This window comes from Zymoseptoria tritici, chromosome 15 (genome assembly GCF_000219625.1).
Source record: "Zymoseptoria tritici IPO323 chromosome 15, whole genome shotgun sequence".
In the NCBI taxonomy this organism is placed as follows: Eukaryota; Fungi; Ascomycota; class Dothideomycetes; order Mycosphaerellales; family Mycosphaerellaceae; genus Zymoseptoria; species Zymoseptoria tritici.
The window spans coordinates 458532-598633 of NC_018204.1; the positions used below are offsets into that span (position 1 = coordinate 458532).

The 140102-nt window shown below is 51.5% G+C and overlaps 22 protein-coding genes across 22 annotated transcripts; 14 read left to right on the top strand and 8 right to left on the bottom strand.

Moving 5' to 3' along the window:
• Positions 1–2393: 2393 nt before the first annotated feature.
• Positions 2394–3879, bottom strand: MYCGRDRAFT_111750 (uncharacterized protein; the record flags this gene model as incomplete). The annotated part of the gene is made up of 4 exons (XM_003847312.1): positions 2394–2426; positions 2559–3101; positions 3160–3276; positions 3336–3879. 4 exons carry the CDS (start codon positions 3816–3818, stop codon positions 2394–2396), a joined length of 1176 nt encoding a protein of 391 aa, XP_003847360.1.
• A 478-nt stretch (positions 3880–4357) lies between these two features.
• On the bottom strand, positions 4358–5299 carry MYCGRDRAFT_97678 (uncharacterized protein; the record flags this gene model as incomplete). The annotated part of the gene is made up of 1 exon (XM_003847311.1): positions 4358–5299. One exon carries the CDS (start codon positions 5297–5299, stop codon positions 4358–4360), a length of 942 nt encoding a protein of 313 aa, XP_003847359.1.
• Positions 5300–8821: 3522 nt separating this feature from the next.
• Positions 8822–9982, top strand: MYCGRDRAFT_97679 (uncharacterized protein; the record flags this gene model as incomplete). Its single annotated transcript, XM_003847290.1, has 3 exons — positions 8822–9137; positions 9297–9322; positions 9782–9982. 3 exons carry the CDS (start codon positions 8822–8824, stop codon positions 9980–9982), a joined length of 543 nt encoding a protein of 180 aa, XP_003847338.1.
• Positions 9983–11862: 1880 nt separating this feature from the next.
• On the top strand, positions 11863–12092 carry MYCGRDRAFT_19542 (uncharacterized protein; the record flags this gene model as incomplete). Its single annotated transcript, XM_003847291.1, has 2 exons — positions 11863–11917; positions 11974–12092. Coding segments are annotated over 2 exons (174 nt in total), but the record flags the coding sequence as incomplete, so codon positions are not given.
• A 527-nt stretch (positions 12093–12619) lies between these two features.
• Positions 12620–16948, bottom strand: MYCGRDRAFT_97681 (uncharacterized protein; the record flags this gene model as incomplete). Its single annotated transcript, XM_003847310.1, has 11 exons — positions 12620–12945; positions 13417–13506; positions 13879–13971; positions 14030–14097; positions 14179–14359; positions 14434–14488; positions 14912–15727; positions 15785–15959; positions 16014–16159; positions 16222–16375; positions 16914–16948. 11 exons carry the CDS (start codon positions 16946–16948, stop codon positions 12620–12622), a joined length of 2139 nt encoding a protein of 712 aa, XP_003847358.1.
• Positions 16949–17343: 395 nt separating this feature from the next.
• MYCGRDRAFT_111751 (uncharacterized protein) lies at positions 17344–18324 on the bottom strand (the record flags this gene model as incomplete). The annotated part of the gene is made up of 2 exons (XM_003847309.1): positions 17344–18001; positions 18110–18324. The coding sequence occupies 2 exons, from the start codon at positions 18322–18324 to the stop codon at positions 17617–17619; spliced, it is 600 nt and encodes a 199-aa protein (XP_003847357.1).
• Positions 18325–18891: 567 nt separating this feature from the next.
• Positions 18892–19920, top strand: MYCGRDRAFT_97683 (uncharacterized protein; the record flags this gene model as incomplete). Its single annotated transcript, XM_003847292.1, has 1 exon — positions 18892–19920. The coding sequence occupies one exon, from the start codon at positions 18892–18894 to the stop codon at positions 19918–19920; it is 1029 nt and encodes a 342-aa protein (XP_003847340.1).
• Positions 19921–20579: 659 nt separating this feature from the next.
• On the bottom strand, positions 20580–21960 carry MYCGRDRAFT_97684 (uncharacterized protein; the record flags this gene model as incomplete). Its single annotated transcript, XM_003847308.1, has 3 exons — positions 20580–21260; positions 21327–21410; positions 21499–21960. 3 exons carry the CDS (start codon positions 21958–21960, stop codon positions 20580–20582), a joined length of 1227 nt encoding a protein of 408 aa, XP_003847356.1.
• Positions 21961–22799: 839 nt separating this feature from the next.
• Positions 22800–23756, top strand: MYCGRDRAFT_97685 (uncharacterized protein; the record flags this gene model as incomplete). The annotated part of the gene is made up of 1 exon (XM_003847293.1): positions 22800–23756. One exon carries the CDS (start codon positions 22800–22802, stop codon positions 23754–23756), a length of 957 nt encoding a protein of 318 aa, XP_003847341.1.
• Positions 23757–29355: 5599 nt separating this feature from the next.
• On the top strand, positions 29356–32340 carry MYCGRDRAFT_111752 (uncharacterized protein; the record flags this gene model as incomplete). The annotated part of the gene is made up of 2 exons (XM_003847294.1): positions 29356–31849; positions 32037–32340. 2 exons carry the CDS (start codon positions 29466–29468, stop codon positions 32338–32340), a joined length of 2688 nt encoding a protein of 895 aa, XP_003847342.1.
• A 771-nt stretch (positions 32341–33111) lies between these two features.
• On the bottom strand, positions 33112–33892 carry MYCGRDRAFT_97687 (uncharacterized protein; the record flags this gene model as incomplete). The annotated part of the gene is made up of 2 exons (XM_003847307.1): positions 33112–33317; positions 33430–33892. The coding sequence occupies 2 exons, from the start codon at positions 33890–33892 to the stop codon at positions 33112–33114; spliced, it is 669 nt and encodes a 222-aa protein (XP_003847355.1).
• Positions 33893–37353: 3461 nt separating this feature from the next.
• Positions 37354–37671, top strand: MYCGRDRAFT_97688 (uncharacterized protein; the record flags this gene model as incomplete). Its single annotated transcript, XM_003847295.1, has 1 exon — positions 37354–37671. One exon carries the CDS (start codon positions 37354–37356, stop codon positions 37669–37671), a length of 318 nt encoding a protein of 105 aa, XP_003847343.1.
• Positions 37672–39761: 2090 nt separating this feature from the next.
• MYCGRDRAFT_97689 (uncharacterized protein) lies at positions 39762–41801 on the top strand (the record flags this gene model as incomplete). The annotated part of the gene is made up of 4 exons (XM_003847296.1): positions 39762–39925; positions 40178–40405; positions 41133–41269; positions 41440–41801. The coding sequence occupies 4 exons, from the start codon at positions 39762–39764 to the stop codon at positions 41799–41801; spliced, it is 891 nt and encodes a 296-aa protein (XP_003847344.1).
• A 364-nt stretch (positions 41802–42165) lies between these two features.
• Positions 42166–43689, top strand: MYCGRDRAFT_97690 (uncharacterized protein; the record flags this gene model as incomplete). The annotated part of the gene is made up of 3 exons (XM_003847297.1): positions 42166–42264; positions 42329–43495; positions 43651–43689. The coding sequence occupies 3 exons, from the start codon at positions 42166–42168 to the stop codon at positions 43687–43689; spliced, it is 1305 nt and encodes a 434-aa protein (XP_003847345.1).
• Positions 43690–55288: 11599 nt separating this feature from the next.
• MYCGRDRAFT_106622 (uncharacterized protein) lies at positions 55289–55892 on the top strand (the record flags this gene model as incomplete). The annotated part of the gene is made up of 1 exon (XM_003847298.1): positions 55289–55892. One exon carries the CDS (start codon positions 55514–55516, stop codon positions 55847–55849), a length of 336 nt encoding a protein of 111 aa, XP_003847346.1.
• Positions 55893–58445: 2553 nt separating this feature from the next.
• Positions 58446–59298, bottom strand: MYCGRDRAFT_97693 (uncharacterized protein; the record flags this gene model as incomplete). Its single annotated transcript, XM_003847306.1, has 2 exons — positions 58446–58643; positions 58816–59298. The coding sequence occupies 2 exons, from the start codon at positions 59296–59298 to the stop codon at positions 58446–58448; spliced, it is 681 nt and encodes a 226-aa protein (XP_003847354.1).
• A 625-nt stretch (positions 59299–59923) lies between these two features.
• On the bottom strand, positions 59924–60911 carry MYCGRDRAFT_97694 (uncharacterized protein; the record flags this gene model as incomplete). Its single annotated transcript, XM_003847305.1, has 2 exons — positions 59924–60042; positions 60728–60911. 2 exons carry the CDS (start codon positions 60909–60911, stop codon positions 59924–59926), a joined length of 303 nt encoding a protein of 100 aa, XP_003847353.1.
• Positions 60912–73156: 12245 nt separating this feature from the next.
• MYCGRDRAFT_97695 (uncharacterized protein) lies at positions 73157–76069 on the top strand (the record flags this gene model as incomplete). Its single annotated transcript, XM_003847299.1, has 5 exons — positions 73157–73697; positions 73797–73932; positions 74108–74150; positions 74561–75171; positions 75763–76069. The coding sequence occupies 5 exons, from the start codon at positions 73157–73159 to the stop codon at positions 76067–76069; spliced, it is 1638 nt and encodes a 545-aa protein (XP_003847347.1).
• A 6454-nt stretch (positions 76070–82523) lies between these two features.
• On the top strand, positions 82524–83597 carry MYCGRDRAFT_97696 (uncharacterized protein; the record flags this gene model as incomplete). Its single annotated transcript, XM_003847300.1, has 2 exons — positions 82524–83062; positions 83273–83597. The coding sequence occupies 2 exons, from the start codon at positions 82524–82526 to the stop codon at positions 83595–83597; spliced, it is 864 nt and encodes a 287-aa protein (XP_003847348.1).
• A 10996-nt stretch (positions 83598–94593) lies between these two features.
• MYCGRDRAFT_97697 (uncharacterized protein) lies at positions 94594–95232 on the top strand (the record flags this gene model as incomplete). The annotated part of the gene is made up of 3 exons (XM_003847301.1): positions 94594–94641; positions 94785–94799; positions 94882–95232. The coding sequence occupies 3 exons, from the start codon at positions 94594–94596 to the stop codon at positions 95230–95232; spliced, it is 414 nt and encodes a 137-aa protein (XP_003847349.1).
• A 1448-nt stretch (positions 95233–96680) lies between these two features.
• On the top strand, positions 96681–100091 carry MYCGRDRAFT_111755 (uncharacterized protein; the record flags this gene model as incomplete). Its single annotated transcript, XM_003847302.1, has 3 exons — positions 96681–96847; positions 97622–97712; positions 98124–100091. The coding sequence occupies 3 exons, from the start codon at positions 96681–96683 to the stop codon at positions 100089–100091; spliced, it is 2226 nt and encodes a 741-aa protein (XP_003847350.1).
• A 4639-nt stretch (positions 100092–104730) lies between these two features.
• On the top strand, positions 104731–105438 carry MYCGRDRAFT_97699 (uncharacterized protein; the record flags this gene model as incomplete). The annotated part of the gene is made up of 1 exon (XM_003847303.1): positions 104731–105438. The coding sequence occupies one exon, from the start codon at positions 104731–104733 to the stop codon at positions 105436–105438; it is 708 nt and encodes a 235-aa protein (XP_003847351.1).
• Between the last annotated feature and the right edge of the window lie 34664 nt (positions 105439–140102).

Below are 140102 nucleotides of genomic sequence, written 5' to 3' on the forward strand. Positions count from 1 at the left end.
CGTCAGCGCAGCAAGATCGTGCAACTACGACTTGACCTCAGTGTCGATGTTCGGCACCCGGTAACGTTGCACACCAATTTTGATGCGACGCCGAATTATAACCACTAGCAGATATGACTCGATCGAGCATTAGATGCAGAGTGAAGAAAAAACAAGCCGGAACTCGGTCACGGAGAAGTCGACAAGCATCGGAAGTAAGAGGATTCGTGCAGCGGACGGATACTACGCCGTTCACGACTGATGTCGCGTCTCGAAATGCAGATGTGCCGCTATAATATGGTCCAGCCCTGTGACTACGATGCTCATCAGCATGAGCGCACACTTTCTCCCAAGGAAGCATTCGGAAGCATCGATATCTCTGCACCGCAGACCGACGCCGTCCGTTCTGGACATTCCTTAGTCCGCTCGCGCCACGAGGAGAACCGAGACTCAAAACCCTCTGGAGCATAGGACTGTTCGAATCATTCCGTTCGCTGAAGACCTACTGGCAATGCTGCAAGCCCGCTCGCATTGAAATCTCCTGAGCACTACGGTCCGCCAATATCACTCTAGAAAGCCACCGGCGTGGCCATGAACAAGCGCCAGCCCTGCCATGCGCTACGAGAGTGAAAGGCCGATCACGGTATCTTTCTAATATCGTCCCCCTCGACCTTGGCCGCTGTCCAGTTCCGGGCCCAAATATTGAGACTTTCAGGAGCCCTCGAGTTGGGTTGGGACATTGCTGCCCGGTCACTTGATGACGGCAAGAGCGAAATTGAACAAGACCGGCATGAAGGCAAACCTCGCCTGAGGCGGTCAGCACGGAGATGAAAGGCTCAGTTACCAACATGGACGATCTTGACCAGTAGGACAAGGGAAAGTCGAAGCGCATGCATCGTTTCAACACATGCATCGTTTCAACATTCTCTACTTGGAACACATCGAACACATCGAGGGCAGTCTCAGGATGTACGTCAATCCGCTGAAGAAGCCGAGGAAGGAGACTAAAGCGGGTGCGCCGAAGGAGCTGGGCCAGGAGATCTGACGCTGCGGAGACTGACTACCAGGCTTGGAGGATGCTAGTCAAGCTGAAGAACTTAGCAAAGGCGGATCGTGGTAGTTTCGAGCCTGTGGCGGAGCATCTGAGAAGGCTGTCGAATTCAACTCCAAGGCTTGAATGATAGTACGAAGGGGAAAATCGAACGCCAATCCTTGTCGTTGAGTCTGAGATACGCGGATGCAATTCCGCTTATACTCCCTTCCCCAGAGAGTGAATCGCTTACAATACCAGGCCTTTCACCCCAGGATGTGATCACTCATTCTTTCCTCATCCCTGGATCCAAGCACGATCGCAGTAATGTTCGCCGAGCATTTATTTCGAACGGTCGGCAGCGGGAGTGACGGTACCGTCGGCGTGTTTGGACGGGTCTACGAAGCCAACAGTAGCGTACACATGTCGGTCTGCTGCGAGTTTGGACATACTTGCAATGCATTGATATGCTTCCTGGTCGATTTTCCGCGACTTCTCGGACTCCAACGTCTTCGGCTCGAGAGCGCCGCAGGTCTTACTGCGCCTACGCTATCGAGAACACTGGTGGTCGTCAAGGAGATGTTGTTGATGCGCATGGACGCAGGAAACAGGACTGTAGCCTGGGACGATATGCCCGTGCGCTGTGAGGCTAATCTCCTCGGCATGATTGTTTGACAGGCCATCGCCAACCGCAAAGTGGTATAGAAGCACTTGCCACACTGCTAACGTGCTTGGCGATCATTATAACAGTCATCGACGGTGTTGTCCGGTCGGAGCTTCAAGGACATCGGGGTACGTATGACAGATTAATCGGCTATAGGTGGGTGGGTGGATAGGATGAACGAGAATCGTGGTCAAGACCTCCGGGGAAGAATAGTGAAATGCTGCGTTCCACGAATGCCTGCAGGTACTCGATAGACCCTGGGTGTATAACTATGACAAGAAATTGCTGAACCCACAAACGCAACGTAACCGTCAATCAAGCACCAGCCATACATACTCGCTTCCATCACTTGTATGATAAACCATGAGGAAGCAACCGCGGAAGCAGCTTCTCAGCCAGCATCACACACTTCCAGCGGAACAAACCCTCCCTCACGTTAAGACTTGGCTCCGCGATGAATACGAGGGTGAAGATGGCTATTTGAAGGAAGAGTAAAGCCTCGGTTGCGCCATTTCTCACATGTTCCTACCACATACCACCACTGGTGCATCCTCGCACGTACCAAATTCGCTAGCGGAAGTGGACACGGCGTTTCCTGCAGTGCAACCACCAACATGGGAGAACGTCCGACAATTGTAAGGGGGTCAAGTCTCAAAGACAAAGAGCGGTGTAATCAAACCCGCACACGTTGCTTCTTAGACCCAGGAGGGGCACATCCAATCAATCTTTTCGAGTATCAGCTCGGAGAGTACACTGTGTCAAGCGAGGTATCATGTTCAACGTCGTCAACTTGATAGACCTCTCCTTACCACGCTCAATATCCGTGGATCAATCCATTCCCGCGCCTTTGCAATCTTTGCGCTACATCACCTCCCATCTACTCACGCTCCTCAAATACTCCTCCACCACAAGGTTCACTGCCTCTACCACACCTCTCTCAAGCCCGTTCCCATGCAATTCAGCGTCATGATCCTGAGCAGTAATGGTGCGAAGACTCAACGTCCCTGTCACTCTCAACAACCGCGCCCTCACCCGCTCGATCTCAATCTCACGTAACCCTTGATCCAGCAGCTCCACGATGATCTTCTCCATTTCGACGAGTTCATCGTTTTGCTGGCGATGTACATCTTGGGCAAGTTCCCGCATATTCTCGAACAATATCGCCTGGTGAATCGTCACCGCTGTCTTGAGATACAGTCCGAACTCCGCAGTGTCCATTGCCGAGTCCTTATTATGGACCGACATCAGGCCCAACAGTGTCGTGGGAGGGGGAATCGTCCACTCCGTTCCAGGAGTCGAGGAATTGGAGACGGACATGTCGAGGGCAGTTTGCGGTAGGAAGTGCTTGGCAGCTATGCCGAAGACAAGTGTGACGATGATCTTGACCCAAATTTGCCATCCGGACGAGTTGTGGACGGACTCTTTGAACTTGGAAATCCATGGGGTTAGCAAAGAAAATCAATGGCTGTTCTTTGGGGAAACATACTTTGGGTTCGTTGACAGCTTCGGTTTGACGTAAGTCGTGATGGGCGGTTTCGTGGTGTTCAGTATCAGCTGACTGATTCGTTTCATTTGGCTGGCTCGTGATGGATTCGTCCTGTCCCTGTTTGGGTGACATGGTCAGCCATGAGTCGATCGCTCGCTTCTCACAGAGTAACTCACACCACGCAATGTCAAGGACGGGGAGGTTCCATCTGACTCTGTGCTACTGTGAGCTGAGACTGACGAACATGGTTGGTCGGATAGCCCTTGAGTTTGCGCTTGGATTTGCTCGGTCGGTAGCTGGTTGGTTGCCGAAGATGGTGAGTGAGGTGCGGGCGGAACGTCGAGTGTACTGTCTCGAGGCGGCATTCTCATCACGCTCTTCCCCTTTTTTCTTCTCAGGGTTCTTGGTCCTGGCTTGGTCTCGTGCCTGGACAGATGCTCGGCGGTGGCTGTTACCGAGGATGTTGGACTCAGTTCAGACTTTCGTACATTTGAATCTGGAGCTGGCGAGAAATCAAGGGCATCGTCCTCTGGCGTTGATATGTTCGACGTAGGAACTATCTCTTGTGCTTGAGGGGCTCTGGTCATTGGTTGGCGAGTGCCCGGCGGTGTCGATGCGTGACCATTTCTCCTCCACCGTAATGCTTCTTCAGACTCCATTTCCCTCGCTCGTTGTAACGGCACGAAATTCTTGAAAGTCGTTCTATCCCTCTGGCTTCTGGCTATTTCTCGTGCAAGCTCGTCTGGAAGGTATCCACCATAAGGAATGTCAATGTTCTCTTCCTGGTTGATCGTCCCGTATATATCGAGTTGAGAAGAGTTATTGCTGCGTTGTGGCACCCGTCTAGACATCAATCTGTGTAGCCCAATACTGTGGTGTAGACAATGATGTGCTGTCAATGGACAGGCGCTTCTAGCTCTGCTGCGTGTGCTGATGATGGGAGTACTGTTGTACGATCATGGGGCGCAGTCGTGAATGAGGTCGCTTGTTGGTGGGAGCTCGGGTGCAGCTGGGTAAATCTAGCTGTACTCTTGCTAAGCACCAGCATTGCTGCTGATGAAGAAGATTGCTGCCTCGCATGTAGTTACTTGGATAGGAAGGAGGAGATTCAGCACGTGGACGGCACGCCGCCAGAACTACCCGCAACCCGCATAAGACATTCCCGACCTTCCCGCAGTGAGACCGATGCTCTCATTGGCTAGACCTCTCCAATGACCTCAGCAACCTGGCCCGGGTTTCCTGCCGCGTCAGATCCTCCGCAAGCCTTCTTTTCTTCAACTTCATCCGGTCCCTCATTCTCCTTGTTGTTTTCCATCTCATGTCCAGCTTTTCCGTACCCTGACGGACCCGAGGCGGCGGCGTCGTTGTCCTTGCTGAGCGATGACGAGTCCATAGCGATGTATAGCATATCAGCTTCCTTGTCGACCTGCTTGGAGGGCATTGCTCCGCCGGAACTGGTTATTTGGCCGTTCAGCCGGACCACACGTCGGAGCTGGATGACTCGTGCGGTTCCGATCGGTTCGGATGTATCCGCACGATGGAAGTGTTCTGCGCGGGGAGACAGTCCTCTCGGGACACAGATGATCTCATCTTCCGGGTTGTCTTCAGGCACGAATGTAATGCCGTGAGTTACTCTCTGGGGTTCGATCTGAGCAGCGTTTTGTTGATGATCGTGAGCGTGAACTGTATCTGCAGCAGTGCTGGTTGCTGAGCGGAGCGGAGCGAAATCTATGGATTCGACTTCAGGTGAGGGGCGGCTCCGAGCAGGCGCATCTTGTTCTTGCTCCATATCACTTGCATCGACCGTGTTGTAGCGCTGATTGTAGCGTTCGGTACGTCTCTTCTTGGCGGCAGGGCGAGGGCTCTCGATGATTGCGGGTGATGCGTGAGGGTGGTATGCGGTGCCGGATGGGTCAGCGCTCTCGACGATTGCGGGTGATGCGTGAGGGTGGTATGCGGTGCCGGATGGGCCAGCGCTCTCGACGATTGCGGGTGATGCGTGAGGGTGGTATGCGGTGCCGAATGGGTCAGCGCTCTCGACGATTGCGGGTGATGCGTGAGGGTGGTATGCGGTGCCGGATGGGCCAGCGGTAGGATATGAAGGCCGAGCGACTGGACCACGACCTGTTGGTGACGGCATCGAGGTGAAGGCAGCGGAGGGTGGAGCGGGAAGCAGCGTCAGTTGCGCAGTGGATGCCGTCTTGTCGTAGATAGTGCAAGCTTTTCAGGTATTTGTCTTCAGGAGTTGACTTTGAGCGAGAAGATTTGAAAGGAAAGTGGTGTGGTCGTGGTGGTGAGACGGCGAATTTCGAGACCGAAGACAATGAAAAGTCCCAGAAACAACTTCCTCACCCGAAGAGAGATGACTTCTTGTCGCGCTCACAATTTCCTCGGATGGATAGATCTACCTTACCGTCATTCGAGTCGTTGTCGCGTTTTGACTCTGACGGCCTAGGCTGCATTACCTTAGACCTGCGCCCGGCCAGCCCTTCACTTCACATACGGGACGACTTCATGCGAGGAAGGTGGTGTTTCTTGTCGCAGAATTGAGTGCAGCAGTGTAGAGCTGAGGCTCTGCCGTCGACGGCTTGGTGAAGATGTAATATCGTCAAGGCCAGTGATTTCAGCCGTGGGTTCCGAACAGTTGCCACTACACGCCATCTGTTCAAATGCTGCGCCTACCAGGTTCTCACATCTGCCTAGCATATGCAGGACGTTGTTCGCAAGTGACGCTCACGACTGACCAGCCGCGGTGAACTTCCCGTCTCGTCTCACTTCCGGCAACCTCATGTTCGTGCCTCAGGCTCTTAAGGCATCACACGTCATCAGACCACTCAACAGTAGTACAACTACTTCGATGTCTTTCACGATGAGGTCCGCCTCCATCAACTTCTCATGACCTGGAGCGACAGATCCCGGCATAATTGTAACCGCTGCTGATGCGGCCTCCTAACAGAGCTTCGAGATGCCGCCTGCGCACTCACCTTCATCACCTACGCTGCTTTGGACCCGTTAGCTCAACTGCTACTTCCGCTCCGCCAACTACGTGACATTCGCCGTCGTCGACAAACAAGAGCATCCACAGCACCTCCCCACGAAAAACGATATCGCACACTGCAGTAAAGGCGTGCGCAAGACTTTCAAGACATTCAAGACATTCAAGGCTGCGAAATCCAGCACGCCAAGACGAGAGTCTACGCAGAAAGTGCGACAGCGACCATCACGGGGATTGGGAGCAACAGCAAGGAGCTAGCAATGAGGTCTAGGACTACAACGAGGGTGAAGCAATAGTAAGGAGGCAAGAAAGAGGATGATGGTGTCGCCGGACTCGAAGAGTAGACCGCCGATGTCGATGCGGAAGGCAACAAGGAGAACTATAGGTCAAGGATGTCTGACCCAGCGCATCGCAGCTTGAACCCTCCCAAGACACAAGACAAAAGACGCCCGACCGAACACATTCCTCGGCCAACAACATGCCATTGCTCGCAATCAATGAGTCAGTAGCTGCGGCCACGGTCTGAGCACGCCTCAACCACCGTCCACCACCCGCGCCAAGATCAAGATCAAGAGCAATGAACAATGACACCTCCGGACCCTCACACCTGCGCTGACCTCCATAATCCTCAGCAGCCTCACCAGCTCTGCGCCATGAACACGACTTCCGCGCGCCCTACCAGCAACTTCATCAACATCCGAGCCATCTTCCACCGAGCCATCTTCCACCGAGCCATCTTCCACCGAGCCATCTTCCACGGAGCAACCTTCCACCGAGCCATCTTCCACCGAGCCACCTTCCACCGAGCCATCTTCCACCGAGCCAACCCTCACCGGCGCCCTCGAGCAAAAGAGATGGACCGAACGCTGCATACTCAAACGCCCTCAAAAGCTACACCGAGCAACAACTTCCTTGAACGAACGACCGACTCGCATGCCGCACATGCTTGAAAGTACCACTCAGCACACGCTGACCGACTCATCACGCTACCGACCGCCCTTAAGAACGTCCTTAACCGCCTTCACCAGCGCCATCGCACATCGAACGTGCTTGAAAGAGATGGACTGAACGCTGGATACACACGTCTCACCAGGCTCGAAACCTTCTCAACGCACGACACGCTGACCGACTCCAACCGCCGCAACAACCACGCCTTGCTCTCACCAACTATGACTTCACAGCCATGGCTGACCGACTCACACCGCCGCAACGACCACGAAGGCTCTTACCAGCGCAAACGCACCGAACAACGCATGCCGCACATGCTCGAGACGACCACTCAGCAGCACACGCTGACCGACTTCCACGCCCTCATCAGCACTATCAAGCAAGAGATAGACTGAACGCTGGATACACACCACCGTCGCCCACACCACCACCACCGCCCTCACCAGCCATGCTGAGTCACGAAAACTTCATGGTATTCTCTGGCCTCTTATTGGCCATCCGTTTGAGACCGGATTCAGCGTTTCCGCGATCCGTACGAGTCGTTTCCGCAAGTCTCAGAAACAACAATGGACGCCCGTCCGACCACGTTCCACAGTACCACGCACGGTGCTAAGCAGACCGACCAGTCTACACAGTGTAACATCTCGTTCGCCGCCCCAAAACGTCCAGTGTATAACGGAGACACCACATTTGCGTTTCAATGGGCGCTTATCAGCACTATCGATGCGGCTCACGAGTTCGAGTCCTCCGCCGACACTCCCTGGACAAGACAATAAAGATCGCATGACTGGGCGAGATGCCCTTGGCGAGGCCATCGCGGCACTTTCTTCCTCATACCGTCGGACGAGATGGAGCTCAGGGTAAGGTGCCGAAGATGAGGCAGGAGGCAACTTTGGTTGCGGCGCTGTAACAGAGCCGCAAAGGTCTCATCTCACATCATATTCCGATCATGCGATGGACTGGACTGGAGACACTCGTGGCCGGTTCGCCGCGAAGGGCAAAGGCAATGGCATTTTGCGAAAGCAGAAAGCTCATTTTGCCAAAGTCCGCGCCGGAGAACACCCTACCTGGACGGGCGGCCTGCGCGAGGGCTCTGCATCAAGAGAATCTCGGCCTGCGCAAGGGCTCTGCATCAAGACAATCTCGGCCACCGATGCTCGCAAGGTTCGAGCGTGGCTCGTTCAAAGGTGGGACATGGACAAGCGGCGACTTCGCGTCGATTCCCTACACCTGCGCCGCGTCCACGCGGCCGTATCCCTGGCATCATGGAGCATCGGCGAGCGGGAACCGCACTTAACGGACGACACATCGCGGCTGACGACTGGACCAAGATGAATCTTAGGTAGCTAGAAAGATGCTGCTCGCTCAAAGGTATAAGGAGCAAAACACGGTGGAGACGAAGTGCCAATTTTGCGGTTTTCAAGGCGCCAGCCTCACGGATGAGCCCGTCTGATCGCATGCCTCAAGCTATGGGCATGAGGTGCATGACACGGTTTCTATTGTATCTCCATTTTACTCAGCAGGAAGTACGAATACATTTATGCTTCGACCTTCCACGAATGTGCCCGGTCGTGTTGAAGTTCTTCACGTTATATTTGGCAAGCGCTGCCTGCTTCCCGACAAGCCAGCGCGCCGCTTCCCTCCCGTCTCTGCCTTCCCCCATCCTTCGTTTACATCTCCATTCACTCTCACATCATCAATCCCGAACACGCTCCATGCATGTTCGCCAATCCCCTCGACTCGACGACCATCACCGCTGGCACCACTACCATACGACATCGCTTCGAACGAAAAGCCCGCGCTTCCGACTATGCTGCATGTACCAATACACCTCCTCGCCAAATCTGGCTCATGGGCACTTGTCTTGGGAGGTTGGCGTTTGGCGAAGTCAGGCCGTATCCTATCAGACAGTTCTCCAAACTTGAAGACGTCCTTCGTGTGAGCTTGACGAGGTGGACTGAAGAAGACGCTCTGAAGATGGTCGCAATGACAAACTTTCTGGGCATCCACTATGCCACTCGATACCCGAGGAGCGGTAAGACGCTAGCCGTCGTCTGGTGATGCTTGCACCGTCGCACAGCTGCTTGCCCTCCATGGGCGCGTAGCAGACACTGAACTCTCCAGAGACGCAGTTATTGTCTGGTGAAATCCCGGCAGTAACAGGACGACCCGGGAGACAGCACTAACCTGACAGGATTCGATGGAGAGGCGGATAAGAAAGTAAGTGTCCTGCCCGCCAACTGTTCTGAGCAAACTTGACTTCGTTCACCATTCTCGATTTCATCCATTATTCATCGACTACATCCGGCGAGTTCCTCCTTCGACAGCCCTCCTGCGACAACCTACATCTTCCCAGCAGACTTCCTCGACCCGTTCAACATTATCAGCCGACCTTTGTTTTTGTTCAAGACCCACAGCGTTAGCCATGCCAAGTGCCGACTTTTCCACTGGTGCGTTGGGTCCGATTTCAACAACTTCAGATCGTCAATTCCGTCTTGAAACCAGTGCCCGAATCGGTGGTCCTGCAGATCAGCAGACGGCTTGCTATTACTGCAGCTCATGCTGAGCCAGGGAAACCTCTTGATGTCCTCAGGCCTCTCATCGGGCCAATCGCTTGAATCCGGAATCACCATCCGGGTCCTTTGCCGCATTTCAAACACCTGCACCAGCTACTCCTAGGCCGGCCATGTTTCTGACGGCCTCCACACCGGTCGCCAAGAGAGCCAGAGACCATTGGAGGAAAGCGGCGGCACTAGTTTCAACGAGGATGAGGCAGAAGACGAGGCCGCCGATGTCTCTTACAATATGGCCAACACCGGGTGGAAACCAGCCAGCGCTATCGACCAGGTTGACGTATTGCGGCCGGTGCTCAGGAGGTAGAAGCCGGTGGGATGAAATATGAGGTAGTAGAAGAAGACACGACAACACACGAACGAAAGGCAGTGTGCAGAAGAGAGACTTGAGTGGAAGATAGCTGGGCAAGAGTCTTCTTTGCAGCAGCGAAGATCACTAGTATCTCTACGTCCGCAGTCATGCGCCATCGACACTTCACTTGTCACATCTTTTCTTCCTGACTAGTCCTTGCTAATACCGCCCACGCTGCTTCTACCCTATCGCACCTCAGCACAGTCTCGCGACCGGTAGGTACTTTGCTACTGTTACCGCCATCCTTCACCGATGCTGAGAAGGTTTCAAGTAGGGAGGGCTCGCGCGGTGTGGGTGGGCCAAGGCACTGTCACGCAATTCGAAGACGCGGCAACGTTATGATAGGTGTGAAGGACGGTCATGGTGCTGATGAAGGCGTCGCCGGCGACGGAAATCCCGTCAAGATGATTGACCAACCAAGATCCATCTTCCGACCTTCCACGCCCTTCGAGCACATCCGATGCAGTTTGCACTACAGGCATGAGAACGGCGCCGCATCGCGAGCTGTCAGCTGTATCGCCCGCACTGTAGAACCTCAATGCTGTCCAGAGTCGCTGAACTTAGTACGCGCCGCAATGACCATTGTCAAAAGTCTCGACCTCCGACTCCTTCGACCTGGACCTCGATCTATCCATTGCCGCAACACACATTCCCTCTGACGGGAAAAATTGTCCCGACAGCGCACCGATGATAATTCGAACGTGATGGAGCGCGACATCAACGAGTGAGGTTGTGGGAGACGGGACGAGTCGAGGCACAATGGGAATAGTAAGGTAGTGGAGCAAATGGTAGCTGTTACTGAGCTCCACGCAGAACGGACAGCCGAACAAGAAGCAGGATAGACGGGCCTCAAGCTGTAAGTATGCGGCTGTATGCCGCGGAGAATGCGACTGGAGCTTTTGAGACTGCCATATCGCAAGACCGCTGGGACTGCGTCAATAACTGCAGGTGTATTGCTCTGCGAAACATGAGCTCGTGGGAGAACCTCGACCGTAATCCAACATCGTTTTCCGAGCAACCATTGATAGCAGGGACACGAAAGGAGCCAATGTGTCGCAGGGTATCTCCCGTCGAGTCCGAGAAATGCTGTCCAATCGGCTTGGTCATCATCTTGCCGCAGCCGTCTGAGTCTATGCGATCGCAATAAATCGGGGCGTGTATACTGCTGTGCGAGGCAGATATGGCGTGGGTCTGCTTGATTGACGACTCCGGTGCAGGAAGGTGGGGTGCCGTTGCGAGCAGCATTGCTGCAGCGGTTGCCGCGGCTGACGATTGAGGAATGTGACAGATCAAATTTCTGGATGCATATGGCACAGTTACACATCGAAAACGCAACATGTGGACCGATGCCAGACATGCTTTGTGCAGTTTGTTGCGGTTGCCGCGGTTGATGATTGAGGAATGTGACAGATCGAATTTCTGGATGCATATGGCACATGGAAAACGTGATATGCGCACCAATGCCAGACACTCTTTGTGCAGTTTGTTTGACCACTACCTAATCGATGGCTTCCCAATCCTGTGGTGCAACTCCATCCATCTCTGAGAGAGGAGTCTGAAGTAATGCCATATACATATCATATTCCCTCTCAGCGTCCCTCGCCGCAACCAGCTTCGGCTTCACGTTCAGCTCCATCCATCTCTCTTTCATTGCATCCAACTGGGATCAAAGCTTCCTTCGCATCGATCGGGTCTTCCCAATATGCCTCAAGAGGGCGCACCCCGAGCGGACGAGCCATCACCACACCAAGTCAGACTAAGGGGTACGTTCAAATGTCGGCGACCGCACATATACGAAGGAACTCACCGCTGACTCGTGCCGCACGATAGGTTTCTGCAACCGTCAAGGCACACCACCACCCCGATACCAACTCATGTCCGATCGCAGAGGTGAGATGAGTTCAACAGATAGGACGAACGTGCGCTGACGTTGCGATGAATCACAGGTGGACGTACGGCGTGGAGCTGTGTCGTCACGGTGCACGGCGTCGAGGTTCCTGCGCGCTTTTGGTACGATGGACCATGGATCAACAATGCCTGTGAAGATGCCGCCGAGCGGGCCCTGCACGTGGTCTCGCGCCGAGCACAACTTGATCAGGAACTGCAACAGGAGAGCAGTCGAGGCGTGGTCGATATGCTTCAGGCGGGTTGGTGATTTCCTGGTCTTTTTCTTCCGCGGTTGGGCGTCAGGGGTCAGCGGAAGACGCTAATGACGAAAGTGGGAGGAACAGACAGGCTGGGATAGATATACCAGGCTCATACGGGTTCGGCGATGTGGTGATTTTCTGTGGTGGAAGGAGGATTTGGCGAGTGACGGTCGGGGCGTGAGCCTTGAATTTGTTGACATGCGGCGGGAGTTGTCCACGAATGCTTCACGAGACCCAGACAGCGGATTGGTCGAATAAATGTAGGAGAGATCCTGTCAAAGCGGCGCAGATTGGCCCGCATATACCTGGCAAAGGACCGTTGTCAAAGTAGCCGATTCAGGTTTCATTCCCCTTCGTCACTTGGCCTTACGCTGACTTCCAGATCTTTCGTCTCCTGCTACTGCGCCTTCGATCCTGGAGGTGACACGACTATCGCGGCAAATTCTTATGCTTTGGGCGGATCGAACTGCGTCGACTGGGTATGGCAGTCTTGCCTGCATTCCTCGATATCGCGACATCCGACACGCACGCATATCCTAGCTTTCTCCCAGTAGTTGTCTTCGTGACCGGCGTATCCTCCACGACTCCACGGTCTATTTGAAGGCCTCGACTTGGAGAGGTTGGTTGCAGTCGTCCAAATCCACCGTAGCAGCATCTGGCACCTCGTTGCTCGTGGCCCGAGTCTCAATGGCACTGCTCCTTGCTCCATCCTGAATGCAGGCGCGCTGTATATTCTGGTTGGATTCAAGAAATTCAGCTGATCGTCGTTTTCTTGATAGCTCTGTAGCAACGCCGTTCATGCCAGGAGTGCTTGAACTGCCAATCGTGCCAGCCACGAGTTTGATGAAGGGTGCACTTCAAGGACTTCTATACGGCTGAGTGTGTTACGCCACCGCAGCCCCTCCCCGACCTCGCTGCCCCAGCCTGGGATCTGACCGGCGGCTGGAAGCTTCCTCCATCATAAAAAGTGTAAGACGATTGTCGGAAATGGGGAGGCATACTTCAGCGAAGCGACGTGCATCGATGAAGCAACGGGACCGGTAAGAGTCTGTCTGCCGACATGAAGGTCGCGACTCTTCGAGCGACATCCTTGCCAGCGGTACCAGCGAAATCATCAACGGAGGCATGCGCAGGAAGAGACCTGCCTAGCTGCCATCCACAGGCTCGATCGCAGCCTCGGATCTGGCGATGAATACGGGAAGGCGCCGGTCCAAGTGGGTACAGCGCACCACCTCTTCGTACCCAGCCGTCGTGCCGTGACCACCTCATCTCCCTCCTTCGGACAGTCGCCGAAAACCACGCCTGATCTGCGCCACAAGGCTCCCTCCCGTACTGCGCTTTCCGGTAGTAAGAGGCGACGACACAATCAAGGACCGTTGTTTCAGAGGACGCCCAGAAAGAGAACCAAGGGAGTTACGAGAGATGAGAAGTGAAAAAGGCGATGCAGTGTGATGAGGTAGAAAACGGGAAAATGGGAGGGAGAAGGAAGGAGAGGGTGCTTTACAGGAAGCCTTGACGGGCTTGATCACGGGAAAGTCTCTGCCTCCAGCAGCGCCGACGGAGAGATCTCGCTGTCAGTCTTAAGTTGGATGCAGGAGTCTATTATTCTGTCAGCGCATCTGCGACAGCAGTTTTTGTACATTCCAGCGTCGTCCTCCCACCGCGCTGACGATGTGCGACAGGTGTGGGGGGACTCGGGCCTACCAGAAGGTTCGAAGATATGGCAGGAGGATCTCCGATCTCGGTTGACAAAGGATCTCGACCCGAGCCAAGCGTGGAAGACGTAGAGGTCGGTGCCTTGGAACTTCATCAGGTTTGGTATCGTGGAGAGGGTAGAAGTAGGGCACGATCTCACCGCTCGTGTCTCCGCGCATGAACGTCGTCAGTGAAGCATGAATGCAACCTTCACCGTGGTGTGGTCGACTGGGTCGAGATTCACGTAGTCCTGGCAGGGCCCATCTGCCCTGGGTCTGGCGGAGGTCTCGTAGTCATTGCCCAGCATACTCCAGATCGTCCCAGAACGGGTAGAAGTCATAGTCGTAGGACACGTAGTCGATTTCCGCGATGTTGTCCGCGTACCCCTGTTTCGGAACCCAGGAAGTGAAGGCGACGGCAGTTGTTTTTCCGACGTGCGATTGGCGATGACATGCCTCCATCGGCGCATGCTGGACTTTACGAGGAGGACCTGACAACAGTTGGTCGCTCGCTGTGTCATTTCTGCGTGCTTCCGATCGCCGGTCTAGCCGGTGTTAGAAGTACCTTCGAATGGTCGCTTTGGTGTCGTTGTCCGCGGCGGCGGTGACGGGGCGAGTGGCTGTAACAAGACATTGCTCGTGCTCGACAGCAGCGCGGAAACAATGAGGAAATTAACAAAGTACGCATATGAGTTAAAGATGTCCAAGTTGGCATATAATATTCGCGCCCAAGTACAAAAGAAAAATTCCGTCCAAAAAGTACAAAGGAGATTTTTTCCGCAAATACAAAAGGGAGAGCAGATATCGCAACGTACGTTCTTTCACCCAGCGATCCCAGCGCCAGTCGTCGTCACATCACCACCGAGTTGCTCATGAGTGCCCGTCCTGCAGGCAACCCAACCGTCAGTCTGACCGCCACAAGCACTTCCTTTTTCCGTCCAGGCACAGCATCTTTCCGGACTTGCGAGGCCTCAACGCCTAAATACGACGGTCCTGGTTTTCTTGGCCTGCTTCGGCATCATTCCGGAAGATGGAGGGCACACCTCAAAGGCACCCTCCAGCTCAGCGGCCTTCTTCTCCGCTTTCAACTTCAAGATGGCGTTGTAGACAAGCAGGTTCTGCGCCTGCTTCTGCGCGTCGGCCTGCTCCTTCGCCGCGTTCGCCTGGTCCTCGCTGTCGGCCTGCTTCTTCTCCGACAGATGCTCCTGCCACCAGCGCTTGAAGTGCTCGAGTCGCTTAGCCGATTCGAATATGGCCTCGTCGTAGCTGGTGATTTCGACCTGTTCTCCGTAGTGCCAGTCTTCGAAGAGTGGGTGGGACACGGCTGCGTCGAAGATCGTCCGGGATACATGGGCCTCCAGCGCCTTGGCTTTGGCGACCTTGGCTTCGGCAGCCTTCTTTGCCTGGACTTCAGCGGTCTTCTTGGCCTGGGCCACAGCGGCCTTCTGTGCCTCGGCTTCGGCGGCCTTCTTTGCCAGGGCTTCGGCGGCCTTCTGTGCCAGGGCTTCAGCGTTCTTCTTGGCCTGGGCCACGGCGGCCTTCTGTGCCTGGGCTTCAGCGGCCTTCTCCGCAACTGTCTCCATCTCCTCCATCTCCATCTCCTCCTCCATCTCTGGGTTCACCTCGGCATCCGACTCGTACTCGAAGTACTCAGCCTCAGATTCAGCCTTAGGTTCGTGTTCAGGGCCGACGCATTCAAGATACTCGGTCGCGCCCTCGACCAGGGCATCGATAGCTTTGTACGAGCGCGGATGCGGCTTTCTCGAGGGCAAGCTCGGAGTACCCTTGGGGCGCTCCACAGAAGTTTGGCCGAGGACAAAGTCGAAGGCGGGATCGATCCAGGCGAGGGTATAATCGGCCTAGAAGGTAGGAACAAGTCAGCTCGAGTTAACGGAGTGTATGATATGAATACTAACCCAGGTAGCATCCCAGTCTGCCAGGCACCTCTGCGTGGGGTTGCGTTTGGTCTCGACCATGGCAGGCGAGAGCTTCTCGTTGGTAATCCAGCGCTGCGTCCAGGCAAGGAGCTTCTTAGCGAGGATCTCGAACAGCTCCGAATCGGAGACGGTCCAGCCGACGGCATCCATGTAGCTGCGAGGAATGTTAGCCAACATGTTAGCAAGAGTGTGAAAGAGGGAGACGTACGCGATCAACTCCTTCGGGCCCTGTGGAAGGCAGTGGGCGGAGACCTGATGCTTCGCGCACCAACCAAGAGCATTGCGGACCCAGGCAGGAGAGAAGCACAGCCGCTTATTGTCAAGCACCTGGGAGTATGAGAGGTTCTCGTAGGTCTGTACGTATCAAATGTCAACGATAATGTTCCCGGGATGGACGCAATGAGGATTGTACATACGCGCAACCTGTCTTGGTTCATTTCGCGCTCGGAGGCGAGAAGCGGCTCGTCGTGGACCACGTTGCGGAGGTTGTACTTGGAGGACTTCTTTGGTGGTGACATGTCTGCTGGCGATGACGGATCCAATGTGGTGTGATTGAGATCCGATAGGCGTCTGGGAGGAATTTAGGGAACAGTAAGAAAAAGGCAAAGAATTCAAAGATAAATACAAGGCGAAGAGATAGCAGAAAGGCTCCTCAGCAAGATTGTTGGTGGTTCGGAAGCTCGCTGATCAAGGAACGAACGCTTCTTCTCCCAATGGGGCACGCCGAACCGGCTGTCAACATCAATCTTGCTAAACGGGTGACCAGAAGCAAGACTGCTCAAGGTGGTGTCGGCTCAGCATTGTTAGTGGCCAATAATCCTGCTGATCCCGGGGAGCTCGGTTGGCAGCATCAATGCTATGTTCAATAGTCATTGCAGGGTACCCGTCCGGTAGCAGGAATCTTGTTACCAGGAATGTACTTGCCCGGATACTGCCATGGTTTTTTCATGACAAGCGAGCCACCAGCAGGTCCATGTTTGATCTTGTGGACCAGTGGCCCAACACAAGAGGTAAGGTATAGTGACTGTCGGTTGTGCGAGTCGCCCTGAATGGAATTCGCTATAGCAGGTCAGATCTGCCCCGGTTGACCATGCTTTCTTTGTTTTACCTTTCAAGCTCATCCACCCATTCTAAGTAGTCCATTTTCGCGATCGCATTTCATCCAGCAGCCAAAGAAGCCTCTAATCAAAGAATCCTCTCATTCCACTTGTCCCACCAAGGAGACCAACACATCTCTTTCGCAACACAACAATTCCCGCCACCAAATGATCAGCCGAGCGGCGTAGAGTGGTGAGCGTCAACGAGAGTAGCCACGTTGAAACTTTGAGAGATGGTGCAGACCAAGGTGACTTATGGGAGGGCCAGATTGGCTTCGTTGGAGGCGGCTGGTTTGTTGGAGGCGGATGGTTTGTTGGAGGCGGCTTCGTTGGAGGCGGCTTCGTTGGAGGATGCTTCGTTGGAGGATGCTTCGTTGGAGGATGCTTCGTGTTCGACCTTCGACTTTCGACCTTGCGTGAACAGAATGTCTATACGGATTGCGGATGGAGTACAATTACATGTTGCTTCAATATCTCCAACGACTACCCTACGTCTCATTTTCCATCGTCGTCATCGCTTGCTGCGTGTACTGCAGCTCACCTTCCCATCACTGCCATGTTGGCCGTCCTCAGTTGATAGTGAAAGTCTTCCTCGCCATCCTCCTCATCGTCATCCTCGTCGCCCTCCCCTCTTAGTCGACACTGCCGTGCCCACGTCGAGAAGAAGAAGATACATCAAGCCGCCCGTCGCCCAGGTCAGCGCTCATGCTGCCATCACGACGTGGCGTTCTCCTTCTCTCTACGCTTGGTGTCCGCTGCAACTTGCAAAAACCATCGCAGGTCCTCAATCTTGCACAAATCCTCCATCTCGGCATACAGTCTCAAAACTTCATCCCACTCGTAATTCCACGCCGCCTCGTAGAGGGGTTGCTGCAGCCGATTCTGGCGTACCAGGTGGTTTTCGATCAGCTGGGCGAGGTTGTGATCAATCACGGTCGATGGCTCTGATGCGATGTCGGAGGATGAGTGTTCCTCGATGGGATCGTCGTCGGTGTCGTCGTCGTCCGAGTCGAGAGCGGCGGCGGAGGGCATGTCCATGAGAGGTCCTTGGTCGAAACGGGAGAACTCGTGCACGGCTTCGACGTCGGCGGAGGTGTTGCTTTGAGGGAGATGCCGTCAGCTTTGACAACAACAATTGATGGCTTGGCGGAACCGCCAGAAAATACGGGAGACCAAAGCACCAAAAGCCACGAAAGTCCAAGCTTACCGTTGTGGTGTGTGATGAGCGATGCTCTTCTCGACTTTGCTCATCTCCACTCGGATGCTCTCACTCTCACGGTCGATGCTCTCACACCGAAGTCTCAAAACCTCGAGCTCATTCATTTGCTCTTCGAGTTGGCGGTTGTTCTCTTTGCGCAGAGCTTGCTTGGTGGTGATGTCTTTCGTGAGCTGGCGCTCGATCTGTTCCTTGGATTGAGGCATCGAGGTTGGTTGGTTGACTTGGAGGGATGTGAAGGCTGCCGACTGACGGAAATCAAGACAGTCACATCTGGTCGAGTGGTCCAAGAAATAATAAGTACCTGGAGGGGATGGATCAAGTTGCAGCAGTGACGCTGAGGAGGAATGCTGCTGCCACGCATGGTTCTGGCGAGCCTACTTGCTGAGATGCAATGCTTCTGGTCAAGGTACCAGGCAGGCTTCGTGGAAGCATGCATGGCCGACAGCAGTCCGACTGCGTGGAAGCATACATGACCGACAGCAGTCCGACTGCGTGGAAGCATACATGACCGACAGCAGTCCGACTGCGTGGAAGCATACATGACCGACAGCAGTCCGACTGCGTGGAAGCATACATGATCGACAGCAGTCCGACTGCTGTCGTATGTGCCAAAGCGAATCGTAAAATTTCTATATATCTTGCTGGCTTTGAGCAGCCAATGTTCTCGACCTCGAACACACTTCGCTTTGCATTCATCACCACCGGAACATGTCCTCTTGACCACTCCTATACACACCCACCCTTCAGTGTCCATCCCTTCATCAATCATCATGGAGCCGACATATGGCACTACGAAGCTCACCATGGCAGACCTCCTATCCCGCGACAAACGCGGACACCGACTCAAACAACATGCGTTGAAATTGGATGACACATGTCTGGATTACCTCGATGATCGTTGCAAGGAAGATTCTTTCGATCGCTATCACATGCCCAAAGCCCATGAATTCCTCCATCTGCTGGCCGGAATGTACCTTTTTTACGACTTGAAGAGCAAGGCCGAGGCGGTTGAGCTAGCATATCGTACGGGAAGCATTATGGTTGCGAGGCACAAGGGGAAGAAAGACAAGGATCATCCACGCCAAGCTGAGAAGAAGGACTTGGAAGCTCTTGCGGAGGAGGTGGGTGAGTTGTGGGAGGAGGAAAAAGACAAGGCAAAGGGCAAGAGAGAGGAAAAAGAAAAGGCAAAGCGGGAGAGAGAGGAAGCGGAAGAGAAGGCGGGAGAGGAAGAAGAGGAGGGAGATTCTGCCATCGAAGAGTCTGCCACTGAAGAGTCTGACATCGAAGGATCCGACATCGGAGAACCTGACATGGAAGAGCCCGACATCGAAGAGTCTGCCATCGACAAAAAGTCCGAGATGATCGATGAGCTTCAATTCCCACCTCCACGTTCTGCCACACCAAAGCCGAAAACCAAGATGGAGGCCAAGAGCACTCCCCGAGCCCCAAAATCCGGTTTGTCCTCCTGTCCTCCTGACATTCGGCTTACATCCCCGCTGACAACCATCTCCTCTCAAGTTCCCCACCATCCCCACACTACGACGACCACCACCACTGCAAGGCCCATCCACACCCTCACCCACGACCTCCAAGTCAAGTACAACAAGCAGAAGCTCATCCAGCTCAACGCCGAGTGGAACAAGCTCAACATCGAATTGACCAAAGTCAACAAGAAGTCGAACAACCTCAAGCAGAAATGCGAGGCAATGATGGCGAGCATCGCCGAGAAACAGGCCAGGGAAGTGGAATTGAAGAAGGAGGTGCGCAAGATGCAGAAGGAAGTCGATATGCTGTTGTGAGGAGGGATTCGTTTTGAAAGCTGGAGTTGATTCCTGTCTCGTGGGTGTATCTTCAGGAATGTAATTCAGATAGGAGAGCGGGATATTGCAAGACCCGCCAGAATGATTTTGTGGTTGGTCGTCCGCGAATAATTTGCGTGTCGATTGGGAGATGCTTCGTGGAGAATTACAGGTTTTGGTGGATCTTTTTGCTGGTGGCTTTTCCTTTCTTCCTTTCTTTGCTGCCATGTTTGACAGATGTTCTTCCAATTCGTGAACGCGCCAGCGATCTTTCTAGTCTGATTCAACAATTCGACGTTGTTGCCAGTGCCAGGATGATCCGTTGTATGTTGAGGAGTGGAATAGCATAAATTGTGAATGTTCTGTCTTTGCGACGAGAAAGAAAATGCTGGTACTTGCGGAAACGAGAGTGGAGATGTGTGGTCAGCGCTGATGAAGATTTCGCCATAACAGCCAGCATTGATACGTGGAGACCAGTTCTCGATGACACAAAGACTTCCATTGTGTCACCTGTCGTCAGCAGCAGCAGCAGCAGCAGCAGCAGAAGTCCTTAACGCGATACCAGCTCATCGGACCATATTTGCCGGTTGCAGTCTTTATCAACAAGCGAACGAGCTGTGCATGCAGTGACGGATGAGTCGCACACCGATGTGAATCCTTCAAACCACTTCCCTCCCCTCCCAACTACTAATATCCTCCAAATACCCCTCCACAAAACCATTCAACCCCTCAGCGACACCTTTCCCAACCCATCGCGGAGGATCCCCCTCCCCTTCTTCCTCGACGCCCACCCCCGCACCACCACTCCTTAGACTCAACCTTCCCACCATCCTCAGCAACTTCACTCTCGTCCGCTCCAACTCCACTTCCGCCTCCCTCCCAGCAGCAGCACCAGCACCAGCACCCCGTTGATCATCCCAACGCATCATCCCCGCGATAATCTCATCCATCTCGAGCAAGTCCCGACTCTGGCGACGCAGAACAGCGCCGGATGTGGAGCTTCGTTTCGCAACCAGAAATGTCCGATGGTGGCCCACTAGATGTCGGAGATGCTGCGCGACGTCGGCGGTCCCTGTTCCTGCCAATGAGCCGAAGTGTAGAGGTATTGATGGTGGACCGATCGGCGGAACAGAGCGGGTGTCCAACATTGTCGTTGATGCAGAGGGCGTTGGAGGAGGAGTAGGAGGAGAACGGTGCGAACGTGTAAAGACGGGTAGACCGGGAGGGAGGGAGGCTTGGAGGATTGTGCAAAGCAGAATGATTAGCAGGATCGCGGTGGAGAGGAGGCCTGTCCAGCGGGATATTTGCTCGCGATGAGCCCACGTCGCGGACGTGTAGAACTGTCATGTTTGGTCAGCATGTAAGACAGACTTGGGTCAATCCAACCAAGCACAGACGAAACGTACTTTGAGGTTTGCGATTGAAACCATGTCTGCTATTGCGCAGAGATACCCAAGTCCATCCTCGGCTGGTTCATCGATGCTGTCTGGCTAATAGTTTACGTTGGGTCAGCGGCGTGGGTTGCGAAGAAAGCAGAAGCTTCCTGGGCAATCAACATGGGCGGGACAAAAGACTTACTGCGTTGCTGCCCGCACTTTCGGCTTCGCTGCTGTCTTCACCCGATCCTTCACCATCAACAACACTCTCTCTGTCGCCGCGATCCGATGAAGATGACAAGGCCTCCTCACCCGCAACTTCGTCACCCTCACCATCTTCGTTGTAATTCGATGGAGGAGACGAGACCTCACCACTCGCAGCGCCCCGCTTAGCAACAAACTCGGTATAGAGTTTCAATTCTTCGGCGGAGGGTCGTGCGCTTTGGTCGGCGTCGCGCAGCCGCGCTATGGCTGCCTCTGGCTCTCCCGCGATGAGTCCGTCCTGCGATGATGATGATGATGATGATGATGATGATGATGACTTTGAGCCCGGTGATGAAGCGTCGTCCCGGGAGGACTTTGGTCTTGACGAAGCGTTGTCCAGGTCTTCCGGATCCGCCGTGGCGGCGGTTGAGTCATGGCTGGATTGGGTGGAGGGAGGCATTGGGACCTCCTGGGCTGTAGCTGGCGAAAAAGATGATCTTTGGGCTCCTGGGATCATCTATCTGGCGTGATGGCGATCGACCGTGCTCCGTGTTGAGGTAGTTGATCGTTCTGAGCCGGATCCGGATTTTGCTGTCTGTGCTGAGCCGGAGAATGGGGAGTCTTCGAATAGAGGTACTGGAGGAGTGCTGACTTTACGAACTACTTGGCGAAGGAAAGAAGAATGTCCGCGCGATTTGACCAGTTCTGACATCCGACGGTTTTCGGTAGGCTCGATCGAGGACGAGAGAGTGTTTCCCACGCTGCCTTTGCTCAATTCCTGTAAGATGTCTGTGGGATGGTGCGCTGCGTCCGCGTCGTTCATTGTTTCCAGCACATCGTAAAAACGAAAGGTGAGATGTACTGCGAGTTCCCACGGTCTGGACCGTCGTTCGATTCCGACTTGTGTGGCGAAGAATTAGCAGAGTCAACTGTCAGGTAGTGGACCTCAAGGTCATGTTCGAACAACTCCTCGACTCAAGAATCCATCTCGTGTGGGCCTCAATAATCACCAGCCATGTTGAGAAGGATGACAGCTGTTTTGCATGAATGCTTTTATCGTCGAGGAGTATTGTTACCATGTAATTCCCGCTGCCGAAGTCCAGCCCATGGTGTAACCTGCGCCTGGCCGCGGGCAGCAGCATTACTGCCGCCGGAAATCTCTCCTGGCAGCAAGAATCTCTTGTAGCCCATCGGAACCATGTCTGTCATCAAAGCCATCAGACTCTGCAATTCCAACTTCCATCGCACCGAAGTTTCCTTCATCTCCAGGTTGATAGAAACACCCACCTCAATATCACCATGGACACTACTTTCTCCGGTTCTGGTAGCGGGCAACTTCTCCACAAGTCCCCTGGAAAAAAATCCGGTCACTCGATACCAATGCAAGAAATGGCAAGGCAGAGAAGACGAGAGATGATCAACAAACAGACGAATCAGAGCAATCATCTTCCACCTCGCAATCACACCCACAAACTCGCCCTTGTCCACATCATCATCCCCGTCCTCATCGTCCTCGTCGGGTGCATAGTCCTCGTCGGGTGGCGTATCGATCAGAATCGCCTCCGCTTCGAGACATCACACGATCACCCTCTGATCGCCACGCTCCCCGCAACAACACACAACTTTACGGGTCTGGATCTGGATCTCCGACAGATAGTCTCCGGCATCCCCGTCTCCAACATCACGCAGATTCACATGTACCCATTCATCTGGAAGGAAACGCAGCGGACAATCCGCCAGGTCGAGATGTACGTAACGCGCTTTCGGGGTACGTGTGCGGCCTCTGCTTCGAGGTACAATGACCCGTTGCGCGAGGCGCTGGAAGCCGATGCACTCGCAAGAGCGACGGAAGGTTGGGACGGCCGTTTCTTGCGAGATCTCGATTGGGTTGAATTGCCGTTTCTGCGTTCGTTTCTACGTTCGTGCTGGGAAGGTGGCCGGACGATGGTTGCAATAGAGGATGCCATCAAGAACTCTCGGCGGAGGTTTCCCGGCACGATCGCGGAGATTGAAGCGTCGTTCCAAACACTGGCCGAGGCGTACAAAACCACGGCGGAGCTATTTCGTGCTCTGCAAGAGGGTCCGCTGGAGTTTGCTGCCAAGGTCGCGCAGGAGGGCGACGAGGGCTATGTGGATGACTTTCGGCATGTCCTCGGGAGATGCGTGGCGCGTGTGGAGAGCGCGGTGGAGGAGGTGAATGATGGTGGAAAGGCATGGCGGATCGAGGCGGAGACTGACACTGACGGTGTTGAGTGAGGGGGAACAATGGAAGGTGTGATAGATGATGCTGCTGATGCTGAGAATGAGGATGAGACATGGAAGACAACAAACATTGAATCCATATTTTTTCCGATTGTGGGTGCGATCGCGGCCTAAACAGCAGTTTAGGTCACTACCTCAATTCTCATTTTCTTAAAACCTCGTTTTATCGATATTGCGCTTAGTAAGCGCTAAACGCTCGCAACGTCTACCTCCTTGCTCGCAACATCGTTCTTCTTCTTTTTAATACCCTTAACACCCTCTCGCTATACTACGCGCCGCCCTTAATATCGACTACCTTCGAACCGAGATCGAGCTCCTTCTTAGGGTCTCCGAATAGACCTACGACGACGTCGTTTAATAGCTAAGGGAAGAGCAGTAAGTAGCTATTAAGCCTCGAACGTTTAGACGGATACTAGCTCGGTAGTAGCTATCTACGTATCCGAGGATCTATTAAGATAAGGACTATAAGGTACTACTATATATAAGGATTAAGGAGCTCTTCTAGAAGTAGGACATAAAGGACGAGTTGCTATTAAGATGCCTAAAGAAGGACGGCTTCGAGATTAGCCTATAGTAATTAGTAGATATCCGGAAGAAGCTAGGCTTATATCGAAGGATCCTAAGAGATAGCTAGCCTAAACACGATAAGGTTATACGGATAGTGTTAGAGGGGACGATTATAGGTAGTACATTAGATAACTATAGATATAAACGATTAGTAAGGCACCTACGTAAGGAATATAATATTATTAGAAGGTCTATATATACGCTCGTAGGCTAGCTACGTCCGCTCGTAGGCTAGCTACGTCCGCTCGTAGGCTTAATTCGTCCGCTCGTAGGCTTAATTCGTCCGCTCGTAAACTCTAGTTTACGCTACTTCCCTTACTCGTAAACTCCTTCGCCTAGCTCGTACGCTAACGCCTATCTACTCGTAGGGATCGTATAGCCGACATCTCGTATTCCCTTAATCCTATAGGTCGTAATACTCGCTACCGCCGGAAGGGTAGTCGTAAGGATATTAAGCGTAGTCGTCTAAAGGCTAAGGGTCCTAATTATATATAGTCGGTAGATACCTACTATAAGTTCGAGATCTTCGGTATCTACTTTTACGCCTATATCGATATATATATATAGAAGATTATATAGATTTACGTAGGTACTATAGCTAAGACGGTCTTCTCGGTCTCTAAGTAGTATTTAGATATAGTCCGAGAACTTAGCTTTACGCTAAAGGTAGGCTCGCAACTAGTTATACTATACTCGTAGCTCTATAGCTCTACTAACTCTATTTATATATAGATTATACGGGTAGATTACGGCGTAGAGACTTCTTTAATAGCTAATATATACCTCTTCTACCGTAAACTTTAGGAGGGTTAGAGCATTAAGTTCCGCGATAGCTTCTAGTATATAACGAGTAAGGGTAATTAAACGATAGAGCGCTTCTAGGGTCTTAGTATAGCTATAGGGTAGAATCGATAGCGTAATTTCTTCTACCGGCTTCGCGATAAAGGCCTCTATAGCGAAGATAGTAGGGCTAACCGTATAGCGTTCCTTATAGTCTACGTTCTAATCCTCCGGTTTACGGTCGAGCTATTTATTAATAGCTATAATAACTACGCTATTCGAAAGTAGCCTAAAGTCGAAGGGCACTTACCTAGTATTCCTACTTATAACTACGACTATCCTTCTAATAGCGTAGAGGATCGCGGAATATACCTTAACGTAGAGTATCCGCGTATCTAGCGGATAGCGGATTAGTATACTTAATTCGGTTAGTATTCTCTACGTACGAGCGGCTCGCGAGTAGTTACGAGCGGTTACGAGCGGTTACGAGACGACTAGGGTTATAGAGCGGTATAGGGTTATAAGCTTATAGGCTAGCTTCTTAGCCTACTAGCGTTACGAGCGTTCTACGAGTAGTAGCGAGCGCTAACTATTAATAGATCTTCTTATATACCTTCCCCCGCCGACTCTATAGTAGGCTTCCGATATCCTAGTAGCTAGTAGCTATCCGGCGACGCTCGATAGTCGCGAGCTAGACGCTAATAATAATAAGATCTATATAGATATATATCTCTACCTCCGCGATACTACCGCTCGTTACCTTACGGCCGGCAACGAGCTCGCGGAGTTTTAGACCCCTCCGAAGGGCGCTAAGTTATAGCCGCGTAACTATATAAGGGACTTCTTCCGCGCTAATAGCTTTATATTCGATTAAACGATATATAAGGCTATACCCTCCTACCCTCCTAGCCTTCCTCTTCCTCCTACTTACCTCCGTTCCTTATATATAGCCGTCTTATAGCTACCTCTTAGTTCTACCGTAACCCTACGGTACTACCCTATACCTCTTATACTAATCTCGGCGATAAGAACTATAGTTTCTACGGCTGCCCTCTACCCTCGCGAGTAGCTCCGGCGAGTAACGACGACGAGCCTATAAGCGACTACGAGCGCTAGCCTACCCCTCCTAGCTCCGGTGCTCGCGAGGGTATATATATTCCGTAGAGCCGTACGAATACTAAGATAAAGAAGGCGGCTAAGACGAAGGCCTATAAGTTACCTAACGCTACCGCTAACTTATTAAAGGAGGCTAAGAAGGCTAAGCGTTTAAGGGAGCTATTAGCTAATAATAAGAGTACGAGGGGCGGTGCCTAGGATAATAAGGATAAGCTACTACTACTATTTACTACTAAGTGCTTCCTTTATACCGTTACCCTTATAGATCCGGAGCCTATAGATAGTAAGGACGCCGACGATAATACGACGCCGGTATACTCCGATAAACGTAATAAGATCTTATAGTAAGCTTAGGGCGTTATTACCGAGATAGATACTATTCTTAAGGCCGCTAAGAAACATAACCGTAGAAGGCTCTTCTTAGAGTATCTACTAAACGAGAGCGTAGCTACGAAGTAGCGGCGAGATAAGAAGCCCTACTACGATATCTATTTAATAAGGGAGTATAGTAGGAATTAGCCTATTAAGCTCGGCGCTAATAACGTAGCTACTACGAATACTACGATTAGGATAATATAGCTATTTAATCTAACGATAACCGGTAGGGCTCCCTCGGCAACCGTTCGGATTACTTACGTTATCTACTCTAGCGGCTAGAAGAATTACGACGATAGCTAGGTATATATAGACCTAAAACGCTCCGTAAAGAAGAACGGCGAGCCTATATTCTAGTATATAATTAGTTACGACGTATAGACCGATAGTACTATCCTATACCCTAACGGGCGTATATTTAAGGACAAGGACGGCGTTATTTACTATCCGTTTATATAGACTAATAGCTATACTAGCGTCGACGGTAGGGAGATCCCCGTAGGTAAGAGTTACCTACTCGTAAGCTAGCTCGTACCGGAGGCTCGCTACCTTATAATAGCTATAGTAGGTCCGTCCGGTAGTAATAGTAAGACGCTCGTAGACTAGTCCGTAGGGCTCGTAAGCTGTTCGCGTTCCGCTCGTACTACCCTTAGCTCCTCGTAGTAGGACTCTAGCCCTTAGCCTTAGTAACGCTCTAGCTCTAAACGCCCTACTAGCCGCGACCTTTAATTATCGCTAGTAAGCTAGCCTAACGACTATATTCTACTCGACCCTAATATAGATAGCTTAGACGATATAGTAAGGGCTAAGGAAGCTACCGCGAACCGAGCTAAGGAGAATAGTATACCTTCGACGATTTCCTCCGTAGTAGCTAGTACGCTAGCGCTAGCGATCCGTTCGGACTCGACGATGCCCTCTTCGTTAGCGACAACGACGATACTAACGCCTTAGTTAAAGTCGAAGGCGAAGGAGCCTAGTAGTACTACTACTACTACTACTAACGCCGCTAGTTAAGGGGGTTTAGAGATACTAGAGGAGGTCGCCGAGCCGGTCGTTAAGCTAGTCGTTTAGTAGTAGAAGATAAAGAAGAAGAAGAAGGTTAACGAGCCGGTAGCTATTAGTACTAGATAGAGCGAGAGGTCTATTAAGCTTACCGAGAAGGGTAGGGCTAACTAGAAGGACTAATATATACGAATCTAATAAATATACGCTACCGCCGACTCGCTCGTTACGTACTCGCGGACTAAATAGAATAGCTCGTAGCTAGAAGGAGCGATAAACGTATATCTTAATATCTTAATATCTTAATACCTTAATTCTCTTCCTTTAAAACGGCACGTAGTAGGCTCGTAGGCTAAAATAGCTAGCTCGTAAGCGTAAAAACGAGGGATTTAAGGAGATATATAGCAACTAACGTATTTATTTAGGTATTAACGTATAGGCTCGTAAGGCTCGCGGAGAGCTCGTAGGCTAAATCGATCTATCTATTAATCTATTACGCCTAGTCTACCGAACTTCTCGTTAATAGTACGCTAATACTACAATACTAACTACTTAATCTTAGCAATAGTAGCCTTTAACTTACTCCGCATATTATTAACCTTATCTATAATCTCCTTAATTAGCTTAGCCTTAATCTTAGCCTTTAGCTAACCTCTTATACCCTTTAAAACTCCGTTCTTACGCTTTAATTCCGATACCTCCGACTCTAGCGTAGCGATCTTATCCTACGTATTATTTATCTTACCTCGTATACTACTAACTACCTCCTTTAATATAGACTTCTTTTCTACCGGCTCCTCCTTAATCTTTACCTACTCTCTAGTAAAATACGGAGGCTTGCCTTTATAGTAGTAGTAAGCGTAGGTAGCGAGAGTCTTAGAAGTCTTATAGTCGAGTCCGCGATCCTCGTACTAGCCGTACTTAGTAACCGCCGGAATGCCTATTATTTATTATTAGCCTACGAGCCTTACTAAGAGCCGTACGAGCTATATTACCTTCGTCCGTCTCTATAACTCTACGTATATAATCGTATCTTATAAGTATCTAACGTCCGCTCTTCCTTATATTACGGTTTACGCTCTATGCTCTAAGGAGGGCATCGTTCTATTAGAGGTCGGAGATATACTAGAAGTCTTTAGAGGTAGCCGTAGTAGACTTATCGTAGACGAGGAGGTCGGTAGGTAGCTAAGGAGTAGGAGCGATAGCTATAGTAGATATAGTCGCTAGCTTATCGTCGTTATCGTCGGAGAGAGAGAGTCCGCGTAGGCGGTCGGGGTCGCGAGCCTTACTAAGTTCCGTATTAAGTACCGTAAAACTAGCTATTTTTACGTACGCGCGAGGGTACGATATTACGAGCGGTATATATTATATAACGAGCGAGCTACGAGCGCGCGCGGTGGAGTAGTAGAAGTAGTAGTGTTAATAAGAGGTTTAAGAGTCGAAGAAAATAATACTTATCTAACTAAACGGCGTATTAGCGCGCACTTATATATAATTATTAATAATTAGAGTAACTAGCGTAGCTATATAGCGACAATGTAAGCAATTGGCGATAATAGTAACAGTGGTAGTGGTGGTAGTTGTTATTGTAAGAAGTGAAAATTGAGGTAGTGACCTAAACTGCTGTTTAGGCCGCGATCGTGCCTGAGGCTCACACATGCCCCAGTCGTGTCGTGGCTCCAATTAATCTTCACTTCCATGATGGAAAAGTGAACATCTTTCGAACATTCCGTCAATCACCTCATCTGACAACATTCAGAACATGGAGCAAACTGAAAGCATGTTGTCTTCTCTTCATCTTCATCTTCAGTTCACCTTCTCCTCTTCTCCTCTTCTTCTCTTCTTCTCCATGTCATCATCACCATGGCTCCATCCGCATCAGACCATCCGACCCCCGTGACACCCTCGACGCCCGTCCGGAGCAACTCCAACATCTCGTCCACTCCCTCCGCAAACACGCCAGGCACAAACGGCGAACTGATGGAGTTCTATGAGTTTGAGCGGCTTAAGCGCCAGATCAAACATCGGAACGAGAAAGCCCGTGCTGCTGGATCTCCTGCACCTTCTTCACCCAGCAAGAAACCATCGACTCCAAGAGCAAACGGAGATTTGAGTCCGAAAAGATCGGCGTCGGTTGGATCCAAAATGAATACCACGGGAAAAGGAAACAATGGCCGAACGACTACTCTCAGCAGGCAGAAGGAGAGGGACAATATCACTACTGGCGATCAGAGCCGAGATCAGATTTCGTCCCGACAGGCTCCGGATTGTCCGCAAGTGCCACCAGCAAAACCTGCATCGACCAGGGATCAACAACGTCAAGCTCCGCCGCCGGTCTCTTGGCCAAACCTGCCTCCCCAATCTGAGTCTCCTCCAGCATCCTGCACCGATCGGCACCTGAAACGGCTACCTGAAGATTCCCATAGCGATAACGAATCGGCTGCGTCGACACTGCTCATATTCTTGTGCCGGGTTGTGAGCTTTGATCAGTGGAGTGTTCGGGGAGGCTTGCAACTGGCCCTTTGGTGGCCACCTTGGTGGCCATCACGGAAGGGCTGTTGGCGGGGATTTTGGAAGACCTGTTGGTGGGCGTTGGAAACATCTGGTTGTGGGGTGGCGTGGACACGGGAGAATTGGCGACGAAAGTCGATCAAAGCACTCACCAAAGCCATGCCACGAATCGTGAGAGACAAGAAGCCTGGGAGATCGAAAGTGGTGCAATGTCGGTCTCCAGAACACCCTCGCCGCCGAAAGGACACTCCACCGGACAGCCATCGACAGGAAGAATCTGCTTTGCCCTTGCCACCGAAACACCCTCGCCGCCGAAAGGACACTCCACCGGACAGCCATCAACAAGAAGAATCTGCTTTGCCCTTGCCACCGACTCCCCGAGAAGCTCACGAACCTCATCAACTACGGAGGATCTTGGCCGGCATTTTCGTCGTTCTCGCCGTTCTCGCTCTCTTCGCATACTCCATTCTCCCGCTCGATTTCCGAATCACCAACAGCAGCTATCAGCCAGTCGACGATCTGTACAACGCCACACTCATCACAGCCGATGCGATGGACTTGCTATCCGAAACCGACTACGACAAGATGCATGCCAAATATTATGCTTGCAAGATGATGGAATTGGCTGAACAGTTGTACGAAGCTCCGCTACAACATGTCGAGTTCAGGGAGGCCTGGTCGTTGGAGACAGAATCCTCAGGTTGGGAATGTCCCAAGCCTGGCTGGGTTACCGATTCGAAAGTGCACAAACGCCTCCACGTGAGGTTCGACGAGGTTCTGGGACGCCATGGGGTGGAACTGGCGACCGCACTGTGGTATGCAATTCGGCCCGCGCTGACATGGCTGACCGATGCTAACATCCTGCTTAACAGGAATATGACTACCATCTTTCAGCGCTCCTTGACGGAGTCCCTTGAAAAATCCCAAGAAGCTGTCGACCACGCCCGCCACACTAAGATCGAAATGGACCGCTCCGACATCTGCCGCAATATCGATTCCGGAAAATTTTCCAATCTCGTGTCCATACGAACAAGCGGCGAGGAGATGCAGCTTCTCGTCCTGAATGAGAAGCTTGGACTGCTCAACTCGACCCTTTCCTCGTTGACTGCTTCTCACCCGTCGTTGATCCGCGATCTCGAAACCACCGCCACGATCTGTCTGCGTCATCATACGCCCTTCCAGCAAGGCACGGCAGGTAGAGGATACCGAGAGCAAAGGGACGCCGAAGCAGCTCTGAAGAAGGTCGAAGCATACTGCAATCCGTTTGTTCGGAGAGGCTTACAGATGCAAAGTGCGAGGAAGACGGTCGACACCTGGTCTCCAGAGGAGGGAGGAGTAGACGAAGTGGGAGTAGACGAAGTGGGACTGTCGCGTTTCCTCAAAGCGCAGGAGTTATTCGATCACGCACACGCAATTCTGCACAACGTCACCACAGGAGACCCGGAGCCGCGCAACGACGGCCCTGTCGTGTTCAAGTGGATCGATCAGCCCGTGTGGACCAGTCAGCGCTCTTACTTGCGTTGGTTCCTTGGATTGCTGGATAATTTTTCGCTCGCGGCTCCCGAGAACTGGCAACTACGATGCAGGCGCCTGAACGGAGCCTCGTGTGAGGGCAACCCTGGAGGGAACTTGGAGGAGGTCACCTTGCAAATGAGGACACGGGCGAACAATGCCAGATTTTTCAGACTGGATGCATCCCACCCGGAGAACCAAGAGCAAGAGATTGGTGGCAGATCGTAAACCCATTGTGTGACAAGATGTCGCGCGCGCCTTTCGCGTCGTCTCCTCATTGTTAAGTTGAAAGAACTTCACTCCAATACCGACACAAATGTTTCTCAAGGAACATGTCCACGGATCAAGACAGATCACGATGACAACGACGGCACAGATGGCCTGTCAGTGACTTCGATATCGAGCATCGAGAGTCCACCGCCAGAAGGTCAACACGACCTCGCCGACTCTCCCAAAGGCCCCTCCCCACCAAGCTCGCCGCCCTCAATCGCAGCAGTTGATGCCTCCGCTAACACAAGCTGCTTCGCAAGCTCGAGCAGGTCAAAAGCGAAGTCGTGGCGAGATGGCTACGACCGATCGAGATCAGGCAAGCAGCGCTCTGCCAGTGGCCGCGAGTGCTGCTCCAGCTGTCTCCCAAACCGGGCACGATGAGATCGCAAGCGCAGCTTTCATCGACGATTGGCGATTCGGAAAGAAGGTGGGAGTCGGGGGGTGACCGCTGAACCCATCACAAGATGGATGACGAAGACTCGGTGCCCGCCAGGGTTGACAACACATAGCTTGATGAATTCAATGTTTGCGGCGATGACTCGAAAGTTTGCGAAGTCTTGTGCTTATCATCATCATCATCCATTGACATCATCATGTGTCCGTATTGTGCCTTGGTCGAAGGTCAATCAACACGGCACTCACTGCACAGCAGACGACCTGCAACTTCTGCGATGAAGAAGAAGGAGGAGGAGGAGGAGGAGAAGACGTACACCTCGTCTCGTGCACCAGCTAGTGTTGCCAACATCCCTACCTCGGACAATGATCAGGAATCGGACTGGGGAGGAGGAAGTTCAGGAAAGCGCAAAGGTACACGAGTTCTTTTTATTCCACTCAGCTACACAGTGCTGGAGAGTTGAGAGCTCTGACACTTTGCAGACCGAGGCTGCGTTTTGTTGTTGCGGAGATCGCCGTTCAGTTGAATGAAAGAACTCTCAAGGCATCACCCTCCCGCAAAACACGCACAAATGGCGATCTCCGCAACAACAAAACGCAGCCTCGGTCTGCAAAGTGTCCAGGTCCAGGACCATGGAAGACTCCGTCTCGATAGCTGGTGTGCCATCTGCATCGGACTCTCCAGGTTCCAAGCTACCCAAATGCCCACCTCTTCTGACCATTGTGTTGTTGAACGCCTTCCGCCGCAAGCCTCCGCCAATCTTCCCCTCTCCGCCTCCGCCTCCTGTTCCGCAACGCGCTTGAGTGAATCTCTCCGCCCGCCTTAGAAACTGCCCGTGTCGCGGCTCTCTCCTCGAGCACGACATATGCATCTCCTGCTGCGGCTTTCACGCTTCGCTGATAGTGCTGTTTGTCGTAGGCCGTTGACTTGCTTGAACGCTCCGCGAATGCTGCCGATGGAGGTCGTATTCGAGGCATTGGATGCGGTGCGGTAGGAGTTGTAACTTGTGGCAGGTCGCGTGCCGAAGCCTGCTGTGGAGTTTCTGAATGTCTTGAGGCGAGACGTTGATGCGTAGTTTCAGTAGGTACAACTCTGCAGACATGACCGGTGCGCTGGCTTTTGACAATCGGACGGCCGCACCTTTTATAGCGAAGTTCTCTTGTTCCGCAGCCAGCGATGCTTGTTCCACAGCCAGCGATGCTTGTTCCACAGCCAGCGATGCCGTTCTGATGCTGTGCCCATCAGCGGCAGCTCCTCGTATGGCAAAATCGTGTCCAGCGCCCTCGTTGGCCAGGAATGCGCCGTCGACTGGCGAGTGCTGGCGGTATGTGTTGACTCCTTCCATCTGCTGAGTGAAGTCGATCAGAAAGCTGGTTGTACCATTATTGTTCATCTGACTGCCGTGCCCCGGAGTCTTCATTCGTCGCGGAGTTGGAGACGGCGAACGAGAAGGAGATGGCCGTTTCCGGCTGGACTCGTGTCCAGGCGTGCGCAATGTCTTGGTTGCACTCTGTCCGATTTTGGCGAATACAGTTATGTCGGGGACCTCAGAGAATGCACTGAAGCAGGTGTCGTTTACGGTGGACTGATCTTGAGGCGGCATCTGGGAAGCACGGAAATCGAGACCTTGTTGGAAGTTCTTAGGATTCGAGCGTTGTGCGAGTCGGTCCTGGCATGTGTTGTTCGTGGTGTATTTGGGACCTGTTCAGCTTGATTTTTGCCACAGTATTCGAAAGCCTTCTCTCGCGATGCTCTCTGCCAGCCACAACGCCGACTAACTCTGCAGGCTGTCAAGACGGCGACGCGGCTGAAAGGCAAAACACCCCTCAAATGACGAATTCGAGGTAAAACAAAGCCTCCCACACCGGAATTTGTACTACGGAAGCTTTGAGTGCACCACCGCATTGGCGAGAGCGATCGCCTCTCTGCTGCAGCCAGGTCGTCCTTGCTAGCGTTCGTCTCGATGGCCTTGTTGCGCGAGTCAACTCTAGCGATTTCGGCTTCAAGCTTTTGCATCCGTTCGAGCAGGTAGCCGTGCTCACGCTTCAGCTGGTGCGCCCAAAGGAGCGATGTAGGCGACGTTGGGGGATGGAGTGGCGCCATCCTGAAGATGCAAAGAAGGGCAGGTCAAGTAGTCAGTTGAAGGGAACCAGGTGAGTGAGTCGGGGGGGAGGTTGGTGTGGAGTGGAGACATTCTGAAGATGCAAAGAAGGGCCAGGTCAAGTATTCAGTTGTAGGGAACCAGGTGAGTGAGTCGGGGGGAGGTTGGTGTGGAGTGGAGCCATCCTGAAGATGCAAAGAAGGGTCAGGTCAGGTAGTCAGTTGAAGGGAACCAGGTGAGTGAGTCGGGGGAGAGGTTGGTGTGCAGAGGTCACCCGATTTCGTTCCGTGCGCATGTGGCGTAGGTGTGGTGAGTGCATTCCACTCGGTGTCGCTGTGGTCGTGCGCATGTCGCATGGTTCGCTTCGGTCGTGGTAATGGAGGGCGCAGGAGCGGGTGCGTCGTCCATTCTTGCCATGGAACGATTGATACGGGCAAGGTCGTAGTGGAAGTGATGTAGTGGAAGTGATGTGGTAGAAGTAATGTGATGGAAGTGATGTAGTGGAAGTAATGTAGTAGAAGTGATGTGGTAGAAGTAATGTGGTGGAAGTGATGTAGTCGAAGTAATGTGGTGGAAGTGATGTAGTGGAAGTAATGTGGTGGAAGTAATGTAGTGGAAGTAATGTGGTGGAAGTGACGTGGTGGAAGTGACGTGGTGGAAGTGACGTGGTGGGAGTGATGTGGTGGGAGTGACGTGGTGGAAGTAATGTGGTGGAAGTGATGTGGTGGGAGTAATGTAGTCGAAGTGATGTCGTCGAAGTGATGTGGTAGAAGTAATGTGGTCGAAGGGATGTGGTCGAAGGTCGAAGTGATGTGGCCAGTCGTAAGTCCACGATCGTGCGCTGCCAGCTTGTTGAAGATTGCCTGGCACGTGACTCACAAGCTCAAGTCAAGCTTTCCTCCTCCCATATTCTACAGCAAAAGTCAGCCTACCCGACGTCTCCTCTACATTCTCGCCGATTCTCTCTCTCTCTCTCTCGATACGTCGAATACACGCCATAACAGAGCAGCTGAATGACCGCCCTCACCAGAATCCATTGTCCGCAGCGTACAGCATTCGAAGCCGGTCGACAACCGGCCACGACGTGGCATCCCCCACAAATGTTCCACCACACCGCGCCACTCCGATGACCACCCCACCTTCACAAGCTAGGCGATGGCTTGCGTCGACCTGAAAGTCTATGAACATGCACACGCGTGGTCCGCAGCATTGAAAGAGTCGTGAAGAGGAAACGGGAGTGGTTGACGGCCGCTGAGATATTGGGCTGGTGGTTGAAGACTGTCCAGGCAAGAATGGCATCTGCTACGGAGTGTTCCTTGGTGTGGTGCCGCCGATGGTTGCGCAAGGGGTTCGTAGGCAAAGAAGTTGATCTTGCAGCGGTTGCTCGGTGGGATGTGTTGGGTGGGATGGAGGATTTCGAGCTCATACACTGCTCTGGGGAGGAAGACTGCATTCTTGTGAGCTCAGACGGGCAAAGCGAACCCAGAAGCATAGATGTGCTGAACCTCATGGACGGAGATCTGTATACGCATGCTTATCAAGACTCGACTCGAGAACAGACTTCCTATACCGACGCCACCACTGACTCCATACGACATGGAGCAAAGAGACCGATGTTTCCACCGCACGGATCATGTCTCGTAGTAGATGAATAGCAGGCGCCTACCGGGCAAGGTCTTCGAGAGCATGATTGGAATCATCTGCTGAGCAACACACGCGATATTGATCGATCGCATCTCGTCGGCATGGCGAAAGGACTTTCTACCGCCATCACGCCAGACTCCATCTACAATTAAACACTTGATGCACTTTTGTTACTGAACCACATCACAGAACGCTGACTCGATCGATCAAATCCAGAATACTGATGATGTCCTTACTCCTTCTTCGCTCACCTCTTCCGCCACCGATTCGCACTCGCTGCCGTCCCCGTCTTGCCCCGCCCTTACCCTACCATACAACAGCTACTGCGTGCGCCCAAATTCGGGCCGCATCGAGCCCAACAGCGAGGTCGAACTTCAGGTCCTGCTTCAAAGCGGTGAAGGAAGACTCCCCAGCCGACGCACGATATCGAAGTTCAGGTCCTGCTTCAAGCTGTGAAAGAAGGGCTTCCAGCCAATGCAATCGACGTCGAAGTCCAGATCCTGCTTCAAGCGATGGAGTACGATCTTCCAGCCCACGCACGACGTCGAGCTTTAGGTCCTACTCCAAGCGACGGAGCCAGATCCTCCAGCCGACGAGCGATGCCACGATGAGTCCCTTGTTCAGACCCGTAGCCCATTAGTGCCGCCGCCGCTACCGAAGGCAACCGCCACGTTGGGATGAACATCGAGCAAACCGCGACACCCTTCCACCAGGAGACGAAGATTCATGTCAGCTTTCTGCTCGCCAATGGCTCCGCACAAGCCGCCAACGGATATCACTGCGTCCCACCGAGAAAATGACAGCCCGCCTTCTGTCCCCGCCGACCACCCTTTCGAGACGCCCCGCGCGAGCAGTGCGTGGAGGACGTTCCCTGCGCCGCGACGGCGGTGAGTAATGAGGCAGCGATTTGAGCTCTCCAGGTGGACCGTATCGGAGTTTTGCATGCCCAAGCGAGGCATAATTGGGACAACGATCTGATGGAGACGATTTGAAGAAGCCTTCGACGGATCGAATGGGTTGGAACCGGTGCAATGTTCCTGTCTTGTGTGAAGGGTTCTTAGGACGGATCACGCACACAGCTCTGCCGCACTGCAACATACCATGGAGCGTCCTTCGCCCATCACCGGCGACAGCGACATCATTCACTCTACTTCGTTATCCCGTGACCCGGTGACCGACCATCTACCGCAGCCTGCCCACGCTGTTCCTAGTCCACCACTCTCGACCAGCCAGATCGACCTTAGCTTTCCCATCTTGGACAACGACGGCTCCATCTCCGAGCGTCGTTCGCCGACTCCCAATATGATATGCTCGACGACATGTCCGAGATCTCCACGGACGATCACGACACGGCCAGCATTGCCTCCCACGATAATCAGACCGGGCAGCTCACTCCAGAGCAGACCGCTAGCGACTTTGAATGCGAAGAGGACAAGACTAAGGACATAACACTGTCTCCAAATTTGGCCATGGCAGTTCGCGAGCGCTGGGGTAGCGATGGAGAGGGGGCAGGATGGAGGAGGCGGAGGATTACCGTGCAGACATACGTATGCGTGCGCGCTGTACAATCTCCTACTACAGCTTTGTTGATTGTGAAGCTCGCGAGCCGACTCTTCTCATGCTTATCACTGGAGTGAAACAGGGATGTTGCATACGCAAAAAGCCGCGGCGAGGTACTTGGATACAAATCTTTGGCTTCCCGCCATTCCGAATGATCACAACTGCTGTATTTTTTGCTCTTTGCTCCAGACCCAACTAACTCAGGGAAGAATGAATGATGTGCAATGCCTGTTCTTGGTCCAGACCTTTCCAAGGTACAAGCTCGACCCAGGGAGACTGGTCCTCAGATGAAGTACTTGGCTCCTCCGACGACCTCCGCTGATCCGCAGAGGTAATTTCGGCGAAGTGGTGGACAGGACAGCAAGTTCGCCGGGAGAAGACCAGCAAGCTTCCGCCAGCCGCTCGATCCACCAATCTCGCCGAGTGGGTGAGACTCACAGCATTCCGCTCGAGTTGCCGCATGCCTCCCCTACCAGCCTATGAAGCCTGTTTGCCTGTGAAGACACCCGAGTCCTTGAACGCGCATTCCCACTCAAACCTTCCTCGCTTCACAACGTTTGGCGATCGGACGTTGAGTTCCTAAACCGGAGTGCGGTTGCTGAAGATATTTGCCACGAGTCTGCACATGCACGAGCCACATTGCGCGGTCTGCACATGCACAAGCACAAGCCACACCGTGCAGACTGCACGGCACCGCGCAGTGTGCAAACGCACCCTCAAGCCCAACTTTCGACCTCGAGATACACATGGGTCACTCGCTCTACCATGGCCGCTTGCTGAAGATGTGGGAGGATCATGCAACCTCTTTTCAACGGGTAGTCCCGACCAATCTCAGCAACGCGAGGACGACGCCGTCGTGCCCACCGAGGACCGGAACGCCCTCCGGCATGCAACGGCGACCGACATTGAAGCGCGCGTAGGTCAAGCATGCGTCCGCGTCGAACACACTCGCCCACTGGCCACCCCTCTCATCAGCCACGACCCGCACGAGGCCGTCCACAAGCTCACTCTCGACGTCGAGAGGTTTCGCGTACGGTACGACTCCCTCGCCGACTGGCAGAAGGCGCATCCACTAATAACGCTTCCCGAACACCACCGCGAGTAAAGCCAGCAAATTGACCTGGAAGCTACCGCCTCAGAAGCTGTCCGCTTAGAAGCTGCTCATGTTTCCATGTTATACGCACGACTTTGCTCTGGATATGTCTTTCTTCGGCTTTTGACGCGGCGGCGGAATGGATCGAAGCTTTGCGAAGGACCGTCCTCTAGGTTCTATCTAGCGGAGCCCTGGTCCCCTCCTGCTCGACGTGCTCTTGCACCAAAAAGCAGAGAGTCGCTGGCAAACGTTTGTCGGCGTTGCGTTCATGCGAGGTCCTGATATTGGAGATATAGCGGCCAAAGGAAGTGGAAGCAGCGCCGGCTATCGTGGGGCTTGAGGCTGAGCGTGACTGTGAACGATAGAGCACGCTCGCTGCTAACGTAGGGTCTCCATTCTGTGCTGGACATCTCGCACTCGTAGTCACTTAAGCACTCTCCTCGGCGTTGAGAATCGAGGAGTCGTTGCTCTCGTTCATGGTGGATGTCGATCTGCAATTGAGGCGGTCGGCTACGACGTCGTCCGTGGTAGCAAGAGAAGAGCGGAGCTATAGAATCGACCTGCCTGCAGCGTGGACCAACATCTTAACGCTTGCTGCTCCCCATCGATGGTCGTGACCTACTTCACGATGCCCTCCAACCTTGTGCTAACGCTTCCGAAGAGGGACATAACCTGTGGACTGACTTGTTCTGCTTCGTTTCGGCCACCGTTTTCGATGAGCTGTGCAGTTGCTCGGAGAGTGCGGTAATGTCTTGCTTGATGGTATTTGATACGATAGCCTTGTTGCGCGAGTCGACTCCGGCGATCTCAGCTTCCGGCTTCTGCTGAGCATGACATTTGGCAGACTTTGATCTTTGCGGAAAGTTCCTGGGTCATGGTTGTCCGGTGGGTTGAGGAGCGAAGCGGTGCGGCTGGAAAATGAGGATTTTCTGTGAGTGTCTATGTCTATGAATGTCCGTGTAGACATGCTGGGTGTGGTCGAGACGGATGAAGGCTGGTGCTGGCCGGGCGGGGTTGGCAGGGGTCATCCAAGGTCATCAAATTTTGGTTTGAAAGCGGCGTCGCGAAGACTGCATGTTCCGGATTCCGTCCACAATACAACCGCGCTGGATTCGATCGAACTTCTATCCCGATGGCAAACCCTACGGCCGCTCCAGGACTGGCAGCGAACACGGAGGATACCACGAGCTCCGTACTCCTCGGCCAACGGTCAAAGGAAGCAGTCACGTCAGAGAGGGGTACGTACACTGGAGACTCACTCGTGCACCTGCAGTCTGCTGGCTATCAGGATTGCCTGAAAGACATGTTGGCTGAAGATGTGGGCGTTGGGACAAGAGAAACCTGTGACGGAGCTTGAAACCATCCATGGCGAATCCGGTGAGGTCTGACAGCTGCGGAAGAGACGGACACAGTACGGACGTTCGGGATCGGTAGAGGCAAAGTTGTTGAGTACCGAGTGAGGCGGCCATCGCCGGCAGATGATGATACAGGAAGAAGTACAAATTGGAGGGCGCTGGATGCGGGTTGGATAATGCAAGCGTGGACAAATTCGTGACGAATTCGCAAAAGGCCGAGGAAGAGCGTCAGCGTCAAAGAGCTGCGCGATGCGATCAGGACACATCTCAACCTCAAGGCCAGTCAGGCCAGTACGGGCAGACTCAGAGGATGGCACCATTCCTGGGTGGACCTCAGCTTCCTGCAATTAGCTACCCAGGCAGGTAGGTGAAGGAGAGCTAGCAATCCTCTCCGCTACACGAGATGACATGCGGTCAGAGAATTCGATGATCATACCAGGAAGCAATGAGAGCGGCTCCAGAGTCATGTCGGGGTACAACACCAAGACTGGAGGAACCGAGGACGATGGCATTTGACTTTCTACACTCGTCGCGGCAGAAGGCAGTCACCGACAAGAGTCTATATTGCGACCTCAAGGCTCTTGCTTAGGGGAAGTGTCAGTTGCGGCATCCCGATCGAATAAGTGGGAATCCGGAAAGATTGGTTGTGCCTCGAACGTCCATTTTCTCTTCCTTTCACTTTCGTTTTTTTTCTGCTATTGCTCTTTACATTTTTCCATCTGCAAATCGCACATTTCCTGCAGATACTTCAAGGTCACCAATAGTCGGACATTATCAGAATGGAGGCGTTCGGCAGTCTGGTAGTGTGAGGTGTGCTGCTGGGATTCTGGTGACAAGGAGCACTTCTGAAATGTAACATTCACCATGCCGAACAGCAACGATACTGAGTAGCAACTATGCTAGACAGCAAGGACTCTGGGTTGATGACGAAACACTTGATCAATGATTTTGAAAATATCATTCCGAGGCCAAACCTCCGCACTCACACGGCATCCACACTCACACTGCATGCGCAATCCCACGGCAACAATAGCCTTGCAAAAAGTTAGCAAGGCCAACTCGAAAGTGGCATGCAACGACAATCATTCAGTGTTCGTCATCCTCGAGAACGTGCGGACTACAACCGGTTCTGGTACGCGCAGGCCGCACGCATAAAACAGGAAATGGTTGAGCACCTCGACCGTCGAGCAAAGCAGAAGTCGGAAGACCAATCAACACCTGGTTTTGGTTTGTATAAGGATGAGAAGTATTTGATTCGAGCATTTGCGCCATCCACCATGCCAAAAACCAACGCTCCCTCCACCGCGCCAGAATCCCCTGCCACGATGCAATTCCATCCTTCGAGCGAGGACAAGCAAGCTCAGGAGTCCAGACCATCTTTGCCGACTACAGTTCAGAGCCCACTCCCCTGCCCCAACGATCACGACCGCTCGAAGTCTGGCCCACAGTGCTATCCACAAGCAGGTGCCAGCCACAAACCGAACCGCAGTCGACCCAGAACACCGACCCGCAGTCCGCTCAGAACACCGACCCGCAGTCCGCTCAGAACACCGACCCGCAGTCCAGCCAGAACACTGACCCGCAGTCCATCAAGAATACCAACCCGCAGTCCAGCGACATCAAGGACTACAAGCACTACAGAATCATCGCCGAGCGTCGAAGTTTCGGCGTCGAGATATATACAACCGGTCTCACCGATCAGACAGGCCCCACCACCTACACCGCCCGCACCGAGTCGACCAGCCACCAGCACGAATGATCAGTCGCCTCCACAATCACGAGCACAATCAATCACAAGCGTGGGGAGTGGTCTCTCGGCCGGACTTGTGACCGATCCATCGCAACAGACTCTTGGCCGTGGTGATCGACAAGCAGGTATTGTGTTCCATGATCCTTTCCACAATGGCGGGTATACGGGCCAGAAGCGGTTGAGGAGGTCAGAGGAGAAAACCACGGAGCAGGGGTTTCATCAGCGGGAGTTTTCACCGCGGAACGTGTCTGAACACGTTGGGAGCAGCGAGGTACATTTTTCAATCGTGGCTTTTGCTTGTGCAGCGTGATGGACACTGACTCCGCTGTCTTTGTAGCTCCACGATAATCCAACCGCAGACCAGCCAGCAAACATGATTGCGCCAGCCAAAGTCTCGGATAGTGCCTTGGGAGAACCAAACATGATGAGCTGCGCGGAATCCATCCCTCCCACAACAGTTGACCGAATCCCTGTAAGTTTGTCCTGCTCCATCGACACAATGAACTCTCCAGCCGCTAATGAGACAGATCTTAAAGCGTACTTTGTCCGTCATGTCCGCTGATTTCCAACAAAAGAGGCTCCCGTTCGAGAAAAGCTCTCAACTTACCGAGCGAGCTGTGTCTTTGGGCTCTGTGGGCACTCAGCGTCAAGACAGCCCACCGTCAGAGGAGCAAGGGAATAACCTCGTCCGATTGTCGCGAGAACCTGTCATTCCTGAGTTCACGACTTTGTCTTCAAAGTCAGAACCCATGATGGACGATGTTCAGGTTGAAATCGCAGTTGGCCACGTTCGGACGACTGGATCGACCAGCGAGTCCTTAGCTCCCAAGCCAACGACTTTACATTCTTCGGAGCCAGAGGTTCCTACTATTGAAGACCAGATGATTGGATCGAACAGCGAGTCCGCAGCTCTCGAGCAGACGACTTTACATTCATCGGAGCCAGAAGTTCCTACTATCGACGACCAGACGACTGGATCGAACTGCGAGTCCGCAGCTCTCGAGCAGACGACTTCACATTCTTCGGAGCCAGAAGTTCCTACTATCGACGACCAGACGACTGGATCGAACAGCGACTCTACAGCTCCCGAGCCGACGACTTCACCTTTATCTGAACATGCCACTACTATCGACATTCGATCGAGGATCAAACACGTACTTGAGATGTCCACCCGCCCCAAGACTCTCGTCACTTGCTTCGTCACTTTCCTCGTCATTCTCCTCTTCGGGTCCATTCTCCTCTACAAATTCTACTCCACTTCCACCGCCAAGCACGCCACGGCGCATTCCACCTACAGCTGGCCAGAGGACTCGATGCCCATCCACGACGGCTCGTCAATCGGGACCGCAGAGCTCGTGCAGCGGCTGAGAACCGTGATGACTTCTCACCGGGAAGTTCTGGCTCTGGCTCTCGTGCCTGACGGCGACGACTCTTTGCACCGCAAGGGTATCTCCCAGGGGGTCCTCACTCGGCAATACCAGCAACTCCGTCATATGGATGACATTGTTGTGGCGATGATGGTGATGAATCAGGGTGGCTTGGTCGGGTATTTCACGGAAGAGGGAATGCGGGCGCAGTTGTTGAGGCTAGCGGGACCGTTGAGTATGGAGACTCGTGGTGGGTGGAAGGAAGGTGAGGGTTGGGCTGGAGGAGGAGAGGTGGTAGAGAATGTCAATTTGTGTGTGGAGGAGTACTTGAAGTGTGTAAGTGAGTGGGTGGGAGTTGGGGTGGGCGGAGTAGACGAAAGGGTTCCAAGGATAGCTGCTTGAGAAAGCGGGTTCTGATGGATTCCCCAGGGTTGGTATGTGAAGTCGATTTAGTGGGTGAAGAATTCTTTTTGCAAAACCACGATTCATAGTTACCGCAAATCCACATTCTGCGAATACCGTGCAGTTGAAATGAACGCAATTGAATCAAATTCATCCATCACAACCATACCTCGTCACTTACTTATGCGGCACTATCTCAAGCATCTCTTAACGACTGATCTGGCTGTGTCCCAACCGCGTGAGGCGAAATGGGGGTGAAGAGCGACTCTGATAGGGTTGTCGATGTAGAGTAGTTGAAAGGCCTCATAATTAGATGGAGCGGCTAGAAGTTGCGAATAGAAATGGCCGCTGCACACCGAGCTATTGAACGCAGGTGACAGCCGTTTTTGCATCAACCCAAGAGTATCGTAGTCTGCGATGCGTGGCTTGCCCAAGGCGTACATGTTCCTGATCAGGGCATTGCTTTTGATGGACCGAACCTCGTCGGGAACGGAGCGCATGCTTGTCGGCTTTTCGTATGCATAAACGTCTAGTCCAAACGTCCCGCTTTGTCGAGACCGTGGACCCCGACGACCGTCTCTGCTAGCTGGCAAGACCTTTCTGCTCGTCGGTGAGATGTGACAGAGTAGTGAGAATGTGGTGACCTGGTCAACTCCCAGTATGTTCTCTGTGTGCGAGGTTAGTTGCTGGTCTTCTGAGCGAAACCTGATGTTGTCGGCGGTCTTGATGGACGGACGCATCCTTAAGCGGAGCGAAGGGCCGAGCTGGTCGTACTTACTTGAGCCGGTTGAACCAGATGCAGTGAGCCCAGCTCAAGAGCCGCGCAGCTACGTCGATCGACCTGCAGCGAGTGAGGGACACAGGCCCAATCGTGCATTGCGGATCAGGCCTCATAGACTCGTTCGCCGACATGATCAGCACAGGACAATCGAGACATGTATTCCAAATACAGCCCACACAACCATTGGCCATGTCGTCGGTCGCCACCCTAATGCAGTGCTTCAACTGAGATCATGAGTCTGATCTTCACACCCCTGGTTCCGGACGGCCTCCGTGGCTCCGCTCAAGAAGCACCACTGGATTCGGGCTTCGGTGACTACGTGTGCAGCCCACGCGAGAGGACAGAGATACTTGTTGATGGAAGTGCCTGCAAGACTATCCAAGCAGGAATAGTACCGTCGGTTCTCTAGCTTAGACCGCGCAACCCAAGCCATCGGGAGCCGCGTTGTGGAAGGGGAGAGTAAACGTTTGTATCAATCGGGATGCAAGGCGGGAAAGCGAGCGAGGATCGGAATGAAGTCGAGAGCGATCGCAACCCTTCCAGAACGTGGAATCTTGAACCAAAACATGTAAGTAAGAGTGTATAAAGCAGGATGTAGCTTGCGAATGAAGAAGGACCGCTAAGCCTGCTTCAAGGCACACCGAGACACCTACAATCATTCGGCAACTATCGGTTGCGCTTGTCGACTCCCGGGAGGGAAGTCTGTGAATATCTATGCAGTGTTATCGCTCGCGTTAGCACAACGCGACACAGCAATTGAGGGAATAACCGGGTGTCGGCCAGCATGATCCATCCCACAACGTGATGAAGTCCAATCCCGGTCTTCGAATCACGGCCTCATCGCCGCAGTCCACCATATCTCATACCTCCTCCCCTGCTCAACGCGTGTCGTCCACGTTGATCATTTCCGGAACGATGCTTGTTTGCCACACTCCACATCAGTCCGGGATCGCAAAGCGTAGTCCCAGGTGGCGCATCCGATCAGGAAGAGTAGCAACAATAAGACGCAGTGCAGCCTTTGGGGAATATCATCAAAAATACTCCACTGCTTGATCCACCGCCTGGATGATCTCTGCGGGAGGGCCTTGTGGTACGATGGAGACAGATCCACATGCATTGGCGGTGAAGCAAAAACGCCGCACAGCAGAGACCTCCCAGATTATACGGAGGACTTCCACTTGCGCCAGTTGGTGTCCACGTCCAGGATTTTGGGAGATGCTTAAAAAAGACCGTCCGTGACTCCGAGTGAGTTGCCGTCAGCTTTCGGGACGCCCGGAGCTGGTTTCATCGAAGCGTGTAGTGTCCAATCGAGAGTCAAACGCACCCGTCCACGACGTAAAGGCTGAACAAAAACATGACTTCCTGGATCTGGGTGTGAAAGGCCGGCGATTTGGGTGTGGTTGGCGTGCCGCTGGCTAGGCGTTTCAAAGTGTCGAGGTGCCTGGAGTGGAGTGTTAGTTGTATGCTTGAGACTAAGACCGTGTGCAGCCCCTACGCAACACTGCCCTCTAAGATTCCCCTCGCAGATGGATTGTATGCAAAGAACATGCGACTGCAATAGAAGCACTTCATGCTCATTTCGAGCCTCGTAACATCGATCGATGTCTTCTCTCTTGGCGTGGAAAAGGCTTCAATACCGTGCAGAGCCTGCTCCATGTTACCAGCTTTCAGAAGCGTCACAGAGAGGTATAGCACATCGTGCAGCAGTCCGTGGTGTGTGAGGATGCTTGGACGAAGAAGGTCCAGTTGTGATTGGCCTTGTCCGGGCTTCCAGGATACACCTCGCAGGGGTCGACTCGAACATATTCAATAGTTCGAACAGCGCCGTACATTGACTTGTGCCACCGGCCGAAATGTTCACTCGCGCGGAGATGACGCCGAGCCAGACGACATTGGGTGGTCTCTTTTCGATGGGCAAGCGTCCGGAACAACTCCACGAGGTTTTCCGGCAACATGTCCCACGGATCCCAGTGCCATTCTCTGGCCGAACGGATCTCGAATTGGCGTGACCATGTCGATACATACGTTGGACCGTTCGCGCCAACAATACGGACGGGAGTACTTGCGGACGACTCGTCAAACCATGGATGGCTTCACCCCGCACAGCATAATGGTGTGCTCCCATCTTTCCGCCTTCGATCGCGAATTCTTCATTTGCCAGCACAATTCCAGCGACGACAACATTTCCCATGAGATTGAAGATGCGAGCCAGGAGGAGGTGGAAATGTCCTGTAGGAGGATTCGCCGTCGGACGGCACGGGATGTTTCGAAGGTGAGGATGTTCAATCAAAGTTTCAAGGCTCACTCTAGACGATCCCTGTTTTTCCCCGCAGCGCTAGTCGACTCCCTGTTTTTCCCCGCAGCGCTAGTCGAAATCCCTGTATTTCCCCACAGGACGTGAGGAATCAGAAATTACTACTTCGCAGCTGACCTTCCGCGGCAGTACAATAGAGGACAAGGCATTGTAGCAGACGAAGCCTGCTACCATCTAAAAGAGGGCAAGAGAAAGCAGATGCGTGAGGATGCAGGGACGTACCAGCGAGCGGAAGACCTTAACAATGCGTGTTGAGCTGACATGAACCCAGACCAGTAGGACAGCCGGACGAGACTTACGAATGAGTCGAGTGGAAAACAGATTCGATGGGGCTCTCTCTAACGCATTTGATCCTGCACGTCACACCACAAGGTGGTGGAGCAACAAGCCTTTGACGCAGATCTTGCTGTCTCGCAAGCTCTCGGCGAAAATCCAAGAGTCCTGCGGACAAGCACTACCCGTCACAATTCCGTCTACCTCTCCGCTACCATCTCCAGACGACTCTTGTCTTGACGCCAAGTTCGACACAGACGCCGCCTCCAACGTCACCCCAACAAGCTTTCGACACATCTTTTGGCAAGAACGTCTTACCTTCTTAAGCGAGCGTCTTGACCTTAGTCGAACTGTAGACGAAAGCAAAGATAGGCAGATGCCGGACCAAAACGCCCATTCCCTCGACAGACTTACTTTCCCTCCGCTAGACCATGCTACAGCACCTCTCGAAAGGACCGGATGTTGTCCGTCGCCGCGTACTGAGACTCTCCTTTACAGCAGCTTCTGCGTTGCATCCGATGTGGTATCTGCCACATACTTCGCCAGGAGAAGACATCCATGGCGTGTCTCGCGGTGAGACACCAATCTCAATGCCCAACAAGTGCTTGAACTACACCGTAGGCACCTGTAACAACATGTCTGATCCCTAATTCATAGTTGTGAGCATTCTTATATAGAGAGGCGCATGCCCTCGCCAAAAAAAGACAATCGACAGCTCATATACCTCGTCCACTAGCAATTTCAACCACACACGTCAACTCCTCAACAACAGAAGACCATGCCACCAGTGCAATTTGTGCAGCCAGCAGACGGAAACGGTCAGAACCTCATCCTCGTGTTAGAAAAACGAGTGTTGATTGCTTAACTATCGAAGGGAAAACGAGCGGCTATTTATGTGCGTAGCTTCCGCATCTGGAAGGTTCCACAAGGCGTTAGCTTGCGTCAGCGCCTACGCAATCGCTTGCGTAATCGAAGTGAAGTGAATGTTCGATTAATTTCCAACACTCCCCCTACTTCCTAAACCGGAAGGATTAGGAAGTTCCTTTCGTCTTCGTATATCCCAATAAGCGAACGTTCTCGATGTGTTTAACCTTAGGTAAAGGCTTCGTAAGGCAGTCGGCTAGTATCTCTTTAGTAGGACAGTAAGAGATACTAATCGTTTCGTCATCGGCTAGCTCTCGTACGTAGTAGAGTGCTACATCTAAGTGCTTCGTCCGGGAGTGGAACTCGGGGTTCTTAACTAAGGCTAGCGAGGCCTCGTTATCGCCGTATAGGCGTATAGAACCCGTAGGATAGCGTATTTGCTCGAGGAATCGCTTTATCTAAACGGCCTCTTTCGAAGCATATCCGAGAGAGATATACTCGGCTTCGGTCGTAGAAGTCGATACGCTACGTTGTAGCTTCGAGGACCAACTTATCGTCCCGTTAGCTAGCTTAAATACGTAGCCTATTGTCGACTTTCTAGTCGTAGAGTCCGCGGCGTAGTCCGAATTAGCGTATCCTATCGGCTCGCTATTTCCTTTAGGAGTAAAGCGGATAGCGAGATCCCGGGTCGTTCCTAAGTACTTTAGGACGTAGAGAGCAGCCTCGAAGTGCCTCTTAGTCGGGTTTATCGAGTACTGGCTTAGCCGTTGCGTTACGAACGCTATATCGGCTCTAGTAGCTCGAATAAGCCAATTTAGCTTCCCGACTAGTCTCCTATACTCCCTGTCGTCGGTAGGGGTATCCGTAGGTTCTCGGGGCGTAAGAGAAGTATATCCCGCGGCCGGTATATACGTAGATCGACCCGTTGTCTCTAGATCGAACTCCCGAAGCGTCTCTTCGATATAGTGCTTTTGATCGATTACTATCGATCCGTCGGCTTCGTAGTCGATCCGTATACCAAGTAGGTATCTCGCAAGACCTAGATCCTTCATTTTGAATCGATCCGTAAGCTTACGCTTAAGAGAGACGATTTCCCCTTCGTCTTTCGCGAGTATAAGAAGGTCGTCGACGTAGAGAGCTACGATAACGGTCCCGTCCTTAGATATAAAGACGGACTGGTCGGCGGGGATAGCGTTAAGTCCGAGTTCTTCGAAGAAGGTAGTTATAAGCCTGTTCCAGTTACAGCCGCTTTGTTTTAGACCGTAAAGGCCTCGACGAAGGCGAATAACCTGTCCTTCCCCTATATCTAGACCTTCCGGAGGTTCTAGATATATTTCCTCGTCGAGAGGCCCTTCGAGATAGGCCGTAACGACGTCTATTTGGTGTATAACTAGTCCTCGTATAGCTGTAATAGCTAAGAGGAGTAGTAGACTCTCGAGGCGAACTACGGGACTAAACGTTTCGGTATAGTCTAGCCCGTATCGTTGCGTATATCCCTTGCCGACAACTCGAGCCTTATACTTGTCGATTTGCCCGTTAGGTAAGGTCTTAAGCTTAAAGATCCACTTCGATCCTATTAGCTTAATAGCCTTCCCTCCCTTCGGACGAGGTACTATCTCGAGCGTTCCCGTAGATAATAGAGACGTTAGCTCGCTATCGATAGCTTGCTTCCACTCTCGCTTCTCTTTACTCGATATAGCCTCGTCGTACGTCTTCGGAGTAGCTACTATAGTCGTAAGAGAGTAGTCTACTTTCCGGGCTTCGTACCTATCGGGTTCTCTTCTTTCCCGACTAGGATAGCGGCTCGTTCGATTCGTAGTCTCTTCGTCGTCTCTACTAGGCTGTCCGTTAGCCGTAGTAGTCGTAGTAGCCCCTCGAGGGCGTACTACTATCGTATCGTCTTCGGTATCGTTCGTAGCGTCGAAACGATCGTTCGTAGCTACTTCCTCGTTAATATCGAGCTCGAAGTCGATCTCCTCGGGCGTCCTAGGTACGGTCTCGATAGGTACTTGCTCGTTAAGTACCGTATCCGTAGGATAGAAGACGTCTCCCCCTCGTTTCTCTTCGAAGAAGCGAATAGAGCTAGCTAACTTAATAGCTTTCGTTCGAGGGTTAAAGATCCGGTACTGCTTCGTCGAAGGACTATATCCGACAAAGATCCTGCTATAGGATCGATCGTCTAGCTTACTATCCCTCTTCTCGTTAGGGATATAAGGGTAAGCTAAACAGCCGAATACTCGAAGGTGTTGTCCGCTAGGTTTCGTACCGGTAAATAGCTCTTCGGGGGTCTTCTCTTCGCCTTTCCTCGGAGTTCGATTGCGTAAGTAACAAGCCGTAGCGATAGCCTCGCCCTAAAGGAATTTAGGAAGCCTCGCGCCTCCTAGAAGCGATCTAGCTAAGGTAGTAAGCGTACGGTTCTGTCTCTCGGCTACGCCGTTTTGTTCGGGCGTATACGGGATTGTTATCTCGATCCGTACGTCTTCGAAGACGTCCCTTAGTTTAAGGAACTCCTTAGCGTTATCGGCTCGAAGAGAGATAAGGCGGGCTAGCGTTTCGCTGCTCTCTCGCTCGGCTATACGCCGCCAAAGACGTAGGCGGGTATATACCTCGGACCGGGTCTTACAAAGCTCTATCCAACTTTTACGGGAGTAGTCGTCCGTAATAGTAAGGATATATCGATTGCCGGCGAGGGTCTTATATTTATAAGGCCCCTAAAAGTCGATATAGACTCGTTCGAGAGGTTTAGTAGCTCTCTCAGCCGGTTTTCGGCTTTGTTGTCGAGTTGCCTTCGATAATTCGCAGGTGTCGCAGACCTCCTTAAGAGGAGATAGCGTAGGAAGGCCGGATAGTCCCTTAGGAGCTATAACGAGCTTATCGTTTCCCGGGTGTCTAAGGCGCCGGTGCCAAAGTATAGAGTCTTCCGTAGACTCTTTCGACTCCGTAGTAGCTACTCGGGAAGCTATAGTTTCTCTAAGGACGTAGGTACGTCCTTGTCTATAGCTAGTAGCTAAAAGATCGTTGTTTCGGCGGATTTCGGCTTTCTCTTTACCGAATAGAGTCGATATCCCTTTGTCGGCGAGCTAGCTTATCGAGAGGAGGTTATAACCGATGTCGGGGACGTATAGTACATCGGAGAGAGCTACTACCTTAGTAGGTAGCTCTATTCTCGCCGTCCCTTTACCTACGATATCGAGCTCTTTACGGTTAGCAATAGTAACCGTACCGCTCTGTTCGTTTAAGGAAACGAACTTCGACTTATCGTAGGTAATATGCTACGAGCACCCGGAGTCTAGGATCTAATCCGGCGATTTCGAGTCGTCTTTATTCGACGATATAACGGTCCAAGCTTCGGCCGTTACCGTATGCGCTTCTTCGGGCTTCCCCGGTCTCGTAGACTCCTTTTCTTTCTTTATTCGGGTGCGGCATTTGGCGATAAAGTGTCCTCGCTTCTTGCAATAGAAGCATTCTTTATCTTTCTTCGATTTCGGCTTAGAATCCTTAGATTCTATCGATTGTTTCGATCGGTTCGGCCGGTAGTTCGACGTAGTTGCTCGGGCGAGGACCTCTTCCGTTTCTGCTTCGAGTGCGTACTCGGTTTCCTTAAGACGATTAACGATATCGTCGTAGGAAAGCTTCGAAAGGCCGGCAGCCTTTAAGGCGAAAACCGTAGACTTATACTCTTCTCTAAGCGTCTTTAAGAGTATAGTCTTCTTGATCGAGTCGGAGGGCGCTTTGTTAGCGCTAAGAACCCGCACTTAGTTCTGCATAGTCGTAAGTTTAGACGCCGTAGTATCGATAGACGTCGTAAATTTCATTCCGAAGAAGTTCGAAAGAATCGATTATACTCGCTCCTCGCTAGTCGTTTCGCAGACTGCCTTTAGCTTCTGTATACATTCCCGAGCTGTAGTAAGCCCAAGAAGGTGTACACGATAGCTAGATCCTGCTGCCGTCTTTATAAGAGCTCGAGCTTTAGCGTCGTTCTTCTTTAACTCCGCTTTTTCGCTCTCCGTAGCTCTAGACGGGATGCCGTCCTGTACGACGCCGAGTAGTCCTTTAGACTCGAGAACGTCTTTAAGAAGATCGCTCTATTCGAGCCAATTGTCCTTAGACAGCTCGGGGATTCGGGAAGAGACCTTATCGTCGGTAAGGTCCGTCATGTTCGGCGTCGAATATTTTCGCGAGTATCGATCGGATCGTTACGATTTTGACACGGTTGGATTCGCGCGGTCTTGTTCTTTTAGACCGGAAATTTCCGTTGTTATGCGGCGTCGCGGCGTTGCGTAGTTGTGCGTCGAATCGATGTTGTCGAATTTTTAGGTCGAATGTCCAGAGGTATAGTCGGGAGGTAAGGTTCGAATTTGGGTTTGCGGAAAACTGCCCGTTTGGGTTTGGGCTCGAATTCGAATCCGGGGTTGCGAAGTCCGCTTTCGGACTAGTAGGCTTTCGAAATCCGGGGATTAGAGGGTTCTCGAATATTCGGGGGTGTTCTGAGATGTACAGCTTCGGTATTGCGCTGCTTCCGGGCTCATAACTGTTAGAAAAACGAGTGTTGATTGCTTAACTATCGAAGGGAAAACGAGCGGCTATTTATGTGCGTAGCTTCCGCATCTGGAAGGTTCCACAAGGCGTTAGCTTGCGTCAGCGCCTACGCAATCGCTTGCGTAATCGAAGTGAAGTGAATGTTCGATTAATTTCCAACACCTCGCAACGATCGCCACCATGACGATGCTCGCACTGTGCAGCCTCTATTTGCACTTCGCTCTCAACAATGGTAAGCACTCAACTCCTACGAACCTTGGAGAGTCTGTTAACAAAACCATGTGAAGCAGAGATGCCCGTTGAGATGGAGATGCACGCCGATCGTAGAGGAGCTTACTATCGTGCCGGGAGGGAACTCGTCCTTGCAGCGAACGATCTCGCCGCTACAGTGCAAGCAGTCTTACGGGTGTTGAAACGAATCAATACTATCCGCCAAATTCTTTCGGGTCAGCAATGATGTGCGAGGATGAAGACCTGACACTGAGAACGACTTGAGACATCGACGAGCACAGCCTAGTAACGCTCTCCGACGACTGCGCACTTGTCGAGGCGGCCACGGCGAGAACTAGCGCGGAACGGACATGAGAAGAATTAGCGCGGACGATCGAGGAGACGGATGAAATTATGGCGAGTCTGGTTGTCGACGGGAGGAAGAGGGGCCTGGGAAGAGTCTTGCGACAGATGAATTTGTATTAGCTAGAGGACAACGACATGAAGCATGGTCGATTTGCAGGATACAACTGGTTTTGTCGGAGAAGACTTCGGCTTCGATGGAGATCAGAAAGATGAGGAAGAGACGGACACTGAACAGGATGGAAATTGGCTTTGTCGGAAAGGATGAGGGAGACACTCCTGATGATGGATGGTTGCTTCATTCGAGTGTTAAACTTCGCCGCGCAAGCCTACTCCACAAGTATCCCGAACAAATCCTCAAGACCTGAACCTCTGCTCGACCGGCCTTTGATGAGCGCATTGTAATGCATTCACACTCCTCGTCACTAGGACGAGGGCGCGCGGGACTTACGGGGAGTTGATGATCCGCCGCAGATGTGTATTCGTGCCGAAGACATCAATAGGCTTGCTGGGATGTGGAAGGACGGAGACCATTTACAGCTTTCGATGATTCTGCGGGAATGATTCGTTCCGATGGTTGTCGTATGCTTGGGACTTTGCTGCAGCGGGTAATCTGGTGGCAATTGTCGAGACTGGTACCGTTCGCCTGTGAAGTCCGCTCAGAATATCTCGTTAATCTCGTATGAAAGCTGGTTAACGAAGTCGGACAGCGCCTTGTCGATCATTGGCGTGGATGCGGAAAGAGTGGGCCAGATGTCGAAAATGCGCGGGACCGGAGCTGATGGCTGTCCCGTATTCGTTCTCGTTGTCGGTGGGCACTCCATGTAAGCGGAGGCGCTGTTCGGAGGGCTCATCGGCAGTGCAAGAAAGAGAAACCATGGGGGCGTTGGAACGCGCTCTGGTTCCGTGGAATGGGATGAGGCTCGAGCGTGCGAGTGCCCCAGCACTCTTCGATCGAGGGCTGCAAAGGCGTCATTGTATACAGTAGGAGGTTTGCATCTCGAGCGAAGACTCTCCGGTGTGTCACTACCCCGGAATGCACCGAGGAGCCGCTGTCTTGCTGGACCGCCCTTGGAGCATCGAATGGAGGGTTGTAGAAGACTGTTAATCTCCGTGTTTGGGGAAGAGAAAGGGCTCAGTGAAGGAGCGACTTGCTGTAAATGGAAGGCGCAGTTGCAACCGACCGAGCAATCGACGTGCGTGGACGCATGTGAAGCTCCAGGCCCATTCGGGACAAGAGCTGCACGAGTTGTTCGCAGACGAGCCTGATGAAGTTTGTTAGCCGACATGCTGCGCTACCTCGTCACCCTCGCCAACATGCCTTGTCACTGTATGATTCAAATTGGTCGCGGGTAGGCCTGGGACTCGCGGTGTTTGCTTCTGGGAGACGATATTCAATTGGCTTGTGGGCGCAGTTGTGACTCTGTACGACTTGTTCTCTCCACCTTATTCTGCGCTTCTCGTTTGTGGTGCTTGCGAGACCCCAACACGCTCCTCGATGCCGTCGTTGGGCAGCGCAAGTACGAAAGCTGATGACGGTGGCTCGGAAGCGCTCCGGTTGTACGACTCCTCTTCTTCAGCTTCTCCTGCTCTTATTTTGCGGTGTTTGACTCGTCGCCGGATGATGCGGTCGGGTGGTAAACAATGCGATCGAGATCGAGGTTCGGGACGTTCTTCAGCGTAGCAGCCTGCTGACTAGCTACGAAGACTTTGGCGGCGCCGGCGTCCAGAAGATCGATAATATCCTGCTGTAAGTCCAGCCCGGATACCTCCAAGTGGACGGCATATCGGCCGACGGTGTCCTTTAGCAGTTGGAATGCAGTTTCGATGTTCGCGGGAGTGACAGTTGTCGCGAGGCCGCCAGCGTAGGCCACTTCCTTTGCATTTTCGATCTGTGCAAGGCCAGTGTACACGGAGCGGGAAAGTCTTGCTGCCGTAAGTCTTCAGCAAGGCCGTGCTGAAGTGAGTTCTCGATACGCTGCTCCATGCCATCGTCCTGTCGGACTGCGCGGATGGCGGCTCGAAAGAGGCGTAGATGTTCGGATCGCTCTGGTAGTCCTGGCTGACGTTGGGAACCTCCTGATACTGATCAAGCGATAGTGCGGCCAGGGCGGGACCATGTTCATGGAAATTTCGGTCATCATGGCACCCATCGTGCTGGAACAGCTGAGCTGTGCGTATCGGAACAGACTCTTGTTGGGATGAGGGTTGAAGCAGATACTTCGTTGTGAAGTGCTGGTGTTTTTGGAAGGTGGGAACTCCCGCCGGTAGAACTATCATCCCCGCAAAGCCGGAGAACATCCTCACCACATCACCAGTACTCACACTCACTGGCACGCTCACAAGACGCCGTCAACGCACCTCACACACCGACTGCATCAACGTCTCCGCCAACCTTCATGCATCCTCCGCTCTGCTCAACGCTTACGATCCTATGACCAGATCCGCCGAACGGCCGACACACCTCCGTCTTCCACGAGCGACGATGCGCCCACCAACTCGACCGAGAGCATGTCTCGATGAAAGCGGCACGAGCCAGGTCCGGCACTGGCATTGATAAGTCCATCCATGAGCTCGAAAGTCAGACCGAAATCGGGGAGCGGAGGAGATGCCGAATGTGCTCGCAAGACATAAAACGAAGGCTGGGACACACACACACACACACACACACACACACGGAAGCCCCATCGAGCCCGTTACGACCACCTGCCGGTCGCACCCACCGACCAATGCTAAGAGGCACAACGGACCGGTGATGCGCTTCGCAATACCGAGCGATCATTCTCGAAGTGGCAACGAGGAGGGTGTGGACTTCACCGCGGAACTGCTGGACAAGGCGGACAAGGCGGACATTGAGCCCATGTTCGGGGAGGAGGTGCAGCGTTTGGTGGAAGCTAGTCCGGCGAAGAGTGGGAAGTTGCGCGCTGACAAGGTGATACCATAGCTTCACACTCGTGGTTGAGTGGACGCATGCCGCATTCCCGACTGCCGTTGTATTTAGAACTTCAGTATTGAGAGATTCACCCAGCTCGTTACTACATCGGTCAGCGCCATCGCACGATGAACATTTTGACAAGAACTCGAACTGGATAACCACGCGACGGCCCTTGAATCCTCCTGGAAGCTGCTTCTAGGCTTGAACTACGGCATCAGCATGCCAAATGCCGTCGAGGATGGGATTCTCATGATGCCTGGAGCAAGACCTATACGCGACGCTTCCATCTGGATTCGGAAGACTCGTTGGTTTCCGGAGGTGATTACATCTGCCCGAAAGGCTCTGCAGGAATCCTCTATCTGATACGAGACCAGGTGTGGACGTCCTGCTCGCTGAGACACAGCTCTAGATGAACTGCTTTGGTCCTGGGTCTTGCTCTGCGCACTTTGGGGATTCCTGACTTGCCAGGCTTGTCGCATTGGGCTTCTGTCAAGACGGCGATCCGTTCCTTCGGGATTTGTGAGTCTCAACGTGGCAGCACTTGCTTGGAAAGTAAATGTGTTGGATGATGGAGGCAGCAGGCCGTGACCGAGAGGACATCGAACTGGGACATCCGGACGAAGGTGTGCGAGGGAACAACGTAACACCGCCAATCGCAGCGACGGACAGGCCAACAAAGCACATCCTACTTGCAAGTTCCTCCCCACCGCGGACAGGCGCTACAACATGTACGACAACCACAGGCCTAGCCAGGTAGACGGTGACCTCGAGCAAACGTCAGTTCGAGAAGGAATGGAATTGTTAAGCGAGAGGCACGGCACTGGCGCTACATAAGCATGTACGATCACTATAGGTCTGGCGATGCCGACGGCGGCCTCGATCAAGTAAACTTTAGTTCGAGGAGAAATGGAGGTGTGTAGCCAGAGGGACGGCTATCGACTACTCGCAGTTGGCGATATCTGGCGCTTCTCGTTGACCTCCTTCCGGATCCATTCTTTAGTTCATGGACTCGGCAATGTGAAGACGAACAGCGCGAACGGGAGGAGGTACGTATCCTCTCCTTCTTATTGTCTATCCTTTTGCAAAGTAATCCTACTGACCCTCCTCCAGACCACTGCTGCGAAGTCTTCGACTACCTCGCCCCGACACCGATTTCTAGCATCGACATCGGGACGCTCACGTCCAAGGCCAGATTATCAATCGCTTCGCCCGCCCGCCCCTCCACTGAAATCTTTCAACTCTCCGGCCCACCCTCCTCCCCCGTCTCTACCGCGTTAGCTTCCCTCGAGCTACGCCTCCACCCTCAGATCCACCGTCCAACGACCCCGAAGCTGAAGAAGCTCCCTTCTCCGATATGTCTGAAGAAGGAGCGGAGGGCGGCAGGGAGAAGGGAGGCAGGGAGAAGGGAAGCAGGGAGGCAGGGAGGCAGGGAGGCAGGAGAAGGGAGGGAGTGAGAAGGGAGGGAGGGATCGCGACACTTTGCACCAAGAGTTATGGCAGAGATTGAGGATCGTATCGCCGGCGGAGCTAAATGCTGAAGCTGGACTGGACGATGCGACGCCGGCGGAGTCAAGAGCAGAGCCCGGGACGACAGGAGGCAAAGTCAATGGGTCATTACCAGAGGGCTACGATCTCGCGACGGTCAATCAAGTGCTGATGAAGAACAACCGACTTACGATCATACTACTCACAACGCTAGCCGTTTCTACGGCACTCGTCAGATCGCACAGTTAGAGGCGTACGGCAGGCGGCTATGGTGCAGCTGGATGCGAGATTCGCGGCGAGTGAGCTGAAGCTCCACGGCTGATGTTGAGTGCGAGCTGGTCGAGAGGCATCGTAGAAGAGGTCACCGAGCTGGACTTTGGTAAGGGGCGTTTTACTAGTTTCCTCGGCGAGGAATCGATATGCATCTATTATTGTTAAGCAGGATCGTTGTGGACGAGCCTTCTGCAATAGTCGTCATATGCTGCGGTCGAGGCGGATGGTGTGACGGCTATGTAGGAGTGTGAAGGGTAGATAGCGTGAATCAGATGTTGATTCTGCTGTAACGTTCATCGCATTGCAAGCCGAATCTACAATGTCAAGAGTAAGAGGAAGACGTGCGGACACGAAAAATGGAATTCTGATCGCGTAAAATCCCATATCAGTTCCCGTCCGTTCCCTTTCGTTGCGTTCGCAGATCGCGTGCATTCAATTCGTGAATGGTCCCTTCCGACGTCTCTGCATAAAGGAGGAGCACTGCTCTCGTCGATGGAGCATCTAAGTTGCCGTTCAATCGGAGGTGTATTGCCGCGCTTGAAGCGAAGTCGTTCAGCCGTGATCGCGGATCAGGCTCCACATCCACAATTAAGCAGCGTCATCGGGCGTGGACCGAGTCCAGTGCAGGAAAAGGGCGGAGATCTACCAGATGATCGGAGCGAACCATCGATTCCTTTGGCAAGCTTGACTTCGTCGGCGATCTCGACATCCTCCCCGTTGCTAGCTGCTCCGATGCAGGCACTTCTTACGTACTTACAGCACAAAGGCAGTCTTGTCGCGATCCTGTTCCCCGCACTGATCGCTGACCGAGTCGGTCTCCTTCTCACTGTCTTTAATATCCTCATGCTCAACGTGGCTCGTTTCCGACTGAGCCGGTGGCGCGAGCCACGTCCTCGACATCCTCGAAACATGCAGCGCCCTCAATACCCTCGACATCTTCAACACCCTCAACACCCTCAACTCCGGAACTCTCGTCTCCGGCCGATCCAGAGTTGTCCTGCACTTGCGGATGTGCCTTCTCGTCGAGCTCCATGGCGCTCACTCCCTCTTCCAATCCCCATCATAGCATAGAGCTCCGCGCTCACTGACCATGAAATCCTTCACAGGCCTACTAGTGACCTTCTACTCCACCTCGCGGAGTCCATGGCCGTCGCGCTTTCCCAAGATCTTGGCGATCTAGGATTTTGTGTGCTCGTGCTTGCTGTGCGGTCACCCACGATCGAGACCAGTAGCGTGCTCCCGACGACTCGGGTGCGCTCGACACCGATCCGCGGCGCGAAGACGAGGTGGCCGCTTATAAGTTGAATGTTGTTCGTGCAGGCGGTGTAGATGGAGTGGGGATTCAAGTCGCAGTATAGCTGGCCTTCACGCTCCCGGTCCTCCTTTTTCTTGAAAACTGGGTCATCCAGAACGAGGGCAGGGCGCGTGGCTGGCGGGCTTGCGGGCTGGAGGGTGCGGGTGTCTTTTGGTTGGCGCGACCTTGGTACGGGGGTCGTTGTTCGGATAACTCGCGGTCTTGGTGTGGGTGTCGTTGGTGGGCGGCTCGCGGACTTCTCGGTCCTCACAAACAAGCTGTCCTCGTTGTTCCCTGCCTGCCAAGACCCGTTCTCCGTTCCGTCTGGCTGCCGTCGCCTGTATACGCGGCGAGACTCCGCGCGTTCTGCAATGCGCTCCGCGGATCGTGTCTTGGTGCGCGCCATAACTTTGGGCGTCGGTCATGCGTTGAAGACCATCTGGTGTGTGTATGCGGAACTCGAAGAATGAGAGTGCGGTATGTCAGCAGTGAAAGTATGGAAGACTGCTCCTTTACCGAGCCCCTCTTCCTCGCCGCTCGATACTCTCACCCTAGCCCTTGCGTGTCACTTCCGCTGCTCCATCCCGCCGATGCCCGTCTTTTATGCTGTGGCAATCTGACCGGAACCGGCGGCGGCTGCATTTGGCGCAGCCGATTCCGTCAAGATGAGTCGGACGGTGGAAAGTGTCGATAATGGCCATGGCTGCTTCGTCGTCTTCTCCCAATGTCGCCTAAGCCACGTATCTGATGATCCTCCTCTTCCCACTCCTCTCTCCACACCCGCCTGTTCTTCCTTGGCGTGCCACGATCAATCATCTCCTCCTCGACTACCGCAGAGTGGATAGCATTGACGCGGCATCGGCAGGACTGAAGGCTCAAATCGGGGCATTTCGTGGGGCGTTGAGAGCGGAGCTGAAGAGGTCGGCCATCGCGATGCAGGAGGTCTCGGAGAATTGGCAGCAGTGAGATGACGGACTCGAGATTGGAGTCCTTGAATGATGTAAAGTGCTGTGAAGCCATCTTGATGCCTGTCAAGGAGCGCGGAGACATGGCATGCGCTGCGAGCGAATGGCGTGGAGTGAAACTTCGGTCGTGGAGTGAAAGTTCGGTAGGCGGGTGAGAGTTCGATGGACTGGCGCATGTCGGTGATCTGGTGGAATGTGGGTGTAGAGAAGAGTGTGCATGAGTCGAACAGGAGGGCAGTATTCTGTTCGGGAACCCCATGTTTGTTCTCCGCATTCTGCACCAAACCTCTGCTTTTCTCCGCGTTCCAATCTGCAAGTCGCGCGACGACACTTCCACCTCTCATCAAGCCCTCAAACTACTATCTGTAGTACTCCGAACTCGCCATCATCTCGCATCATCATCATCATCATCGTCATCTCACTCCTCATCTCACTCATCACCTGACCATTCGCATACCGACCAATAATCGACCAAAGTCTCACCCGAAATCGGTCGTCGCGCCCGTGCTGAGCTCCCCAACAATCGCCGCTCTCCAGCATACAAGCCGGCGACTAGCTACGAAGACCATAAAAGCGGCGACGACAAGCACGACAGCGATGACGATAACGACCACGAGCCTTGCCCGACTCCGAGCTCTAATCCCTCCAAACCGCTACCACCATCGAAGGCGCACGCCTTCACACGAAGAAGAGCAGGCAGACGGAGACCAAGGAAAAGAGGAAGACGGGACATTCACCTCTTCTCAATGATCTCCCGTGATGAAGAGATACAGACTAGAAGACGTGTTGGAACTGCCAGAAGCCAAACAGGCGCGTACTTCATCGCCCGAAAGAACACCTACGGACAATTACATACATCACATTTCGTACCTTTCTCGGCGCAATTGCAACCTGGCTGTATATGTATATGCAATCCCGAGTCCCAGCCTCCGTTGCAAAGTGTTGGCGAACGGTGGATCCACACGACAGCTGTCGACCTCGTTTGCTCGTAGAGGTATAGGTACAGGAAGCGAGAGCGCAAAGGGATAGAATGTCCCTCCTCATCGACGGACATGTAGGGCGCTGCGTATGCCGAATTTATGCACAAATGAATCGCAGCTGTCGATGGTCATTTGCATCGGTGTCGTCGTTGTCGTCGTCGTCGCCATCATCGTCATTTATCATTGTTATCATTAGAGGAGAAGTAACTCCGTTTTGTCAAACGTAGGAGGTCCAGTAGGAGTGTAGTGGAGAGGGTTTTAGGGCATGCAACCGGTAGAAACTCTACCGTAGTTAGCAAAACCTACGCTCCGGCCAAAGCCTCGAGGAGTGAGCTTACGAAGCTCACGAAGCTTTTAAAGCCTGGTCTGTGCTTTTGATGACGCCGTCGCTTCGCTTACTCCACACTTCTTTCACTCAATTACTTCCAACACAACCTACTTCATCCGAAGACCGTTACGATGCTTCTGCTGCTTGTGTCTTCTCGCGACTCTACGCCATGCCGCAATGTCCTAGCAGGAATCTCCGAGCAGAGGATTTATCAAGCCGCGGATCAGGGACCAGGATGCGAATAGGCTGAGTGTGCAGCTGGGTAAATGGACCATGGTGAGTGATACAAGGAGGATAGACTGCCTGCACCGCCTCGCTCACCTCCCAAATTCGTCGAGCCACTCCTTCACGATCATTACCTTGCCCAAGTTCGAAAACATCGCACTCTCAAAGCCACCGCCAAGAAGCCTGCCACCCACGAGCACTCGACGCCGCCGTCTCCAACATTATAGACGCCGAAGAAAAGGGCAGAAACTCCTCTTCACCAAAGACCCTCCTCCGATCAGTGTGCCCAGAGCGTCGGATGTAGCAGAAGGCGTCGCTCGAGGGAGAAACGCAGTCGCTTGCGTCGGTCGCAGGCGTGTGGATAGGTCCGGCGGTCGCATGAAACGAGCCCAAGTTGTTCAGCTTCGTTCTTGGTCCTTTCTTCAGCCACTTGCTCGAGAATCCGTCTGGACAGTCTTGTTCCGCGACTCGGCACCAGCGATATCCGCTTCCAGCTTTTCCATGCGATCGAGGAGGTTGCTATGCTCCCGATTGAGTAGCAATGTCGTGCTCGGCGGTGTTCGATCCGGCCGGGCCTTGTAACGGTAGTCGGCTCGTCAATCTCTGCTTCGAGCTTCTGCATTCGATTGTGGAGGTATTCATGCTCCGGATGGTCTTGTTGCGCGAGTCTACGCCAGCGATCGCTGCTTTGAGCTTCTACATTCGGTAGAGAAGATAGCCATGCTTACGCTTGATTTGATGCGTCCAAAATTGTGGTCTGCGATGAAGTGTCAGCGGCCGTCGCGATCAACCGATGATAGTGATAATCGATTCGTACCTTCATCACCCTCGCCAGTGACTGGTGTTCCGAAGAAACCGAGAGCCAAGCGTGATCCATCGTGTCAGCTCGAGCGTCGTGATAAGAATGTTGTAAGGGTGACGAAGGAAAAGAAGAAGAAGGAGAAAGTGAAGCTCTCCAATTTTGGTAAGTCGAAGTGTAGGTGGAATATGCTCGCACCCTTCCCAGGTCTCGAGTGCCGACGGACTTAGTAAGCGGATCTTGTCGGCGCGAAAATCGCGCCGACAAGCTCTGGCAGCACAGGGAGAAGTCGACTGAAGCGCGATAGTAGCCATTCGCAGGCAGTATAACAGATAGGAACGTGTGAACATTGCTTCCACCAACGTGTTGTAAGAGAGCAATTGAATTTGATTTGAGGAAGAATGGCCGTCTGAGTGCTCTGTTGTCACTCCTCCTCTTCCTCCGCGCATGCGTCTCCGTCTCCGTCTCCTCTCGTCCCTCGTCGTCGTGGGAAAAGATCGAGCTTGCATCTTCCAATTTCGCATTGCTCTCGGCGCTGCGACCTCGTTCATGCTTCGGCTTCGGCTTCTAAGAAATCGGAAGGTATGGGGAGAACAGTTGTCGTAGCCACGATGGTCCAGGCACCTCGTGCTTCGGAAGGACGGTGAGATGGGCGAGATGGATGGATTGGTCATTGGCTCTGGCTTGAAGGCCTTTTTTCGATTGTGAGAATAGCCGGACTCCAGCGACTGACCATGTGGGCGGGCGACTCACTCGGCGATGGCTTGCCGGGCGTCTCTCGTTGGCCTTTCACAAGTAGACGCCGAGGAGAGGTGGACTCATCGTCATTTCAGAGTTCGTCGAAGCTGCGCCGACAGCCATAGATGTTGCAGTGAGGGCACCCGTTGTCAACCGTCGTATCGAATGGCTTTGCCGTTGTGTGTCTTGTATCGCCAGGCCTCGCGGGGAAGTATCGCCAGGACAGAGAAAGTGGAAAACTGTCCGAAGCCCTGGCACCAATTGCAGCGGACGAGGTCGTGGTGGCGTGAATCGGGAACGCGATTGTGCCTCGCAGTGGCGGGAAGACTTGCCACCCAGCGGATGGCAGTTGAAGGTATAGCCTTTGCCATGGCAGAGCACCTGGACGTCGCGTGGCTATCATCGCAGCTGTGGCAAAGAGCGGGCATCTTGTCGTGTTGGGCGATTGCGTTTAAGGCGGTGGTGTTGGTGATTTTAACAGCAACACCGCGCCTCCCGTGAGGCGTGGACCGATTCACGCCGCCATTGAGGCCCAAAGATGAGTCGTATGGGCCAAGGATAGCTTCTCGGGTGTGGTATCATAGTAATATTCATGTCCGCAGAAAGGGTGTCTGCATTTCCGGTGAAGCATACTCGTCTCCTCTTTCTGATCATGCCACCTCATCGTATCCGTCATCCATTTCATCTCGTCCGACATGCCACCTCCTTTTGTTGGTTATGCCAACTTGCCCTTGTCCTCTACGCTGTCCACGCTGAGCATCTGCAGTGTTATCATTCGTGATCTGAGGATCTCGGGAAGTCGAGCGAAGTTCAGCGCTTCGGTGCAAGTGCCCGGCTGCCACGTGTTCGTCCATGCGGGCAGCGCGTAGACAGCTCTGTTCGGTTGGCAATGTCGCTCGGCGTAGAGGGTTGGATGCTTCGTATCGTGGTGATGGCCGTACTGGAGAAGGCGGAGAAGGATCGAGGTGGGATAAGTTCGAGAACGTTATTCAGAGGTCATAAGGCGTTGTTGTCGCTGGGTGAGAGTGTCTCGGTAGACGGCGGGAATGTCGTACTGAGGCATTTGTCGGTGATGGGACTGTCGGCGGCCCAAGTAAACAGATTTTGTCGGCAATATGGTCAAGTCTTGACCACAGTCTTGTGCATGCTTAGTAAGCGGATCTTGTCGGCGGTGTGTTCGCGCCGACAAGCTGGGGCATTCTAACGCAGAATTTGGTCAACTCTTAACCACAGTCGTATCCGGCGGTAGATTTCATCAACGTGCGAGTGGCATAGAGAATACAATGCTCAGGTGGTGTTGTCGTCGTCGCGGCTGAGTTCTTGGATTCATTGCTCCTCTTGTGCAGTAAAGTCCAACGACGACAGGCGTTGGAGTTCAAAGCATGGACCGGCGTACGAGCGCGACCGCATGCGAGACGGCGGCCAGACTCACAAGAATCCTATGTGTTAGTCGTGCTCGATGCAAGGCATAGTAGCTCGGAGCAAGGAATACATTGACCACTCCAACCGGGACGACTTCCACCGGCTCCTAGCATTCCAGCGAATGACATTCTGTAAGCATTCCAGAATGACATTTTGCAAGCATTCCCGCGAATGACATTCTGCAAGCATTCCAGAATGACATTTTGCAAGCTCCTCAGCCATCACTAGCACCTTGTAGGTTCTTCTTGCAACTTGTCCGAGCTCAGGCTTCAACCCTGTTCATTATCGTTTCCGCGTTAGTGGCGAGGGAAATGAATCATAGTTGGTGTTGCAAGACTCAAGTCATCTCAGAACGAGGTGGAAAAGCACCGCCAAGAATTGCTCAAATGTCGTTTCGTGGCTTTGCTTGCAAAATGTCATTCTGGAATGCGAGATGAAACGAGATGATTTCAGTCCACTTACTCCTCCGACGTGACTATCCGGTGTCAATGTGCACCCACCCGACGGGAGGAAGGTGTCAGGAAATGTGAGGACGGTAGGATTGATGTGATGTTGACTGTGTTGGTACCACGGCAGGAGAGGCGCACAAAGCAGAGGGAGATGGACGCAGGTACGCCGATGTGTCTCCTGCAATCTGGTCAGCATGAATCTGCAATCTGGTCAGCATGAATACTGACTGCCGTAGTACCTGATCGAAATCCTGCGTAGAAGCACGGCGGATGATTCTGCGAACACAAAATGACACTGCAGGATGAAGAGGCAAGGTGTCGTCGGGTGAATGCTTGCAGAATGTCATTCGCTGGAATACTTGCAGAATGTCATTCGCTCGACGTTGCCAGCCTGCCGGTCCGGTGCAAAAAACACCTCGCTACTCCTCCGATCTCACAATGGACAGAATCTGCCCGCCGTGCACTCGCGGCTGCCCGCAGTCCTTCTTTCATGGAAGTCGTGTGATGCACGGACAACTGCTCTTCACAACAGCCCAGTCGGTCTTCGTCTTCCTACCTCCGCGTGTCTTGCTGGATCTCCTCCTCTCTCGGGCCTCCCGTCCCGCGAGGTAACATGGATCAAGGACACTGTTTTGACCTGACCGCTTCGGTCGAACAGTGCAGTATGTTGCACTGCAGAAAGCGCTGTAATTGTGAAGACAATATCAGGTTCCTCCGAGTGCACGGCGTAGAGAAAGTCAGGAAGCGGATGAAGGCGGTTCGATGTAACACGGCTGCAACGGGCGTCAACTTTTGACGCCCGTTTTTGACGCCCAATTTTGTCATTTAACTTTTGACGCCCGTTTTTGACGCCCAATTTTGTCATTTAACTTTTGACGCCCGTTTTTGACGCCCAATTTTGTCATGCATAAGGATGGCGGCCCATAGTGACATTTAGGCGGATTCATCAATTTTCAACTTTACAATAACACTACTACCACTACTATTGTCGCTAATTGCTTGTATTGTCGCCATACAGCTGCGCTAGTCACTGCGCTAGTCACTCTAATTATTAACAATTATATATAAGTACGCGCTAATACGCCGTTTAGTTAGATAAGTGTTATTTTCTTCGACTCTTAAACCTCTTATTAATACTACTACTTCTACCACCTCTCGTCGTCGCTCGTAGCGCGCTCGCCACATGATATATACATCTCGCAACATCGCACCGCGCGCGCACGTGAAAATAGCTAGTTGGATGCTACTTAATACGGAACTTAGTAAGGCTCGCGACCCTAATCGCCTACGCGGACTCTCTCTCTCCGACGACAACGACGATAAGCTAGCGACCATATCTACTACAGCTATCGCTCCTACTCCTTAGCTGCCTACCGACCTTCTCGTCTACGACAAGCCTATTACGGCCACCTCTAAAGACTTTTAGTACATCTCCGACCTCTAATAGAACGATGCCCTCGTTAGAGTATAGAGTAGCAATAAAAACACTAAGAAGAGCGGACGTTAGATGCTTATAAGATACGATTATGTACGTAGAGTTATAGAGACGGACGAAGGTAATATAGCTCGTACGGCTCTTAGTAAGGCTCGTAGGCTAATAAAAAAAAACAGGCATTCCGGCAGTTACCGAGTGCGGCTAGTATAAGGATCGCGGACTCGAGTGTAAGACTTCTACGACTCTCCCTACCTACGCCTACTACTACTATAAGGGCAAGCCTCCGTATTTTGCTAGAGATTAGGTTAAGATTAAGGAGGAGCCGGTAGAAAAGAAGTCTGTATTAAAGGAGGCAGTTAGCAGTATGCGAAGTAAGATAAATAAGGCGTAGGACAAGATCGCTACGTTAGAGTCGGAGGTGTCGGATTTAAAGCGTAAGATTAGCAGTTTAAGGGGCTTAAAAGGTCAGCTAAAGGAGGAGCTAATTAAGGAGATTATAGACGAGGTTAATAACGTGCGGAGCAAGTTAAAGGCTGCTATTGCTAAGATTAAGCAGTCGGTGTTGTAGTATTAGCGTACTATTAACGAGAAGTTTAGCAGACTAGGCGTAATAGATTAATAGATAGATCGATTTGGCCTACGAGCTCTCCGCGAGCCTTGCGAGCCTGCACGTTAATACCTAAATAAATACGTTAGTTGCTATATATCTCCTTAAATCCCTCGTTTTTATGCTTGAATCCCTCGTTTTCACGCTTACGAGCGAGCTGTTTTAGCCTACGAGTACGCCGCGAGCCGTTTTTAAGGAAGAGAATTAAGATATTAAGATATTAAGCTATTAAGATATAAGATAAACGTTTATTGCTCCTTCTAGCTGCGAGCTAGTCCGTTTAGTCCGCGAGCACGTAACGAGCGAGTCGTCGGTAGCGTGTATTTATTAGATTCGTGTATATTAGTCCTTCTAGTTAGCCCTGCCCTTCTCGGTAAGCTTAATAGTCCGCTCGCTCCGTCTAGTGCTAACAGCTACCGGCTCGTTAACCTTCTTCTTCTTCTTTATCTTCTACTACTGAACGATCGGCTTGACTACCTGCTTAACGACCGGCTCGGCGACCTCCTCCGGCATCTCTAAACCCCCTTAATTAGTAGTGCTAGTAGTAGTGCTAGGGGCCTTCGACTTTAACTAAGGCGTTAGCATTGTCGTTGTCGCTAACGAAGAGGGCATCGTCGAGTCCGAAGGGATCGCTGGCGCACTAGCTGCTACAGAGGTAATTGTCGAAGAAGTACTGTTCTCCTTAGCTCGGTTCGCGATAGCTTCCTTAGCCCTTACTATATCGTCCAAGCTGTCCGTATTAGGGTCGAGCAGAATATAGTCGTTAGGCTAGCTTACCGGCGATAATTAGAGGTCGCGGCTAATAGGGCGTTTGGAGCTAGAGCGCTGCTAAGGCTAAGGGCTAGAACGCTCCGCCTACGAGGAGCTAAGGGTAGTGCGAGCTACACGAGAACGGCTTGCGAGCCCTGTAGACTAATCTGCGAGCGCCTTAATATTGCTACCGGACGGGCCTACGTCTATTGTAAAGTGGCGTACTTCCGGTGCGAGCTAGCTTACGAGTAGGTAACTCTAGCCTGCGAGGACTTTCTTGCCGTCGACGCTGGTGTAGCTGTTAGTCTATATAAACGGATAGTAAATAACACCGTCCTTGTCCTTAAATACACGCCCGTTAGGGTGTAGGACAGTGCTATCGGTCTGCATGTCGTAGCTAATTATATACTAGAATGTAGGCTCGCCGTCCTTCTTTACGGAGCGTTTTAAGTCTATATATACCTAGCTATCGTCGTAATTCTTCTAGCTGCTAGAGTGGATAATATAAGTAATCCGAACGGTCGCTAAGGGGGCCTTGCCGGTTGTCTTTAGATTAAACAGCTGTATTATCCTAATTGTAGTATTCGTAGCGGCTACGTTGTTAGCGCCGAGCTTAATAGGCTAATTCCTGCTATACTCCTTCGTTAAATAGATGTCGTAGTAGGGCCTCTTGTCTCGCCGCTGCTTCGTAGCTACGCTCTCGTTTATTAGATACTCTAAGAAGAGCCGTCTACGGTTATGCCTCTAAGCGTTTTGGAGAATAGTGTCTATCTTAGCAATAACGCCTTGTGCTTACTATAAGATCTTATTGCGTTTGTCGGAGTAGACCGGCGTTGTATTATCGTTAGCGTCTTCGCCGTCTATAGGAGGCTCCGGATCTGTAAGGATAACAGTATAAAGGAAGCACTTAGTAGTAAACAGCAGTAGTAGCTTGTCCTTATCGTCCTAGGTACTACCTCTCCTCGCATCCTTGCTGTTGGCTAACATCTCCCTTAAACGCTTAGCCCTCTTAGCCTCCTTTAATAAGTTGGCGGTAGCGTTAGGTAACTTACGGGCCTTCGTCTTAGCTACCTTCTTTATCTTAGTGTTCGTACGGCTCTACGGAATAAAGAAGCCTTCGCGAGTACCGGAGCTAGGAGGGGTAGGCTAGCGCTCGTAGTCGCTCGTAGGCTCGCCGTCGTTGCTCGCTAGAGCCGCTCGCGAGGGTAGAGGGCAGCCGTAGAAGCTACAGTTCTTATCGCTAAGGGAAGCATAAGAGGTGTAGGGTAGAGCCGTAGGATTGCGGCAGAATTAAGAGGTAGCTATAATAAGCAAGAGGAAGAGGAAGAGGAAGAGTAAGAGGGCTAGCCCTTATATATCGTTTAGTCGAATATAAAGCTATTAGCACGGAAGAAGTCCCTTATGCGGTTACGCAGCTGTAACTTAGCGCCCTTCGGAGGGGTCTAAAACTCTACAAGGTTATTGCTAGCGGTAAGGTAATAAGCAGTAGCATCGCGGAGGTACAGATATGCTTCTACATAGATCTTATCCTCGTTAGCGTCTAGCTCGCGACTATCTAGCGTCTCCGGATAGCTACTAGCTACTAGCATCTCGGAAGCCTATAGCAGAGTCGGCGGAGGAAGGTATGCAACAAGATCTGTAAATAGTTAGCGCTCGCTACTACTCGCAAAACGCTCGTAACGCTAGTAGGGCGAGAAGCTGGCTTACAAGCTTGTAATCCCTATACCGCTCCTTAACCCTAGTCGTCTCGCAACCGCTCGCAGCCGCTCGCAGCTGCTCGTACGTAGGGGATACTAACCGAATTAAGCATACTAATCCGCCATCTACTAGATACGCGGATGCTCTGTATTAAGGTAGATTCCACGATCCTCTACGCTATTAGGAGGGTACTCGTAGTTCTTAGTAGGGATTCCCTTTAAGTGCCCTTCGACTTTAGCCTACTTCTAAATAGCGTAGTCGTTATAGCTGTTAATAAACAGCTCGACTGTAAACCGGAGGATTAGAACGTAGACAGTAAGGAACGCTATACGGTTAGCCCTGTTATCCTCGCTATAGAAGCCTCTATCGCGAAGCTAGTAGAAGAGATTACGCTATCGATTCTATACTGCGGTTGTACTAAGACCCTAGAAGCGCTCGATCGTTTAATTGCCCTTACTCGTTGTATACCAAAAGCTATTACGGAACTTAATACTCTAACCCTCCTAAAGTTTACGGTAGAAGAGGTGTATATTAGCTATTATAGGAGTCTCTACGCCGTAATCCGCCCGCATAATCTGTATATAAATAGAGTTAGCAGAGCTGGCTATAGAGCTGCGAGCATAGCACAACCGGTTGCGAGCCTACCTTTAGTATAAAGCCAAGTTCTCGGACTATATCTAAATACTACTTAGAGACCGAGAAGACTGTCTTAGCTATAGTGCCTACGTAGATCCAAATAATCTTCCGTATATATATATCGATATAGGCATAGAAGCAGATGCTAAAGCTCTCGAACTTATAGTAGGCATCTACCGACTATATATAATTAGGGCCCTTAGCCTTTGGACGACCGCGCTTAACATCCTCCTTACTACCCTTCCGGCGGCGTGCATTATAACCTGCAGGATTAAGGGAATACGCGATGTGAGATATACGATTCCTGCGAGCAGACGAGCGTTAGCGTGCGAGCTAGGCGGGGGAGTTTATAAGTAAGGGAAGTAGCGTAAATTAGGGTTTACGAGCGGACGAATCTAGCCTGCGAGCGTACTTGCGAGCGGACGAATCTAGCCTGCGAGCGTACTTGCGAGCGGACGAATCTAGCCTGCGAGCGTACTTACGAGCGTATATACAGACCTTCCTATTAGGTAGAATTCCTTCCGTAGGTACCTTACTAACCGCTTATATCTATAGTTATCTAGAGCACTGCCTACAATCGTCCCCTCTAACGCTATCCGTATAATCTTATCGTACTCCGGCTAATCGGCCCTTAGAGTTAATCGATATAAGCCTAGCTCCTTCCGGATCGTTCTTAACTGCCTTAATAAGAGTTTAAAGCCGTCCTTCTTTAAGTTCCTTAGCAGCCTCTTATCCTTCGAGTCCTATTTCTAAAAGAGCTCTTTAATCCTTATATATAGTAGTGCTCTATATTCTATATCTTTGTAGACCTTTAGCCGTGTTAATATGCCCTATGCCTAGAGCTTCTCGCGGAATGTTCGTAGGCTAATTAACACGCCCTTCTCGTCCTTTAGCTATTAGATAACGGCGTCCTACGTCTACTCGGAAACTCTAAGAAGGAGCTCGATCTCCTCTCGAAGGTAGTCGATATCGATGCGAGGGCGTAGCATGTCGAGGGTAGTAAGGGCGAGGGTTACGGCGACGGCGACGGCGACGGCGACGGCGAGGGTGGTAAGGGTTTAAAGAAGAAGAACGCTATTGCGAGCAAGAGAGGTAGACGTTGCGAGCGCTTAGTAAGCCTTAACATCGATAAACGAGGTTTTTCAGAATCGATGAATCCGCATAAATGTCACTATGGGCCGCGATCTAAGGCGGGCGTCAAAAACGGGCGTTAAAAGTTGACGCCCGTTTCCACTTGATCACAGCCTGCACCCTCAACGGCCGTTTAGCTTATATGCTGCCTTACTCTCCAGACCTTCCTCGGCCTCCTTCTTAGCGATGCTCCGGTTTGTCGGAATTCATTCTCGCTGTCAAGGCTTCAGCCAGAAGACTCTGCCGGTTAGCTATTGCTCGTGGACAAGATCGAAGCTCGGCAAGCTCGGCGGCAGAAGAGGCAACGTAAGCTAAATGATGCAACGCAGGCGCTTTGAGATTGTTACTTATTGCGAGGAAGATGAACCAGATCTCGCGCCGGGACAAGCTACTTCGGATCTTGACGGCGCTTTACAGGATGAGAGTCAGCATGTTGGAGACAAGCGTTGCAAAACGGAAAGCGTCCTGTACCTGATACAATGCACGTGCTTTGTGGCCAAGGATAAGACGATGCAGCCGCAGTGAGCTCACAGTCTAGACCCAAGGTCACCATGAAAGTGCAAGCCCGAGATGTTCCTCCGATGGAAGAGACTCTGTAGAGCTTACTCGCGATGAAGGAAGCAGTCCTCGGTCACCGCTCAGCGCCTGTCTAGCCACTTTGAGCAAAAAGCGCTCTCGAGACCGCAATCGTAACAACGACGCCGTGAGAACCTTTCTCAAAAGTAAGTAGCGAAGACTCTAACGATTCCATTGCTTTGGAAAATCCTGCAATACGTTCTACTGGATCAAAGCGACAGAGGAAATCATCCATTAACAGTGGCTTTATGTGGCCGAGCCTCTATTCATGCGGACAACTGGAAATGTCTTGACATTTAAGAAGCGGGTAGAGGCAGCTGCTGGAGGAGCAGAAGTCATCGCATTCCAATGGAGGAGGCCGTCAATAATCACGAGTCTGGCGAAGACGACGCTGAATCCGCAGGGGAATGCACAGCTATGCTAAGCAGACCACTGACCCAACATACGGACGGTCGACCCTCGTTGCTGGGCCTCACGATGCTGAGCTTGAGGGAGATGATGAGGACGAGACCGATTTGAAGGATGAATAATTCCGGAGAATACATTGCGGTAGGTGTGGTTGGCTAGCGGACGGAGAAACTCAAGCGACGAGCTTGCCCGCACAAATCATCCCATCGCCCCTTGTCAAACGATCACAAACAGTCCTCAATCCATCAGGGCAAGAACGACAGCGAACGACGGTATCTCAGGTGCTAGCAGCATCAGGGTATTCGAAGGAGCCTAGGCTTCATCAATGCAGTAGTCATCAACAGTGCGAGAATACACGGCAGCAGGACTTCGCAATCGACGTCAGAATCATCTCAACTTTGGCAGCTGATATCGATTTTCGGCATCATTTCCATCAACAGCGTACAGAACAGGCAGCAGACAGCATCATACAGAACTCGTTAACAGCATCCTTCAGTCAGCATTCGTTGACTCCATCTCAGTCTTCTACACGACGAGGTTTGGCATTAACAACAACAGCTCCATCACAGTCTTCTACACGGCTTAATTGGCACTGATCAATCACAACTACTGCCAGCACAGAACCTACACGAACACAGACCCGACAGTATCACCGAATCCGACACACGATACCTCCGAACCACACCGCACCTACGCCTAAGCCGACTTTGGAGACCTTGTGAGATTCAGACAACAGAAAGAAAGACAGCGTGAACAACAACAAGAGCGTGAACAAGAAGAACGAGTACTGAGAGGGGATTTACGGATACCATGCAGAGCTGAGTTCATCCCTTCGTCCTTTAGCTACTTGTCAACACGCACAGAGCCTATTGTTGAGGAAGAAGTGCTAGGACCAGTATACACTGATTCTCGCCGTCACAACATCGGTGCACCCTAGAACCCTCCGACCACCGTACACCATATACCCGAACATACATCAGCTGCACTACAGAAGCAGATTACGACTGCAGCACCATCGGAGCGGACCATGCCATCCACGCCAGCTGGATCACCGACGAGAACTACACACGACACTCCATCTACTACGCAAACCCTCACATCAGCTACTACCTCCGTTATGGCCACACGCCCAAAAGTCCTCATCAAGCCCTTCACCGGCACCGGCGAACAAGATGCTCGGCGCTGGATGCTCATCTTCAAAAGACAGCAACGCAATGCCGGCAATGACGCTGAGATGTGGGTCGAGGACTTTGATGCACTGATGGAAGGAGCAGCAGGGAAATGGGCTGACCGTGCCCTCAAAGACTGGTTCACCGCACCATCTCAAGAAGCTGTTAACAACATTACCTCAGCCTTCCTCAAGAAGTGGCAGGTGGACGTTGAGGACACTGATGCCGAGGGAGCCATCGACAAACCCACCGCCCTCACGCAAGGATCAAACGAAGCGCTTAAAGAATACCATGAACGTGCAGCACTGCTGTTGCATGAAGCCGGTGCATCAGACTCAGCTGACAATGACAACGACACCGCAGTCGGAGTCCTCGCAATAGCAATCAGCCGCTTCAAGAAGGGACTACAAGATCGTGAACTCCGCAGCCTGGTTACTAAGGAATCAGCAGCCAAGACTCTGCAAGCTACAGTCCAATGCATCGAAGCGTGTCAGCGACAGCTTGAATCAGACGACCGCATGAAAAAGGAAGAGCAGACTTAACAAGAGAAGGAAATCCTTAGTGAATATGCCGCTCTCACCTTTGCAGCTGAACCAATTCCGGCTGAACTCGAGCAGAAGGTCACTGCAATCATCGACCAAAAGGAGGTGGCAGTAAGGCAGGTGAACATTGCACAATCAGCGCCAGAAGTCATCCCTCAGCAGCACTTCTACCCACTCCAGCAGTATGCTCAACATCAGCAGCAATACGCGCCGCAGCCATATGGCCAGTTCAACAGATATTCGCCTTCACCACCTCCTCGCCCTTAGTCTCAGTCACTATGGAATCAGCCTCCACGCCCGCAAGCGACACCACAAGCCCCTTAGCAGCAGCAGCATCAGCAGCAACACTAACAACAGGGCCCAAAGCTGTACGATCCTCAGCAAGCACGAGCCATCAGCCGTGAGAACTCGCAAGACTTCTCGTACGACAACAACGGCGACAACATGAATCGTCAGGGCTCTTAGAACAACAACAACAGCATGAGCTGCCAGAACTTATTCGACAACCGCCGCGATCCAGGAGTTACCTCCGAAGACCTCCCTCAGTTCTACCACGATGCCTTGGCTGTTACTCAGCAAAATTCTCCTGACCGCATAATCGACCCTACTACCTCTATGATCCCTTTGATCAACGGCCAGGTCATCTATAAACACAATGGCGGGATTTCACTGTGCTACTGATGCGGCTCACGCGGTCACGTTGTGCGTGAATGCAGAGAAGTTGCGTCGCAGCCACGGGAGCAGTCGTTCCTGCAAGCGCTGGTGAGATGCCAGAAGGAGAATTATTCAAGGGATATGAATGGTCAACAGCAAGGAGGATATCAGCAACAGCAGCGCAATGCTCCGGTCAACAACATCTCAATGGATCAAGCTGAAGAGTGCGACTTCACAGATGACATGCGCTTGGCTGACATCCGCTTTCAAGATGATCCCTTCTCAGCTATCACCGTCAGCGTTGACCAGCTTGGACTGGACCAGTGTCAGGAGATTGATGTGTTGGACCTCGCCGGATACAAGCGTGGAAGACATGAGGATGATGAAGGTGACCGAGAGCCATCAAAGGCAGCCCAACGCAACCCCGATACAGAGCGAATTTACGCACGACTGAGACGAGCAAGTGATGCTGTCAAAGCGACGCCCAGAGCTACTACCAATGCCAACAAGGACTCCACGAAGAGGAGCCGTAAACACAAGCTGCTCAAGCCCATCAACGCCCTCTTGGGCCAACCACCGCTCAACATCAAGGAGATCCTTAGCAAGATCATGATTGAAATTCCCATCACTTGGATCATGCAGTTCTCACCATTCTTCAGAGATGGGACCACGCGCCTGTCCAGTTTACCACGCCCTCGACGGACCAAGCCAAAGAAGAAGGAAGACAGTTATGACGAAGAGAAAGATCAGCTGTATGACACCAACGCGTACGAGGATGCTGTCGAATTAAAGAAAGCAAGCAGCCGAGGCATACAAGAAACTCATGGATAGTGCCGCGGCAGTAGCCAAGCCGATCCCCAAAAACGATTTCATCGATGAACATCTACCAAACCAGCGGCAGTCTTTTATGACCCCGGCAAGGAATTCGCAATGACAGCAGCGTGGCTCGAGTCTTGAGCAATCTACACGAAACTATCAACTGCCAACAACAAGAGACTAACCGGCACAGTCGAGAACGTGGTCCGAGTTATCCGCAGATGCATGGAGCAAGGAGCTGATACAACGACCACACTGGACGCTCGCGGCCATCTCGTGAATACCATTTAGCAAGGGCCAACCGCCGCACTCAAAGCGATTAAGGACGCCAACCATCGACACATCAGCACACTGGGGATTTCGCCAGTTCAAATCACCAGTTCAAATCAAGCTTGGCATGCAGCCTGAAGAGCTCTCAGACCGAGTCGACTATCCAGCTACACAAAGGCAGACGCTCATTGACATGTTGGCGGCGACCGCTGTAGACGCAACGAGATTCCATCCCCAACATGGACCTGAATGGTTCGACACCTCTCGAACAGAGAGCACATTCAAGCAGCCGTACGACAAGCTGACCACCGAACCAAACAACTCCAACAGCAGCGATTCAGCGAGAGAGCACCACAACACCTTGAGATTGGAGACACCGTCTTGCTCAAGAATCACCACCTCCGAGAGAAGTCCAAGCAGCCACCATGGTCAGGGCTGTTCAAGATCACCGGCCGCACTGTCGACACCAACCATTGCTTTACACTGTCCACCATGCATGGCAAGCAACTCATTGGACATCACCACGCAGACAACTTGAAGCTCTTCACCGCTCGCACCGGATACCTCGCCGCCAACTAAGAGAAACTTCCAGCCCTAAGTACGCTTCATCCGAAGCCTCCGAAGATGGAGAAACGCCAACGCAAAGACCCCATGCAGCCACCATTCGACGACAACGCACAAGACAATCGGCGCTCGAAGAGGTTAGTGCTCGCAAAGAGGGTCTGTGCGTCTGAGACTACGCATCGACCGACAGCCTTAGGTAGATACACACATGCACACGCCTTTACTCACTTTCTACTCTCTAGGTCTCTGTCTCTGTCGAACGTGTCGAAGACGCAGAAACGGGCGTCAAAAGTTGACGCCCATTCCTGGTACCTACCCGTTTTAGCTGACGACCGTTTCAATTGCTTACATAATGGGCGTCAAAAGTTGACGCCCGTTTAGAGCAGAGGTCGAATTCGATCTTCTTCTTCTCGTGTGCATCTCTTCACTGCTTTGTAGGCTCTAGGGCGGATTCTGAGCCGTATGTACAGCGCTACGAGAGCGGTATCAGTACCGCTCAATTTGAAGTGATTTGCCGTTGCTTCAGAGTCGCTCTCGAGTTACTTGCTCGGAAGCATGAGCATCGATCAGCTGTGCGCTGCATCAATCATCGTTTCGCTTTGACCGGCGACGGCAGCGGCACGGAGGTCGGACGGAATGATGAGAAGGTGGCGTACAGACGAGCGTGTGTGAACCGGGTGCTCCAATTGCGATCGTTGCGAAGACGAGGAGGGTCGTGGCAAGTATGCACTTCGATGCTCGGTGGTGACGCTCATTGTCGTCTGCCGCTGCTGCTACGACGGCTGTAGCTTTACTTGACACCTGCAGATAAGGTATCTGTCAAATTGAGCATTTTGGTTTCTCTTCCTGTCCACTTCGTGCTTTTCAGCATCTTAAGCACCTCTAGATCCTCAAGGCAGTCCATCGAGCATCCTAGTTGACGTAAAGCTCTCTGTGCCTGGTCGTGATCTAGTCTACGCTCAATAGTCTGCAGCTGATGATCGAGGAGTGGGTGTTGTTCTGGAAGCTCTGTGATGCCACCACGGTCGATCACCAAGAAAAACCTCCTCTCCCAGGAGCCGACTAAAGGCAACAAGAAGCCCGCCGTAGAAGGGAAGACTGTCGACGAAGAGGTACTGTAGACCGTTGAGTCTCATCATCGAAGAGGTCCAGTGTATCCAAGGGCGTCTTGCTACCGACGCGGTGTCTGATTAGTGCTTCTGAAGGACTTTGTTAGTAAAAGCATCCTGGCTGATGTCGTAGGTCTAATTACGTTGGACCACAATGGAGTGTGAATGCGGCCGTGAGATCTCACGCGCGCAGCGATGGCCTAATAGTCGTCGGTGGCGTGCTTCCAAGTGTACGGAGAGCCCAGGAGCCAGACAGCCAGACAGTCAACGCGACCACTCTAGTGGTTCTAGAGCATCTGGGCCGACGAAAGCGACAGCACCACGACTTTTAGTAATGATGGTCTATTTATCAAGGAGACGGACCTCACAGTCCGCCATCGCGAGAAGCGCAGTGTACAGCAGGAGTCCGGCAGCGACCGGAACAGAAGCGGTCGTTTGCCCTCCGTCCGCCGACGTTCGCTTTCAACCAGCTCCATGCGGTTTTCAACTTCATCTGTAAGATCAGGCTCGTCAACCGTCTTCGGCGATGGCAAGAAGGAGGTTCGTGAGCAAAGCAAAGCGCAGTCCCCAACACGTCCGGGACTAGCACTGGACCCCAGCTTGGATCACAGTATGGCGCGGTCGATGCTGCTGCGAAACAATATCCAAGGCCATCATCGAAGACGTGGAATTGAAGAGTATCCTCGTCCTTTTGCGGACGCAACGTCTGAGAACGCCAGCTCGCGTGGCTACGAAGCCCCAGCCGACAGTTATGTTCAACACGGGTCCAAACAGTCCGCTTGGTGTAATCCGACATACTCACTTCCCAAAGCTCGATTGAAGAGTGCGGTAGGCGATGTCACTGCATATTGAAATTGCAACGGCGAGTGCGGTAGCTGTGTCGTAGATCGAAATGTTGGGAGAGACGACGAGTGGATGGACTAGTCTGTGTAATGTACAATGCCCGTCATGATAGTTCTCTTTGGTGGTCTGCAGATCATCTGTCGAAATACAATGGCATTCATATTGCTTCTGGAGAAAGAAGTTTGGAATCCCTGTAGCTGATTCGTGTGCCATTCCATCTTTGATGCTTATGCCTGCAGTGTGCGTACACTTCTGCCCCAGCTCTGCAACACCTGTGTATACAAGTCTCACTCCATCGCATCCTCCATCCCTTCATCCTCGCGAATGGTTGTACTGGCTAGAGCATCATCGAGGTCGCCCTCCATGTTGACGTTGGTATCCTTGACCTCGACGATCTCATCCTTAGCATCTTGGAGGCTGCCGTGGATGATCTTGACTCGAGAGGTAAGCTCCTTAGCCCGTGTTGTGGAATTGTTGCGGCCATGGCGGGGACTGTTCTAGCTTCCACAGGGCTGTAAAGCCGCCTGTCCTTTCTGTTGCTCCCATCTCTTGACTACCCGAATCGTCCTCAAAGTAGCGGATGATCAAGGCTTCGCGCAACTGGCGGGTGGGAGACAGGTGGTTTTACAGTTGGGTGGCTGTGCGACTTCGGTGTCACGCGCTCGCACTTGCGCTCGAGTCCTGGAGGGAGAGCTCGTGTGCTACGGTCCCTCGAATGTGCCGATTCCGAGTTGACTTCGCCTGGTTGTGTTAAGGTTGCACGTTGACGAAAGACTGCTCCCGACGCTGTATTGATGTGACACTGCATGCCTCAGGAAAGTGACCACGCTGGCTGCACTTGTACGGCGTAGCACTGTTGATGATAGGGTTTGGCGATTGAGATGAGCCTACAGCCACGGCTGGGTCAACGTATTTGTGGCGGCGGCGCAAATGGCCGTGGAGCTGCAGTGGACAGTGGACGACTGTACATGTTCGCCCCACCATTTGAATAGTCTGCGGCTGCTCCGCCTATGAGCGTATCGAAATCTTTCAACCATTGGTCGAATAACTCAGCCATCTCTTTGTGTCAATTCCTGGAGGTCCCTTGAATGCCTTAATGTTTCGAGAAAGAATCCGCGAAGCCGGCCATTTCGGCTCGTCCTTCAGTCTGATCAGCTGTTCTTGTCGTGGCGCTGGCTCGAGTGTCATGTGCCACGGCTTGTGAGTACACTGCGGAAGTCGGAGAGGGCGATGTTTTGTAAGATTGAAAGCGGTGATCGATCTGCTCGGTGCGGAGTCCTGGCGAGGATCGTGTCTTGGTCGACGAGAGACTAGTTTAGAGTGAAGGGTGTGTATGTCGCTTTCATCATTAAGAGCTCGCAGCAAGTTGGCGCCGTTGGGCGTGTCGGGGTGTCCAACCGTCTGTCTCGTGATTCTGTTGGTGGACTGCGCGTGCACTTGAAGGAGTTGCCATTCTGTGGTTGAGCGTTTGATCAAACTCCATCGACATGCTGTGGTCCTTGTGGATTGAAAGTGCCGTCGCGTGTATCCAAGTGCACAAGTCTTGTTGTGCTCAGGCGGAGGTAGTGGCTGTCGTTCCTGCTATTACGCCGGAGTCGAACATCGGGAGGCAGGTCAGCAGGTGATCGATCGGAGGAGGTGATCGAGCGGAGGAGGTGATCGAGCGGAGGAGGTGGGCGGAGGAGGTGGGCGGAGGAGGTGGTCGGAGGAGGTGGTCGGAGGAGGTGGTCGGAGGAGGTGGTCGGAGGAGGTGGTCGGAGGAGGTCGTCGGAGGAGGTGGTCGGAGGAGGTCGTCGGAGGAGGTCGTCAGCGATGGAGCTAGCTGGGCGGTTGCCGACCGAACGATTCGTGTCTTTTGGGACGACCTGACATGGCGCAAACAGATAAATTGCACTGCTGCAGGCAGTGCGCCAATCCAAACCTGCCGGTGCATTTAAGTTGCTGCTGGTTCGTTGTTGTAAGAAAAGATTTGTCGGAAGCATGGCCGTAGCAACAACATCGACCGGAAAATGACTGGCATTCCAACCCACCCTTTAAGATATGCAGCATCAGATAGAAGAGTCCGTAGCCCTGTCCGTATACAATGACCCACACGAGCGGCGTAAGAGAAGAGGACGGAAGAGAAGGGGCGGAAGAGAGAGGGGGAAGAAAGGCCGGCCGTGCGAGCAGAAGACAGTTCCTCGTCCACAAGCGGAGGCGGTCTGTACACTAGTCAAAGGGAAATGGAGTCTCGAAGAGGAAGAATGGAGAAGAAGCAAATGGCATTCGCGTGAGGGCGCTGCTGTCGAAGGCGATGCCGTCTGGTGCATGAAATATGTATGAGACTCCAAGGGATCGCTGTCCCGGCTGCGCGTTGCTGGGGTTGGCGACGGCGGTAGTGTTGAACAGCACGCTTGACCTTGGCTCATCCTCGGGCTTGTTCTGTGGCTATCATGTTGTCGTTGGTGCAGGGCGTGGAGGTACTGAGGTCGAGGTCAAGGTCAGGTTTGCTTTTAGAGTTCGGAGCTGCCAGAGCTTGTCGGCGCGAAAATCACGCCGACAAGATCTGCTTACTAAGTTTGTAAGGACCAACAAAACCCGCTGGTCTCTACATCTTGCCGCTTCATGATCACCTGCTCCATCTCGAGTCTCCGCAGTCGAGAATCGCGCAGAGATCGGATAGAGCGGAAAAGATGGGACAAACCATGCTGTTTACGTATCGACAAGGGTGATGGAGAAGGTATTGTGGCGATGTTCCAAGTCTCCGGCTGCAGTCGTGGTATGCATCACTGCAGAGCAGTGGCCATGGCTATAAAGGTTGCATGGTCGGAGTCGATGTGGACTCGCTGGAGACACATGTCAGGGAGCTGGGTCGGAGTCAGCAGGTGTTCGTGGGGTTCAGGGTCTGATTGCGCCATCATTGATACCTTCCCGTCCACTTATGGCCAACACTCGAAGCTTCCTCTGCACCCACCCACGCCGTCACCTGCAATGCAGTCCCCCAGCGACTTCCCCCAGCGACTTTAGCTACCGACTTCGGCCAGCGACCTCAGCCAAACCGACTCCAGCCATCGTCTTCAACCAAACCGTCTTCAGCCAAACCGTCTTCAGCCAAACCGACTTCAGCCATACCGTCCTCAGCCAAACCGACCTCAGCCAAACCGTCCTCAGCCAAACCGTCCTCAGCCATATCGTCCTCAGCCATACCGTCCTCAGCCATACCGTCCTCAGCCATACCGACTTCAGTCAGCCAAACCGAACAAGCTGACTTCGCATCGTCGCACAGTTGTCGTTTCCTCCAGTCCAGGACGACGCTGTTCGACACCGAGCGTGATCAAGCACACACGCGCGCACCTGAAGGTCGAGCGGCGTATGGCTACAGCGTCTCTCGACTTCCTTCGTACCCACTTCGTCAGGATTGAGAAGCAGAGTGCAGGCAATCCTGGACATGGAGCAGGTCTTTGTGGCGACAGACCAAGCACACGAGAGCGCGCCGCAGCACAGGACCCATGTCGCACTCTCTGGTCGGATAGATGTCGGCCAACAACGATTGACCACTCGACGAAAGCTGGAGATCAGGGCCGCGCGACATCGCGTAGCGATCGAGAGGATCTGTAACACTCACACCCATGGAGACCCTCGGACGAGCGCTGCGATCAGCATGGGAAGACTTGTACACAAAGGGAGGATTTGACATTGAACTGGTCAGAGTGCCACCGGCTTTGTATTGATCGTGCTCTCGAACCTCGTTTTGAGTGCGGCCCTGAGCTCGCTCCGCGCTTCATGAAATCACCGGCCCAGAACTCGCTGCGGTGAGCCTCAAGTTGGCGGAACTCGCGATCACGTGGTACATCTGCTATGACTGTGAGTACAGCACGCGACGGCACGATCATTGCACATGCGATGACTGACGCTTGGAGAGCCGGTGTCTGCTCAAAACTGCTGGATAGACACGAGATGAACAAAGCGAGTGTCACCACGAGGACGGCACGGCATGGGAAGAAATTCGGCGGGCAAAACAAAACCGGTCAGAGGAAGAGAGAGAGGAGGAGCAAATTGCGAGGAGCATCCGATCAAGATAAAGTGTACACGGGAACAATGGAGAAAGGAAGCCAGGAACATGACAGAAGAGCATGGACCCAACCGACCGCAAAAGGAAAAGCATGCAAGTGAAGGCCTACTGCTGATCATCCATCCTCTTCTCCGGAAATACAATAGCTCCAGCCACTGAGCTGCCTCAAACTGCGGCTTCGCCCTCCCCTCCGTTACATGATTTCACCGCGCGAACGATATTGGCCCGCGGATTACGAGCGAATTGAATTCAAGCGCCACCCGCTCCAGATCACGCTTGAGCCAACCGCCAGCAAAAACGCGTGTTTCCAGCCCGGCACCTCTCTTCAGCACCCAAAGGCAAAACGTTAGTGATGAAGCTGGGTTTGCAGGCGGCGGCACTTGGAGTGCTCGAAGGAGCCTCAGATTAGTAGATGTGAGACGAATGGAAAGAGGGGTGATGGCGAGATCGAGATCGAGGTACGACCATGCCGCCCGCCGCCGATATCACCAGGAACGAGGATTCCGCCAATGCAGCCACCGAAGTAACACCTCTGCTGGCTGTCGCTAAGACTGGAGCTCCCACAATCTACAATGGCGACAACAATGGCAAAGCTGGAACCGTGGAGCAAAATGCCGCAACTCCGACGACGAAGAGGAGCCTCCAATGCCAGTCGTTCAAATCCTGCTCCTCTGCTACGCCTCGCTCGCCGAGCCGGTGGCATACTTCAGCATCTTCCCATTTCCACGCCTCCCGTCAGGTTGGCATCAAGCTTGACCATATTTCTTTGTCATCAACTTTCTCCACGCCTCAGGGCATCCGGCTCAGTCTCAGGATCCGCCACCTCCGAACAGACCGCTCTGCGAAGGAACTCGACATCAAGTGGATCAGATTACTACCGACTCGTTCTGCGGCCAACGATGAAACCCCTGAACACGTTCCACGTCATATCGCACCTGTCGTCATCAAACGCGGAGTCGCCATGTCCGGGGAATGGGAAGTCGAAGAGGTCTTGGATACAGGAAGGTGTGCACCGACGCCCGCTTCCGACTTGAATTTGTTGCCAAGAGTCAACTTTGACAACATCATGCGGAGAAAAACGTCTGGGCCAGCATCCTACGGCGCGGCGTCGTCATCGCATCTATTACCAGTCAACTCCATCTATGCAATCATCACCTCCCTGTTACAGCCTCACTTCTGTGTTACTTTGAAACATCATTGACAAATGTCTCCAAGCCAGAGAATCACCCTTTCTGCCACCGCGAGGTTCATCGCCGACGACGACGATGACGAAAACTCTGCCAACATCGCGGGCTCCTCGAACCATCCTCCTGATATCATCATCTACACTATTGAGGCTATGATCTTTCCGTCCACGAGACTAAGCACGCGCGCGAGAGCTAAGAATAATCACAAGTGTGCTGTGCCCGTTAAAAATGAGCTGGTTCGAAGGAGAGTGGTTGAAATCTGCGAAGGAGATGAAAGGGGCCGAAAGCAGAAGAGACAACCACCACGAGCAGCAAGTCTAGTCATCGCTCCGGACCTGTTGTGGGCTTCGTAGCTTGGGTTGTAAGCTGTGCGTTAATTGCTCTGAGCAGTCGGACAATTAAGCTGTTTGAAGCTGCCCACAATGTTCGGAGATTTCCGCTGGCCAGGAGGTTGATCTTGCCCGCTTGTCGATGAAACGGCGAATGTCGACCTCGAACACTGAGCATGACTCAAAGAATCCCATTGACCTTGGTACTTGCAATCGCCGTCCAAAGAGGTTGCGGACTTCAAACCAGGTTGATCTGCTTCTTCTTCTTCTTGCTGGTTAATTCCCAATTGGAGTCTGTCCAGGAGAACCTGTGGTGCACTGGGTACAGGACATTCCACCTCTACATACTGCCATCTTCACGGTCTGCTATCTCTACGCCCTACCATCTCCACGCCTCATCATCTCCTCATATTGCCGTTCACTGCTGGCGCAGAAATTGACCTCAAAATGGGTAGGGTACTGCAACGGCATCTACAAGCACAAGATCACTGGATGAACGTCGTCCGGATCCGACGCTGGAAAGCGACGCCAACTGACCCCAGCAGTGCCCGAGCCGCCCACGAAACAGCGTAAGACACTGGCAGAGCGCGCCGGTGAACACTGTGGTGCACAATCGATCCACCCAATCCAAGCCTCCGCAGATTGATTGGCTTGACACAAGCCCCAAGCGCCGCAGAGGGAGAAGCTATCAAATGGTCCAGAGAATCACTCTGCGAGACGGAACGGCCGAGCAATGCTGAATGGGACGACGTCGCCCACCATGGTGATACTTAGGAGCAGACGCTACCTTCGGGCTACGAACACCACTCGGACTGGGGTGCTGTGCGTGCGGATTGCGCGTCTCTGGCGTTGCGCTCAAGTCTTGCTTTTGCGACAGTCTTGTAGCTATCTAGAAATCTCCTCTCGTGCTTTATTTCTTCAGCCTTTTGAGAGGTGCTGTAATCACCCGTCATCTCGTGACTCGAGACTTGTGCTTGGCTCCCCCGTCTTCAGCTCCCCCCTCTTCAGCTCCTCCCTCTTCAGCTCCTTCATCTTCAGCTCCGCCAAACTAACGAACGATCATCTCAATCGATTGACCCACCAAGTCGCAACACCACCCTACCTCAACACCCAGATCCGCCGCGATGATCGACGTCCGTCGAGCCCATCGACACCCAAACCTCCGCCCACTCTCCCACTCACTATGGTCCGGAAAGCCCGAGTCGATAGGGCCTTTTACTTCCTCGAAACAACACCTGCTCACGCAGCGCGGACTTGGAAATCATGCAATCGTCCGGACGACGAGATGCATACGACACAATCGCGCTGAGAACACTCTGTACGCCACGACAGCGAATCCTGTCCGAAATGTTTCGTGGCCTTCCTTGTTAAACTCCACGGGGAAAGTTCAGCGAGGACGTCTCCATCGTGACAAGCTTCACCACAACCGCCTTCAACGGCTCGGCGCGTCAACGCGACCATTCAGCGAAGACCTCCTGCGATACAACAAAATCATCGACCAGCACCTTCCGGAGAGGTATGGATACGCCATTCTCCAGCGACAGATCTTCGACCGTGCGGGGAAAGCTCAGCGAGGACGTCTCCATCGTGACAAGCTTCACCACAACCGCCTTCAACGGCTCGGCGCGTCAACGCGACCATTCAGCGAAGACCTCCTGCGATACAACAAAATCATCGACCAGCACCTTCCGGAGAGGTATGGATACGCCATTCTCCAGCGACAGATCTTCGACCGTGCCAATCCAGCCCACGCCGATTTATGGACGGAAGACGAGATGGTGGGAGGAGAGGTCGAATACATACCTTAGGTGGAGAGAAGCCCCATCGATCCCAACGTGGATGTGGTCGACGATCGCATCCGTACGATCATTGCGCGAGGTGAGATGATGGCCAACGAGGTGAGGCACATCAACATGCAGTTCCACATTCCGGTGGATTACCCTCACATCACCGCGGATTTTGTGTGTCTCGGCAAGAGATTTGCCCTTTACGTCTAAACGAGCGTCATCTTACCGAAACGAAATCAACAACCTGGACAGAGCTGTGGCCAGCCTTAAGACGATTCTTGGAGCATGGCCGACAGCGAGGGCGGAAGTGTCGATCACAGCGACAATAAAGCGCATGCACAGCGACTTGGCCGATTTACCCACCGGAGAACATTGCTACCTGCAGGATCACGACGCGCCGATGTTCCCGAAACCGGAAGAGAAGGAGCTTACCGTTCCGTAGGAGATTTGCACGCCGAGTGGCAAGATTATTACCGTAGTCGGTAAGTAGAGCGTGTAAGACGGGAAGCATTCTCCCTTAGCGGTAGATCAGGATCACGTAGATACTACTTAGCGATAAGTACGTGGTTTCTCTCTTAGTTCAAGATCAGGCTCGCATAGATACTACGTAGGCTACGCTTGTGGACGGTGCGGCAGTACTACAAACTTCCTTTTGGGGAAGGAGAGAAAGAGGCAGATACTAGAACATAGATAGCCTCTTCAACTTGGTCTTGCAAACTACTACAACTTCGACGAGCGGGCCATGGACCGCTAATTCCACGACATCGAGTCGAGCTTCTTTTAAGCGTATGATTACTGCTTCGACGAGCGGGCCATAGGTTACTATTTCCGGGAGATCGAATCGAGCTTCTTGTCGGAAACTCCAGCATCGCCAGCCGTAGGAGTGTAACAGACAGGGGCAGATAATACATACTTAGAACTAGCGCAACCGCGAACGTCTCGAGTGGCGCATAGGGCGAAGAGAGGGCAAAAGAAGAGCGGTAAAGCGAAAGTTGAAGAGGAGCAGAGGAGCAGAGGAGAGCAGTAAAGTAGAATGCGGAGCGGAAGGCGAAGAGGAGATATATAAGACTGTTACAGCTAGGCGGTTCGATAGCGGTCACGATGACACTATAGGAGAATATCCTGGCCCATGAACCGCTATGCCTAGGACGTCGGTTTGGGTTTGCTTCCGGAGACGACAGCTACGCCCTAGCGAAGGAGAAGCGCGAGGGAGCTCACGAAATGCACCTGCATATTACCCAACGGTCGAGAGAGAACGTCTGTTGTGGATCGTCAACGGTTCCCGGTGGGCAAAGTAACAATAGCGTCACTCTCGTGGTACGCACTGCATAAAGCTGCAGCGATGCCGGCAATGGTGGGGTGTAATGGGTCGGTGGGCGTTCGTAAAGACTTTGTCTCAGTAGTCTTTTGTGTGATCCGTCCCTGGAGCGTGCCAAAATTGGTGTGCAAGAGTATTTTGAACACGGAGAGGAGAAGGTCGCAGCTCTCGGCGGGAACTCTAGGGGGTGGACAGGTAAGACTGAAGAGAACCACCATCGTCCGAGGCTTGGCTCGAGAGTCAAGCCCCTTCATAAAAGTGCAGCCACGTCCGTGAGCATGGCCGCATCCAACATGTTCTGACAATGACGGCTTGTCCAAGGTACCGGCAGTCGAGACAAAGTGTTTCTGAGTGATTGAGAAAGACTGCCTGGGTAGCAACCCGTCCAATAGGGGAAGATCGTCGAAGTCCTCGCAAGCTTCGTCCGTTGAAGGAGAAGCATTTCTCGCACGATCCTCTGGCTCCATTGACTCGCACCTAAGGGGTGCTCCTTGACACTCTGGAAAGCGGCGCCAGTGTTGTGGCTGACATATGTTGGCCAGGTCCATTCCTGTAGAGAAGAAGCTCCACGTCGTGTTCGAAGACCGAACATAACCTTTGCCGGGTGCCTTCGCATTTGACGGCGAACAGCAAGCAATCTTGATAGGGCTGTGGCGCTGATATAAGAAAAAACAATGCGTGCTGTAGGGGATAAGGGAAATGTTCGTAAAGGAGAGACTGTCGATCGGTCGCGCTTGCCCGGCCACTAATATCATTTCCTCGCCAAAGTTGTCGTCTCTGTCATCCTCGACGAGGCCGCGTCTGCCGGAAGATGTTTTCATCTTCGATTCGCGCATGCCTGTATAGATTGTCAGTAAGTACTCGCTTCATGGAGTCGTACGCTCCGTCTCTGTGTTCGCTGCGGAGTGGCAACACTTGCCGCCTTGTCAGAGTGCGGCGTTGAGGCTTAGAGAACTTGTTCAAGTCCTTGGTCTTGGTACAGTAGAACCACCTGTCTTGCTGTACAGCTGACGTATGGGATATAATTCTGCACCGCTGCGTTGAATCTTCTGTCCTGGTCTCCCGGCCTGATGATGTGTGTTTGAAGGAGGCCCAGCTTGATGACGGAGCTTGACAGCGACTCGCCGATTGTACTTGATCTTGGGCGGCGCCATGTCGTGGAGAGTAGGCGCAGGTGGCGGATCAAAGACGTTGCAGCCGTTGCACTTGATGTTGAGTAGGTATGCCGTATGCTGAGGACGTGTAGCGATAAGAGTCGGGAAAGGTGGTGGGTGTCATGGAATCTGAAGGAAACAGGCAGAGTTTGGGACATTCTTTCTCGGGACCGTGCCGATCGAGTTGATCCATCTTGTTGGTGGGATGTGTGAGGTCTCTTGCCACTGTAGTCAGTGCTCGACGCAAGGCCTTCTGCACCGCCGTCTCTTCTTCGCATCGCTGCTGTGTCTTTTCAATTCCATGCTTTCCGGCTCTATGTGCTTAGTCCATGCCCGTTCATAGGCCGTGTTGTCAGGCCCGATCCGCAGTGTCAAAAAAGTCCGAACTAGCAATATCTTGGGCGGACAGCAGGGCAAGCATTCCTCAGCCTTCGATGCGGGTTCGAATTGCGAACGCTAGTACGGCTGGTCCGTTGGCCAGCGATCCGGGCGACGACTCGAGGAATTGCCGCGCGGCCTCTCTAAGTTGTATAGAAGTCGGAGCAGTAGACGGGATAGGTAGCAGGCTCTCACAGCAGGTAGTCTACTGCACGTGCCGGGCCTCGGTATTGATCACACCTATCCTACCACTTCCCGGAAGGCAAGTGACCGGGCAAAGGCCAATGAGGTTGGCTGGGATGTCATCGCTCTGCATGTGCTTATACATCAAGATGGCCGTCTGCACTTGGGATGGTGGGAGCGTTGGGATGCAAGGGAGCAAGGTAATGTATCCTTCGGCCTTAACGCCTTCCAAGCGATATGAGACGTGCTGCCCTATAATCGGCATAATGCACAGCACCGGATAAGCTCCTCGCCATGGCACTTTCAGCAGTCATCCTGCAGACGCGCTCATCTGCTCCAGCTACTTCGGTCCGTTACGTATCCTCCGTCAGACCTCTCGTTTTGTGTGACTGTCCTCATCTTCATCTTACGCTCCCGGTCCCCGACGCTGGACCCTTGACTGGACATGGGCCTTCCCGATGTACAGCTCGAGAAAATCATTCTCTGTGGGCTGAAATCCACCAGCATGCGAGAGTCCGAGGCAGCACTCGCTTCAGATCAACGAGGCTGCTGCAATGAAGGTACCAGCAGTGGGCATCGCCTTGTCAAGCGACCTTGACGCCGGATCAAGGCTCGTTAAAGGGCCGACAAGACTCAGTCTGTTTGGTTCCAAGCCCGTCTCATTCCAAGCTCTTTGACTTTCCGAAGACGGGATGGATTATCTCGATGTGTCGGGAAATCCGAAGTGAACAAGGTAGCTTGCAAAGTCTGTCAAGTCGTGGTGTAGCAGTACTCGGGACAGAGACTGACACGCTTGACGTAAGAGAGCCGCTGGAGCTGTGTTGAGCGTTCGACTGGGTCGGAAGGATTTTGGAGAGGGTTTCAATGCATGAAGACGGCGCGTCACGTAAGTAGTTGCGCCCGGTCGCAGTGCTCGTGGCGTAGCTCTCTCGCGGAACCGCTGCTCGCATCTCTCGCAACTGCCATCGTCGTAGTATCGATAGCATTCGCTGCTCCCAGTGCATCACTTCCGGCATATTCTCGGGCCCCTCCCGCATCGCTGTCATATTTCTCTCCCCGTTTCTTGGTCATTGCGCCGCGCCTCAATACTCTCTCTGCCCGGAGACTATGATAATAAGGCAAAGCAAAGCGACGACCGACACGAAAGAGACCGAAGGTGCTGACAAGTGGTTTGTGCTGGCGCGGGATGTGCGAGGAGGCCACGTCAATCATGAGGTGGGAGTGGCGACTTTGGCGGATTATCTAATGGGTAGGTCGAACGTCGGTGGTGAAGCAAGCGGAGTGGCGTGGTCGGACAACTCATAAGCCTAGATAAAGGACCTGGTCAGAGCAAAGCGCTGCTCTCCAGCTGTTACCGTCTCTTGACAGCAGTGGAAGCTCAATCTTCATCGTCCTCATCCTCCTTGCTTCTAGCGATTGCGCTCACTACACATCTTTCTCAGAGCCAAACTCATCGCACTGGCGGCAACACGCTGAAGCTGACCAATCCGGCTGCGCGGACTTCCTATACTTGCGGCATTACGCAAGTGGGACAACTCGACCAGCTGGTGCTTCCTGGTCGATGACGAATAGCTGATGTTATGCGCGACGAGGAGGGGATGTAAGCTTGCATTGTCGCCGGCGACGGATCGAAGTCCGGACTGAGAATTCGTTCTCCGTTCAGTTCTCCGCGAACGCGGTTAGGCGAGGTGGCCTGAAAACGCTTCCGTTCCCGCAGAAGACTCGCGCAAAGGCGATATTCTTGATTTTCGATGAAAACGGAGGCGGCGCGGCGGCCGAGAACTTTGGGCTCGGCTGCTGCTTCTCGGTCCATGATAGATAGCTGATGTTGTACGCAAGGTCGATTGATCGCGGGCGTCGCATTGTCATCGAGGGCGGTCCACGCCGCCTATATCTCCATGATAACCGCAGTTAGCACAGATGTACGTGAGGGCTGTGGTAGTGACGGCAATAAGCTAGTGCTCGACATTTAGTTTGTACTCTGATCGCGTAGACGACACTCGTCTACGAATCTGCCAACGATGGACGCACCGTCCACTCATCGACTAAGATAGCCTTGGTCTGTGCGGCTGAGACTACTCGTGAGCGGTGGTCGGCCTTCACGCCGAAGATTAGCATGTTACCTATGACGGATGATGTAGTCGAGGCAGACGACTGGCGAGAGTATTGTCCGGAGGACCGAACGCTGCTGTCGCCATCGCTCGAATAGGTGCCAGAGAGTTGAGCTCTGACACTTGCAGACTGAGGCTGCGTCTTGTTGCTGCGAGCGCAGAGGGTATATTGGGCAACGCAGTTGGTCTATGGCTGGAGTGGACGCATTCACCTCCGCAGCGAACACCAGACAGCCGTGGAGCGACCATTCTCAACTCTGTAGACGTGGCTTGGGCAGTAGTATCCCCTGCGGGTGGCAGAGCTACTGAGCAAGGGCTGGAAAGCGTCCGCAGGTTTCTCCACTCGTGTGCTGATCTCTTGGGCGGATCGATATCGCGCATTCACCTGGAATTTTGAGGTCTGCCAGTTCTCGGCTGCCGAGAACTCTTGGACGAGGAACGTGCCGCGCAGAGGGTATATTGGGCAACTCAGTTGGTCTGTGGCTAAAGTGGACGTATTCACCTCTGCAGCGAACACCAGACAGCCGTGCAGCGACTGTTCTTAACGCTGTAGATGTGGCTTAGGCAGTGTCATCCCCTGCGGGTGGCAGAGCTACTGGAGCAAGGGCTGGAAAGCGTCCGCAGGTTTCTCACACTGAAAGACTGCTTACATCGGAGCTTTCTTAACCCAGGAGAAATGACCACAGCTTCGACGAGCGGACCACCGAGCGTCGGCCATCTTCAGGATATCGGGTGGAGCTTCTTGCAAGGGTGCGTGCCTGAAGATGTCAAGCGACATGGTAAGACCGTTGACAAGCTGGTGGCGTGTGGACGTTGATTGAAGGGTGACATTGCCGGCCGCGATCCCCTGCTGATATCCGCGAAAGGAAAGATTGGTGTACTTGGTGCGGCCATCAGATGCAGCATTAGAGCGCTTGGTAATGGTAATGCCCGATTGTTTGTCCTCGTAGATCGTCACTGGTCGGATGGCTGCCTCGTAACCAACGTCAGCCAGGAATCGAGAGAGCTGTTTGGCCTCCTTCGCAACCAGCGTGGGTTGCACGTATCCTTGAGAGACTTTGATGCAATGTATCCGTCTGGCGCTTTTCGAAGAGCTGAATCGGCCATGGGCGTAGAGTGTGCTTATTCAAGCTTGTTGTTTAATTTCTCCGACAAGCCATGGGTCGGTGCGATAGCAACAGTCCTTAAGTGCAAGCGCCACTGTTGACAAGAGATTGGCCGCAGGTAGGACATTAGAGAAGTCGAGCTGAATTGAGGCTTAAGCCGTGGGATGAAGAGTATTCCTATATCCGAGCAACGCCATAACCGATCGCTGTGATGTAACGCTTGCCGGCTGGTGTAGGCAAGCTGCACTCAGAAAACGGAATCATACATCCACGTTCATTGGTGACATGGTCAGTAGAGCCGATGTCGATTATCCACGAGCCGGAGTCGATGATCCCCGAGTCGGAGTCGTCAGCCACGAGCAACGCGGGCATGCTTGTGTTGTCCGTACGCGGAGCGTGCTGTAATTATCAATCATGATGACCATCAGCGACCGTGTGATAGAACCGACGAGAGCCTCCATGCTCAGGGAGCGGAGTTGCCGCTGGGGCCGTCTGGACGACGGGAGTGTGATGATTGGCATGCGATCACGTAGGCGCCGCAGCTGGTGTTCAAGCTGATGATGTTGTCGTCTGATCTTCTTGCGCAGACGATCAAGCCGCTTCTTCTCAGCCTTAGCATTCTGCTTAGGGTGCTTAAAATAGCAGCGCTCGCCGTTGTCACGGCGCTACTGAGGTTGTTATAGCAGTCGAAGGGGTCGAAGATTGACCTAGAGGTGTCCGTGATCCGACTCCGGCAGGCGCGCGTGCCATGAGTGAGATGCTCGTAGTCGTGCCTGCGTCAGTATGCGCATTGCACTTATCGAGGAGTCCGGAGATGAAACTGTTGAGATCAGCGTCCGTGACAGGATGACCATCAGAGCGTTCGTGGAGATTCTTGCGACGTTTGAAGGAGAAGACAGGGAAAGTATGAACATTAGCAGGCTTGACTATCGCTGATCTTTGAGGTGACAGCCTTGAGCTGCTCGAACTTGCCATGGTAGTTGTTAATGAAAGTCTCGAAAGCCTTACCGTCGTAGCGCAGGTTCTCGAACTCGAGATACACCGACAACTCGTGGGCATGGCCTGGTGGCTTGCAGAGCGCTAGATAATGCCCACATGGGTATCCAATTTGAGACCATGGCACCCTTCCCGCGCAGCCTGGCCTCCATCCCATTTACTTCGACCCGGCATCCAGTACTGTTAGTGCTTATAGTGCGAGAGAAAAGCGAGCGCGCAGTGGAATTCTTGTTGTTATTTCTAGAAAGCAAGAGGATCAGCACAGGCAAAGGTAGCATAGTCTCTTCTAAGAATACTTGCTGCCTGTTGATCTGCCTTTGCTTGAAACCCGCGAGCTTCGAGCTAGTCGGACTGAGAATCGCATCTGAAGGGCTGACATATGTGCCGGGCTGTTTGTTCTGCTCCGCAATCTTCTCGAGCACCCGCTTGTGCTGTTCCGTGTCTAGAGACTTCTTTTCCTCTCCAGCTGCTCCGCAACCTTCTCGAGCACCTGCTTGTGCTGTTCCGTGTCCAGAGACTTGTTCTCCTCTCCAGCTGCTCCGCAATCTTCTCGAGCACCCGCCTGTACTGTTCTATGCCTAGAGACTTGTTCTCCTCTCCTGCTGCTCCGCAACCTTCTCGAGCACCTGCTTGTGCTGTTCCGTGTCCAGAGACTTGTTCTCCTCTCCAGCTGCTCCGCAACCTTCTCGAGCACCTGCTTGTGCTGTTCCGTGTCTAGAGACTTGTTCTCCTCTCCAGCTGCTCCGCAACCTTCTCGAGCACCTGCTTGTGCTGTTCCGTGTCTAGAGACTTGTTCTCCTCTCCAGCTGCTCCGCAATCTCCTCGAGCACCTGCTTGTGCTGTTCCGTGTCTAGAGACTTGTTCTCCTCTCCAGCTGCTCCGCAACCTTCTCGAGCACCTGCTTGTGCTGTTCCGTGTCTAGAGACTTGTTCTCCTCTCCAGCTGCTCCGCAATCTCCTCGAGCACCTGCTTGTGCTGTTCCGTGTCTAGAGACTTGTTCTCCTCTCTAGCTGCTCCGCAACCTTCTCGAGCACCTGCTTGTGCTGTTCCGTGTCCAGAGACTTGTTCTCCTCTCCAGCTGCTCCGCAATCTCCTCGAGCACCTGCTTGTGCTGTTCCGTGTCTAGGGACTTGTTCTCCTCTCTAGCTGCTGAGCACCTGCTTTTGCTGTTCCGTGTCCAGAGACTTATTCTCCTCTCTAGCTGCTAAGGATTTCGGGTTGTTTTGTTGTGCGGGTTGCAGGTTCGAGTCCTTCTCGGAGAGGGCAGAGGCGATCGAGTGCGACATGCTGAGTAGCTATATGCGTCGGCTGAGGTTCTCGTCAGATTCCATCGCATCAGCCCAAACGACATAGTTGTCCTTGCCCTTAAGCTTCTTGCCGGTAGGTCGGACCGTTCGGCCATCGTGATAGCTGGAGGATCGTTTCGAGATGGCGAGTGTCGAGCGGTATCGAGTGATATCACAGAAGCGCACACCAGACGGCGGTATGTTGCGAGTTGGAGGTTGACGTTGGATAAATAAGTGCATGTTCGGTGGACTGATGTTTGGATAAGGTATGCAAGCTTGCAACACAAGTCGAACTAAGATATAGTTCTACGTTACTGCCTCAGGACTACCTTACTATAAGACCCTTTTATTCTCCAACGGCAAATGCATCATATCCTCCAATCCTCTCCACGATGCCTTAATGTCAGCAATATTCGCCCTACCGTCTGGTGCACAGTTTGATCAACGCCAGTCGCACTCTAAGCCAAAGTCCAGCCTGAACGTCGAGTTGCAGTCCCGGCAGCGTACCAAGACAACTATATCACCAGGACCACGACCACGATGGCCGGGATACACCACAATGGCAACAACAAGAACGAAGGCGCTGGGGAATGATTGGCTCGTCGCAATGGATACAGGGCGATTACGAATGGAGATCAGGCCGAGACCATCATCGTGCAGGAGATCGACGAGTTCAGCTTCAGCGCAGAGAATGAAATGGAATGGCTCAACAAGCACGGATCTACCAAGATCAGGACCAGGTGGTCTCGGTATGCAATTTCAGCATACGCGCGCGAACAGTCCACCGGCTGCAACGAGCGCTGAAAACTTGCCTGCGGTACGAACTGCAGAGAAAATTTTGGTGTTTCAAGCCGCAGTACTTCGCTCCTCGTCCCAACACTTTCTCCTTCAGCGCAGCGCCTTTGCTGTACGTATATCGAATCGGACTCGAGCACAGGCTGCTGCACCGTTCACTCTTGAAGAACATGCGCTGACACCATTCTGCATAGTCCTGCCGATTGCTGCCTTCCTTGACCTACACCACTGCCCACCGCGGCGCACTCGAGCATCACGCAAACCACAACAAGACCCCGGGAGGGCTACCGTTCACGACCCATCATATCCCGCCACACCTCTACGTCTCGCATCAGAGGTGTCGAGCTGACAGAATGCCGAGCCAGGCTACTCTCCACCGAACGTGGATGCTGGAAAGGATTCCACTGGTATCCACGGCACATTACCCTCATTTCCACATCACTCCTACTCACGAAGACCCTCTGGCGAAGGATGTGATTTCCGGCGAAATTCTCAACCACCATCGAGTTCTGCGGGGGAGGTGGATCCAGAAGCACAAGAGATGAATGTGACCGGAGAAGGTAGGCTCGACAGCGAAGACGGAAATTCGCCGCAGTCCAACGAGCTATGGGGCTGACGCTCGCGCAGACCAGGCGGTACCAGCATCAGATTGTTGTTGAAGTTAATGCCACACCTTCTCCAAATGCAATATGTGCCAAAAGACTTTGCTCATCTTGTTAAAGCTCCAACAATCCTCATCGTGCCGATACTCAACTCCTTCCAGAGATCAGCGTGTCGCTCTGCAAATTGACCGCAATCGGGTCCAACGATAGCTTCCAAACGGCCAACCGCGTCTCCGACACAGGCACACTAGCTTAAGCGAGAGCACAACGCCTACCCATTTGTTCGATATGCCTTATCTGAGCACACTAGCTCAAGAGAGTGCGGCTACCTCCTTTATTGCATGCTGAAGCTTCCTTCGCGCTATCCGCGCAAAACGCCAATCCGGAATTGCATGGAGCCGATGGTACGGATTAAACCGACTCGTTCGAGGATTAGTTTGCAGGAATATCGGATGCCGAGCGGAGGGTTCCGCTGCTCTCTTCCTTCCAGCCCGCTTGACGTCTGCTCAAGACGGTGTTCAAGGTCGACTTGCCGCTAGTCCTCAAGGATGCGAAACCGGTCCCGCACAGTCTTCTCTTCTTTGTGATCAGAGATTTTGACGACTCCGGTCCTCCCCACCACTGCAGTCTGGATTCAAGCCTCGCGAGATGGCACAACCGACAGTCGCACGTGGAAGACTCGGATTATTCCCTCTGAACAACATGGGATCCGCCATCATGGTTTCTTGTCCAGGACATTGCTCAACGAGGAGATCCTCCGGTCTGCCGAAAGCTCGATGTGGCCAATCCAGATTCCGGTGGAAGTCTTCGGGCAATCTACAGGGCAGGCATATGAAGGGACCCTCTTCCGTAGCGATTCCTGCTCGAACGACGAAGTCTCATGCTCCAGCTGCCGCAAGCAACGTCTCGCACTATGTCATTGACACAGTGGCGGGAACTGGTGGCAGAGCTCGTCACTCAGCAGCTCCTTTGCTCCAAAAAAAAAGACGACTAGCACTCCGCTGGCCAACCTTAAGCAGACTCTGCACCAGGACTTGTCGGACACAAAGGCCGCGCCTTAAAAGCCACCTGGATTGGAGAACAGCACAGCAAACCCAATGCTCCACCCTAGCAGGGAATCGACTTTTGGCCGTCGTGGAGGAGGACAGAATCAGGTTAAGTGCTGTTGGACCTGCTCGCAGTGCTGCTGGCCTGTCAACCGATGCCGAGGGGATGGTGAAAAGGATGGCGGAGAGGAGGAGGAGGAGGACCTTACTTAATACATTCCACCTGCACAGTCCACCTGCGGCATTAGTAAAGATGGAGTGGACGACCCGCTCGCCAACAATCAAGAAGGCTTCGGCTTTGTACAGCATTATCGATCGACGAGAACAGTTACTATCCGGTCCGTCATGTTCCTGGACCTTCTCATCGTGACTCAGCGCGAGACGTTCCCGTCGTCACTCGGCACTCGCACCCGCTCTCCATATCCGGTAGATGTATCATTATTCTTGATTCCGCTAATCTTCACGGCGAGTAGAATCGGAGGAGTTGCTTATAATCCAGCGAATGACATTCTGTAAGCGTTCCAGAATGACATTCTGCAAGCATTCCAGAATGACAGTCCAGAATGACATTTTGCAAGCAAGGGTAGAACTATCGTCTGTCTTGGCCAGCTTGGCGGTGCTCTTCCATATGCTGCCCTGTTCCCACTCTCCCTTGTAACACCCACACAGTGACTTCGCGTCGGCATGACATCTCACACATCTCGTTGACGTCAGTCTGCGAGGTGACCGTCCGTGTCGTGCAAGTCACGATGCACACCTTGTGGGCTCTTAATACCCTCCTCGCGTCGCCATGACATCCCACACATTTCGCCGACAATTGTGTCGAACTTGAGCACGAGGTGGAGAAGCGGTTGCAGGGAGATTACTAAGCTGGGCTTGTCGGCGCGTTTTCCACGCCGACAAGCCCAGCCCAGCTTAGACCACCAACAAATGGAGAGCTCTGCCCTGAGCTGGAGTCGCATGTAATACAAGGCACAAGTGGAGGCGTCTCCCAGCTTCCATCGTTGGAGGTGGCTTGCTTTTAACCTCCTTCTGCCTACCAGCTCCTGAAAGCCGAACGATCCTACCATCGCACTCCCATCTCTGCAGCCCAGTCCGCCGATTCCTGCAAGTCCCAGCATTCAACACTCACTGCCGCTTCACTTCAGCCAAGGCGAAACAATCCACTCCGACCAGCTGCCCCACCGCGCCGCACCGATCGGCCGGACTGCTTACTGACTTGCTTGCGCGAACCCCATGTAAAGCAGAGTTAAGCTGATCGAGTTCGAGCCCTCATAGGAGTACAGTAGCCAGGTGAAGGCGAGTGTTGGAAGTCCAGACTGTGGCGAGCCGATCACCACAGCTGCTACAGGAACGGTGCGGAAACGCGACTCGGTTGTGAGATGACACGTTTATTCACTTACAAGACTTTACGCCTCTACTCTTCCATTGCTAATGACCTGAAGTGGCGCAGTTGTCATCAAGTGTCGGTTGCCCTGGGCTTTTTGCGCCGACGAGCTTAGTAATCGAAGCTTGTCGGCGCAAAAACCCAGCCGACAAGGTTTGATTACTAAGCTTGTCGGCGCCTCGACGGGAGCTCCATCCTCACCCTCAACCTCGCCATTCATTCCGTATTCTACTTGACATCAGTCTGCGGAATGCAATCTCGTCGCATGCTCACAGTCGTCTCCACCTCACATGGCCCCCACACGACAAGCCTCCGCCACTCGCAGCGCGCACCCTCGAGACCGGCCGCCCAACACCAAAGAGGTCGTCGAACAACAACTCGAGCGAGCGATGGAAAACTAGGTGCTTTCCAAATCCCTCGACGAGCCGCTCGGTCTCTACCGCGAGCTATGGCAGTCCCTCGCGACGGGTGACACATCCGACATTAACAACAAGTACCCGCGCGACGGCAACAATGTCCACTCCCGACTGCTTCACGAGTGCATCTCCACCTTGCCCAAGGCGACGCTGCCCCACGCGAAGGCCATGTCCAAGGGCCAGGCTTGGGATCTGGACGTGTTGGACGTTTACGTGCTCTTCGAGGGCAACATCTACCGGAGCAGCACCGGCATGCACGCGTTTCGTACACTTGCGCAGCATCAAACGGTGGACTTTGCCGCCGCCATGACGGAAATTCGGGCATGGGCAGGGAAACGGCGGAGCGGCGTGGTCGGCCACAATTCGCGGTTGGACAAGAAGGCTAGCTTTACACCTTGGGATATACAGCAGGCACTTCGCACTCTATGTACGCAGCAAGGGTGTCTACTTTGCAAACGCGCTGTTGCTCACTGGGCACCTGGAGGGAGAAGGAAAAAGGACAATGATGGAAAAGCTCAAGGTGCGGGAGATCATGGGCAGGATGAAGATACAGGAGATTGCGGACAGGATGAAGATACAGGAAATTGCGGACAGGATGAAGATACAGGAGCTCATGACGGACAAGAGAACGGACGGGAGGAGGACGGACAGGATGAGGACGGACAGGAGCGCCCCACTGAACAAGGACGGTCACGTCCGACTTTTCCTCAAGACAACGACGTACCGACACCTTCGACTTCGCCTGCTCGGTCCATCTGCTTGGAGGACGATTTGGGATGGCTTGGATCCGGTCAAATTTTTGCGCCCTGGGACCCCGCCTTCCCCACCATGAGTCCCAATCCGAGTCCGAGCCGTAGCCGTCTTTTGCGGCAAGCATCAACTGCCTCCTTCCCTCCATCGTCATCACCCCAATCTTCACTCTACGACCGTCATCACCGTCCTCTTCGCCCCATCCGCTCCGCAATGACGCATCGCGAAGAGCCCCAAGCTAAGCGTCAGCGCCTCGACGTCGATCCCGCCAACACACCATCCTTCGATGCGACCGAATTCCTTGCGGCCTTCCTCCCCGATGCCACCTTCGTAACATCAGGCGTTGCCGGCCGCATTTCTGATGAGGTCTTCATCTACATTGTGAACCTCGCGTTGCCAGCTTCCTCCAGCCCTACCGATCCGACCGATTCATGGGCGACCGATTCCTGGGCGGTATTCGTCGGCCGGCCTAAGACCACCGAAGCGGTCGTCTACGCTGCCAATTCTACATCCGCGCAAGCAGCTTTCGACCGCGTGCAGAAAGAGTATCCTACACCCGCATACCCGAGCTTCACCTCAGCGCTCTTCAAAGCCGAAGTCCCCATCAAACATACGCAATCGTCACAAGTCGTCGCATACATCCTGGGCGTTGTGACCGCCTTCGATGACAAGATCCCACCATCTCTCTCACCAGACGTATGGGCAACGCTCTTCTCGATGTCCACCCTCAACACCACTTCCTTGGACCTTTTACTCCGACCCCCGGTCCACGCGCCAGAATCAGACGTCGGCATCCTTCCAACCAAAGCGGCTCTAGCACGCGCGTGTCGCAATTGCGAATTATACAGTCAACAATTGAAGACGCTCAACATCGACAACGAGAACGCCAAATTCCTCTATCGAGTTGCGGACAAGTCGCTAGAGATGGTGCAGAGCAACACCGAGACAGGCGCGACCGCTATCTCCGCGTCGAAACGTGCGTTGCAGGACGCTATCGCTTATAACAATGAGGTTGCAGCGCAATTGGAGGCGAGACAGAGAACGGCGGACATCCTGACCCGGTTCAAAGACTTGTTGAGCGGTATTGCATGGGGTGCGGCGGCAGACAGGATGAGGACGAAGGTGCGGGAACAGCTGGACGAGTCGAAGAGCATTGTGGACACGCTGTTAGGGAAGTTGTCGGAGGAGGTGAAGGAGCTTTGATGGTCGGATTTCTCGTTGGCATGGCCGCATCATGATGTTCATTCGTGTGTGTCGGTCTGGGCGATAAGGCACGGCTGAACTATGATTAATGTGTTCGATTCAGCGTCTTCACCGTGATACCTGACCATCAGCTCATTCCTGACGCCCGAACAAGCAGGTTCTCTTTCACAACAGTTGTAGCCCTTTTGCCAGTCTCGTACTCGCTTCACCGAGCGGCATTTACACGATGAAATAGCAAACCTCTGAAAACAGGAACATGAGCTGGAATGAAGCATGGAGCGGGGATATGGCAGAGAGGAAATGGGCGCAGGATTGGACACCATGAAGAAGGGATTTTCTAAGCCTCGAGCTCGGAGACGTCTCCGTTTTGCATGACGGAGTACCAGCTTCCACCTCATCGCCATCATCACATCACCATCATCAGTGACGATGGGACTCCTGCCACAAGAGAACACGCCCTCGACCAACACCCCATCACTTCCGTCGTACCCGGCAATGCAAAACCAAAAAGCTCGCCTCGAAGGTCAGCTCGTCCTTGCTCTGCTCATCCGAATTTGCCTCAGCTTACCTGCACATCAACCTACCTAGTCCTCAGGATCCCGACGTTCACGAAGACCTCGACCGTTGCCAGTGCCGTCGATCTGCCAACCTCCTCTTCCACGCTCATCCCGTCAATCCGTCACCTTCCCTCGAGTCCTCCGACCTGCCAGCTACTCCTGAAGCTCCAAGCCGCAACATGGCTCGCCTGAGGATTTTCCTCCCGCCGCGGCGATGACCTCAACAACACCAGCGAACGCGCTGAAGATGAGGCCAACAGCCCAATCCAGCAACGCCCCGCCAGGCTTCGCCGCGCTACGCTGCCCGGAAACTTCAACTGGTAATGGAAGAAGAGCTGCAAGATGGATTGGATAAGACAACAGAGACTCAGACTCAGGAGAAAACGCTGCTGCGCTCGTCCATCCAAACCAACAAGAACGTCCACAACTCGTTCGTTCAGCCGACCAAGAGAAAAAGCGCGTCACGCAGAAAGAAGAGGAAAGAACACGCGAGAGAAGCCTGCTGGACACAAGATATGCATTTGCATTACTGCCGTGGCAATTTCGCTCGCTGTGGCTGCTTGTGTCTGGGTATTCTTACCAGCCGGACGCTAACATTCGCAGTGGCTAGCGATCGAGGACACCATCCTCCTCCTGATCATCATCATCGTCCGCAGCCGGTACATCTACATCCAAATCCCTCTCCTCCTCCCCGACCCATCCCTCCTCAGCAGCAGCAGCAACCAGCCGAGTCTCCTCAACCGCCTGCCTCGCGACAACGAGAACAAGACATCCTCCTCGATTGGTGCGACGAATTTCGCCGACGTCCTCTTTCGGCTTGCAAACACGACATTAGCAGCAACAGCAGCAACGGCTCGATAGTCCACCATCTCCGACCTATATCCCTATTACTCCGCCGTCAGCGCACCGAGCCTCCGCAGCCGAGACGCAGTCCGCACCAAACGACCATTTACCCCAATCGATGCCAAAGTCTCGATACGAGCACGTCGATTTGTCTAGCAGGACTTCGAGGAACCGGAATCTTTTCACGGCAGCGTTGCGGGCCTTGGCCTTGCGCAGATTCATTGAGGGCGTGGATAATGTGGAAGTCCCATCTTCACGCATGGGAGAAGATGGAGTGCGCTCTCGAGAGCTGAACGACTGGCGGAGCCAAGATCGTTCCCGGGGTGACTTGGAGTCAAACGCTCACTGGTTGCAGAGACGAGTCAACTCGATGTGAATCGTGGACAGGCTGCTACACCGAAGACGTAGCGTTTGCCGCGAGAGATTGCCTTGCGGCTTGCATCGATACTCCTCTTTGTCTCCTGTTGTCTGTTGCTCCTCCGTCTCATATCATCGACCATCAAACTCGAGACGAATCCATTCCAAGCCGCTGGTTACGCTATTCTATGGATCTGCGGCAAAGGGCAAGTCGTCTTGATGTTTGCGCTTATTGTCGTCGCTGTTGATGCTATGAAACTCCTCCTTCGTCAGACCTGCTTCTTACCCCAATGACGAACATGCATGTCCAATATTATCGGCAACTGCAACAGCACTCCCGAAGCTTCGAGGTCTTCCATTTCCTCGCTGGGCTCGTTCCACTGACCACCCACCTCGCGCTGGTAACCGACCGGATCCCTCTACTACGGTAGCAGAGACGGAAATCCTTGGGAAAAATGTCCACAAGCAGAACTGAGGCGTTGGCAGAAAGCACAACAAGTACCGCGTGCCGGTCGGGCAGCCGTCGCAAGAAATTCGTGAGCTCATCGCGCAATTTGTCAACATTGTGGTGGCGGACAACGAATACATCATGGCGTACTGCAAGCTGGAAACTTCTCATCTTCAGTGACTGCACCGAGGTAGGTACTCTTCGCAGATGTCGTAGATCTGGACAGACGGACATCGTCAAAGTCAACAGCAAGTTTCTCTCTCGACGCTCCCCGCGTCCCGCTCTCCTCCGTCATCATATCACTCTCCTTTGTCATCATCCTCCTCCTCCTCTTTTACGTTGCGTACGGACCGACCTTCTTCTAGGTCATGGGGTGGCGCGAGCTGCCAAAGACGACGCCGTGGACCGTCTCGATATATCTGCCCTACTTAGCGGCGGGAAGGATGTACGGACCAGGCGGTCCGATCGTGATTGAGGTCCTGGCGGTGATGGTGCCGTCGTTACTCTGCTGCCAAGCTGGCTTCAGGGCGATCATCTCGATGGTCTGGCGAGGGACAACAACCACCGCCGCCAAAACCATGGATTCGTGAACTTCCGCCTTGCCCTTGCTGCCTCTCTCCTTTTTTGGAACCACGTTCTTCCCGTCGACCCGCGGCTGGTCTTTCTTTGCACGCACATCTTTCTCCAACGCGAGTAGAGCGGCGAGTATCTTTCTCGCTTCAAGTGGCTGTTGCACATTGCAAAGTGGCCGAGCCCACCTTCAGACGACTTTGGTCCTAACACCACAACAAGCCTTCGACGGAGTCAGCCTCCCGTTTGCCTGGAAAGATGCACCCCAAGTTTGCCGTCAGCAGCACGCTTTGTAAATCATTGAGGAGAGGGTCAGTGATTCGAAGTCGGTTCAAGATTTGCTGGACGCTGTGGAGGAAGCGGCAGAGACGGAGGCATATAGGCAAGGGTCGATGCCCGATGGATCTGCTTGGATTTCGCACTCTGTCTCTGTCGATCCTCGATCACTACACAAAGTGCACTTCACTTAGCTCCGCCAGTCGACGATAACACCCACCAATTCGTAATCCCAGTCCAGCCTCCCGGGTACACGTATAGCACAATCCTCCCGCTCGCTCCTATCTTCCCGAACGGAGTCGCCCCGTCTTCGTTTGATAATCTCCCATCTTTCACTCCTTCATCTCTCATCTCCAGATCCTTCTTCGTCGACCCGCCTTCAGTCCTTCGCGACCCACCACTTCGGCCTCTGTCCGTAAAGATTTGGCAGAGCTCTTGCTTAGTTAGGATGGAACACCAGGATAGGCGACAGAAATCTTCTGCGGAAGCCAGAAACGAGTTCGCGTGTCCCGATACCACGGCACCGGAACTAAGGCTGATCTTGTGTAACCAAGTCACCTTTGACGGAAGAGATGTTGCATCAATCCGCAACAGAGCAGTCAATATGAGAATTCTTCAGTAAATGGGTCCTCATTTCTCATCTTATAATTTAATGACCTCCTCATATTGAATAATGAATCCTTATATATAAGACCCCCGAGTCCGCCGCCCGTAATATCCGACGTGCACCCGCGGCGTCGGCGGTGTTTCGACGGACTCCGAGGTGTTGCGGCGAACTCGGGGGTCTCTTTAGTAATTATTCTCTTTAACTCCGTTCTTATTTCTCATTAAAGGGCGTATATTCTTGAATCCTCATATATAAGGATTCAAGAATACGTCTTATATTGACTGCTCTAATCCGCAAGCCCTACGGAGAGGGGAGCAGCAACGTCGCTCACGTTTTTCCAGACCCTATTATCGTTGCAGCGACGAGAACATCTCGTTAGCACTGATTTCGTCTGGACAGTATGCATCCCAAGCACAAGTAGCATGGAATTATACTCTGCCATGTGTCTGCAAACGACGAGACTCGTTCGCTGGAAGCGATCACCAAACACTCGGCTGTCCGTAAGAGATCCAGTCGCTCCGGGTAGAATTCCCGGAATTGGCTGGACGGGAGTCGTGCTGCACGTTCCCGCGTAATCTGGCAGAGGGAGAGATATATACGGAGCCGCGATTGCAGCGTTCACGGCTATACAGCTCGAGCAATAGGTGTAGTCAACCGCAATGAGGCCATCCAATTTCTCCCGTTTGCCTTTGATCTGCTTCGCCAATATCCGGACCTGCTCCAATCTGCTACAACCGTAATAATCCGTTCAATTTTCGCACGGCTGCCAACGTCACCTCCATTAAACTAAGAGGATTGTACTGACCGATAACATACATCGGTCCGATGAGCTCTTGGGATACGGACGGTGGCAGCGTGCACGTATCTATCAACAAGACCGGAGTCGCTAACGAGCGACCCCACCTACTACTCCCTTCAGACGACATGTCTCCCTCGCCAAAGACACCATGTCACCAAACATGGTCAGACTCTCCAACAAGCATGTCTCAGGACACTCCCGGACCAGACTTCGCGGCCGCCCAAACGCTGCTAGTTTTTGCCCATGACAAGTCCGAAATGCAGCAGCCTCTAGACGTCCAAAATTCCTGCCAGAGCTTCAAATCCTTCGGGAAGGCGGGAAAGGTCTATTCTCCCCCGGAGTACTCAACGGAAGATTTAGGAGCGGCCGAAGTGTTGGACAGTCTCAAAGACCGCGAGATTGTGGCTCCATGCCGTCTGTGGCCGGGCTTCAAAATCGAGCAAAAGTCCGGTTCCTCGTCGTCGGCCAAGACTAGTGCGGATGCCGGCTGTCCCAAGACCGATTTGGGTCCCTCAGAAAAGGAGTATGAGGATGGGCTTTGCACGCCGCATAGGCACGGCTGTAGCAACGCAGTCGAATCTTCGCGATTGGAGCGAGGCCGGGCAATGGACCGAATTCCTATCCGTACGAGACGCAATTCTTCGCCACGTAAGAGGAGGGGAAGTGAGCGTCAGCGGGCGGAGGTCATGGAATGCAGGATTGGAGTTGAACACGACGATCGTGATGTCGAGATGGGGTTCGAAGACGAGCATCATGATGTCGAGATGGCGATTGCACCTGAGGATCATGATATCGAGATGGGATTTGAAGAAGAGGATTGTGATGTCGAGATGTCGTTTGAAGAGGGTGATCATGATGTCGAAATGTCATTTGGAGAGGGAGGACCATAATGACGTTTGGAGAGGAGGGCCATGATGGCGCTTGGTGAAGAGGATCATGATGTCGAGATGGCGTTCGAAGAGGAGGACCAAGGAATGAGGAAGACCAAGGAATGCTCGTTTTCTGATCTCGTCTAAAGTTCGGAGTACCTTTGCGCAGCAAGCAAACGTATCCGAGAGGTTGTAGCAATCGCGGTCCCAGCACAGAGGAACGATGAAGGCAGCTTGGTGATTGGTGCAGCTGGTGACAACGACCCAAGGCGGCGAAGGCGGCGAAGGCGATGAAGACCTTTTTTTTCCGAGGTCTGAGCGGAACTCCAGATGACCATTTCCAGCGACCGAGTGATTCGTCGAATGTGAGATGTCAAGCCGATGACGCCGTCGCCGCTGCATACCAGCATGGATGTCCGCCATGATGCCGGAATGTCACGACGAATACGCTGCAGCACGGCGTCAGATTGCGCTTGAGGAGGCCGAATGGAGGCGATGGCGAGGGGATGATCCGTACCTTGCCGACGCTGGCGTTGATGTCGCCGATGGCAGTCATGATAGCAAGTAGGATACAGGCCGCGATTGTCATGTTGTTAGTCGTGATCATTGGTCCGTTGCGAAAGACACTCGGGCATCAAAATATCCAGGTTGTGCATTCGGAGCCGTGCAAGTCGCCGTCGTCTTCGGCGCAGTACGAGGAGCCGCGCATGCCGCCGTACAAGAAGTCGCCGGCGTATTTAAAGCCCTCCACAGCGTCGTAGACAGAGCAATCCGAGGACGTCGTGCAAAACGCCGTCTGCGCCGTGCAAGAAGCCGTCCAGGTCGTCGTGCTCGCATGATGTGATGACGGTGAGGGAGTGACTGGATGACGAGTTGAAAATGTGGGTGGAAGATGAGCTGATGAGGAAGAAGGTGAAAGTCGGCAGACGCCCGATAGTGTTTAAAAACACCAAAAACCTCGCTCAGGTTTACTTGAACCCTTGAAGCCTCAGGCACCGTTTCACTTGAAGGCTCGTCATTATCACATGACTCGCTCGTTTCAGTTAGTCTATATAGCTAGAGGGCCTTCGCCCTTATAAATCGGTATTATTCTTTTTCCGCTTTTTAATTATCTAGTAGCTAAGAGCACTTAAGGCGGCTCCTTAGCCGTCTTACCGGCTAGCTCTACTACTTAAGGGTTAGAGCTGGCCGGATGCTCGATTTATTGCCTATTTAATTAAACTAGCTTAAAACGACTCTAGTTTAAGACCTCCTTAGACCTATAGACTATACCGGACTTTCTACTTAGACTATACACCTAACTAGAAGCACCGGGTTTTCTATAGCTAGAGGTCCTATACATAGCGATTTACTCGGCGGTGCTATAAGTGCTAGATTGCTAACTTCTACTTAGACCTTAACGTAAAACTCGTTTTACTTTAAGATTTAAAGTATAGAATTACCGCACCTAAAACTAGCTACTTAAGGAACTATAAGAAGGAAGTTATAACCCTTTAAGTTACCGGAAGCAACAACAATAGTAACTTAATTTAATTAATAACCTATCCTACTAAGATAGGATGTCCGCTACTAGCTAAGCCGAAGGAACTATAGAGCTTCCTTCCCCCTACGACTTAAACCTAATAGTCGCTAAAGGAGAAAGGCTTAAGGAAGATAGGTAAGGCTATCTAAGCCTAACTAGCGAACTTAATCGTATTAAGGAACGAGGTAGCGATATAGGGGCGGTACTATCTACTACTACTCGTCTCTTCCCTAAAGGAGATCCTCGGACGGATCCCCTAGCTCTACTTAGAGCTAATATTACCTTCCGAACTCCCGCTTAACTAAGCCGACCTACTACTACGAATATAGGCTTAGGCCCTACTCGTTTTAGCGAGTATATAGCCGCCTTAAGGGAGATAGAGGAACATATTAATCGACTTAAAGCGGACGCTATCCGACTTTAGGCCGAGAACGCCCGCTTGTCCTAGGAGCCTATTCGAGCAGGATCTACTAATAGGCCTATCCGGGGACTAAGCGAGCTAGGAGCTATATAGTTTAAGCTATCCCTATATCGAGGAGATAACCCTAGATACGGCTTAAGTAACGATAAGGGACTAAGTCGTCCCTATCGCTATACGTCTAGAACACTAGGTAGGGATATAACTCCCCTTAATTCCTTAGATACTTCTATTAAGGCTTCCGTCCGGGCACTAGATTCGTACTAGGGAGACACTCGAAACAACGCTACTAATATCTAGGTTAGATCTATAGAGCGTTACTTAAGATCTTAGATTACCTTAAGATAGAGGGGTATTCGCCTATCCGAAGCTAACCTTATCGAATTAGTAGGTAGCTAGATGTAGCGTAATGCCCTTACTTAGTAGGAGGAGTAAGAAGAGACTTATAGGCTTAAGATTAGCGAGGGTACTTATACCCTCGACTTAATACTCGGCAACCTTATCTCTTATTTCTAGGATTACTATTATTAAGAGAAGCTTTAGAGATAATACCGAGCTCTTAAGCAAATAGGAGGTGTTATTACCTTCTACTATAAGATCCTCTCTATAGCTCGTATACTTAAGCTAAGGCCTAACGACTTCTCTAATACTATAGTCTTCTTTAATAGGCTTAAGCTATCGATCCGAGCGGAGCTTATTCGATATAAGCTTACCCCTTAAAAGGCTAGACTATAGGAGATTATAGACTAGGCTTAAGCTATTAATATAGCTAACTAAGAGGTCGTAGATTCTTAAAGGGGCCCGAGAATAGATGCCCCTACCTTTAAGGAAAACCGTAATGCTCTTGCTCGAAAAGCCTTTAAGCTAAGAAAGGTAAATAAGACTACGGTAGAGTATGTTGCCGCTACCCTTAAACATATAGCTACTAACAACAACTCTAAACCTTAAGAGTATTCCTTAAAGTGCTATAACTACGGAGTTGCCGGATATACTTAGTATCGCTATTAGAAGAAGCTTAAGCTAGACTTATAAAAGAAACAAGATAACTATAATAGACGTAAGGGGGGCTTAGGTAGGCCGACAAAAAAATAGATAGCGACTTAGATACTAAGGATTCTAAGTCGTCTATTACGTCGCCCTTATTACTTAGAATCCCCCCTAATACTTAGCTTAACTACCTTAACGCGATAGGGCCTAACCTCTTAGTTACCCCTAGACGCTTAGGTTTAAGCGAGCATTCTATTACTACTAAATTCCTATTTAATACTAGAGCTTCTCGCGTATACGTTTCGAAGACTATCGCGGACTAATTTCCGGACGCTTAAGTAACTATAGATTCCTAAACCGTAATTCTGCCTAACGGCATAGTAATAGAGACAACCCTTAGAGTTAAGCTACCTTACTAGCTACGTAACTTTAAGGGGGAAATTACTGCCCGAGTACTTAATCTCGCGAATTACGAGGTAATCCTTAGCCTTAAATAGTTCCGGTAGTACTGCCCGACTATTAACTTCTTTACGAACAAAGTATACTTATACGATAAAGGGGTTAAGTATGCTATACTATACTCCGGATATTCCCCCGACTTAAGGAGCGTTCCGGCGGATAACGACCTCTATTCTCTAGAAGAACTAGAGGATTTACTTAACGTTAACCCCGATATGCCTTTATATCTCTTAAACATAGATAAATACTAGGAGCGCTAATAAGAGAAGGAACGAGATCCTAAGGACGACCCTATGTCCCTTAAGGAAGACGACGTTCCTCCTCCCTTAAGTAAGGAGCCTAGCTTAAGCCGCATTATCCTAGACAATAGGGATCTGTTTAGATCTTCCTTACCTAATAAGCTACCGAAGGACCGGTTTATTATATATTTAATTAACACCGGGGACTATAAACCGATTAATTAATAGCCTTACTAGCTATTATATACCTAATCGCTTAAACAGGAGTCTTAGATTAAGGAACTCTAGAAGCGTAGGCTAATTAACAAATCCTAATTAGCTTAGGGAAGCCCTATATTACTTATACCTAAGCCGGGAGGGAAATAGCGAATGTACGTTAATTTTAGGGCTCTAAACAATACTACCGTTAAGGATCGATTCCCCCTACCTCGGATTTCCGATTACTTAGATGCATTTTATAGTTTAAGGTACTTTACTAAGATTAACTTAACCTCCGGGTTCTAGCAATTAAAGGTAAAGGAAGAGGACTAGTATAAGATAGCATTTAATACTCGCTAGGGCAAATACTACTTTAAGGTAATGCCTTTTAGCTTATATAATGTACCGGTAAGCTTCTAGAGCTTAATAAACGAAGCCCTAAGAAAGCACCTTTATAAGACGTATATAGTTTACTTAGACGACATTATAATCTTCTCTAAGACCTTAGAGGAGTACGAAGTCCACTTAAAGGAAGTCCTAGATATCCTACGATTATAAGAGCTATATTGCTCCCCTAAGAAATGCTATATTAGGGTTAAGGAATTCGACTTCTATAGGCACCGAGTAAGCTATAATTAAGTTAGGCCTATAGAAGACAAGATCTCTATTATCCGAGACTAGCTATAGCCGACTAACGCTTAAGAAGTACGGTAGTTTATTAGGCTAGCTTCCTTCTACCGTAAGTACGTTAGAGACTTTGCTAGGTACGCTACTCTACTATTAGACCTCCTTAAGGAAGATAACTTACTACTACGTACTAAGAAGAAGCGCCCTATTAAGTAGACCGCCTAGTATACTATCGCTTTTACGAAGCTTAAGGAAGCCCTATATAGCGAACTAGTACTAATTATGCTAGACACTAAAAAGCCCTTTATTATTAAGACGGATATAAGTAAGTAGGCGCTTAGTGCGGTCCTACATTAAGCTAACTCTAATAGGAAATTGCATCCGGTTACTTTTAAGGGCCGTAAGCTATAAGGGGCGGAACTAAACTATCCTATATACGAGAAGGAGCTCCTTACTATTAAGGAAGCCCTTCGAAAATAGAATTATTATATCGACAACGGAACTAAGACTTAAGTAATTACGGACTACTATAGCTTATAGTACCTAAAAACCTCTAAAACTCTAACTAAGCGACTTATACGTTAGATTAAGGAGTTTTAAGCTTACGACATCGATATCCGCTACCGTAAGGGGAGTAAGGCTATCGTTCCTAATGCCCTCTTCCGCCGGCCGGACTTAATAGAAGCGACCCTAGCTAATATAGTAGGGGAGGGTTCTATATAGCTAGGGGATTAATTACTTAAGCCTACGGATTTCTTAACCGCATTGCCTCGCTCCTTTAAGGAAAACGCTATAAGGGGAACGATTATTCGAGGATTCTCCGAGCGTAAGGTAGTTAATAGGGTAATCTATTTTAAATCTATAGGGGAGATGCCCGAGGATAAGAAGCTAAGCCGCTTAATCGAGAAGAAGGTTTTAGATCTTGTCCTTAAGGACGACCTCCTATATTATCGCGAGGCTAATAGAAGCCTTATGCCCTACGTAGATCCGGAATTCCGGTAGGACTTCCTTAAACGCTACTATAACGACTACGGGTACTTCGTATTACCCGGCGTTTATAGCATTCTTCGAGCTAGGGGCTAGTAGTAGTTACTTAAATAGGACGTTTATAACTACGCGTCTACCTACCCCTAGTATTAAGCTACGAAGAAGAAGTCCCGAAGTCCCCTATAGGAACCGCGATTCTACTAGGCTAATTCTAAGCTTAAGCTATTCGAGCGCTAGGCTATTAATATTATCGGCCTAATACCTATTATACTTAATAGTAACAAGTACATTATTATAGCCGTAGATTATACTACTAGTTAGCCGGTCGTAAGGGCTACCTCGAATTAAGAAACCGAGACGGTCGCTCGCTTTGTTTAAGAAGAGATCTATACGAACTTTAGACCTCTAAGGGAAGTCCTTAGTAATAATAGATCGAACTTTATAAGTAAGGCGTTTAATATCCTTATAGATACCCTTTAAGCTAACTATAGGCTAACGACGCCCTACTACCCCCGTACGAACGGGGAGGTTAAAGCCTTAAACGGTGTTCTCGGCCGGATCCTTTCTAAAATATACTACGGTAAAAGCGTATACGCTTAGGACTTATACCTTCCTAAGGCGCTATATTTAAGTCGAATCCGGGCCTAGTCCGGTTATAGATATAGCCCGTTTTTCCTCTTGTTCGGCTAGTAACCCCGAATACTTAAGGATTATCCGTACCTACGTCCGATGTAGCTTAAGCCCGAGGATCCTAAATCTAGGTATTAAGTAATATAGAACGCTAGGACGATTGCCGTAGAAAAGCTACTCGCGAAAGTAGTAAGAGCCGGCGCTATTAGTAGACATACCTTTAAGGAAACTAATAGTAAGTTTATCGAGGGAGACTTTGTTCTTATCTTAAATAAGACTAAGACGAAGCTCTAACCGACCTTCGTAGGTCCCTTTAAGGTAATTAAGCGGAGCTAGCTTAGTATATATACCTTAGAGTCCTACGACGGTTCTATAGTTAAGTATTAAGTACATAGTAATCGCCTAATCCGCGCTAACTATACTAGTTTTAGGGACTAGTAGAAGCGCTATAGATAGGAGATTTTACTTAAGGCCGCTAGCTAGGAGTTTAAGGACTCCTTACGTAATAATCTTACACTTAATCTACGCTTAACTTTCTCTACTCTAGCGACTATTCCTAAATAGAAGTAGGATAGGTTGTCTTTATAGTAGCTTAAACGGTTAGGAGCCCTTCGATTCCTTTTAGGGGAGGGCAAACCTTTAGATTCCTTAAAAACTAACGATTAGCTAAAGTTTTAACATAAGCTTAAACTCGCTACTAATAAGATCCGAAGGAAGTATAGGGACGTTTTACGCGCGAATCGAGATAATGCTAAGGAGGTAGAGAAACTTAAGGCTACTCTCGAAAAGAAACGTCTTAGGGAGCTAAAGAAGTTAGTACCCTTAAGTTAGCCGGTTATATATCCGGTAAATGTAATAGTAACATTAAGGGAAGACGCTTAAGTTAACCCTATTATAGCAACTGTTCCTATCCCTACGGAGCCTATTATAGAAGAAACGGAAGAGGAACTACTTATAATCCCTTCCGAGCTCTAGGAGACTCTACTTAAACCCTAAGGGGAGTCGGGTAATAACGAGGACACTATTGTAGTTATACCCCGTCGACGACTACCCTAGAACATAAGGGAAGCTCCTCGTAATCCTACGGTATAGCTACGAAGGAAGCTAACCTTTAAGTCTAAACGAAAGGTTAATGCGAGGGCCTAAGTTTAATAGATCCCCCGGAGGGTTTTTATTTTATGTCTTTTATACTTAAGGCTAGTCCTTAAGTACTATTGTACATTTATTTCGCGCTAGCTTTCTAGCGTCGTATCGCATTATATCGCATATATAGCCTAGTAGATAAGGGGGCTTAGAAAAAAGAAAAATAAGGAAAATAACGCTTTTAGTACTCCTACTTAAGCCTACGAATTTTCTACCGATCCTACTTAGACCCGAATTAACCCTTCTTAGCCTACTCCCTCTTAGCATCTTCTTCCTTCTTAGTAATAAGCTACGTCTTAAGGGCTAACATTACCGCCTATAAGTATAGTATCTAAGGAGTAATGCCTTAATTAGCCCTAAGACGTACTTAAGCCCGCGAGAGAGCTATCTAGACGACTTAATATACGGAGTAGCGCTTATTAAAGCGGTTACGGTAGAGCTACTCGATGTGCTCCGTATATACGCGCGTACGTTAGCTTCCTAGAGGAACTATTAGGCCTTCTACGCCGTATACTTAACGCCTATTATTAGCCCGAGGAGCCGTACTAAAAAATAGGTTCCCCTAGGTAGCGAAACCGCTTAAGGGGAGTACTAGCTCGTATATAAGGCGGCCGGAGAAGGTTAGGATTAGGTCGTAATTATTAGTTAAGCCGGTCCGTACTAGTATTAAGGTCTAATCGATAGCGTATAAGAGCCTCTCTCCTTCGTACATTAGATCTACGAAATCCTCCGCCGTATTATAGAACGGTAGGCTTAGAGATTAATAAGCTAGAGCTAGTACGTTTCGAACTAGAGCTTAAACGGGAGCGGGTATAGTGCTCGGCCGAGGAGGCGGGCCCCGACGAGTACTTAAACTAGAGGGCACTAGCGCTAGAGTGCCTTAACGATCGCCTATCGCGAAGAGGGTAGGGCTAGGCCTAGAGGAGCCTTATTACCCTATGCGGAAGAGTAGAGGTACGTTAGCCGGACGGGTCGTACGCCTAGCTTAAAGATTGTCGCGGCGGATCCTATCGTCTATAGTTAAGGGCATTCCTTAAGTATAGTTCTTAGGAAGATAGAAGGACAAAGGCCTAGTACCTAGGGATCTACCGAATCCCCTTAAAGGATCTAAGTAAGGACGCTCTAGCCGTAAAGGAGTAGTATCTATTTCCTTACGAGTAGATAAGGGACCCCTTAAGTTAGGAGAACGAGCTATAACCGCTATTAAGTTAATATCCTCTATGTCGGCGATATTCGTCTAACTAGTAAGGAATAGGTTAAGTAGCTACGTAACTCTACCGGATCTAGAATCGAAAGGTCTAGGGCTAGAAGGCGGCGGGCTTAAGGGCACTTAGATAGGCTCCTCTAGGAGCGGAATCGATACTTCCGACTTAAAGTCTACCTACTTATCCTCCGTATTATCGTTACCTTCCTTAGCCTTTAGGTTCCTCTTCTTAGTCCTAGTCTTTCCCTAGAGTTTAGAATCTCTAACCGAACAGCGATCGTAGTAGTTAGTATAGCTATAGTTAGTATAGTAGCTAAAGTAGCCTCTACTACTACGGTATAACTTAAAGGGGCTAGCCTTACGCTTACCGGACTCGTAGCTATAGTTGCCTTCTTAAGGGCTACTACCGAGAGCTTAAGTAAAAAGAGAGACTAGACGCTATTGCTTATAGGCCCTAATAAGGTAACCGTCCGATTTACGCTAGTCTAAGCTACGTAGATCGCCTAGCTCGAACGCTTAAAGTCTATCGATTAAGGCATTAAGTTAGGAAATCGTAAAGGTAGCTAGGAATTGCCGAAGGTACTTAATAGGCGCATTCGATACTATAATTAGATAATATATTACTTCCCTTATCTATGCGTCTATAACCGCGATGCGGTTAGAGGCTAGGTTAGGAGTAAGGAGAGCTTTAAGTCGAGCGCCGATAGAAGCGTATATAGTAGTACTATTAATGTTTCCTTAAGGGTCGAAGCGATCTAGCTTAGGGTATAAGCTACGAAGATCCGGAGAGCGGTTAAGGACGTTACGAGGCATCGTAGGGTCCTAACCTTATACGGTAGTACGACTCCTTAAGCTACGGCCCTAGTTCGCTAGTTAAGGGTTACGCTAAGGGATTTCGTAATTATTACTTATAGGGGCGCGTATGCCTAGTAGCTTAGACCTAAGGCTTAAGGTAGATATATTAAGCCTATCGCGATAAGTATCGTATACCGACTTATAACCGGTAGCTTACTTATACCCGAATTTAGTATACTCTATACGGTTACGCCGAGATATAACATTAGGCTAGACGTAGAGTTTCCTTAAACCGAACTTGTCTATTAATTCTTAGGTAGTAGTAGCTCGTAACGGCTACTTCTTACTACTTAAGACCGAGCTAAATGCTTAAGTTAACATCCTTATATCTAAGTATCCGCGCTTAACTGTCTTAATAGCACTTTAAATAGCCTTCGTAGGAGGGAACTTAGGGGCTAGTTTACGAGGAGATCGGCGGAGCTACTTATCGACCTTATCGTCCTTACTCTTATCGTCTTTCTTACGCTTATCTTCGTTACCCTTCGCTATAGCGACTATTACTTAAGGTATGTTGTAATGTTGTAAGGTATAGTAATCGTAGACTTTATAAAGGTCTAAGGAAAAGGGAAGGAAAGGATTACGGATATTAATAAAAGAGAGAGGGTTTAAAAAGAAGAACGTAGTCGCTTTTGTACCCTTAGAGGGGCGACCTACTAGTAAATTCGACTACGTGCTAGTTTGTTTGTTTGTTTGTTTGTTTGTTCCATTTACGTCCTTTCGGAGTCGAAGACTGTGTAGGACGGCCTTGCCCTAAAGGCAAAGCAGTAGATCTATTTACAATCAAATTCTTTCGGTATTCTTTAACCTTAGGGGAAAACCCTATGCCTAAGGCAATGCCAAAGGACTTTAAACAAACGCAAGACAAAGGAAATCAAACGAGTGTTGTAGCCGGAGCTGCAGAATTTTCGCGCCAAGCTTTTGCAGAATTTTTAGCGGATCCTTCCGCTTCGTACATACGCTACGAATTCGAAAGAGAAAGAGGAAATGCATTACAGTGCAAAAAGCAGTGTAGGAGCGACGCAGATGCGCAAGCAGCTATCTAACTCGCTGTCTTCTCTTGTCCTTAATATGCCTTTGTAGTATCGTAGTAGCAGTTCTATCTACGACAACGCAGGTTAATCGCAGAGTTGTAGTTCTACCGTACTCTAGCTCTTTGAAGTGCACTTATCCGCCGTGTAGAGGACCCGAATCTCTACGAGGAAGAAAGAGGTGCAGTTCGGTTCGGATTTCGAGGAGATGCGCGTATAGGACAGAGTAGACTACCTCTTCTTCTTCTTCTTCTTCTTCTCGTTCGTAGCGTAGAGAGCTGTTCGTTCGAATCGTGCTGTTGTTCTATTGTAGCTTGTATTTCGAGGCGGATTTCGAGAAGGATTTCGGGCGGATTCGAGAGGTTTTTCGAGGAGGTTTCTTCTTCCAGACTGTCTTAGTTTCCCTTCCTAAGAAGGTACTTACGACGGCCACCGCGTGAAGGTGCAGTCTGTTCGGCCGTCACTACGTGCTAGTAGTTACTAGCTTAAGGCTTATAATAGTACGTAAATTAGATTATTTACCTACTAGAATTAGCTAGACGATTGCACTTAAACCCTTACCTTCCGAGTAATTACGGACCTCCTAGATTACGCTCGTTTATTCGAAATTACGCACACCTACTTAAGAGCATTAGCATATGACCTAAGCCTTTAATTAAGGTTATTACGAACGCTTAAGGTTACGCATTTACTAAAGGGGAGGATGTTTAAAAACACTAAAAACCTCGCTTAGGTTTACTTAAACCCTTAAAGCCTTAGGCACCGTTTCACTTAAAGGCTCGTTATTATCACATGACTCGCTCGTTTTAGTTAGTCTATATAGCTAGAGGGCCTTCGCCCTCATAAATCGGTATCATTCTTTTTCCGCTTTTTGATTAATAGGAAAAGGTAAAAAGAAAGATGCTGCTAAACGACTCCATACCTTTTGGGTTCCTCGCAAGGAAAACAGGCAGTCGTCATGGCTGCCAATTTTCCATGTCTTCAGCCTCTATGAGATGAGACTTTGTTCGCCTGCGGCGGGCAAGAAGGCCAGTCCGGGAAACGAGAGGCAACACGCTGGTGTGTTCGGTCTCCATTCCTCCATTCCTCTATTTCTCCATCCCTCCACATCCCCTTCGACCCCTAGGTCTACTCACAGTCTTGATCTCTCGATATCTCTTCACATGCCTCATCTCTCCGCGCCTTGTCCTCCCACCCACTTCCGCCAGTCTGGATCGCAGATCCGCCTTCACCCGCTTGACCGCGTGAACTCCCGAGCCGGAAGGACTTTGGCCAGCGATGGAGAAGGAGTTGCAATCGAGGCCTGCGGTGGGTTGGGTGAAACTCGCTCTGCCTTGTCCAGTACGAGGCTTGAAGTGCTGGAGGAGTGCATTGATTTGAGGCTTGAGGGAGGAGCTGTACTTGAAAGAGGGGTGGCGGTCTCGAATCGTGGAATGGGATTTTGATGTTGGCGGTGATGCATGATGGATTTGCGTAGATGATGGATCTGCTTGCGGCGGAAGCTGGTTTAGGCTCGCTTCTGGGATCGGTGAGTGTCGTTGTTAGAGAGAGGGCGGGGTGGATGTAGCTTCAAAGATTCGCGATGTGTTAAGAACCGCTGCTAGCTCAGACCAGTTGGACGTCAGAGGAGGGGATCACTCTGGGGTTGAAGTCATGCATAAGTTGATTGCTCGTACTGGAACAGAGAATGTGTGTCAGTACGTAAAGGGCGCGAGGCTCTCTGTCAATGCACTTGCGTTTATGTCCTGCCAAGTACAATGCACTGCCTGCGAGAGACATATGCCTTGTCCATCGAAGCTTCGAGATACAGTGAAGTGGAAACCCAGAGATTCTGGCCAATTGATTACGGGCGAAACGTTCGACGTTGGCAAATTGGTCCACGGTGTGAAGGACGCCGCTTTTGCGCCTCTCTGCGATCATCGTACCTTTCCTATTCTCCACATCTCAGGTCAGATCGTAGAAAAGGTGTGCGGTCTGGTTTTGGATTTTGAGCACCTACCAAATGCTATACCTCCTGCACAAACACGGCCTTGATGGCTGCCTTTCCGTCTTGCCCTGCAGATTCGCCGTGAAGTCCAAATCCTCCTCATTGGTGAACTCAAAGATCATCGCGTCGGTATGGTCGAGCGTACCGTCGATCTGTGCAGCATTGATCCGACCTTGAGTGAAGTGTTTGGCATACACGAATGACACGATTGTTCCTGGTTTTTGGAAGCCCGCGAGGTAGGCGCTTCTGAGCCGCAGCTTTCGCCCTTTTGGTCACCGACGGGCCATCTGGCAGTAGCTGAAGGCGCGGGCGGGTGCTGGAAATCACTCTTGGGCGACGTGGAGTGAACAGTCCTTCTGTTGCCTTCCGAATCGATATTGCCGTCAAATCGTCATGGTCAACGTTCTAATCGTTGTCCTCCTCCTCATCATATCTATCGCCTTCTTGCCACTGCTCCAACTCCTTGTCCGACGAGTTCAAATTGCCTAGCAACATTGACCAGCCGCGACCTCGACCAGCAGGATTCTGGGCAGCTTGGGTAATAAGTTGGAACGATCCTGAACGGACGTCCTTTGATTGCACGAGCGATTGAGTACTTTGCCGGATGAAGTTAGGGTCTCGCAGCGGTGGTGATTTGGGACGTGCTTGGACGGGCATCCTTTGTCTTGAAGATCTGGATGGCAGTGCGGAAGTGCTGGGATGGGCATTCGTGCTTGGTTGTTCGAGCCAGCAAGCGGTTGAGCGTTTTGTGTGGTCTCACAGCAGTGGTCGGACGAATCTCAGCAGTCGTGGATCTCTTCGGTGGATTCCGCCCGGTTTCGCATCTTATCGATTGCCCGCCCTCGCCACCTCGCTGCCCTCATTCTCACCGTAACCGCATCCGATGACCTCGCCGTCTACCAAGAGTCCTCCACAGTCCGGGTCCCTGGATTCTGCCTTACCGTACGCATATCCCGAGCTCCTCGGTATCGCCCGCGAGACCTGTGGCACGCTCAGTGAAATTCGTAGAGCTCGACGGTGATGAGCAGTGTGGCACTCTCGATGAAAGTTGATGGAGCTTCGATAGCGTTGATCTGTGTGGCACGCTCAACGGAAGTCGATGGAGCTTCGGCGATGTTGAGCCATGTGGCACGCTCAATGGAAGTCGACACAGCTTCGATGGTCGTTTGTGGCGGGCGGCTGCCAAAGGTAGATTGATGCCGGTGGTCCAAGAGTGAAAAGATCATGTCGGCAGTCCAGGTGATGACGAAGGTCATCTCTCATCATCGTCGTCATGGCGAATAGAATCCGGTCGGCGCTGTAGCGAATACTTGATCAAAGTGAGACTGACGCTTCATCATTCTCAAACAGAAGTGCGGACTTGTAGACTTGGTGAGTCTTTATTTCTCCTCTATCCGTTGTTCCGGGCTTTGTCAAGAAGTCGATGCAGGGCGCCGTAAGACACGGCTCATTCCCTAGTCAGTCAGACACATATGCTTGAATCTGGGCAACTATACTAATTTTGCTGAAGCGGAAAGCACATCGAGCGATCCCTTCGCAAGCCAGAGGGTGAGGTGTTTCCTGCGTATCTTATCAGTGCGACGTACAAACAACATGGTGACTCAACATTCCTCAAGGACACCGCGAGAATCGACCGCTCCGAGCACCATGATCGTGAATCATCAACTCCAACCGCATGCTCGATGTTGCCTGGCACCTCTTCACCGCAAATGTCAACTACATCGTCACCAACCCCGACCAACTCTCCGCTCTCCGCCGAGAAGAAGACACATCGAGACGACTACTCGCACGGAAACCGATCACTACATCCACATCCACGCCGACCCGAGATACGTCTCCGAAGACAACGCAGAGTCAAACTAGGCCGGAGATTTTGAGAAGAGCTGGCTGAAAAGAGGTGCCGAAGGCGAAGAGGAAGATGTGGACCCAGAGGAATGTCACAGGCTTACAGCAGAAATGCTTGTAAAAGTTAGACACTATTGCTAAGATGAACAATCGACCTAGCATGCAAGATTACTATGGTGGAAATGTCGCACTCGATATCAGAGACAACCGAAACCCGCGAACATATGCAATCCGGCGTTGCGCATCGAAATCCGGCTAGTGCCATGGCTTCGACACCTGCTGCCTCGTCCAGCGCCCGTCTGTCGACCCCCTCGAACAACACCTACATTGTCGACCGCCCCGAATAACACCCAAGTCGTCTCCCGCTCGCCAAACGAACAGCCGTCGCCGCACAGCCGAACTAGACTTACCAAAGATCATCACTGCAGCGACCAGCGTGCTTGGTCAATGCCTCTGTTACCTACGTCCGCTAGCGCACGGCAACGATAACGCAGTTGGAAGACGCGTACGCCATTAATGAGGAAGTGACGACGAAGTGGAACAGCTGTTGGAGGCCAGTAAAGCGGCATTAAAGAGTTTTAACAAGTAGACCGGAGGAGTAGAGAGAAAAGAGAAGGACGGAGAGGGGGTGACGAGCGCTAGTAAGATCGGCAGTTGTTCCAAGGAGGATCTACAGGAAGAGGGGAGAGGTGGACAAGCGATTCGCAAGCTTTGGAGAGCGAGTTGAAAGGCAGGAGAACGTTCTCTAAATCGCGAAGGATAGCAGGGTGCTGCAGCTCTGAGGCAATCTTACCAGCGCTGGTGATGTTGATTCCCGATCCATTCCGCACTTCAGCTCAGGCTCCAACCTCCAGGACGGTCAAATAACTCGAGTCAAGCGGACATGTTCAAACCTCCGAATGAGATCTCCTTCCAGTCCAGCCTGGCGACGCTCAATTCTGCCGGCAGCAGCACTGCGGTAGGTCAAAAACGAATGCCCCGACCGGCTGGAACTCGCTGTTGCCAATGAGTTCTCGCCGACGTCTGCCAAATCGTACACTTATTACCGTCGAACGCTCTGCTCTCTTACCATCTCGAAGCTCCATGTCCTCGCTCGGAAGCCTAATTTTGTCCGAAATACTTAAAGCCTGACCGGGTCATTCTTCTCGAATTGCGATTCGATCGAGTTGAAAATATCACTGCTTTCCATACCACCGCCATCGCAACGCCTGGCTCGGACGCAGCGTCAGCTATGATCTTTAGAGTACCCTACGCCAGCTCGAACTCCTCCTTTGCAAGAAATACGTAAGTGCCCCTTCTCTTTCATTGCCTTTTCTTCCTTCTTTCTTCCTTTTTGTCCTTCCTACCACCCCTCGGCACAGCAAAATTCCGCTCCTCTCTACCCTTCCACGATTTGCCTACAACGTCGGTCGTGGAATTCGAGGAGCGAGGAGAGTTGTCGAAGGTACGGCAGGAATCCCCTCTATGAGTGAGGAGGTCGTGGTGGAGCGCACACGACGATACAATGATGTGGCGTGTTGAGGAGACGTTTCTTGAGAATAATGAGATGCTTCCCACCGGTGGTTGTTATGTTCTTGCTCTTGCGGAGGTGTCGAAAGGCGCTGGTGGTAGGCGGACTTCTTTATTGATAGATACTGCGCCGGCTTTTGTTGCGAACTCGGAGTTTTTGGAAAATCAATTGAGACGGTCAGTATCTGGGCGTCATGTCTTGAGCTTGGATTGCTCTAGCTCAATACGTATAGGGAGAAAAAACTCGACTTCACACCTACGTCGACGCCGACGCCCCTTGCGTCCCGCAGTCAGCTGCGACATATATCCTCAGAAAGGATCGGCCTCTCTCGAATGATGCCTTCGACGATCGCCACATTAATTCGAGCCACCTTCTCCATCGCCGGTACCCTCCAGACCTTCGAAGGAAAAGCGAATCTTAAGCCTCAGCCTCCTTCGCTAGCCGAAAACCTCTAACACCATCCTTAAGAACGGCTCAGCTAATTCCTCGCTCTCTTCCGTGGGAGCAAGGCTTAGACGCCTCCTCCATCGTCAACGTCCTCAGCTCCGGACATCGACGCCCGACCTAGCCACGCCGGAAAAGCCGTCTCTGTTCTTTCTCGGATATGGAAGCAAGTCAAGGCAGAAGCAGTCCGAGATAGAGGCGCAGAAGTTGAAGGAATCACCCTTTAGCAGAAGCTAACGATTTAACAACTTCCGCATACGCAGCACTGTTGTCTGTCGCTGAGTTTGGAGCGCGATATATCCGAATCCCGGATATTACACAACGTTCTCAGCCCAGCTGCCGTTTTCCCGCCTCGCTCCTACGCCTCGCTCCTACAGCTCACTCGCACGCTCGACGATCTTCCTACGCAGGGTGTGATTTCAGAGCTTCTGCCCAACACCGACAAGATGCTAGTGGCTGAGGTAGAATCAGAGACGCAAGAGATGCAGTCGGTCCCGGACCATCTTACACGCGCATATTCCACCGAAGCCGCGCCCACGGGTCGCAGAAGAATTGTCGAGGCAGCGGGAGGAAATGCAGGATTTTGGAGCCCTTCGAGCCGATCTACGGCGGACTCGTAAGTCTTGGCGAGAGAGTTGTCGGCGACGCGACCTCAGCATGGTACTGCATGCATGCTCTCGAAGGCGAGACGTCGCGGCGGGTATGAGCAATCTCAAGTGGGAGAACTGGGTTGCATGCGGATGCGAGGTTCGTAAAGCATTGTGTCAATTGAGGGAAGATGAAAATCGGTAGAGGTGGGAGAGATTGGACTCTTCACCTCCCGCCTTCTATCATCTGGATGTCCCAGCGGCTTCTTACTCGGCTGACTCCGGCTCCATTGCAGACTCCATCCAGATGTCGACCAGGTCAAGAACGCACACGATCCTCGGCCGAACGAAGCGCAGCTCCAATCCAATCCCTCTGAGGTCCTCCATCGCGAAATGGCAGCCAGCAATGCGTGGCGAAGGTTGTTTCGCATCGACCCCATCCTCCCTCCGGCGCTCTCGCCAACAGTGGCAGTGCCTCCTGATATGCAAGCGAAAAGAAGGCATGAATAGGATGCATCGTGCGAGAGCGGGACAGCCAGCTGGACTGCTACCAAACACGATAACAGACGGGCTCGCAAAAAAGCTGCTGCCGCTCTTTTAAACTACCGCTCCTTCAAACTACCGCTCGGTTCCAAAAGCCGCAGACCAGAGATGTTATCTTACCACTACCGCTCGCAGCGTACCGGGAGAGGGATGCTGCAAAGAACGAGATTGCAAGGTTGAGGCAAGCGAACGACGTGAAGGAGCAGCTCGCTAGGGCGTCGGATCTTGCGACCCGTGAATTACGTACTCACGGTCAACGCGATCGGCTCTTATACGATCCACCCGCTGCTCCTCAGCCGACTACGGTCTCCACGTCAGATTTGCAGCACTCGCAGCACTCGTAATCTCAACCGGGACAGACCCGACATAGCAAGTTGCCGATCACAAGGCACCGATCGATATGGGTCTTAGAGCTCTTCCATAGCTTCTTCGTCGGCGCAGTCGCGCGCGTACAGCAGTAAGTGTTATGCAACTAAGCTGGCGTTTTACCCTCCTAACCTAAACAACAGGTATCTGAAGGACATCGTCAACAACGACAACATCCAGATTCATGCCCTAATGCCCGCAATTCTACCAGCTCAGAATCTTAGGTCGTTTTCGAGGACTCCCTATCCGATGACTTTCTGTTATCAAACAGCTCCCGGCGACTCTTCCGGAGCCCTTCTGATATCTGCTCCGACGGACTAGGGAGTTTACACCTGTGCGGAATTCGAGGCGGGAAGCAGCAGAGCCGGGGTGGGAAACAGGACGTCGGTGTCATGTCATCCAAAGCCGGAGATGGAGTCAGAACGTTAACACTATACCTTTGGAGATTCTAATGAGGAGTCATCCCGAGCGATGCGTGGTCGCCTGGATGGTCAGGACAGTTTCCCAACCGCAAGGACGTCACCTCACCCTTGCCGGATTCTGACGTACGCCGACTTGTCTTCCGGTGACGACGAAATGTCCTTTAGCTACGGTGCTCGAGGGACTTAACAGCACGGCTCATTCATCGACGAAACATGTCGTCTCAAGAAAGTGCGCCCATCCCCCGGCCAAGTCCTTGCCTTTGTCCGCATCCTGGTACCGCGACTGGGACCAGGAGACCTCTTCGCACGTCTCCAAATTCCAGGCTGAATAGCTCTATGGGATCGAAGCCGCCCTATAAACGGGAGACGAGGCACTTTGAATGGGGTTGGCTGCGGGTTACATCGAGCGACAAGGTTCTCTCTCATCGAATGATTCTTCTCCGCCTCGAGACTTTGTGAGCTTTTTGGATTATGGAAAATTCGATGCGACTGCTGCGACTTGAGGGTCTCATTGTGGTGCTTGCTGTATATGCCTTTGCGACAGGGGTACGCGGGAAGGGGACCAGTAGCGGTGGCATGATGATGCCAGTAGCAGGCGGACGTTGGACGGCGATTTCGCTGGAGACATTCACAGTATGTTCCACAATTCACACGATCTAACTTCAGACGACCTCTGCCTTTACAAGACCGCGACTTCAACCACCAGTTTGTGTACCACCCAGTCTCGCCGTTTGTTTACTGGCTATCATGATAGAGCCACCGACGGGTTGTGAAGAAGCATTGCTGCTAGGACCCGCGGCGGCGTCACTCGATTCCGCCCTAGGCGTTGGGTATGGAGATCTGTTCAGCCCACACGGCACATCACCTACAGTTACTTCCGCAGGTGTTTATCTACCGGCGATTAACATCCAAGCCCGCCTGGCCAAGACATATACGAGGGAGCAGTCGTCATCCTGCACGAGCCCAGAGAGCCGCCGCGGCTTAATTACGATTCTTGATCATAGTTGTAGCATTTGCGTGCTTCTGTACGTTATCGTCCAGCCTGGATTCCCGCTCTACAATCGACTGCGTAGGGCAAGGTTGTTTAGACCATCTTGCTCCGCTAGCAGGCTAAAGAGCGTTACGAAGGGCGTTCTCCCTTCGCGAGAGTCTAGTCGAGGCTTAGGTAAGGCGGACCCGAGACACCCTATCGATTGCCCGCGGTACTAGATCTGGACCTAGGAAGTAGACTATCTTTCGTTAAGGCGAAGGATGCTTATCCGGAGATACGTCGGATAATAAAGTTGTTAACGAGTTTAAGGATTCTATACCTAGGTTTAGGGTTATAGGTTAGGACAACATCTCTAGACAAACCCGCTATAATAGATGTTTTCTAAAAGAGTATCTAATTCCTATTCTAACGCCGATCCCCGTTTATATATAGAACGTATATTAATGCCGTACGTCGCTATTAAAGTTAGTATATCTAAAGCGGACCTCTACTTTATACTAAGAAAGCGTAATAAACTTATTCTACCTCCTATTACTATACCTCTATAGGCGACGACGGTATTCCTACCTTCTATATATATTCGTATAGTATACTATCCTATATTAAGCGGAGCTATCTTTAATATATCTACTATCCTTACGACTATTATTCTATATCTCGTACTTATCTTATACTCTTCTACGTAACGTCTTACTACTCTATTACGTATAAAACGCGACTATAAGCCTTCTAGCCTCTAAAAGCGTAAAAAAGAACTTATCCTACCTTCTATTACTATATCTCTATAGGTAATAATAGTATTCGTATAAGTTCTATATATATTTATACTTAAATACTAGCTATAATTAATATATTTACTTTCCTTATTACTTTACTTATATTAATCCTACTCGCCTACGTATATATATAGAATACGACTATAAGCCTTCTAGCCTCGAAAAGTATAATAATTCATAATATAGAATAGGACCCTAAGCCTTTTTACTCTTAAGGGTTAGGGTTAGGGGTTTATTATACTTGTTTATATAGGCTAGTCTACCTTTATACCTAATCTAAACTAAAGCCCTATCTAAGCCCTTACTACCGACTCTTTTAGCCGTCTTTAGAGGGGAGGAAATAGACCTACGCTCCTATATAAAGCGCCTCGCGATATACGGCACCGTAGCTACTCCTAGCCTAACTACGTTTTACGGTATCCTTTTAACTATCTCCCGAGTTAACTAAACTACTAAAAAGAGAGACTACCGATAGGCTAATCTATATCCTAATATAAAATATCGCTCTAGTAATTACTTACTATCTATCGTACCTTAGGTTTCTAAACCTCCTAGGTAACGGACGAGGTATACGTCTCCTTATCCGCCCGAAACTATAACCCCGTCTCGTTAAGGGGGAATATCCTACTTTAAGACCGTCCGGTAGAGCTCTATCCTCCCTCTATCCGGCGTATCTACTATCGGAGATATTTAATTCTAATCGAGCCGCTTATATACTAGTCTATAAGTACTTCCTAAACGGTTTAGGGAGTACCGTCTTCCCTTCGGCTAGAATTCCTCCTCTAGCGATCGTCGTCGTCTACTCCTCTCCTCTACTACGCTATCGCCTTCGTATTCCTCTAAGCCTCCTACTACTCTATAGAGGTACTAGTTTTCTTCTTCCCGCTCCCCGGCTTTAAGAGGAAGTAGCCGTAGATCTAGGGTATACGCCTTATATCTACTACTAGGCCTTCTAGATAGAGTTAATCGTCCGGTACGGAGCTAGTCCGGGCCTCGCTAGTCGCCTACGTCTCCTACGTCGTAGCGTAGTCTTTTAACGTCCTACTAATCGGACGCCTACTTTTATCTCGAGGGAAGAGACTCCTTTTCGATAGGGTAAACGCCTAATTTATCCTCGAGGGATAATCTCCGCTTTTACGTCCTAGGTCGATAGAGCTACTTTCTATTCTACCTATCGGACGGAGCCTTTTTACGTCCTACTTATTAGACCGAGCTACTTTACGTCCTACCTATCGGACCGAGCTACTTTACGTCCTACCTATTAGACGGAGCCTTTTAACGTCCTACTTAGGATAGAGTATACTAGGTCTATACCGCCGCTTCCTCCGCTTCCTCCTTCGTAGCTTCCTCCTTCGTAATCTTTACCGAGATTCGCTCGAGGATCTCGTTAGCTCGCTTCTAGTATCCTATATTTAGAAGGAAGTCTACCTCGGTAAACTTCGTATTCGTAGTACCTATTTTCTTATATATCTTCTACTTCGCCCGTCGTTCCTTCCTCGAGAGCTAGCTCGTCCTATTTTCCTAGTAGTAAGTCTTATATCCTCGGATAAATTTACTCGTATAGATATAAAAACTATAGGTATAGAAGGTTCTATACCGATACTAGAGGAAGCGCTTCTAGAAGGACCGCGGCGCCTTTAAAAAGTAATCGGCTCCTCGTAAGTCCCGCTTTAGGCGGCTTTCTTCCGGTATAATCCGGGTTAGGCTCTACTTCTTAGCCTCTTCGGCTATATCTTCCTCTCTCTCCTAGCGTAGGAACTACTAGATAGAACGGCGGTCTTCGCTAAGGCTTCGGTCGCGAGGCTAGGACTCGGGTATCTTACGGTACTTCTTATAGAGCTTATCCTCCGTTAAGCGCCGGAAGAACGCTTTAGGTTTCTAGATTAGTAATCCTAACTTCCGTAGCGGACTTTCTTCCGGAGTATACTTCTTTACGACCTAAAAGCTAGTTTTTAGTACTTTAAATCGCGAGGGTAGGGCGGAGATTCCTAGGAGATTACGAGTAAAGTAAGGGTTAGAAGTATAACCCGAGATCTACTTCGTTAGCTTCGTAACGTCCTTAGTCGTCTCGTCCTAGAACTTAGGAGAGTCCTCGGTAAACGCCGCGAGGAGAGGCGCGCTATACTCGAACATCGGTACGAGATACTACTAATAGACTTATAGGTAATACGCGAAGCCCTAACTATCCGCGTCGAGGGTTAGGAAGTCGCTTCGTTTCCCGGCCTATTCGAGCCGGCTCTTAAGGTACCTCCTTAAGTTAATTCCTCGCGCCGTTATAGGAAATCCGAAGTAGGTATATACCTCTCTCCTTAGTACCTCTATACTAAAGAGGTAGATCGTCTTCTACGAAGACGCCGGAGCTAGATAGGCGTATTTTTTAATATTTAGGGTAATATAGTTAGTAGAGGACTAGCGCTTAAGGATCTAGATTAGTATATATACCTTATCTAAGTCGCTAGCGAGGAGAATACTATTATCGGCGAAGAATAGCGCGCGAGGAATCGGTAGCGCTACGGGTATTACGTTAGAAGAGCCGGCTAGGGTAAGTATCCTAGGTCGATTTAAGTCCTCGAGTAAGCTATCGATAAAGATATTAAATAAATAGGGCGAGAGGGGTAAGCCCTATAGAACTCCCCTCGTCCGCGGAAACTACTAAGAAGCCGTATAATCCGAAACGATAAAGGACTAGACATCGAAAAAGTAGAGGCTCGTAATTAGAGCTAGTATATTCTCCGGATATCTCCGCTAGCGTAGAACGTCTACGAGTAGTATATAATCTACGACATTAAAGGCGGCTTAAAAATCGAGGAATATAGCGTATATAATCCGGCTCGATTTAAGAAGGGCGTAGACGACCGCGGCGTTCGTTATAGTAGAGTAGTAACTTCGAAATCCCGCCTAGTTAGGATATATCCTCGCCTATATCCTACTATTAAAGCGCTAGAGAAGTAGGCGCTCGAAGACCTTTCGAAATATCGTTACTAGCGAGATCGGACGAACGTTATTAGCGTCCTTCGCCGGTATCGTACTATCCTCCCGTCGGGTCTTATCCTTAACGACTAGATAGACGATAGTTTCGTTCTAGCTCTACGGCGTCTTACTATTCCGGAGATAGGAATTATAGAGGGCGGCTAGGATCCGGAGAAAGCTCGTCGTCGAGAGGGTTTTTATTAGACGGATATATACCCTATCGTTTCCGTAGGCCTTCGTAGTATCCTAGTAGGTAAGCTCCTATATTATTTCGTTAATCGAGAAGGAGAGTAAGGCAGATTAATTATCGATAGGAAATATCTCCTATACTAAGAGGGTCGCCGTCGAGACGAATCGACTAGTAAATCCCTCCGTTACCTTATCGATTACTATTATCCCTCTTACCTTCCCCGCCGGGGTCGGTACTAGTAGTATATTCTCGTTCGCGCGGTACTACGCTCTCTTATAGAGACGGACTATCTCGAGCGTCCCGCTATCGGCGTCTAGATTCGGCTTCGTAATTACCTTAAGACGCTAGTCCTTCTTCTTCTTACTACGGCGGCGTAGCTACTTTAGCTTACGAGTAGTATTATTATTATCCTCGGCTCGCTTTTACTTTAGGTCTATTATTACCCTTCGAGGCCCATTATTCTTCTCTCTACCTTTATTCTTCTTCTCTCCTTTTCGATCCTTCTTCTTTCTTTTTTAATCCTTCTTCTCTCTATCTTTATTTTTCTTCTCTCCCTCTCGATCCTTCTTCTCTTCCTTTCTATCTTTCTTCTCTCTATCTTAATCCTTCTTCTCTCCGCCTCTATTCTTCTTTTCTCCGCCTTCGTTACTTATATCCTCCGCCTTTCGTCTACCTAGAGGACGATTTTAATAACGCGTAGAGGCAAGTCCTAGTATAGCTTCGCTTACCTACTAGTAGAGTAATATAATTTCCGTATTCTACTTATCTATATTAGTACTTATATAGTATAGATACTATTAATGCCGCGCCCTTCTCTCTTAGCTATAGTAGAGCGCCTACGCCGTATCGTCGTCGTTTAGCCGGCTTATCGTATAGCGTCGAAGTTAATACGGTACGGCTAATCTATCCGGAGTACCCGTAGTCGGGTCTAGCTAGAGGTAGAGCTAGTAGACATAGTCGGTATTTATCTTCTCCGTTAGTCGTAGTAGAGCTAGCGTTATATATAGTAGCGTCCGGCGGATAAAGTAGTAGTTAGTTATTAATTATTTCTCGTATACGGCATCCGTAATCGTAATTAGCTCCTAGATTAGTATTAGATAGGTTATTACGGAGTCCTTAATCTATCGCGAGACGACCTTCCGTCTCGGAAGCGGTAACGCCTTCCTACTCTAGAGAGACATCTTACTAAAGCGGATATTAATATCTCTAAGAACGATATCCGAGCTAGTAACCGCCTCGAGTATAGACTAGACCTTATCTACCATAAGGCAGTTTGGGGTTGGGGTTGGGCGGTCTCCGCAAGCTAAAGCCGGCTTTCGGCACCGCTAATTGGTCTAGCGATCTAAAGCCGCCTTTCGCGACTGCTGATTCGTCTACCGGTCGCGGGGTCTACACCCTTACTTTTTCTAATATACCGAGACGACGAGGACGTACCCGCATACCGCCCTACTCCCGGTGTAGCTTTAGTTCTTACTTAATTCCCTCCTACGAAAGGTCGCTCGGAGCGATGCCTAGGCGAGCAGTTTACCGGTCTCCGCGGTTGTAAGCCGCCTTCGATGCCGCTACCCGCGAACGTCGGTCGTAGACTTAGCAAGAGCTTCGCGTATAGCGACGATAGGATGCTCTTACAGACACCCTACAACTGTAGGCACTAGTCGCAGCCGGACTATCTGTCGTCGTAGGACCATCCGTCGTAGCGAGCGCGGCGTAGCAGTAGTAGCACCGTCCGACCGAGCTTATAGAAGACGCCCCGGAGACAGCTATCCTTAGGAGGAGCCCTCGGAAAATCGCTCCTAAACCTCCTTCGCACGTAGCGCTACTACATAGACCGGTCGACGAGTCCGACTAGAACACCCTCGTTAGAGGCATTGTAGCAATAGGTATCCGCGCTAACTAGTACGCCGTGCCCCTACTACTAGTTATCGACGAATCTAAAACAGCCTAGGAGCCCGACCCTCTACTACTGGTTATTAACGAATTCGAGTTACTAGTTATCGACGAGTTCGAGTCGGACTAGGAGCTTAGCCCTCTATTACCGGTTATCGACGAATTCGAGACAAATTAGGACCTTAACCCTTCCGACCTCGACAACTAGTTGCTTACCGCTTACGTAGAAGAAGACGAGGAAGAAGAGGAGCAAGAAGAGGATTACGTCGAGGACAACTTTTTAGATATACGTAGCGACTAGTTAGTTACTTTAGGTAGTAGCGCTACCGACGAGGACGAGAGGGTAGGGACAAGGCACACTATAATACCGGTTATCGACGAGCCTAAGACATAGGAGCCTGTTCCTCGGGATCCTGACGACTAGTCGCTTACCGATAGCGACGTAGGAGAAGAAGAAGAAGGAGACGTCGAGGACGATTCGTCGTCGCATACTAGCAGCGACCGGTTAAGCGCACGAGGTAGTAGAGGGACAGATTAGGATAAGAGCGAAGAGGTAAGGAACACTACAACTCCCTATACTATTCGGACACTCTAAAGAGCCTTTTACTATAGCGGCTATAAGTGTTCCTAGGTAATAGGAGATAGCGCTAGTTTAGAGAGGTAGGGGACCGGTTAAACGCTCCGCTAGTTCTGCCGTAACTAGAGCCTTAAGGTTACTAGAGAAAGCGATAAGGAGAGTTAAGACCGGTCCCCGGATAGAGACATAAATATAGAGGAACAATATATAATTCCCGATATAATACGACATATTACAGAGCATAGAGTTCTCCTAGTCTATAGTTAAGACTAGATCCGCTACATCGCATAGGAAAGACTCCTTGCTAGCAGCACTAGTATACTAGACGATAACCGACCGGTCCTATTGCTCGAGCAGTCCTGTCTAACATACTAGTAGCGGCCCTTTACGATAACGCGCCGGTAGGACATTAATGCCCTATTCCTACTACTAACCTTACTTGTAGCCTATCGGCATAGCATCTAGTTCTGTTACTAGCTACGGTTTACAAAGACTCTTTCTAGTAACTAGCATATACCTATCGGCTAGTTAGGCATCCGCCTAACGACGTATAAGCACTTCCGGCTCGCCCGTAGCTTTAGTGCTACCGGCTTCGATACCTACATCTTCTTCCTAAACCTACCTTTGCTATCTACAAAGCGGCAACGAGTAGTCGACAAATAGCGCCGCTGCTACCTTAACCGGATCTAGCAAGCGCATTTTATTAACGAAATCTTTATACCTGCCCTCGAAGACACCTACCTAGACGACATTCTCTAGTACTATCCTCGCACTTTCGAACAGGCGTATAACCGGTCCTACGCTCGCCAGCGGTAGTCGATTCGGTCGACTAACTGGTTGTTTAGCGAGCTATTCTACGACCTTCTAAATATATAGCCGAGCGATCAGGCCCGGCGTCCTAGGGCACTACTGCTCGCGCGTCTCTAGACCCGTATTTGTGAACGCCTAGCAGACGACGAAGAGGACTAGCAGGAAGCGGAACTAATTATAGTACGCTACGGCTACAAGCTCGAGCTCTGTAAGACGTCTGTCGCCAGCCTTCGGCAAGTAGTCGACTAGTCCCTTAAACAACAATTCGATAAGGAGTACATCGACTTCGACACTACCTTCGTAGATCTTACGTTTAAGGACCTAGCCTACTAACCTATAAACTAGTCGAGGGTTTATTAAGAACCCCTCGTTCTACTCCGCCGTACGAACTACAACGAATACTAAGCTAGCTAGCTTAATATAAAGCTAGAGCTCTACTAGTAGAGTAGGACCTTTAATAGTACTACGGTTCGCGGCGAATTAAAGCGCGAATCACCTAAGCGTTTAGGCGGTGTCGCCTTTATACAAGGGTACAATAATATTAAGGATCTCTTTACACTAGTCGACCGGTCGACCGAACCTCTGTTCTCCTAGCCGGTGTATAGCAGCCTCGCCTTCTTACAGAGTGTAGCTAATAAAGCCTAGGCGGTCTCCCAGCGAGGGCAGGCTACTAAGGCTCTACAGCGCCGTCGCATCTTTGCAGCGTTTAAGCATGAAGTCTAGTTAGTCCACCGCTCGCTCTAGTTGTGCGAGGATAGTCTATACGGCTTCGGGGTCCGAGAGGAATATCGGATATCCTAGGACTTATTTCAGAAAGTACAAGTCCCTACCGGTCTCGATTAACCGGCTCTTGTACAGCATACGAATAGATAGACACACTAGCCCTTCTTTGTGCTCGAGAGGCGCAATGTGCTCTACTATATCCGGACCTAGATTAACTGCTAGCTGTATGTAATCTGTGTAGTCCTGTCTACACTCCCGCGGATTAGTTACTCTACTGGTAGCGACACTATCGATGTTTAACAGAGCCTAGCCTCGGCTTTCTTAACCGCCCTTCTCGACATCCTTACGTTTACTACGAACAGCCGCAACATACGGCGTTACTATCGGCTAGAGAAAGACCAGTATAAGCAGTCTCGTAGAGTGCGTACGCCCTAAGATCGCCGTAGGCTAGCTCTCCTATAGACCCTTCGTCGCACTAACCTCTGCTAGCTCCTAAACGATATGTTCGACTAGATTTAGCTACAGTTCTAATTAGGCGTTCTGTTATAGACGGCATATACAAACGACTTCCTCCGGCAGAAACTCCGGTCGACTAGTTAGGGCCGTCTTTATATAGCCTTTAAGACCTAGGTACAGACGCTAATAAGTTAGTTAGCCGGACATATATAGGCCGGCGACGCCGAACTCTACCGCGCTACGTTAAACAGAACCCTAAGGGAACTCGCACGGCTATATGTATTCCGCTACTGCAACTGTCTTCTCTCGACGCTATCTACACTAGTTAAACGGTTAGGGAAGATGCCCCGTTTGCCGTATATTAACGACCCCGACGAAGTATCTCTATAGGAACGTATAGGACTCGAAGGCCTTTCCTACGACCTTATCGATCGGGCGACCGGTTAAGATCCCTGGGTCTCCCCGATTAGAGACGGTGGTAGGTAGGCGACCGGTACTAGCGGCTTCTCTGCCTAGCTAAACACCTGGGAAACACGCATTCAGCTCCTCTTTAACTAGGACGATAGATTCCCTCGTATATAGGACAACCGCCTATAGCGGGTATAGACTCGCTACTACTACGATGCACTAAAGACTATCCCTGGCAATTTACCCTACATAGGCAGACCGGTTAGTCCGAGGATAGCGGAAAAGTGGAGGACGAACTTTGCGTTATACGCTACTAGATACCTCCGGGTCCTGCCCTTATACGAGAGCGGCAAGCTCTACCAGACTTGCTAACTACCGGCGTTTACTTAACCCCTAGCCCTAGCCCGACCTCGCCCGAGTTTAGACAACGATTTACCGCCTCTAAGGACCCGTCGACCGGTCGTATACGAGACATTAATTAGGTGGATTGCAGCTTTTCCGTCTAACCTAGAACAAGCCTACGAAGAGGGGAAGACCCCGAAATGGGAAGCCCTCCGTACATAGCGAAAAGACCCAAATCGAGATAAGCTACGTTACGACGGCTAGCACATCGCACGTTAGTATAGGGCCTATCTAGAGTACTTCTCTAAGGCGAATCTAGACCTCGGTAGTCCGGTTAACGAAGCAGTACGTGCAATGGCATAGGGCACTGAGGGTAGCAAAGGAGGCAGTTCTGACGAGGCAGACGAGTGAAATTAACAGAACTCTTAAACTTTAGCTCCGCTAACGAAGTTGTTAGATAACGAGGTTGCTATAAGGGTCTGAACCGAAGTTACGCACAAAGGTCCAGATCCGAATGTATGAAATTCTAAAGCTACCGAAAAGAAGATCTATCTAGAACAATGGAACGTCGAGTATAAGCTGTGTGTGCGCGTAGCGTCGCTTGGCGTATACGTGGCCTTCTAGTCGGCCGAAAGGAAGCTTGTTCCTGATTCGGCCTAGTGGATTTCTGAACCGGCGTTCGTCCGTTGGGCGTTGGCCCAGGCATCGGCACAGCCGATGCAGCCTTAGGCACCAGCCTCTGACAATACCCCTCCCCCCCACCCCATCCCCACCCCCAATCGCAAAACCGGTGTAACCATTGAATCCGCCTCAAAATTCCACCCTATTCCTGGAAATCCAGCTCTGTCACCTCCCAACCTGCTAATCTTATGCTCTGCAGCTTATAAAAAGCCGGAGGTAAAGGGTCTATTCTACTTAGCTATTTGACCTCCGGGAAATTGTTAGGTATATATTTTTCAGGAATCTGCATGTGCTCAGATTTATACGTTCTTAAGACGCCTTATGCAACCTACTAGTCGACACGTCTAGGCCGATAACGAAGCGGCTGACAGACATAGTGGCCTAACGGCTGGCTATTTAGGGCGCGCACAGAAGCAGTTCGGCTGACCCTGTGTGCTAGCAGGGTTGTGCTCCATATGTCACTTAGGGTTAGGGTTAGGGGTTCATTGTACTTGTTTATATAGGCTAGTCTACCTTTGCACCTGATCTGAACTGAAGCCCCATCTAAGCCCTTGCTCCCGGCTCTTTTAGCCGTCTTTAGAGGGGAGGAAACAGACCTACGCTCCTACGTAAAGCGCCTCGCGATGTACGGCACCGCAGCTACTCCTAGCCTAACTACGTTTTACGGTGTCCTTTTTACTATCTCCCGAGTTAACCAAACCGCTAAAAAGAGAGACTACCGATAGGCTAGTCCGTATCCTAACGCAAAATATCGCTCCGGCAATTGCTTACCGTCTATCGTACCTTAGGTTTCTAGACCTCCTAGGTAACGGACGAGGTGTGCGTCTCCTCATCCGCCCGAAACTATAACCCCGTCTCGTTAAGGGGGAACATCCCGCTTTAAGACCGTCCGGTAGAGCTCTGTCCTCCCTCCGTCCGGCGTATCTACTATTAGAGACATTTAATTCCGATCGAGCTGCTTATATACTAGTCTACAAGTGCTTCCTAAACGGTTTAGGGAGTGCCGTCTTCCCTTCGGCTAGAATTCCTCCTCTAGCGATCGTCATCGTCTACTCCTCCCCCCTACTACGCCGTCGCCTTCGCTTTCCTCTAAGCCTCCTACTACTCTGTAGAGGTACTAGTTTTCTTCCTCCTGCTCCCCGGCTTTAAGAGGAAGCAGCCGTAGATCTAGGGTATACGCCTTACATCTACTGCTGGGCCTTCTAGATAGAGTTGATCGTCCGGTGCGGAGCTAGTCCGGGCCTCGCTAGTCGCCTACGTCTCCTACGTCGCAGCGCAGCCTTTTAACGTCCTACTAATCGGACGCCTACTTTCATCTTAAGGGAAGAGACTCCTTTTCGATAGGGTAAACGCCTAATTTATCCTCGAGGGATAATCTCCGCTTTTACGTCCTAGGTCGACAGAGCTACTTTACGTCCTACCTATCGGACGGAGCCTTTTTATGTCCTACCTATCGGACGGAGCCTTTTTACATCCTACCTATCGGACAGGGCCTTTTAACGTCCTACCTATCGGACAGAGCCTTTTAACGTCCTATCTATCGGACAGAGCCTTTTAACATCCTACCTATCGGACGGAGCCTTTTAATGTCCTACCCATCGGACGGAGCCTTTTAATATCCTACCCATCAGACGGAGCCTTTTAACGTCCTACTTAGGACAGTGTGCACTAGGTCTGTGCCGCCGCTTCCTCCGCTTCCTCCTTTGTAGCTTCCTCCTTCGTAATCTTCGTCGAGATTCGCTCGAGGATCTCGTTAGCTCGCTCCTAGCATCCTATATTTAGAAGGAAGTCTACCTCGGTAAACTTCGTGTTCGTAGTACCTATTTTCTTATGCATCTTCTGCTTCGCCTGTCGTTCCTTCCTTAAGAGCTAGCTCATCCTGTTTTCCCGGTAGTAAGTCTCGTATCCTCGGATGAATTTGCTTATATAGACGCAGAAACTATAGGTATAGAAGGTTCTACGCCGATACTAGAGGAAGCGCTTCTAGAAGGACCGTAGCGCCTTTAAAAAGTAATCGGCTCCTCGTAAGTCCTACTTTAGGCGGCTTTCTTCTAGTATAATCTAGGTTAGGCTCTACTTCTTAGCCTCTTTAGCTATATCTTCCTCTCTCTCCTAGCGTAGGAACCGCTAGATAGAACGGCGGTCTTCGCTAAGGCTTCGGTCGCGAGGCTAGGACTCAGGTGTCTTGCGGTACTTCTTGTAGAGCTTGTCCTCTGTTAAGCACCGGAAGAACACTTTAGGTTTCTAGATTAGTAATCCTAACTTCTATAGCAGACTTTCTTCCGGAGCGTGCTTCTTTACAACCTAAAAGCTAGTTTTTAGTGCTTTAAATCGCGAGGGTAGGGCGGAGATTCCTAGGAGATTGCGAGTAAAGTAAGGGTTAGAAGCATAACCCGAGATCCACTTCGTTAGCTTCGCAACGTCCTTAGTCGTCTCGTCCTAGAACTTAGGAGAGTCCTCGGTAAACGCCGCGAGGAGAGGCGCGCTATACTCGAACATTAGTGCGAGATACTACTAATAGACTCGCAGGCGATACGCGAAGCCCTAACCGTCCGCGTCGAGGGTTAGGAAGTCGCTTCGTTTCCCGGCCTGTTCGAGCCGGCTCTTAAGGTGCCTCCTTAAGTCAATTCCTCGCGCCGTTACGGGAAATCCGAGGTAGGTATATACCTCTCTCCTTAGTACCTCCGCACTAAAGAGGTAGATCGCCTCCTACGAAGACGCCGGAGCTAGATAGGCGCATTTTTTAATATTTAGGGCGATGCGGTTAGCAGAGGACTAGCGCTCGAGGATCTAGATTAGTACCCGCACCTCGTCTAAGTCGCTAGCGAGGAGAACACTATTATCGGCGAAGAACAGCGCGCGAGGAATCGGCAGCGCTATAGGCATTAGGTCGGAAGAGCCGGCTAGGGCGAGTATCCTAGGTTAATTTAAGTCCTCGAGCAAGCTATCGATAAAGATATTAAACAGATAGGGCGAGAGGGGTAAGCCCTATAGAACTCCCCTCGTCCGCGGAAACCACCGAGAAGCCGTACAATCTAAAACGATAAAAGACCAGACGTCGAAAAAGCAGAGGCTCGCAATTAGAGCTAGCATATTCTCCGGGCATCTCCGCCGGCGTAGAACGTCCGCGAGTAGTACATAATCTACAACGTTAAAGGCGGCTTAAAAATCGAGGAACATAGCGTATATAATCCGGCTTAATTCGAGGAGGGCGTGGACAACCGCGGCGTTCGTAATAGTAGAGTAGTAACTTCGAAATCCCGCCTAGTTAGGATATATCCTCGCCTATATCCTACTATTAAAGCGCTAGAGGAGTAGGCGCTCGAAGACCTTTCGAAACATTGTTACTAGCGAGATCGGACGAACATTATTAGTATCCTTCGCCGGCATTATACTATCCTCCTATTAGGTCTTATCCTTAACGACTAGACAGACAATAGTTTCGTTCTAGCTCTGCGGCGTCTTACTATTCCGGAGATAGGAATTGTAGAGGGCGGCTAGGATCCGGAGGAAGCTCGTCGTTGCGAGGGTTTTTATTAGACAGATGTGTACCCTATCGTTTCCGTAGGCCTTCGTAGCATCCTAGTAGGTAAGCTCCTGTATTATCTCGTCGATCGAGAAGGAGAGCGAGGTAGATCGATCGTCGATAGGAAACATCTCCTGTACTAGGAGGGTCGCTGTTAAGACGAATCGACCGGCAAATCCCTCTATTACCTCGTCGATTGCCGTTATCCCTCTTGCCTTCCCTGCTAGGGTCGGCACTAGCGGTATGTTCTTGTTCGCGTAGCGCTACGCTCTCTTATAGAGACGGACTGTCTTAAGCGTCCTGCTATCGGCGTCCGGATTCGGCTTCGCTATCGCCTTAAGATGCTAGTCCTTCTTCTTCTTACTACGGCAGCGTAGCTGCTTTAGCTTGCGAGCAGCGTTGTTATTATTCTCGGCTTGCTTTTACTTCGGGTCTATTATTGCCTTTCGAGGCCTATCGTTCTTCTCTCTACCTCTATTCTTCTTTTCTCCCTCTCGATCCTTCTTCTCTCCCTCTCGATCCTTCTTCTCTCCCTCTTAATCCTTCTTCTCTCCGTCTCGATCCTTCTTCTCTCCGCCTCTATTCTTCTTCTCTTCGCCTCTATTACTTATATCCTCCGCCTTTCGTCTACTCCGAGGACAATTTCGACGACGCGTAGAGGCGAGTCCTAGCACGGCTTCGCTTACCTACTAGTAGAGCGACATAATTTCCGCATTCCGCTTATCTACATCGGCGCTTATATAGTATAGATGCTGTTAATGCCGCGCCCTTCTCTCCTAGCTATAGCAGAGCGCCTGCGCTATATCGTCGTCGTTTAGCCGGCTTATTGCATAGCGTCGAAGTTAATATAGTACGGCTAATCTACCTGGAGTACCCGTAGTCGGGTCTAGCTAGAGGTAGAGCTAGTAGACATAGTTAGTATTTATCTTCTCTGTCGGTCGCGGTAGAGCTAGCGTCGCATACAGTAGCGTCTGGCGGACAAAGTAGTAGTCAGTTGTTAGTTGTTTCTCGCATACGGCGTCCGTAATCGTAATCGGCTCCTAGATTGGCATTAGATAGGTTATCGCGGAGTCCTTAATCTATTATAAGACAACCTTCCGTCTTAGAAGCAGCGACGCCTTCCTGCTCTAAAGAGACATCTTACTAAAGCGGACGTTAATATCTCCGAGAACGACATTAGAGCCGGCAACTGCCTTAAGCGTAGACTAGACCTTATCTAGCTTCCGCTTGGGGGGAAAGTAGACTCCGCTAATCGTTTCCTAGTCCGTCGGCAGGGTTATAGCGTCTGTCCTAATAATCTACGCCTCGCCGGTAAGCTAACTTCGCGCGCGTACTGTCCCTATTACTAGAATCCTATAGCCTAAGCGACCCTTTCTCGGTACCGTATCGGGCTTTACTATAGTCGCAATTACGCGGTAATCCGCTTGGCGCTTCTTATACTTAACAAACTAGGTCTTAACGATAAAGAGGTAGTCGAGGACGTCGTCGTTAATTAGCGCCGCTAGGATTAGCTACCTATTATCCCCTAAGCCCCGGATGTTAATACATCTAATCCTAGCATTCCTCCTAGTCTCGCGACCCGCGAGAGGACTCGCCTCCCCTAGATGCCTCTCAACTCTCTCTCTTAGAGGATGCTCCCTAAGTCTCTCTCTTTAAGCCTGGGCTATCCTCCCGTCCTGCTAGCTCCTCTTCTAGCCCCTGCTGTATTAGCTCGGCTTTAAACTCGTCGAAGACGCTAGTACTCTTCGCCTTCTACCGCACTACTCGCCTTTTAAATTTGTTATTAGCTTCTTAATAGCGATCGACGAACTCGCGGACCTAATCCGTAGACGATCTCCTAGGAAGGTTTATAAAGCGGGGTTAGAGTAGTTTCCGCTTATAGTCCGCTAAAGGAGAGGTCGGTTTCGTTCGTAGCTTTAGCTCCGTAGAGAGAATCCGGAAGGTCTTCGCTTTTAGGGAGGGCGTTACTAGTTCGGCACACGCGGCTAGGTCCGCGATCTATAGCCTTTACTATCCCGACGAAGAGAACGGAAAGGGAGTAAGCTCCTTCGCCTTTATAGGAGAGGGCGTGTCCGGAGAGGGCATAAGGGGAGGAGGGACGGATACTGTAGAAAAGGGCGAGAGAAGGTCGTAGTCCTTACTAGGAAAGAGGTCGTAGGGTCGTACCTTAGGAGGAACACTCTTCCCTCTGCGCTTTTCCTTAACGGAACAGTGCGGAAGACTCTTCCTCTGCTGTCTCTCCTCGATCGACTCTGCTTACGCGTTATTCCGGCTAGGCGGTAGGGCTCCGTTCGTAGCAGGTCTCGATTCCTTCCGGTGCTCGCTCGCACCGTCTTTAGGTCTAGGA